The sequence below is a fragment of the Vicugna pacos genome, chromosome 14, assembly GCF_048564905.1.
Source record: "Vicugna pacos chromosome 14, VicPac4, whole genome shotgun sequence".
NCBI lineage: Eukaryota > Metazoa > Chordata > Mammalia > Artiodactyla > Camelidae > Vicugna > Vicugna pacos.
The window spans coordinates 50,211,296-50,355,474 of record NC_133000.1 but is presented as its reverse complement, the minus strand read 5'-3'; the positions used below and the strand labels follow the sequence as shown (position 1 = coordinate 50,355,474).

The 144,179-nt window shown below is 38.3% G+C and overlaps 1 protein-coding gene, 3 long non-coding RNA genes and 1 pseudogene across 4 annotated transcripts in view; 3 read left to right on the top strand and 2 right to left on the bottom strand.

Annotated features, from left to right (window-relative positions):
* Positions 1–2,287, top strand: part of LOC140685528 (uncharacterized) — a 7,080-nt gene extending 4,793 nt beyond the window's left edge. Inside the window, exon 3 of the long non-coding RNA XR_012058782.1 lies at positions 1,839–2,287. This is a non-coding gene — a long non-coding RNA (uncharacterized lncRNA). The remainder of the gene's footprint in view (positions 1–1,838) is intronic.
* A 46,520-nt stretch (positions 2,288–48,807) lies between these two features.
* On the bottom strand, positions 48,808–49,549 carry LOC140685527 (uncharacterized). Its single transcript, XR_012058781.1, has 2 exons — positions 49,211–49,549; positions 48,808–49,015 (listed from the first exon to the last, which is right to left on the bottom strand). It is a non-coding gene; the product is annotated as an uncharacterized lncRNA (long non-coding RNA).
* A 5,839-nt stretch (positions 49,550–55,388) lies between these two features.
* NDFIP2 (Nedd4 family interacting protein 2) lies at positions 55,389–111,974 on the bottom strand. Its single transcript, XM_006214814.4, has 8 exons — positions 111,550–111,974; positions 81,510–81,675; positions 77,639–77,772; positions 72,384–72,477; positions 65,590–65,714; positions 61,097–61,163; positions 58,261–58,366; positions 55,389–56,916 (listed from the first exon to the last, which is right to left on the bottom strand). The coding sequence occupies exons 1-7, from the start codon at positions 111,868–111,870 to the stop codon at positions 58,263–58,265; spliced, it is 1,011 nt and encodes a 336-aa protein (XP_006214876.1). The 5' UTR covers positions 111,871–111,974; the 3' UTR covers positions 55,389–56,916; positions 58,261–58,262.
* On the top strand, positions 105,090–105,612 carry LOC102528819 (large ribosomal subunit protein uL23 pseudogene; annotated as a pseudogene).
* A 33-nt stretch (positions 111,975–112,007) lies between the features above and the next one.
* LOC140701158 (uncharacterized) lies at positions 112,008–113,827 on the top strand. Its single transcript, XR_012080065.1, has 2 exons — positions 112,008–112,831; positions 113,234–113,827. It is a non-coding gene; the product is annotated as an uncharacterized lncRNA (long non-coding RNA).
* The last annotated feature ends 30,352 nt before the right edge of the window (positions 113,828–144,179 follow it).

Genomic DNA, 144,179 nt, shown 5'->3' with positions numbered 1-144,179 from the left:
TCATTCATCGCACACAGAAGAAACCACAGCCTTGCCCAACCACAGCCCCCGTGCCAACCATTCCTTAGGTCACTGGCCCTCCCTGCCAGAGAGAACACCCTGGGCCTTCTCATCACCTTGGGTCACTTCACAGGTCAGGAATAAATGGCCAAAGAAGTGTCTTTGGCACCCAGCTGAATGATCTCATCATCTGCGTACTGCAGTCCTATAGCGTTGTTTTTTTTTTCTTTTTAATAAATTGGGAGATGGTGGGTAGAGTACTCAGTGGTAGAGTGCATGCTTAGCATGAATGAAGTCGTGGATTCAATCCCCAGTACCTCCATTAAAAATATATTTTTTTTTCAGGTTCAATACAATGTATAGCATTAAAACCAGATTCTTCTTTGAGGTAATAAGCTATATTCTACAAGTTTCTATCTCTGATAAGTTGATCCTTTAAAGCTATGAAGTTTATAACAGAACTACTGTGAACATTCTTATAAACATAAATTGTTTTGCATTCAGGTTTCTTTCCATTGCCTTAATTTTCAGGTAACTATACTCCTTTTTTTCCATCCCAAGTAGCAATTTACCGTCCTTGATACTTACATACCCAAATAATTGCAGATGGTTATCGAGGCCTATCTTTGCTGTCTCTAAGCCAAGGTGAACCTATTTAATTCCCTTAACCTGTCCTCCTCAGTCAGTCCTTCCAACCCCTTCAATCATCATCCTGATTCCTCGTCTGAACTTTTTCCAAGAAAATGTCTACATCTTTCCTGGTCTCAGGCTCCCAGAACAAATGTGGTTTTCAGGTGCCACTTCATCAGAATCACTTCCCTACCCCAAGGTAAATCTCTTGAATTCTTCACATCCCTTTGGTCTTTCTTCCCCCTTCCTATACCCAGTGTGGGTCCAAGGTATTTCACTGCCTAAGGCAAAAGGAGGCTCCTTTTCTTTTATGCCATGTAATTGGATTCATTTCAGAAAGTTTCTCACTCCCCACTTTGCTCCTGAATTATAGATAGGCTTCTAAACTACTTGGTTGCAAGACGTCATAAATAAATCCAAGGTCTTGCAGTATTTGGAAAGGTCATGAGCTCTAGGAGGCAGACTAGAGGACTCTGATAATTCAACTTCATTTCTAAAAGCCTCAGTTTCCTCATTTTTAAAACTGGCTAAAATGACAATTTTAAAATATACGTAAAATATATGTAAAAATAAGGAAATTATACGAAATTATTTGTAACAGGTAAGAAATTATTTAAAGTACATTTTCTTTGTTTTTTTAATAATAATTTTTGTTTGTTAGGGAAAAAGTAAGGCCACAAAGTGACTTAGCAAAAGTAAACACTGCACTTGGAAGACATGCTACCAGTAATCAAGACTGTATGCTTTCTCTCTCAGAAGTCTTCAAAATCATAAAAGATATGCTGTTTAAATATACACTGGCCAGCTCTAGTCCTATCAGGGAAGAGGAATTCACCCACTCCTCAGTCTGTGTTGTTTCTTCCATTTCTCCCAAAGAGCAGCCTTTGTGTACCCATGAAATTTCGTTTTCAAAAACCACATTACAAAAGCTACTTTTTCAGTCAGGGTCTAAAGGGAAAGAAATTTAAAGTATACAGATTATCAGACTCATTTAAAAAGTTAATTTTTTCTGCAGAAAAAATTTTAAATAAAGGCATTTGCTATAGCCAGCTTTTAAAGTCAGACCATTTTACTGAACTTAATGTTGAACACTCAGCCTTTGTTCAAGAGTAAAAGCATTTCGTTTCTACGTCTTTTCCTCCACATTCTTCCCCACCTCAAACACTCTAGTCATTAGCATTATCAGCCTACTGGCAATTCCTTTGTAGCCTCCCACAGGATGAAGACCACAGTCATCACTAAAGCCCCGCTCACCTCTCACACCCACTGGATGCTGGATGCTGGATGCTGGATGCTGGATGCTGGATGCTGGATGCTGGATGCTGGATGCTGGATGCTGACCATGCTGACTGCTGAGCCGGCTCCAGCCGGAAACGCTCACGCCCCATTTATTGGGTGTGTTGATGGCCAACAGTTCTCAGCTGCCTCTGTCTCCAGTAATTGCCTTGCATTGAAGACAGCATCCTCACCCAAGGGTTACCACCCCACTCACCTGCATCCAATGATTGGTCAGTTAGACATGTTAAAGGCTTAGAACTGGCTGAGGCCTTTTTAGCAAGCCTCTGTAGTTCAGCTTCTCCCAGGGCCCAATCCTGCTTCCTTCATCCCCCCTAGATGTTGAACTCACACACTTTCCAATAAAATTTCTGCACTTGAATCTCTGTCTTGGATTCTGCTTTCCAGGAACCCAGCGCGCTCCAAGGAAACAGACTCTGAAGTGCGATTTTGCTAAAGGATGAACAGCTGGGCTACCAGCCATAAAGCCCGCCTCACTGTGGGTAGGAGGAGCAGAGAGAGCTCCTTGCACAGGTAGCAGTGCAATTATTAAAACTTTCACCAGTGGAGATCTGGGCCTGTGTTCCATGGAAGGGAGCGCATGGGCTGATGCTGCGTATCAGACATTCGGATGCATGTTGCTGGGATCAACAGATGCTCTGGGGAAAGACAATGAATTCTTGAGAGTGGCTGATCACCAGTTAAAGTGTAAGTGTTCACGTTAGGAGCCTCCTTAAGCTGTATGCAAAGAGATGCCCACATTTTACAACCAGAAGGCAAGAAAAATTTAGGATTAGACCCAGGACTTAATTTAAGAATAACAGAGCTCCAGGAGAGGCTGTAATTTCAACCTTGATCCTTTCATTATTCCAAGGTCAGGGCTCTGATTCAGAAGTAGTGGGAACATAAGAGATGGGGTGGAGATATCTGAAGCGATGCATTAAGAAATGTTAAAAATTCTCCGATTTTCCTGAGCCTTCTGGGCCTGCAGAAGGGGTCCACTCCTCCCTGTTAAAGACTAGTGTCAGTGCAAATACTCATGAACTACCTATAATAAAGAATAGAAGAGAGTTTTGTTCAAGACAAGATAAAGACTGTAGCTCAGTAGACAGAGATTCAAGAAGCACCTGAATTGTGTTCCGCTGGACTACAAGATGGGGGAGGCCTATACGGGCAAAAACTGCAAAGTTATATAAGTTGTTTGTCAAGAATTAGCATTGGAGCTGGCAAGTAAGTATTCTTGCTTGTTAAGCAACAATTGGTTGCAGCGGAAGGGAAGCGGCTCAGTGGTAGAGCACATGCATGAGGTTCAATCGCCAGTACCTCCATTAAAATAAATGAGTAAGTAAATACCTAGTTGGGGTCTGAGACAAGGGGAGACCTTGAGACCAGAAGGTTGCAGCTGGTAGCAGATAATTGTTTTAAGAATGGCTGGTGGTGTCCTTGAATTTGGTACAGTTCAAAAACTTCAAGTTCTTAGTGATGCTGGAACATATCTGAAACCACATCTATAATGGTCATGTGGCTCCATTTTGGATGTTTGAACCACAGTTACTCCATTCGATTTTTCAATAATCTTAAATATGTCATCACTAGTGACAGACCTAAAAATGAAGGGACTTCTGTCTTAAACAAGATCACACACACACACACACAGAGCACTGTTGATCTACTCCCACCTCCTGGCCACAACACAATAACTAGGAATAAGTCAAAATGAAATCCTGCTGAAGAAGTATTGGATCTGCTAACAAAGCAAAGAGATTATGCCTTAATATTGCCACAGGGCCCCAAGAAAACCCAGCAGAAACAGGAATACAAGGCTGAATTCTGAGTCCCACATCAGTACAAGCAGAACATACAACGGGACCAGCAAGAGTTTCGGTGATGACAATACTCCTCTGTGACACAGCATTTAACACCCTGGTCCAGGTCCAGGGAGACAGTGCAGCTAGGATGGCTTGGGGAAGGTGAGAGCCCTCACTAAATGAGCAGAAATACCACAATTAATAACAGTGAAGAAGGGATCGAAAGACTCGGAGAAGCTGGCATGCTAAAGTGCAAGAAATAAATGGTAAAAATGAATGAATAAATGAATAAATAGCTTCCCTTTCCTTGGGAAGACACATTTATATATTGTTGCCAGAATTTTCTTTCTAAAACTCAAACCTGATCACATTACTCCTCATTCTCACATACCAAATAAAATTCCATCTAGTTGTTTTCAATTTAATGTTATTTTTTATTATGTGTGCTGGCATGTATTTGCCATATCAAAAAATACTTGTTGAATAAGCAAAAGGACCTACTGACCTCTTAGGACTCAGTTCCTCCCACCACGTCCTCTTCTAAAAAGCTCTCATTTGAAAGGACGGACACGATGACTTTCTCACCCTTCCCCAAATATGATGGCTGCTTACAGCCTGTGCCAGCTGATAACCCTGCTTCAAATGCTATTTCAACGTCCTTTTACTCATTCACCCAACAAATATTTACTGAGGGCTACACGCACCCTCCCTGCCAACTCCAATTCACTCTTCACGTCATCCTCTCCGAGCAGGGATTCCTGGCTTCCCCTAAGTGGCGTCCTCTCGGCCTTGACCCCTTGGACCTTCCCCCTAAAACCATCCCCTCTGAACTGCTGTTTGTCAGTTTGCGTTGTCTCTCCACTTCGTGGAGTGCACTCACAGCTCAGACCCCAGCAAATGGGAAGGCGTGCTGCAAATACCTATTTCCTTCATCTGCCTGGTTTCATTTCCAATGCTCTGCTTGCAGCAACACTCCTACTTCTTTCGGGGAACTACTGCACTCTCTCCCTGACCCCCACTCTGTGTGGCTCCAACTGCTAATCACGGCTGTCTGGTCAGAGATGTCGCACGTGCCCTTAGTGGCAGAGGCAGGCATGTGACCCAGCTCTGCCAGCTAATGCATCTCTTTGGTCCAAGGATGGCATGTGACCTAAGCCAGACAAATAAGAGTCCTTCTTTGGGATATTATATATGGGCCCTGCACAGGGAGGAGCTCCCTTTTCCCATGGGGGTTACTTGCTTAAAGCAGCCTCTGGCCATGACTTCCCGCTCTCATGACCTGAAGGAAGCGCTTCTGAAATAGGGAGAATGTAGCCAAAGAGCAGAGAGAAGCAGAGTCGGGTGAGCAGACCTAAAATTATTTTAGTCTCTGAAGTCCCTGAGGCCAGATACACCCCTAGTCATTCAGGGTTAAATCATTTAAAAAAAAAATGTTGAATGAACACAAAATTTTAAAAAATACTTTCAAAACAGTGTTCATTATCAAAGCTCAATTCAAACGTATTTAATTATTCCATAAGTGACTATTCAGTCTCTACTGCTGGCTGGCATTCTTTGAGATGCTAGACTGGCAGAAGCAAACACCTTACTCTTTTCATAACAGAACGCCATTTATGACGCTATTTGAAATTAGCATTTACCCCAAAAAAGTAAATGAGCCCTTAGAATTTTATTAAATATTTATATTTTAGAGTGGTAAATCCAACCTTCTTTTATTGCATTTATATTCTTGATCATTGGGATAATTTATACTCTAGTGTGAAAGCAGATAATATACCCCCAAAATGGTATAGATACTGGATCACTCATGTAAAAGTCAGCTAAACAGGAAACATATCAAACGAGCTCAGGAATAAAAATGTATACTATATGTATTTGTCATAAAAATTGAGATTGACTTGATTCTCAGTAAGGCAAGAATGATAACGTAAGAATGATAAAGTAACGTTACCAATTTACAAGATTACTTCTTAAGGATCTCTCTAACTTGCCACCTAAATTCACTGACATGTTTTCCCTAAAATAGATTAGCATGAGGAGAGGTACCAGACTGCAAATATAAGTGGTCAGTGTTCCTCTTGAAAAGTATGCCCCAAACTTAACATCCTTAAAGATGTGATCTAGCCCAGAGAGAATACAGGATTACTATCACCCCTCAGCTGTGAATCCTGACTGCAGTAGAGGGAAAGATTCAAGGATTAAATACTTGAGGTGTGAATTCTGACAGAATAACTCAAAACTGTGACATGCAATTTTTCACAAGGCACCAAAGAATGAGGCCAGTAGTTTCAAGCAAATAACTTAGCTAGACCGATTTGAGTTTCCCAAATCTGACTGTACATCAGCAGCATAGCTTTTTAAAACCACAGCTACCTGGGTATCTACCTACCAGTCAGATTCTGAATCAACAGAGCTAACACAAAACTTGAGTATTGGTTGTTTTTTTTTTTCTCCCGTTCCCAAGATCATAGTAATGCAAAGTCAAATTTGAGATCTGGAAAATTGCCCAGCGCTCCTATGTGAATGTAGCTTCTTTTTCTCTCCCATGCACACTCAACGTTTTTTTAATGTTCATTAACTGAGATATAAAACTTCAGCTAATATGTTTTAATTATACAATGTTGTGTTAGTTTCCAGTGTACAGCAAGGTGTTCAGTTACATACTCTTTCATATTTCTTCCCATTATAGTTTATTACAAGGTACTGAATATAGTTCCCTGTGCTATATGGTAGGACCTTGTTTATTTATTTTACACACAGTAGCTTGCATTTGCCAATCCCAAACTCCTAATTTATCCCTCTCCTCACCCCCATTTTCCACTTTGGTAACCAGAAGTTTGTTTTCTATACCTGTGATCCTGTTTCTCTTTTGTAAATAAGTTCATTTGTATCATATTTTACATTCCACATATAAGTGATATCATATTATATCTCTCTTTCTCTGAGTTAGTTCACTTAGTATGATAATCTCTAGGTCCATCCATGTTGCAGCAAATGGAATTATTTCATTCTTTTTATTGGCTGAGTAGTATCCCATTATATACATATACCACATCTTTTTTATTCATTCTTCTGTCAGTGGACATTCAGGTTGCTTCCATGTCCTGACTATTGTAAATAGTGCTGCTGTGAATATTGGGTGCCTGATTCAGGATTACTTTCAGGAAACATTCAAGGTTTCTTAAGTTTGATTAGTGAATCTAAGCAGAACATGTAACTTTCTAATCATAACAAATATCATGTTTAAAAAGAATACTACTTACTGGTTTTGAAGAGAATTGTACCTCAAATGAAACTGGTGTAACACTCTTTGTAGACGTGCATAATTGCTTTATTTGTATACAGTGTCAGTTTTTATAATATCAAAAATAAATACACTGTAAAATGATAGAGTTCCTAAAAGTAATCTTTAAATGTTTAATGCCTGTCTGAGGACATTTGTGACCTTAGGTGACTTACAGTGTCATCATTTTATATAGCAACACTCCAAAGAAACCTGTCAAGTTTAGGCTAAATTTGTACAAGGGAAGATTCAACATGAAACATATCCCAGATCACTTTAGACATTTTTAGCATACATACAAAGCTGGTCAGAGACTGAATGCACCCATCAGATCTACCACAAGTATGTAGGGTTGTAATTTGATTATAAAATCTGAAAGTCATATTTTAGTAGCATATGTCATTGGTCAACTATGCTTCAGACCGAGGGGGAAATATTCCTGAGCAAGTAGGTGAACTTTCAATTTGCAGTAGAGGGAAAGATAGAGCCAGGCCTGAAAGTGTCATAGCTTGAAGAGAGATTTATTTCTTTTGCTCATTAATTCATTTATTTAATAATCCCATATTAAGCACATTCATGACAATGCAAACTAGAAACTTAGATCTGGAACTTTCTGCTGATAAGTTAACAGCTTATATAGTATAATGTTGTCTGTTTTAGATTTACTGAACGGGAAAAAGAAAATTTATTAGTTCCGTCTGAAAGTTGACTTAAAAAATATATATATTCTCAACTAATTATTCATACTACAGAAATTATTAGAACTATTATTTAGTTGCAAGGCTGTGCTCTGCAATTTTCTAAATAAGGAAAATAAATTGCCCTCCAATTCCAAAATCAAAACTAATAAGTTCAAGTGCAAAGTCAACAAGCAAACTCATCCCATCTGTGAAGATTTCTTATATAGTGACATAATACAGCATGCATCCCTCTGATTACTTATTTAGTAACTCCATCTTACCACATCTGAAGTTTCAAGAATAGTCATTTTTTCCTATGCCATCAAGTTTACTGGTTACTAATTCATGAATAATATCAGAAGTTATAAATACTCTATTTAGGAAAAATAATGTCAAAAGGTATGCCAGGAAATTTTTAAAACAAAAGAATGGTTTGAAAATAATAGAACTCAATATCACATTAAAGAAATTTTTTATTCTAAATGCATTAGAGGAAGTATTTGGAGCTCGTGTGCTAATATTTCTAGTTCAGAACTTCCTTTCAACTCTTTCTTCTCAGTCAACAACTTTCTCATTTCAAAAAAACCTCTAGCCTCTCCTAGGCTGCATAAATTTTCTAAAAGCACTCAGCTCTCAAAATGCCCAGTGTCCCAAACCTTCCTTTTTGAAAAAAAGGGCAAAAGACAAAGAAGAACTCAGTTTAATTATTTTAATTTCTCTCTTTTCCTTTTGAAGAGTGAGAAGTATTTAAAAGTAAAGTGTTAGTGACATGTAGAAAAATCCTCGTGCTCTATTGCACAGTATAGAAAACACTTAGAACATTTATAATACAACATTGCATAACCTTAAAATGTTCTAAGTCCCTCATCTTTCTTAAAAGTGAAAAAAAAAAACTTCAAAGAACTCAACAGAAAAAGACATCTTAACAATGATTAAGAAATGAAATTATACGGGGGGTGGAAAGGGACAGACTGGGATTTCAAAATGTAGAATAGATAAACAAGATTATACTGTATAGCATAGGGAAATATATACAAGATCTTGTGGTAGCTCACAGCAAAAAAAAAATGTGACAATGAATATATGTATGTTCATGTATAACAGAAAAATTGTGCTTTACACTGGAATTTGACACAACATTGTTAAATGACTAATAAAAAAAAGTTAAAAAAAAAGAAAAAAAAGAAATGAAATTATAAAACAAAAACTAGTAAGTGAAGAGAAAAAATATTCCAAAAAGACAAAAACATAACTGAGAGTAAAATTTACCTGTGATCATCCTGAGAGGTAGGGCTAAAACAGGCAACACAATCACCCAAGTCGGTCCTTTGAACATAGACATGGAAGCACATCAATTTCTTGGTGAAAATAATTAATATTATTCATGTCATCTAGGATTTTATATACATACATTGTGTGGCTCAGTAGCTAATGTTCCTGACCACAGTTTTCCAACAAATATAGAAGTTCTCTTTAAATGACTCCTATTATATAACCCCTGCTTTCCAGCAAACATATCCTGGAGATTAAAATAGGGTCATGAGAACAGTATTCTCTACCTCTATGCCAGTTGAGTAAATGCAGCCTATTTTAAATTCCTCAACAAATGACAAGTCCCCAAGAAGGGCCTTCTTGACTACGAAATGGCATACATCATTTTCTTTTCTGTAGTGAGAGCTCCAAGTCACTGCTGGGGGCAAAAACGGCAGCTCCATCACTTAGGCTCACAGAATGGCCATCCCCAGTGGTCGACAAGGACAATGATATTGCTCCTGAGACCCATCGACAACCAAGTCAAGGCCACTTCGCATCACAAGTGCTGACGTCTGTCCTGAGACTGCCCTCTTCCTCTTGAACACACGAAGCTCGGCTTCCCCCCGGGGCCTTACCCTTGCTGTTCCTCCGCCTGGGAAGCTTTCTCCTCGGGTCTTCTTATTGAGACAGGAGGGAAGGGGGCAGGGCACAGTTATTCAAGGAATGACAGCAATTTAACACCAAAATGGTGGAAGATTCAACTCCCAGCTGGCCTTGAGGATTAAGTTGGCGGGAGGTTTGACTTCTAGCAGACCTTGAGCTTCATTATATGCTCATTGTAACAGCGTGATCAATAACATGCCCGCAGGCGCCATGACAGCCCCAAGGCTGACCGCAAAAGGCCGAAGAGTGGGCAGTGGCCCAATCCCTGGGAATCCCAGCCCCTTCCCCAGGGCAGTTGGAATGGTCCCACCTGTAGGCCAGTGAAGCTACTGAGCCCATAAAAACTGGCAACACCACGCCTAGCACCCTTTTTCACTCCTTCCCCTTCGAAGACAGCCCTGCACTCTGTCTGTGGAGCGTGTACCCACTTTTACTTTAACCTGAACACCTAATTCCCATACCTCTTTCCTTGCCTTTCTCTTGCCTTACACTCTATGCAGTATGCATCTTTCTAAATAAATCTACCTTTACTCAACTGTGGCTCGCACTTGAATTCTTTCCGGCACGAAGCCAAGGACCCACACCTGGTGGGGCACACATCCCAGCGGCTCAACCCAGACCTGGGACACAGCTCTCCCCACACCCCACATCCGTTTTCCTGCATCATCATGGCTAACTCCCTCACGAGTTCATGTCTCTGCTCAGATAGCCTACATTTCCCTGAACACGCTAGCTGAAGTTATCGCTGTCCCCTAGTGCCTCTTGATCCCATAACCCTGTTTATTTTTGACTTGGACCAAGTTACCAATCACTCCTTCTTTCTGACTCTTCCTGGAGGACAAAAAACAGAACCAATCGAATCAAAACAAGCAAGTAACAACAAAAGCACTTGGTCAATGGGCAGACAGTGAAATGAGTTCCCTGAAGTTGTGAGCATCAGATAAATCAAGAGCAGGGGGGCCCTCTTGCTGTCTGGTCATGAAATTCACGTTTACTTCTGATGGGCCCTCGCTGGACCTTGTGCAGCCGTACAGCAAGAAGCAAAAACATAGCAAGTACATTTCAGGATGTTTTTCCCAAATTAAATGTCTGCACAAATTAATAAGATTAACTTACCACTAACCTCAGACCGTCCATTTGTCCTTAAAGTACAATTAAATATGTTTATTTTTTAAAAATGCTGATCCCCAGAATAGAGGTGTTGGCATATGTGCTGCAAATAAGAATAATTTCAGTGAAGACAAGTACATCTCTGAGAAACAGGCACTCTTACGACTTAAAGCAGTGAGGAATCAAGGTTTAGTTAGCTGTGAAAGGAAGTTCTTTACTTCCCAGCAAGTCAGAGCATGCAAAGATGGCAGAACTATTTCATAAGATTTGCACAGTGGCTCCTTACAAACCAAAAGGACTATTTAGCCATAATCTACATACTTCCCCAAACAATGCCACTGATATTACAGCACATGCCCAACACTGATAAGATTATTTCTATTACTCACTGAGTTGACTTCAGAAAGGTTTAGGTTTCATTTGCAGAATTTAAGACAAGATTTAAACAAGTAAATAAGTATTAGTTGAGGTTGTCCTTTTCGAATTTTGGCAATGGAGTGGGGCTGGTTATGAAATGTTAATCTGCTGATTGCTGTGGTGTCACCTGCACGGGATGACCTGGCATTGCTATTGGAGTCCCAAGGTCACAAGATATATTAAACCTTGGGAAATGCAGCCACAGGATAACAAGCAGAGCTTGCAAAACACTGCTGTGAAATCGCAAGGACCACTTTAGTCGGTGTTTACAGCTGGTGTTACCCAGCCAAGTCTCTTAGGACAGAAAGCAGATTTGGCATTGCTAGGATTCATCTACTCGCTCAGACTTTCAGGTCCAAGTATTCACGAAAACTCAGGAGAGCAAAAAAATTTTTTTTCATTATGTCTGTTATAAAGTTGCTGAGAGACCTCAGGGGATTATTTTGACCAAATCTAAAGACCATAAACAAAAAAAGGTGTATTAAAGGGATTCAAATTACACTTTTTCCTATTTCCTAAAGACAAATTTGTTCTGAGAAAGAAAATCAAGCATCTTTAGTTTAAAAATAAAAACTAGACCAAAAAAAAAAAAAAAGAAAGAAAGAAAGATATACCATATGCCTTGGATAAACAGGCAAATATCAACTAGGATCTTCTTAAGTTAGTATATAATTTTAACTTAATTCTAATAATCATACATGTGGAATTTTTTTAATTTGATAAACTAAATTAAAAAATAAATAAAATAGTAAAAAAAAAGTATAAAATTTGATGACATAATAGAACATTTCTACACAGTCAAAATATATACATATACAGCTTAAATCAAGTCAAAATGCTAAAAACAAACTGGAAATACTATTTGCAATTCACGTATACAAAGGCGAAAGGACGGTCTCTTCAACACATGGTGTGGGGAAACTGGACAGCCGCATGCCAAAGAATGAAACTGGACCACTATCTTACACCATACACAAGAGTTAACTGAAAGTGGATTAGAAGCTTGAACTTAAGACCTGTAACCATAAAACTTCCAGGAGAAAACATAAGCAGTAAGTTTGTTGACATAGGTTTTGGTGATGATTTTCTGAATCTGACAACAAAAGCAAGAAACAAAACAAAACCAAAAAGACAACCGGGAGTACATCAAACTGAAGAGCTTCCGCACAGCAAAGGAAAACAACAACAAAACGAAAAGGGAACCTAACGAATACAAGAAAATGTCTGCAGTCAGAGAGGTCACTAACCAAAATATATAAAGAACTCATGCAACGTAATAGAAAAAAATGTTTTTAAAGAACAGAAGATCTGAAGAGACATTTTTCCAAAGAAGACCATACAGATGGCCAAGACCACGTGAGAACACGTTCAACATCATTAATCCTCAGGGACATGCAAGTCAGAAATATCACCTCACACATGTTAGAATAAATATTATCAAAAAGATGGTAAATGACAAGTGCTGGCGAGGATGTGGAGAGAAGGGAACCGTTGGTATACACAGAATGGCTTAGAGGCTGATAACTATAAAATCAGGCAGATGAGTTCAAATCCTGTCTCTGCCCCTCCTTAGGAGCTACATGACTTTAGCAGGCAGTGTCCTTATCTGAACTTCAGCTAATTCATCATCAAATAGGATAATAATGACACCTCAGGGTTGTGAAAATTCAATTACACTTGGCCCTTGAACAACAGGGATTTGAACTGCAGGGGTCCATTTGTATGTGTACTTTTTTCAATAAATATGCTGGTACTACATGATGCTGGGTTGACTGAATCAATGGATGCAGAATCCTGGATAGGAGGGCTGACCACGGGACTTGAGTATCAGTGAATTCTGATATCTATGGTGGGTTCTGCAACCAGTCCTCCATGGTATCAAGCAGAGGACTGTAGTTTAAATGAAATAAGTTAGAAAAAGCCCTCAGCCCTGTGCTGGGCTTTAATGAGTGTTCTAGTGGGTGTTGCTTGTTGTAAGGTCTTCATTCAATGAAAGTAGATTTAAATGAACTTCTGGTTCAGTATTTTGGGAATTTCTCAGCACTTCTTAAAATATTCTGGAATGCCACATCAGGGGTCACAAAACGAAGATGGGGATAACTCCTTTTAAATTAGCAAAAGAAGAGCATTCCAGGCAATGTTCCTCACACTTCAGCTCTGCCTTAAACATTGGAATTACTTGGTGAGTTTTTTAAACTCCTGATGCCTGCGTTCTACCTTCAGAGACTCTGATTTAATTGGTTTGGTCTGCAGTCTGGGCAGCAGAAGTTTTAAAGAATTTTTAAAGTTCTAATGTGCAGCCAAGGTTGAGAACCACTGGCATACACTCTTCATAAATCATCTGCTCTTAATTAAGTTGTAGCTATTCTCATCATGTTGCTAGAGGTTTTGAAGGCTTACGTGTTTCCCTCAAAGATTAGAAGTTTCATCAGAACAAGAATTATCTTTCTTTCTTTCTAATTCTTTTTTTTTTCCCCAACCTCTGCCTTCTATCTTTCATCTCATTAAGTGCCCAGTTGAATCTCAATCTTCTGTTGATGGATTGGCTATTAAAGATTGCAAACTCCGACAGCAGCTGGAAGCCTCTCTCCTTTAGCTTTTCCTCCTCGAGTGGTAACCTGCTTAGTGAGAATCACATCAGGTGGGACACACTTGCCACACCGGGATGGCTCCTTCTACAGGCAAACATTTCAGAAACAGGTTCTGCTCCCCGCCAAAGCAGTTGTGTTCCCTGATGTTTTTCTTTTCCTGCCATTTGTTTTCAACTTCTACTAGGTCAAAGAATGATGTATATGAAACCATGTCCAGAAGTAACCAACTACTTTGTAGTTGCTTTCAGGCATTTGGGGAAGGAGTGTGATCTAGCAGAAGAGCCCTGAACTTGAAGTTCAGGACGTGGGTTCAAGTCCCGGTCTACCACCTTCGCTACAGAATCACTTTGCCTCATTGCTAGGCCTCAATTTCCTAATCCCTGAGGCGGGTAATAATAATATAGGGTTGTTAGTGAATGAGATTATGTGTGTGAAGAGCACTTTATAAAATATAAAGTATGTTTCAAATATTATTATGATTGTGAAAGGAATAAGTGAAAAATTCAGGCCCGTGATTAAATCAACTCTATGTAACATTCACTTAGCATCCCTCATTTAGAATGGAAAATCTTCACTTAAATCTTCCTTTGTTTGCCTAATCTGTCAGATACACATCCCTGTCTAAAATTTAACTTGCTTACCTTTATTCCCAACACTGTGAAATTTGCCCTCTAAACACAAAGCAGGTATATTGTTGTTGAGATATTCCTTTGCTCAGTGAACTCATACAAGAGAGACATGATGTAAACAGCAAAGGGGAGGAAGCTAATAAGCACTAGCTCAGTCATTCCTCCTGCAGGTGTGTGTGGACAACCTGCAGGTGTGTATGGAGAACCTGCCAGGGTCTTGAGAGCCTGCCAGGTGCCAAGGGCTGTGTGAGGAGCTGTGGCTGAAGTACTGACCAGGACCAGCAGGGAAACATGTGCTAAATGTTACAACTGGGAAAGATAGTGATCATTAGCAGGAGAACCTCACAAAGTCAAAAATTATAGAAGGGAAGCTTGAATTTGCCCAGGCATGGAGAGCAGGAAGGTCTGGGTGAGAGACAGTATGGTTCGTTAGAATCACTGGGAGAAGTTCAGTGTACCTGGAGCATGTGAGAGCAAAAGTGGTGAGAGAAGAGGCTGGAAAGGTGAACAGGATCCCTAAGCCTTGGAACCCCTGTCAGGGGATTCAGATTGCATCCTAGGGGCATTGGGAAATCATTAAAAGATTTGAACCGGCAGTGACAGCATCAGATTTCTAGGGGTTTTGTTTGTGTGTTTTGCTCATTTGGTTGCAGGGGAGACAGAACAAGGCAAGCAGACTGGATGTAATACTCCAGGGGGAAAATGCCTGTGGTCTAGTCTTGTGACAAATGGGATCAAAGGGAGGAAGAAGCAATCTTCATGAAACTCAAATCTGGTCATGCCATTCCCACACTTGAAACTCTTCAAACTTTTCTCATTGTTCTTAGGATAAAATTTCAAAAATTCTTGGCGTGGCTTAAAGAGCCCTTCATGTTCTGGCCCCCAGCTTCCCCTTACACACTGGCCCTCTCTGTTTCTGGTACGTACAAAGCTCTTTGGACCTTGAGGTCGATCACACATAACCTGTCTAGAAACTTCATACAGATCACAACTGGTTCACTGAGAAATAAATGAATAAAGTCCATGATTTAAGACATATATATCAATAAGACTTAAGACTTGGAGGGGAAAAGGACATCAAGAAAGAAATGAAGATTTCTGGCTTGAGGAACTGGTTAGTTTAGGAAACCTTTGCAGAGGAGGCAGAGACAGTGGTTCAATTTGGCTTATACTGAGCTTGAGGTGGTTGCAAGTTATCCAAGAGAAGATGCTAAATAGGCAGTTGAATCTAAATACTTAACGTGTGCCAGATTCTGTGCCAGGCACTTCTACACATATTATCTCATGTAATTAACTAGAGCCAAATGTAGATCAAAAACAATTAACTATATGATCTAATTTTAAAGTAGGCTCTTCCCTAATTATGTAAATCTGGACTATTTATCTGGGGAAATGAGCAATTTATCCCTAAAGGAGTTAAAAACTGCCTAATGATTTCAATCACTTCATTTTCAAAGTATCCCTATGGTACAGTCATGGGAAAACTTAAAAAGCAAAAACAAGTATAGGTGGGTTGGGGAATAATTTTTTCCCAGTGGAGCAGTTTTAGTGTGTCCTAGTCTTTTACATAAGTAATCGTGCAGCCTGGCTCATTTTAAATAAGCCCAGTGGAGGTAAAGAGGAAAATGCCCTACCACCTTCAGCTCAACCAACACTCCTCATTTCATATTACCCTAGACACCAATTCCTGTAAGGGTTCTCCCCGCCTGCTTTAGGCAAGGCATTAAAAGCCCGATCTGTAAGATACTTCTTCTACCTACTTTATATATCTTATGCCTGTGTGTTGCACCTCCAGCATTAGAGCATTAGCATTCCATAATACATTCCACTGCATCCTTTAAACCTTTGGACTCTAAGTTCTGTAGCAATAGATCTAAGCCCTTTGCTCTATAATATTTTGAAACAGTGTTTTTCAAAGTATGATCTCAGCTCAGCACACTAGAATCAAGGTCTGCTTTTTTAAAACACAGGCTTGGGTCGTTACCCCCCATATCTACTAAATCAGCATCTCTCAAGACGGGACCCAGGAATCTGCATTTTTAAAAAGCTGTCAAGGTGCCATTTATTCACACTGAAGTTTGAGAATTTGAATAATTTTTTTTAAGTAAGGTAGACAATTCTTATGACACATCTTGCCATCAGAAATAATTTTAAAACGTCTTCTCACAGGGAATTAATATACCAGAACAATAAATACACTAAATAAATAAAAATTTGAATCCACAAGTGAAAGTGAAAGGTTGTTTGAATGCCCTGAATAGGGCTCCTTGAAAGAAAATTTTTAAAGGTTTTACCCACCTACTGTTGCCACTAGGGTAACTGCTGGAGAACTAAGTTATAAATATTTTACAGAACTGCTAAATACCAGGTAAGTATTCACTGATTACAAAAAAGTAAGCTAATTGAAGGGGAGGCTTTGTAATTAAGATATCTTATTGAGATCATATTACAGAGTAATTCCTATGTTATGAGATTTTTGTTTTTAGATTTTTTTTTCATGTTTTATTCATGTTTGGGTTTTGGTAAGTGCCTTGCAAAGAAGTTTCCAAAAAGAAATGACAGAACTTATTCATTGACTTAAACTCACATTTATTGCCCACAAACCTTTATTCAATGTCTGCATCATTCTCATAGAAAGATTGTGTGTATGTGTGTGAGTGTGTATATATATATATATATATAATATATATATAAAAATACTCACCTAAATAGGGATATTTCAGTGTGATTAAAACTCTTTTGTTTTCCAGGACATATAAACGCTGATATTTGAGAGGTGGTGGACAAACAGAGGTATGTGAGACTAGAACTCTGCTTAATCTGTAGTTCTTAAATTTGAAAGAGAAGCAAAGATAATTTCTGTGAACCCTTTTTATTCACAAAGCTGAAGTCTTGTTTTTATTATTCAGATACTAAAAGGTTCATTTTTAAGTACTTTCATTTTGCAAAATAAATAGAAAATTCCATTATCCATCAATTAGACATAGGTAAGAAGTAACAGACATTGAACAGAGGAGAGATACATATTATGCATGCAAGGAAAATTAAAACTTGAGATGTTTGGGGTGGGGGGCATGTGCTTTGATGTACGAAAGAACCATTGTTTGTGTGGGACAAAACCTCCCCAGTATTGAACAGAGACAAAAAGGAGGGAGTTCCTAGCAGATCAAGGTCAACTGAGATCTATGAATAACATAAATGCTATTAATCTAGTACCAAATGAATCACGGGAGAGCAGCAGGGTATGGTTTATGTGGCAGAGTTCGTGGCAGGAGTGTTTTATGTCACTTTGTATTAGATAATGAGCATATTCATCAAGAGTCCTAAATACTATCCAAACTGGCATGGAAGTAGCCTTAAGGAGCTTGAGAGAGCAAATCAAAGGACTAGATCTGAAGCCCAGAAAGGTAATAGGGATGTTCAAACCGGGCAGCAAGTTACGATGTTTGCAGGCATCCGTACAATCTCACCCCGCAGGAAATAGCGTGAGAAAGGATTTCTTAGTTGGATGGCTAGCAGCTTATTATGTACAATGTCGCCTCCCTCATCATGCCCTAGTCTAATAGGAGCGATGCAGACAGTGATACCTTAAAAACTGGATACTGGAACATGTGGAAGTCTTTTCCTCTGGTGGCTAATTTAAAACACAAAATGAGCTGCTTCTCCTTTCTTCAGGGACACATTACAAAGTCACTAAGTATCATTCTTTTTTTTCAGACTGAAATCTACCTTAAATGTTTGGGGTCCCTTCCATTTAAGTCTTATTGAAATATATATTTATTTTAAAATATACATGTTTATTAATTTATTCATTTATTTATTTACATACCAGACCCATATCTTTTAGAAGCACAATTAAAGGAATTGAAAAAAAGAAAAAGGAGATGAAAAGCAAAGAGAACTGGGTGGAAAACAGAGGACTTGTAACTGGAACTAGTAAACTAATCCAACAGGAAATAGGAAGGGAACAAAAGAAAGAGAAATAAGAATAAAAGAGAAAGTAAAAGTAAGGAAATAACATAAAGTAGACTAACAAGTAATACAATTTTCGCTAATGGACTGTATCTTCATCAACCCAATGAGGCATAGAACCCTATATAAATACATTGAAAACTCATAAAAATCAAGCTCCCTAGAAGACTGGCCCATGACATCTTAATTTGAACATAGCTGGCCACAAGTACAGAGCTCCTAACACTCAGACCCTGTTTCAATTTTATTCATTCTTTTATTCAATGAATATTAAATGCCTTGAATTAGGCATTGAAGATACTGCAGTGAGCAAGACACTATATAATTCCTGCCTCATAAAGCTTATTGTTTTGAGATTGATTTTGATGGTCATAGAAGATTGAATAGTGATCTCCAAAAATTCCCATCACCCAGAACCTCAGAATGTGATCATTTGGAAATAAGGCCTTGGATAGGATTTTGCGATTAGGTCAACCCGGATTTAGAGAGCTCGAAATCCAGTGACTGGTGTCCTTACAGACAGGCCACGGGAAGATGGAGGCAGAGACGGGGGTGATGAATCTGCATGGCAGGAGTTGCCCCAGAAGCTAATGGGCAGCACGGACGGTCCTCCCTCCGAGCTTCCAGAAGGAACCAACCCTACAGACACCCTGATTTCAGACTTCCTGGCCTCCAGAATCATGAGAGAACACATTTCTGTTGCTCTAAGCCACCCAGTTTGCAGGCACTTGTTATGGTAGTTCTAAGAAACTCATACCGTGGTGAGCAGAGCTAATGCAAACAGCAAGCCCCAGACTGTGGTAGCACTGAGCATGTAAGCGGCTTATGTAAGGAAACAGAAATGCAGATGTGGGGCTGTCTTTAACAAAATCCCCGATGAAGGGACTAAAGAATGAAGGTGGGCTCACTAAGAGAAGGGACTTTGAGATCACCTAGCATCATCCTGTTCATCTTACAGCTGAAGAAACTGAAGGGAGTCTGTCCCTGGGCTGCCTTTCTCCTTTGCCTCAAGGGAGATGCAGATGGTCTGTTGTGTCTCAAGCAGGAAATCTCCGTCTAGCCGATACCCCGAATGAGTCAGCTGGGTTCCCAGGGAGTGAGGAGTTCTCGCCAGTAAGATGGTAAGTGTAAAATGCATTTATTCTAGAGTACCTACGCTGTAAGTCACATCGGGAGAAGCAGGAAATACGAACTGCTGTCCTTCAGAAACACACCCACAATCCCAGGGATGAGACCTGTCACATTTAAGCTACAAGTAAAGTCAAACACATATGTTTTTGGTTCCTTGAGTTAAAACTAAAGGTTCAAAACAAGGCAGACGAAAGAGAAACTAGAATATTTCCATCCATAGCATTTAAAACAAGAGCAGGACATTGTTATCTGGCCTACAGCAGATCAATCCTCCCTCTTAGGAAAACCAGGACAGCACACACATGCCCACACGCACACACACCCTATTTAAATGGTGTTGCAGAACCATGAAGGTAGCCAAGAACTTGAGGGGGCCAAGATCCTGAGAAGAAGGAAAGTTAATCGAGGAGCTGGACAGGAACTGGCTGCTGAGAGATGCAGAGGAACTCAGCAAAACTGCGAGCAGTCTCACGGAACAGGAGGGTCAGCAACAGGAGGGCAAGACCATCAGGAGACCCAAGATGCGAGAAGCCAAGGTTGTGGTGCAGGCCAAGAGATAGGAGGCTGATCCAAAAAGTGCTTTGCTTAGCGACTGAAACACTAAGCTGAGCTACTGGCAGTCTCACTGCACTGGGGAGATTAAAAAAAAAAAAAGAGTGTAGGACCTGCCAAATGGAATTGCCCAGGCAAAGAAACACATCAGAGTTTCATGTGAGACTGTCTACACCTGCAAAGTTAAGGCAAACCCCAAGTAGGGAAGCCTTACAGTTTGGAACTTATTAAAATGGAAAGAGACTCAGAGACATAAAAAACCAAATTAGGGTTACCAGGGGGGAAAAGGGAGAGAGAGGGATAAGCTGGGAGTCTGGGATTGGCAGATGCAAACTACTATGTACAGAGTAAACAACCAGGTCTTACTGTAGAGCACAGGGAACTACAGCCAATATCTTCTAACAGCCTATAATGAGACAGAATATATATATATATATATATATATATATATATATATATATATATATATGTGTATGTATAACTGAATCACTGTACTGTACACCAGAAACTAAAACAACATGTAAATCAATTATACTTCAATTAAAAAAAAATTGGAACTCAGGCTCAAATCAGCTTGCTCCCTGATTGGATTAAGGTGATCTGCTCCTCTAAGACCTGCCCTCCAGAAGCTAAAGAAATTCCCTCTGAAGAAGGAGAGCATCTCCTAGCTCTTCCACAACTTTTCATACATGAGGTTGAGCCTTCTCCGAAAGATTGTCAGACGCACTCAGGGAGAGGACTAGGAGGGAAAAAAACATAATAGAACCGGACCCAGTTGTGATTCGAATGCAGAAATGATCAGACTCAAGTTTTAAAACCAGAGCAGATTTCCACCCCCTTTACCACAAGCAGTTCACAAAGGATCCCGGACAGACGTGCACTGCATGAAACCAGAACGGGACGTGGCTAAGAATCCTGGTAACTCAGAAATGGGCTTCTCTGCGGGCTGCCGTTCTGTGCGGAAGGACGCTGAGTAAGAGCTGGGAACTCTGGCCATTGCCCCAGAGGCTCGTTCCTTTAGCCACTAGTGGTTACTCACATGAAGCCAGTATTCCCCAGTCTCCTGGAATCATGAATTAGGGCGCAGCACTTGAATGTTTAAATAGTAAATCTGAATCGGGTGAGAGGATAGGAGAGGGTGGACTGAGTTCACGGTCAGGTGAAAAACAGGAAGCTTGGAAGACCACTAGCGAGCTTCCTAGGAGGTGCAGTGGGGGCCAGACCCTGACACCCACCGTGGGGAGAAAGAAAATGAAGCTCCTTAATTCACAGAGTAAAGAATCCTTTCATTTTTGATTCATCAGAAGCTAGGGGAGAGGGGGGAGAGGGGGCTCTGAGAATTGTAGTTCCCCTTTCTATCTTGTCCTTCCCCCACTCATGAAGTCACAAATCAAAGAACTAATCAAATTAAGACAAGTCTCTCCATTACTCAATTCAGGTTACTTTCCTGGGTCTTTTCTCTCTTGTTTGTCCTTCCTGGACTCCCTCCAAGAATACTGCCTTTTATCCTCTTCCCTTAATGTGCCCTAAAAGCTATGCAGGCTGCCCAGACCTTTCCCCTAGTCCTGGCACAGGGTTATCCCTAAGGTAATGGCTTCTGGGACCAAGACAAGCAGGCAGAAAGGAGAATGAGGGGCCGCCTGGCTTTCTCCACTGGCAGCATCAGGCAGGCTCCGAACGGAGGGAGAGCTCTGGTGCTGACAAGTGCACACCAGGAGGGCCGCATCGGCCCTGTCATAGCAGGACAGGTGGCAGGCTCTGCTCTGGGCACTTACATCTGTGCTCTGGGTGCAAGCTGAAAACCAAGGAGAGGGGTTTTACCCTCTGTCTCCCTTCCCGTAATTCCTTTTAGTGGTGAAGCAGTTAAGGCCGTGTGCCTCCTCTTGGCTGGGAGTTTGCATTTTTTATTGGCACCGTTTTCTCCCCAGAGACAATAGCAGATTGTTTCTGGTGTTCGCAGAAGGATCTTGTTCTGGCAGGCAGGCCTCCAGTCAACACGCCTAACATCCTCTGCAAGGATCGTGCCGTGTGCCTTGTTCAAACCTGACTTTCAAGTGTCTTTTATGAAGACAATCATCCTAATCACAGCCGGCAACTGCGTGAGGAACTTGCACAAAACTGAAACCAAAAATATTCTTAAGAGAAGCAGAGAGAGAGAGAGGACGGCCAAAAGAATGGGGAGGGCAGCTGTGACTGAAATCCTTGGACCAAAATGCTTCTGACCTCAGACCCCTTCCTGTTCCTTGATCAGAAAAAGCCCTTCTTTTCTTCCTACCTCTGACCTGGATAACAGCCTTAAATCGGCTTTATATTGGGTAATCACTGCAGCAATCATCCAGATGAGGAGCTTTCCTGGCAGGAAATAAGGAATTTCAGGCAATGAAGAACTCCCTCCCAGGGCCCGAGGGTCTGTATCCCAAACCAGCAGTCACCCCCTGCAACCATACTTCCTCCTCCACCACCAGCCAGTCCACTGTCACCAACAGCCAGAGGGAGAGCATCACACTGATAACCTCTGGGAAGGGCCCTCTCAGGGGATGAGAAATCTGAACTAAGAGAAACAATTACTAAGACCCTCATACAGTCACAGCTCATAAAGCACAAAGCAATTTTGGACTTCCGTGTCTCAAAAATTATGTGAAGAAGACAGATTTTAAAGATAAGGAAACTAATTCATCAAGGTAGAGCAACTTGCCACAGGTCACGTGGCTCGCAAATGACAAAGCTGGTTATTAAAATAAACTGTCTGGGGGAGAAAGGACAAATCCATCATGCAGAAAAATTCCAAATACTTTATGGAGATGCTCTGCCCTCACGGAAGTAGGACATGGCTGCCCACTCTGTAGTGTGAGTTGAGCCCAGTGACTTCCTTCAGGGCAGGAAGGTAACTTCTGCCCTGACAGGGCAGTGGAGGTAACTTCTCCGTGGAGAAACTGACCACGACCTCAGCCAGGCGATCAAGGTCAGCATCAACAGTGACAAGTCACGTGGCTAGGATGTGCCCTGGACTGGACTTAATGAGATGGGTGCTTTACCTCTGTGCTCTGCATCCCCACAACCCATCACCCCAGTCTAATCATGAGGAAAAACATCAGAAAAAATCCAGTTGAGGGACTTTGTAATTTACAAACACGCGACGAGCACTCTTCAAAACTGTCAAGGTCAACAAAGGCAAGGACAGTCTAAGGAACTGTCACAGCCTGCAGGAGCCTGTGGAGACACGACGGGTAAATGTAATGTGCTTTCTAGATGGAATCTGGATGGAAAAGTGGCATTAGGCATAAGCTACAGGGATGTATTGTACAACATGGGGAATAGAGCCTGTGTTTTATAATAACTGTAAATGTGTATAACCTTTTGTGAATCACTGCACTGTCTACCTGTAACTTATATAATATTGCATGACAACTACATTTCAATTTAAAAAGAAATGTAATGCAAAATAAAAATTAAAACAAATGGTATCATAACATTAAAAAAGGTCACTTGGTGAAAACTAGGGAAATCTGAATAAATTATGGACTTTAGCTAATGATAATGTATCAATAGTGGTGCATTAATTGTGACAAATGTACGATACTAATATAAGATCTTAATAATAGAGGAAACTGTGCTGGGTATATAAGAATGCTCTGTAGTATCTTCTCAATTTTTTTCATAAATCTAAAACTGTTCAAAAATTATAATTTCATTTTACTAAAAATATGACATTCTCTGCCCCAATGTCTCTGCCTCACATCTTTCTATAATAGCGCATAGTTCTGTATCTTATTAAGCAATATTTTTTTTTGCAGCAGCAGCAGCAGCAGAGAAAGGTTTATTACAGGGCCGAATAAGGAGAACAGGTGGCTTATGCTCCGAAAGTCCATGCAAGCATTTTCTTGATGTGTAACTCAATTAGCGTCTAGCTCCCGGACCAGACACTAGGTTTTGAAAAGGCAGGGATCACACCTGCTTTTTTGAGCACTAAATCCCTACCACTTTGCACAGTGCCCGGCACATAGTAGGTGCTCAATAATGCTGAATGAATAAAACTAGTCCCAAAAGTACTTAGAACAAGTTTGTCTCGACACATTAAATTCAAACATACAATCCTAGGTCAGAAAGGATGCTAAAATATTTTGAAGTATCAAAACAAGAAATAAGACCTCAGAGGTGATTTCAATTGTTAAAGTGCTAATTCTGGTGGTAGGGTTTGATGTGGACATTTAAGAACAAAGCATAAACTACAGCAAGGTTACAAACATGAGTTGGAGCCCACGTTATAAAGAAGAGGAATCAAAGAGTCAGTGAACTTCAAGATGCATACAAACAATGTGGTGTCACATGAAAAGTCTGTGTGATCAGTGTGTACTTACAGCAACACAGCGTCTGTAGGCCCCCAAGTTATCTTTTCACTTTCCTGGCTTCTTGGATTTATTCAAAATTCTGTGTACAGTTCGAGATTCCCTACAGAAAAAAAAAAACAAAATATTAAAATGCTTACAGAATAATTACCCCTATGAGAAAAAGTTAAAAAGTTAAGAAAGTTTAGCCAGAAAAGGAAAGAGCTAATAAGTGATTCAGTAACAATTACTTAATATGTAACAAGTGTTTTCAAGGAGAGACCTGACCACTTTCATGGCTTCACAGAAAGCCAGACAAGAGAAAAATGAGTTTAAGTTGCTATCTGCCTTTATCACCAGAAACTTCCTCTGTTATCTCCTGGGTAGTTTTAAAATTGAGATAGCCAGCCATCTGGTTGGCATGGCCCTACCAAGAAAGAAGGGGGGCCCTCATGAAAGTCTTTTATATCCTTATCAATCTATGATCCTATTACTTGACTCTGCACATAAATAAAATGATGGCCGCAAGGCTTTCTTCCATCACCAACCAGACCACAGCCTTGATGTGGGTAGAAACCATTTCTGTTTTGATCACCACTCTCCTCAGCACCTAACTTTAGCGCCTGGCTGTTTGGTGCCCAATCAGTGCTTGTTGAACAAGCACATTAATAAGCAAATTGACAGTGAATCGTGAGAAAGATGACCAATTGCATCCTGATTTTTAGACTTAGAACACAAAGCAGAAGAACAAGAACGAAAGAATGTTGCTTTCGTTGCTTTCTACTCAATCATCTAAAGAACTTAAATAGATACTGTAAAGAAAAGCCTAGGAAAGGCATGACACTGCTCCTGGCAAAGGTCATCTGCACAGGTGGCCACATTTAATATATAACCCATGCCACACGCTCTTCTTACAAAGTGACATTGACCTGCCTCCATGAAGGTCGGCATTCCCTTTCCTTGAACCCAGGCCCACCTTGTAACTGGCCCAAATGTTACAAAAATGATGCAGTGTGAGTTCTGAGGCTAATGTAACTGTCCAAGATGTTACAAAATGTGAGCTCTGAGGCTAAATTATACAAAGCAATACATGGCTCTTTCTCTCTCTCTCATTCTCTGCCTCTCTCTCTTAGAATGCTTACCCTTGAAGCCCAGCCTCCGTGTTGGGAAGAAGCCCAGGCCACATGGAAAGGCCACATGTGGTGACACCAACATCAAGCATGAGACGTGTGAATGAATGAGCCTTTCAGACGATTCCAGCCCCAGCCTTCAAGCCTTCCACCCGGGGCCCCATTCACCATGAAGCCACCTCTCCTGTGCTATGCCTAAATTCTGGACTCACCAAAATTGTAAAAGATAATATATGATTATTGTTGATTTAAACCACTAAGTTTCAGGTCGTTCCGTTAAACAGCAATAGAGAAGTATACAGGTATTACTAAATGTTCGTTTAATTGGTTTAATTGGCTTGAATATCCCCAGTGCAGCTGAACAAATTTGCTGAACTCCTTCTCTTACATGCCTGGCACAGTGTTAGGCCCGAGGGACACACACACAGTTAAGGCCCCTCCCTTCTACTAGCTTCTTGTAAGGGGAATAAACACAAAGTAAAAAGTTAATTTGAGAATAATATGATCTGTCTATTTATTACACTAGTGGGTCTTTCCTGGCTCAAACTTGGATCCTGAAATGGGGAGCTGGTGATCCCTGTGGGCACCTCTTTACTTAAACTGACTGGCACGTGATTTCCTGGCTTTTCTCATGATGATGAGGACAGGAAATGAAGATAAACCAGGAGGCAGAGGCTGTCTTTTCAGTGGGCTGAGGCTCCTGAGGAGGGGGGGGAGAGATACAGAATGAGGGTTGGCATCTGTTACACACCCAGGCCTGATTCTCTGAGTCTGTCTGAGAGAGGAGTAAGTTGAGAAGTGAAGGCCTGAAAGTTCCTGAAAAATCCTATGAGACCCTCAGCACAGGCAGGGCTGTTTTAGGAGCCCAGGGGGTAGAGGCATAAGCATTGTGTTACCGAGTTGGTTATTTCTCATTGAATTAATATATTCAAGGTCTGGGGGGCTTTTTATTGTGATAGAATATACATAGCATAAAATATTATCACTTTAACTAGGTTTAAGTGTGCACTTCAATGGCTTTAACTGTTTACTAACAATATTGTGCAACCATCACCAATATTTATCGCCAGAACTTTTTTATCATCTCAGACTGAAACATCCATTAAACAATAACTCCCCATTCCTCCTCCTCCCAGCCTCTGGAAACTTCCATTCTACTTTGTATCCACAAACTTGACTGTTCCAGGTGTTGGTTCACAAACTCAGGAGCTTCCCAGTGAAATCTGGAGCGGCCCCGCACACGGAGGTGCAGGGAGAGGCCGAAGAAAGAGACGGGCGCTTCAGGTTGGTAGGAAGCAGTTTAACTAAGTGAAGGAACTTACTTGCCAGGTTTGTCTTCACCAGCTGCAAGACGAATAGCTGTCTGCCCCCGCCTGCCAGCATCCTGACCGTTCATACAGAAGTCTAACTGGGTACAGTCACGCCTGCATTCAGCTGGGCTCAGCAACACACTGCTCTCGCAAGCCTGTGTCCTTGAAAGCAGCTCCCAGTGTGGGAATGGTGGGGGAAACATACATTGAAAGCACAGGGGAGGCGGCGGGGAGCCTCCCGTTGCCTGGGTCCAGCTCGCAGATCAACTAGAGGTCACGTCCCCTCCATGACCTCCTCCAACGCTCCCCGGCTCAGACCCGCTCTCACAACCTCGCACGCCCCTCTTCCCACAAGATGCCCTGAGCGGTCAGCACGGGGTTTTACTAGGGTGGAGGCGGCTCATTTTGCGGCTATCTGGCTGCACTGGAGGCAGATACCACAGCAAGGGAACAGGCACCTGCAAGAGAAAGTACAGATTACAATCATGATTCCCAAAACAAGTAACAATTTTTCTGCTGAGACCCATCATTCAAACAATTGATTCATTAAGTCCCCCGGGCCGGGGTCAGTCATTCAGAGCACTCACTTGTTACCTCATGTGATTTAACAAAGTGACACAAGTGAGCAGGCTCATCAGGTGTGGGCACACGATCGTCATTTGGATAACGGCACGTCCAGTTATCCAAGGCAGTAATCATGTCCAAGGCCATCCAGGTTTGGAGGACAGCTTTTCTCATTAGAGATTTCAGTGTTCAGTAAAGAGAGACTCCTGGCTATCAGGTGATAAGTCTTGCTGGGTGAATTAGCAAGGGCTTCTAGGTGTGCTAGAGTGTCCTCCAGGCCAGTGAAAGGGACAAAGACCGTGGCCCAAAGATCACACCGGTGGAAAACAGAACATGCCCATCTGGACTTGAGGAGAGGAAGTTTGCATGGCAGTAGGAGAAGGGCTTGGGTTAGGCCAGACACAGCGTCCACACAAACCAGGGCATAGTTAGAACCCTCACTCAGAGGAAGGGGGCCAACATAATCAATCTGCCAATCCTCCACTTGTTGGGAACTCCAGGGAACTGCTTCAGACTCTTTTGTCAGTTGCCTTGTTTAGAGCACACAGAACATGCTGTTACTGCATTAACCAAATCACTGTCTATCAAAGGCAATCCAGCATCCTCGGAAACATACCATCCCACCCAGGTGCTACAGTTGCCACGCTTCCTAAGCACCTAATCTGCTGTGTCTGCTGAAGGGTCAAATGATAGGGCTCATACCAAGGCTAGGGCAATCAGAAAAGCTGACATTCTGATTGCCAGAGGGTGTCAGTGCCTTATGAACCAGGATATGGAAGACAGTGAGGGTGTCTTTCCACACATCCTGACCCCATGAGCACTTATTCATGATCACCCATCCCTTCGCTTCCCATTGTCCAAGCCATAGGGTTGATCCCTTTAGAACAGCCCAATTATCAGTGCAAAGGGTCAACAGCCAGGGTTCCTGAGTGATCACCAGCCGAAGGCTCTGAGTTCAGCTCACTGGCTGCTGCAGTTTGTTCCTGTCTCCATCCAGATGGTGTCAATGTTGGGCTGGCTAGACGCTGCACCCAGTGCCGACCATCTGTGTATATACATCTGGTGTACACCAGGCATCAGCAGGAGTTTCTCCCGCTGCCTCCCCACAGGCTGTGAGTGCCACCACAGGAGTGGGGCGGGGGCATCTGGAGGATCTTCATACCCTACAGGCCCAGCAGCACCCGCATTTCTAGAGACCGTGGCTGGCGGACAGGGTGTTTCTCTGCTGCAAATAGGCGTGTCGCTCAGGCAACATGGGAGTTTGAGCCATGGCAGAGGTGAGTCGCTGGAATGTATTTCTAGCCCACCCCTCGATCGGAAGGGCCGTTCTTACCAGGGTATGTTGTTCCTTCTTGGGAGGCTTCACCAGGAGGAGCTCTGATTACACCGGGAGGAGCTGGGACCAAAACCAGGGTTGCTCCCTCTTTCTGTTGTCTCTGCCAGAGTGCCCAGCCCATATGTCTCCAAGTCCCAGACACTCTAATTCGAATGGTAGCCCTGCTCAGGAGATGCCCACAGCTTTCATCTGCTTCACTGGCTCATGTCTGCCTTCTCAAAGGCAGCTTGCCGCACTGATCCCCAGCGCTGAGGGGAGCAGAAAACTTCTGAGGGTGACTGTGTGTTAGAGTGCATTTGTGACTACAGCAAGCACATTTTGTTTATTTCTGGGGAGACCAGTGAATGGTGAGTTCAACACGAGACTTCCAATCTGCTGCCCTCCCTTGGCGGCAGTCTTGGCCTATATCGCGTACCCAGGGCGAGGGAGGTACCCACCCCGAGGAGGACTGTGTCCCCCAGGCCTCTGCTGGGGTCAGTGGGGCCTCAGGGATAGTAGGGGCAGGTGGGCAGGTCTGCACTGTTGTTCAGGCTTCAAGTCTTGGGTTTTTGTCTTTTGACCTCTCCCTCGGGTCTTTCCCACTGTCCATACCCATTCCAGGATTTATCAGTTTCCCCCAGATCAGCAGGGGACTGCCCAGCATCATAGATGTCTTGCCCACCCCAGGGCTCAGCATGGATATCAGCACCCAGTACTGAGTGCTGGCAGTGGACTGGAGTGTTTTAACTTTCTTTCTAGCAATGAACGTGGTCTTCAAAGTTGGCCTGTCCCACTCCCAACTCCCTAAGAATTTGTTGCACCTCCTTCAGAGATTTCCACGGTGCCACAGGCTGTCAGGTCCCCTTCGTTGAGCCAAGCCTCCCTCCCCGCAGGCTGGAATAAGACAGTCTGTAAGGGAGAGAGGGCACAGTCTGAACCCCGGCCCCGGGCACCACACAGGCACTGCTGGGGAACGGTGTGTGCGGTGACGTAGCTCATGTTCTCTGCCTCCTGCCTGGTCATAAAAATGCCATCACCACCTCCTGCCCCACCTCCTTCCCATCAGCACACCAACCAGACTTGGATACTTTCCCTGCCTTCTGCTGGAACTTGACAGCTCTATCCATAAGCTCAGCTGGAGTACTGTAACCGACCAAGCAGGGCCCGATGGGGCCTTCCTGGGACACACCGCTCCCCCATGTCCTCTGCTGTAGCTCCTCTCTGAAGTACCCAGATAGTAGAAGCTCATGTATATTTCCTGAGTTTTTCAGATGCTACAAACCACCACCAATTGGAAGAAATTAAGGACTTGATGATCATGAACATGTGGCCCTCAGACCTTCTGGCACCATCAACCAATCAGAGAACTGTGCACAGCGGATCTCGTACCCTGGGACGCCCCTCCCTCGCCTGGCCTTTAAAAAGGCTCAGCTGAAGCCCGTTGAGGAGTGCTGCGTTTTTTGGGCATGAGCTACCGGTTCTCTTTGCTTGGCTCAGCAATAACCCTTTCTCTTCCCCAGACTCCGACATTTTGGTATTTTTTGGCCTCACTGTATGCGAGGGTACATTAACTTGCATTTGGTAACAATTCAAGGGAAGCAAGACTAGGAGTTTGTGTCCATGCAGGTCAACGTCGCCCAGGGGCAGACCCTTCCCTGGGTCGCAGCAGCTGCCAGAGCTCACGTCACTCCGGGAACAGGGAGGGCCTCTTCCTGACGGGCGCCAGCCGCCCCACAGCACCAGGCTGTCTGGATCCGAGGAACGTGGAGCTGCCGTCCACATCCAGGGTCGCCTGGGGGTAAGTCGCTCCTGCCTGCGCAGGCTGGCAATTCTCTCCGCTCTGGGCTTGTTCCCACTGGGAATGGAGCCATTCTGGGCTCATAGCGAGCCACTCTGGGTCCGTTCTCTTTCGGGAGCTGGGCCCGTCTGTTGGAGGCCTCGGTCTGGGGGTGAAAGTGGAATTTTTAGGTGACACTTCCTCCTCTGATTGTCTGTGCGAAAATAGCTCATTTGCTGTTTGTGGTTTTGGGTGTATTGTTTTAGGGTGAGCCACTCCAGCTTTCACAGGGTGGGAAAACCCTACCTGCTCCACCTAGACTCATTCCCTTCCGGGAAGTGGGCCATTCTGGGCTCATTGGAAGCCACTCTTTTGGGAGACAGACCACTTCGGAGGCCCCTGTCTGGGAGTGGAAGAACAACTTTGGGGCTACACCCCACCTGATCTTTTGTTTGTGGAGCCTGATTTGTTGTTTTGATGTGTGTGTGTATCAGTACTTGCACTGGCTGGCTGAGATGTCTTTGATGAGTAATAGGGCTCACGTGTGACGATACCAGGGCGTCCTTCCCTGTTGCATTGGTTGGGATTTTCCCTTTCTAGTCTTGGTCATTCATGAAGCTGCATCTCCCCTTTTGGACTGGTGGGGCACTGGTTGGGAATCCTTCTTTTGGGGGCTAGGGAACTGGGACCGTGTGAGTCCATTTTGAATCATTTGATAACATCAGCCATGAATAATTAACTATGGATATTATAACTCTTGCATCTTATAGTCCCCCTGGGGTATATTTTGCAAAACTGGGAGATTTTCAGCTATGCACCCATAAATGAAAGAAAATGATATTTTTTATTGTAACACTATGTGGGCTCAGTACTCCCTGAGATCTCCAACTGCTTTGGCTTTTATTTTGGTTGGGGGTGAGGGGGTGTGGGTATCTGAGTCTAAATCCTGTTTGCTCTTCCTGCTTTTGCTGAAAGTGAGGCATGTAAATGCGAGTGAATGATAAAGATATTGTATGTATATATAATAATATATATATATTATATATATAATATATATTGTCTATTTCTACTCTTATTTCTTTCAACTGCAGTGGGTATTGGGAAACTGGGGAGAAAAAATCCCTAAAAATAGTCAAGATGGTTGGGTTTTGTAAAAGCAATTGAGGAATTCGCATTTCTCTTCCTGTGCCTTTAAGATGTAAATGATCTACCTGCGCTCTCAAGGGGAAAAGAGTTGGGGGGAAAAAAAAAACCCAAGCAGAAAAACTGAGATCTGTAGTTCTGTTTGTATGTTGAAAAAAAAAAAAATTAACCTGTAAATGAGCTCTATTTAATTGACTTAAAAGTAAATGTTTACAAATTAAATACTTCTAAACACAAAATGTGCTAGACAGAACAAATTTCAAGTTCATGTGCTTGGGAAATATTCAATATTGAATTGATATCTGATATTACAGTTAGCTTAAGCTTGTTGGTATAATCAATACAGACATGTCTTTTATTGTACTTAAGTTTACGGAAGATCAATTAAGTTCATGTTTCTGTTGCAGTTTGTCAACAGAAAGAAAAAAATTAACTTAGTATGATGAAATTCTTATAAGTGAAGTAAATGCAAATAAGTTAGGAGCTTTTGGGTGAACTCTTTGGAAATAATTATATTTTAGGAATGTCTACTTTAAAATGCTCTCTCCAGATATTTGGTGAGTTGAAATTTTAGAGTTGTGCTAAATTAAATGATGAAAGTTTATTGGCTAGTTGGATGGCTACTTGGATAGCTAGGTCATTCATTCCCAAACAAAATAAGGTACTGAAACATTCACTAGAAATTACGGTTTTTGAGAATTCTAATTTAAACATGTAATTGCAATTACTAAAAATAATTGGAGTTACTAAAAATTTCAGTATACAGTAGGAAGGAAGGATGTATATTTTGAGGGAAAAAAAAAAGGTATGAGAAATGGAATTGCAGTTTAAGGGAAAAGAAATTCATTTGATCCTAGAGCTGACTGTTTCTAGATTGGGGAAAAAATAAGGGACAAACTAATGGATACAGAAAGTTGTGGAAAGGGAGCCCTAATAAAGGAGTTCTGTGTGTGGTTGGACTGAGATTAGGTTGAACTTAATTGGGTAAATGGATTTTATAATTGAAAATAGACTGGTGCAGGACTAGATTTGGTTCCACTGTTAAAAGAACAAGTTTACTTAGAATGCTTCTGACAACAGATTGTGTGAAACTATTTGATATTTCTGACAGACTTCCTATCAAATTCTAATTGAAGTTCTTTTAACTTCAGCTAACTTTGAGATGCTTCAAAAGGTCCGTAAGACATCAAAGAGAAAAATATTTAACTAGGGTTTGTTGGTATATTGAATTGCATGGGAATCATTGTGAAATGAATGATAAGCCTCCTCGGATTATACAGTATGGATAAATTATGTTGGTAGGGCCAGTCTAGAAATTATATGGAGTTTTTGAAATTTCGATAATGCTACCAGTCATAATTCTGGGTGTTTACTTGATGTTGTATGTCACAGCAACCTGATTAAGCTTCTTTGTCAAAAACCTTGTTATCAGGTCTTTTACTTTACTTTTTTGGGGTCTTTTATCATTGATAGACAATTAAACTGATGCTTTGCAGAACTGTCTCACCTTCAAGAGGATTTATAAGGGGGGCTTTTTGACAAGTACACAGGTTTCTTTTAAATCATACTGCCGAGCTGGGTGGGAAGTTTAAGAAGTCTAATAAAAATTGATTTCATAAAACTGGTAGTAAAAGGGATTGATTGCATAGGATTGAGTAAACTGATGAATATGGTTATTTTTTTGGTTGTCTGAAGTATTATTGGCTTTTAATCTATTTTTCTAATTGAACTGTTTACCAAATATTTGTCGCCCTTCTCTACCTTGTCCCCCATGTTTAAGATAAATTCTCTGATGTAGTTGTCACAGAGTATAACTACTCATGATGTGTAACAATGCTTGCTTGAAGCCTGTTGCTAAAAGCACGTGTACAGTGCTTGCGTGACAATAGGGTATAAGTGTATAGCCCATAAAGTGTTTGCCCATCAACGTATCTCTGAGCCTGTTCATAATATGTGATTAGTTTCTCCCCAACTAGGATAACTAGGCAAATATAGAGGAGGCCTAGCACCGAGGGACACCATCTGAACCTGGGGCAGGAGCCATCCCCTGGCATTGAGATTCTGATCATCAAAGCTTTCTATTGAAAAATTTGTAATCGATAGAGGAAATATCAAAAAATCTATACATATTGAGATATAGGGAATTTATTCTAGCTTATGCATGCTTTGACTTAAACTTTGCTGACCAAAGCGGTCTGTTTTGTGGCCTTTTGGACATGCATCGTACATCGACTTTGGCCTTGAGGAGGGGAACGTATTTGAAAAATCAAAATGGAGGAGCTGTGGTTCAGACATCCAAGGTAAATCTAGGTGCCCATTGTGGAGGTGATTTCAGACACGTTCCTGTACTGTTGAGGTCTGGAATTTTCTGGGCTTTGTCATACTCAGGATGCTCCAGCCATTCTCAAGCAGTGTCTGTTAGCCTGTGGCAGCTATAACCTTATGACCTCAAAGTCTCCTCTTGTAACTATTAAATTTTTAGACAATAAAATTGCTTTAGATCAGATGTTAGCAGAAAAAAAGGAGACATGTGTAGTGGCCAACAGCTTTTGTAATATATATGTTAATACCACATCAGAAGTTAAAACCTTCTCAGATAAAAGCAGACAGCCAGCTACTTGGCTACAAGTCTCCCCCAGAGTCCAGACTGGTTTTCAGTCTTACTCTCCTGAATTCCTCAGGGATTGAGATCTTAATCATACGAAACTCGAATCCAGGTCGTGAAACTTGGGAATATTTTCAACTTGGTGTCCATTCGCCAACTCGAGGTAGGACTACACCCCATTTCAGTAGAAGTAGCCAGAGTGGCTGTCACCCTATTCCCTTAAAGATTTGGGGAGGAATGAAACAGGATTGGAGATTGAAACAGAGGTCCTCTGCCGAGTTTAGGATTAACCTCTTCTTATCCAGTACCTATTCGATAATTAATTAATTAAAAATAATGAGATTGAGGAGTAAGAAAGAAAGGGAGGGAATTGTAACTGAACAGGACCCTATGGGTCCTTCCTGGGACAGACTGCTCCCCTATATCCTCTGCTGTAGCTCCCTCTGAAGTACCCAGATAGTAGAAGCTCATGTATATTTCCTGAGTTTTTCAGATGCTACAAACCTCCACCAATTGGAAGAAATTAAGGACTTGATGATCATGAGCATGTGGCCCTCAGACCTTCTGGCGCCATCAATCAATCAGAGAACTGTGCACAGCGGATCACGTACCCTGGGACGCCCCTCCCTCGCCTGGCCTTTAAAAAGGCTCAGCTGAAACCCTCTGGGGGCGTTCTGGGTATTTTGGGCATGAGACGCAGGTTCTCCTTGCTCAGCCCAGCAAGAACACTTTCTCTTCCCCGAGCTCAGATGTTTTGGCATGTTTTGGTCTCACTGTTTGTGGGGCATATGAACTTCCATTGGATAACAGTACTTAGGAGTCTCCTCTCTTCTCTCTCCTCCCTCCTGCAATATTTTGACCTCTTCCAGCTCTTCTGGCTCCCATGTCTCATGCTAAGACATCATCATTAGTCCCTTCTCCCATCACACCCTACCTCTGACTGTTTGCTCAAAAACACTAAACTTCTTAGGTTTTTAACATACTGTTTTCTTCACTTTCTTACCATTGCCCAGGCTCTTTTCTTGGACTGCAATTCCTTTCTCTACCTCCTCTCCTCATTTGCAAGAAAAAAAATATCTATGGACCAAAAGAGGATAAGAGGTTTGATTTCTTTATTTTTATGATCTCTAATTTTTTTTAACATTCTGTATTGATTTATAATCATTTTACAATGTTGTGTCAAATTCCAGTGTAGAGCACAATTTTTCACTTATACATGAACATATATATATTCATTGTCACATTTTTTTCTTTGTGAGCTACCATAAGATCTTGTGTATATTTCCCTGTACTATACAGTATAATCTTGTTTATCTATTCTACATTTTGAAATCCCAGTCTATCCCTTCCCACCTCTTACACCCTTGGCAACCACAAGTTTGTATTCTATGTCTGTGAGTCTGTTTCTGTTTTGTATTTATGTTTTGTTTTGTTTTTTTGTTTTGTTTTGTTTTGTTTTTAGATTCCACATATCAGCGATCTCGTATGGTATTTTTCTTTCTCTTTCTGGCTTACTTCACTTAGAATGACATTCTCCAGGAGCATCCATGTTGCTGCAAATGGCATTATGTTGTCGGTTTTTATGGCTGAGTAGTATTCCATTGTATAAATATACCACATCTTCTTTATCCAGTCACCTGTTGATGGACATTAAGGCTGTTTCCATGTTATGATCTCTAATTTTAATTGGACACAACATATGGACATGTTATATAAGATTGCTCAGTTTTACCACCACTCCTCATTCCCAGCCATCCCTCTTATATAAAACTCTATTAAAAAATTTTTAAATATTTTTCCATTCTTTACCCTGGCATCAGAATGCCTTTGGGTTTATAATATTGACAATAACACTACCTAGTCCAAAAGCTCAGCTCTGAGTACAGAGTAAAAAAAATGTGTCCAAAATGTCTTTTGTCACAATGTAAAGTCACTCTTTGTCGATATAACATACATTTTTCTATGTAACATAAATTAAATCTTTAAACCATATCTTGTTACTAAAATAAAAGTGTTCTGTAATTTCATCACCATAGCAGATAATATAAATATTTAGAAAGTTTATTGTACTTAATGACCTTTTGATTACCAATTAACAATTGTAGAATTATTATATGTAACATAATGTTCTTGATTTGCTCAAATTACTTGATATTCTTTTCCTAGAAGATGTCAAATGGATGAAAATTGTCATCAATGTTTTTGTTCATGATAATGTTGGCAGACAAAAACCCTAAAATCTAAACCTAAGTTTTTTAAATCATTTGACAATGTTTATAGGAAAAATATTCCTTTAAAGGAAAAGTATTCCTTTATAGAGACCTAAGTCTCTTGAATATCTTAGGAAATTTATTCCTCCTGAGCATCTTAGGAAAGTTATTCCTATATTTTATTTTTCCGAGGTCACAAAGAGGGGCAGAAAATTTAGTTGGCCCCCTCAGTTTCCAAATCTAGTATAATGCCAGCAACTTTTAATTGTAATAGTAAAGCAGCAGAAATTACAGAAACTTCCTTACTACAGACTTCCCATAAATCCTGCATGCCACTGGATTCTGAACAGTGTATATCAAATATTGGTTTTCTATAGAACATGTCTATAAAAAATTTTTAATATCTTTCATAGTTATCCTTGAAAACGGGTGAGCTAGTAGTTAGGAAATATTCTATATTTTATGCTTCAAAGTTCTCAACCCAATGGTGTCTTTACATTTTTGTTCCCTCACATCATTTCATCTCCACCACAGTCCTGTGGGGTAGCTCAGGTTGTGTGGCAAGTGCCTTCTTCCTTTATTCTACCCCTTCGAAGAGAGACTTAACCTTAGTCTGTGTTTTGGGAAGCCACGTGCTTCAGGGGAAGCTGGATGATTCTGCCAGTGATGGGTTTGAGAACAGCAAAGAAATGTGAGAGAACATCTCTGAGGGGCTGCTGGAGAGGTTTTAAAACACACCAAGGGGAAACCTCTCTTTCCCTGCCCCTAGATGTTGTAGTCACAGAAGAAAAAGGTGAGCCCATGGGAAGTTCTTTCAGGGGACTTCTCTTGTTCCTTTCATTGAGAGTGGTCCCTCGGCTTCTTCATTTGACTTATTTCTCTAACTCTATGAATTCGGGAATGACAGTTACCTACAGTGGTCTTGAAGGACTGGTTTTATGTGGGAAGGTCCCTGTGCAGATCGTATGCATCTAATGTTTTTGTTGCAAGGGCTGTTTTTAGTATGCACGCCTGCCACGTCTTTCCTCCGTGTGTGCCGGCTGTTACCCCCTTGACTGAGGGTGTGACTGGTGCTGTGGAAACCGCAGCCTGCACTGGATACTGAGTGGAACCTCCTCTTTGCTCTGTGGTTGTCACAGCCCTGTCAGGGACTGGGACTGCTCCCCAGGTGTTGGAGTAGAAGCCCCCAGATCCATTTCTAAGCTGCAGTGTGTGGTAGGCCAGGCTAGGGTGCTTCCACTGATAGAGGGGGGCCACTGAATGTTCTTCCACAGGAGATCCACCAGGAAGTGTCCTCTGTGGTGTCACCTGTCACCTGTTGTACGGGCTCACAAAGTACACTATAGTGGACGCTGCCCTCGGCCTCACCACAGCCATGGGAACGCTGGCACGTGCCCTGATGTCCCTTAGGTGCTGCGCTTACTGAGTCACCAGGGCAGATCCACTGAAGTCAGTCACCAGGACGTGCCATAGTCATGGATCTGGACCCGCGGGTGGGATCCAGGATCAACCCAGACCCCAACTGAATTTACAAAGGCATTGGCAGTGTAAATCTGCCACGGCTGCCTGGGACATGCCTCAAATTTTAGCCCCAACTGTGAATTTGTGCAGCCCCTGGAAATGGGCTCAGATTTCTGCCCCACCTCTGCTTAGGTACAACCCACCAGCGACTGCACGCGATAGAGGCTGCCATGGCTGAATCCCACCCCTCCCTTGATGTGCCAACGATGGAGCCATATATATGGGACCCAAGCTCCATTGCACACACTCTCAGCCTAAGCCCGTAGCACACTCCAGCCCCCCAGGCTGCCTCCATGCAGCCAACCCCAGTTCCTTCCCCAGGTCCGTGCTCTGAAGTCCGAGCTCCAGCACCCAGCCTCAGCACGTATCAGGTGGTGACCACACAGATCCTCTGCACCTGTTTCTCTCCATTCTGTTTGTGGCTGCCGGATTCTCCTCCGAACCTCTGAAGCTCCCCTTCTGTCCCAGCTGCCCTTCCTGCTGGAGAGGATACTTTTCCTCTTTCACTGCTCCTTCCCAGGGCTCATGTCGCATCCTGATTTCTTTTTTCCTTCTACTCTCGTTTTCGTGATGATCTTTCCTGTAGCTTCACTTGTACACTATCTTCTGCCAGAGCTCAGCAGGTATTCTGTGAGAATTGTTCCACATGTAGATATATTTCTGATGTATTTGTCAGAGAGGGTGAGCTCCGTGTCCTTCTTTTCTGCCATCTTGAAGCCCCTCTCAGAAAACTTTTCATTTTCAACTACTATCCCTGCCATAAATGTCATGTGTGTATTTGAGAACATGAAACTAAGCATTGATTTCTTCTATTAGTCAAGCCCTTTCCGCGTGAGTCCTCACATTGCTGTTTTAATAACCAAACGCTGAGAACTCTTAGTACTATTTTGCCAGCTGCCTGACTGGAGAACACGTGATACGACTCGCAGGAAGACCATGGAAAGAAGTATAGATTAACATTTTAGATTATGATCTCATTACACTAAAGAAAATTTTGCAATTATTTTTGATAGATATCTCATTTCAAAATGAGTATGGCAACATTTAAGTCATTTCTTTTATCACAAATCAGTGAAATAGAACATTTACTAATGATGTATCACTGAACAGCAAACATATTCATGAAAACCCCTGATCCATGTATTTTCAGTTTAATTTTAACATATTGTGAGGCTTCTTTGTCTAAAGAGAATGATGTTAAATTAAAACATTTTTAAAGTATATTCCAATGGGGAAACTATATCCAGCAAAAACCCCAAGTCCCAGTCTGCACGGCCAGTCTGACGGACGCAGATGAGAACTGCGAGGGTGCCGTGGGCAGCGATCACAGCCTCGGCTCTTTCTGTGGAAGAACATTTACAGTTTGCACTGGGAGCTGAGTATCTTGTTCTGTGTGGGACCAGCCCCACCCAGGATGCCCGCATCCAGGGTTTCAATGCAGTTTAATCCAGTCTCTCCACGCTGTTTCTTGTCATATCAGGTTATTTTCTCCTGTTTGGGATTCCAGAGCCAATGACCAAGGTCAGCCCAACACAATAGTGTGTGTGTGTGTGTGTGTGTGTGTGAGCCTGATGGGAAAGAATAAAGTCTACGACTTGTCGGCTCATCTCTGCTTGTAGCACTGCCAAATTTGGTGGCATATTTCATTTCTGTTTTGTTCTAAATGCCAAAGAATGGTTGGGCCATCCCTGGGACTTCCTTATTTATTAATCTCTTCCCATTCTGTCTGTCAAGTGAGGTCTTCTGTTAGAGCCATAACACCGAAGGCACCACTGAAAGATTCCTCAAGCGACTGTGACACTCGGCTTGACCATTAGGGTCACTGAAGCCAACCAGAGAGCCATGACCAGAATCTTTATCCTTTTGTCTATTCTTGAAAAAGGTACTAATGTCATATTCCATACAATTTATAGGCCGTGATTTACCACTGCTGAACAAGTATTGTATTCATTATTTTATTATTACCTATAAGACAGTCATGAACATCTTTAAAAAGAGGTTTTTTTCCTTCAGCTGAACTTTTCCATGTGATAAATTCCCATAAATGAGATTGTTAAAAGTATTACAAATGATAAGTATGATACAACTGCACAGAAATAAAATTTAGGGTAAAAACATTGTTAAGAAAAAAGGGAACACAATATGCCTTAAAACGTCTAGTAACTACACATGAGGTCAGGACGGAGGAGGGACGTGCCAAAAAAAAACTGCAACAAGATAATGAGATTATGAGCATTTTTTTCCCAAAACTTTATAAAGTGTTCAATTTTGCTGGAATTTTTTAAAAAGAGCACTGAAGTTTTCTAATTATAGGGACGCATGAGTTTCTCATTGGAAAAGTATTCTTATTCCCTGAAGAGTATGTGGGAATAGAATGGCTTTTTTCCAGAGTATTATAGCTTTTTAACGACATCGTCAAACTATAACTGTATTGTTTGCTGGGGTTTCAATATTTGAAAAGTATAGAAAGGGCAATAACAACAAAAATAGAATCTCAAAGTTCCCTGTTTTACTGCACTGCTTCCTCAGAAACATGCACATTTGAGGGGTTATAAGAATGGCTGATCTACTAATTCAACATAATGGAATAATCATCTTTTCATATTTTAGTCTCATTCATTCAGATATGAATTTCATTTACATCTTGTATGTAAATTCCAAAGGAAAGACAAAATAAACAATGAGAAGGGAATAACACGGAGGGTTCATTGGTTTTGCTTTGTGTGGGCAAGAAATAAAATGTTTTCCTCTGTTTTGTAAAATTGTCTTAAAAGATGGATAATAGCATTAATGCATTCTAGTAGCTTTAAATCAAAATTTAAGTCTTTTTTTTTCCTTTTTGCTTCTTTCATTATGCATCATTTCATCCTTACTTCAATAATTAGGTAAGCTCTAGCATTTGATAGGAATTGTGTTTTATGTCTAAATACCTTATAGGCTAAAGCAGATACTGTTTTGTTTTTTTAATCAATGTTATTGGGCCTAATTTCATTTTGAAGTCACAGTAAAAGAGCAGCCGTGGATGCTGGGTTTGCGGGGAGGGGTATATGTTTTTGTTCTGTTTTGTTTTTTTACTAAAGAATTTGCTCTGTATGGGGTGGATGGGTTGAGGTGTGTGTGTGTGTGTGTGACTGATTCCCACCTTGGTAAGTAAGGTTCAGCCAGGGAAATCCAAAGAAAAAGAAGTTACCAAAAAAAAAGTTTCTTTTAACTTGTGTTTGCCAATCCGGAAGAGAGTTTTGCAAATAGGTCACTCATTAAAAGTTTATATGGTAAATTCAGGAAGGCTCATCCCGGGGAGAACAAGAGTGAAGGTTTTATAGAGCATTCTGGGTGGGCAGAACCCAAAGCTTGCGTAAACCATTACTCTTTCAAATACTCCTCCAGCCGCTCAAAAAGCATTCAGTTACTGCTTACCCTTAAGTAAACACGTCTAATCATCGTTTTCCCTCCCAGGAATCAAAAGGAGACAAACTCGGTTGCACAATTAAACAAGTGATTCATTTCTCATGCACCGTCTCCAGATACGTGAATGCTAAGCAGTGCTGGAGCCGGGGGAGGGGAGCGATGTACAATAGATTATTTAAGGAACTCGCAGTGCTTTTCATCTTCTTAAGAGTGACATCTTCTCCATTTTTAAAGATTTTCCAAAGTCACCCCCCGAAATCTGAACGATCAGTGACAACATACACTGAAGATGGAAATGTTTAAGATTTTTTAAAGCACTTTTTTACTTTTACTGACATGGGCAACCAAATAGATGATCCACTTCCTTAGGAAAACATAAAACACTTCTCCAGTAAAATCTAAAAATTATTCCTGCATCCAAGAGTCTCGCTAGCTTTATTCCCCAGATATTTCTAGAAAAATTTCAGAGTTTACAGGTCCCATTATACATCTGAACTCTTTAAAAAAAAACTTTATTGTGGTATAAATTCTTTACAATAAACTACACATATTTCAGATGTACAATTTGATGAATTTTGATAGATGTCTACACCGATGAAACCACTGCCACAATCAAGATACTTAACACTTCCATCTCTCCCCAGGATGTGCAAATTTTGAACTCCCAGTTTCTCTCTTCCCACCCCTTTTACCCACTGGTAACCATAAATCCGTTCATCTGAACTCTTTAATCTCATAATTCAAGGCCACTACTTCGTGGTTCTCTGGATAACCTCGTTCCTTCCATGGCAACCCCATTCCTTCCATTGAGCTCTCCTTCCAAGCTCCCATCACCAGAGCTCTCTCTCTTTTATGTTCAACATAGCATCCAGTTCAGGGCTTAATAATCGTAAGGCTTTACCTGCTTCTATTAGCATTCTTGAAATACATTGAAATAAATAACCAGTTACTATAATTGCTTGCATTTTTCTCCAGTCCCATTTACTTGTAAGATTAAATATTACTTGAACAGTCACATGAGAATTTCTTGTTATTTTTTTCCCCGAGTTTAGATTTTAGTAACTGCGTAATTGAAATCCTTATGACAAGAGGTTTTTGGATGAAACCTGGGCATTTCATGTTACATTATGAGACACCGGATGTTAATGAACACCTTCTGTTTTAGCCGGCTTTCCCTGGCCAGGAAGAGGGGTTGCCGCTTTGTTACTCAGGCAGAGAAGTCCACACACCCAACTCGGCCTGCATGGACATTAAAGAGGGGGCCTCATTACTACTGAGGAGGGAAGTGCGTTCCAGCTCCCCATGTGGTGTCCACTGACCCTGAGAAGGGGTGGCCTTGTTATCACGGGATGGCAAAAATCCTGGCTCCCCACTAGGCCTCCTCTGACACCCAGGTGCAGGCTCCTTACTTGGCCTTCTCTGCCCCGGGGAGGGTGGGGATAAGCATGGAAGCCTGGGCTCCCCACTTTGAGGAGGTAGCGATGAGACCACGAGGTAGCAATGAGACCACGTATTTTGTGTTTGTTTTCTGTGTATTTGGCTGAAGTAGAGCAGCTATTGTCCAGAGGTTTTCTATCTGGCTAGGTTGCTTCTTTGCTGGTCCGTCCATAGAGAGGAGAGTTTTGCTGGGGGCATTTTGTGTCTGTGTCCTATGGTGTTTCAGGGTTGCTGGTTTCTCTGTTTCCATGTCTAGGATAATGCAAAGGAAAACTCAGCCAACTCACCCCCATGTTGTCCCCTGAGTCCTGAGGTCCCTACCTGGTCTTCTTTCTCTCCACATTTTCTTAGGTCTGTTTCATAAAATGTTCAGATATAAATCTAACAAAATATGTACGAGATCTATATGAAGAAAATTGCAGAACTCTGATGAATGAAACAAAGAACCAAATAAATGGAGAAATTTTTCATGAGTGAGGATAGGAAGACTCAATATTATCAAGATGTTAGTTCTTCCCAACTTGATTTATAGACGTCATGCGCTCCCATCCAGGGCAGACTTCCACATCTTTGGTCAGAACTGCCATGGAAGCAAAATATTTGGGCTTAGAGTTAAGCAGAGTTTGCACGTAAACTGTGGTCCTCTTAACGATGGTACAGTTTCTTCAGATTCTGTTCTAGGTAAAATAAACTGGTTCAAGGATTTCAATGGAGGACTCTTACTTCTAGGAAGATGGAGTAGACGTACATTTTCTATTCCTCCTACTAATTACAACTGAAAACTCTGCTTTCTCTGTACATGCATCAAAATTTCACTACAAATTTCAAAAAGTTGTTTCCATTTCATTCAAATTTTTTTTAATTTGTACCTACATTTATTGATGTATAGTCGATTTACAATGTTGCATTAGTTTCTGATGTATAGCAGTGATTCAGTTATATGTATATATTCTTTTTCATATTTTTTAACATTTTTTATTGAGTTATAGGCATTTTACAATGTTGTGTCACATTCCAGTGTAGTGTACAATTTTTCACTTATACATGAACATGCATATATTCATTGTCACATTTTTTTTTTGCTGTGAGCTACCACAAGATCTTGTATATATTTTCCTGTGCTATACAGTATAATCTTGTTTATCTATTCTGCATTTTGAACTCCCAGTCTGTCCCTTCCCACCCTCGCCCCCTTGGCAACCACAAGTCTGTATTCTATGTCTATGAGTCTGTTTCTGTTATGTATTTATTTTTTGTTTGTTTGTTTTTTTCAGATTCCACATATGAGTGATCTCATATGGTATTTTTCTTTCTCTTTCTGGCTTACTTCACTTAGAATGACATTCTCCAGGAACATCCATGTTGCTGCAAATGGCGTTATGTTGTCAGTTTTTATGGCTAAATAGTATTCCATTGTATAAATATACCACCTCTTCTTTATCCAGTCATCTGTTGATGGACATTTAGGCTGTTTCCATGACTTGGCTATTGTAAATAGTGCTGCTATGAACATTGGGGTGCAGGTGTCATTTTGAAGTAGGGTTCCTTCTGGATATATGTCCAGAAGCGGGATTCCTGGATCACATGGTAAGTCTATTCCTAGTCTTTTGAGGAATCTCCACACTGTTTTCCACACCAGCAGAGTAGGTTCCCTTTTCTCCACAGCCTCTCCAACATTTGTCATTTGTGGACTTTTGAATGATGGCCATTCTGACTGGTGTGAGGTGATACCTCATTGTAATTTTGATTTGCATTTCTCGGATAGTTAGTGATATTGAGCATTTTTCCATGTGCATATTGATCATTTGTATGTCTTCCTTGGAGAATTGCTTGTTTAGGTCTTCTGCCCGTTTTTGGATTGGGTTGTTTGTTTTTTTCTTATTAAGTCGTATGAGCTGCTTATATATTCTGGAGATCAATACTTTGTCGGTTTTATTTGCAAAAATTTTCTCCCATTCCGTAGGTTGTCATTTATTTTTTACTTATGGTTTCCTTTGCTGTGCAGAAGCTTGTAAGTTTCATTAGGTCCCATTTGTTTATTCTTGCTTTTATTTCTATTGCTTGGGTAGACTGCCCTAGGAGAGCGTTTTTGAGATGAATGTCAGATAATGTTTTGTCTATATTTTCTTCTAGGAGGTTTATTGTATCTTGTCTTATGTTTAAGTCTTTGATCCATTTTGAGTTGATTTTTGTGTATGGTGTAAGGGAGTGTTCTAGCTTCATTGATTTACATCTGCTGTCCAGTTTTCCCAACACCATTTGCTGAAGAGGCTGTCTTTATTCCATTGTATGTTCTTGCCTCCTTTGTCAAAGATTAGTTGACCAAAAATTTGTGGGTTCATTTCTGGGCTCTCTATTCTGTTCCATTGGTCTATATATCTGTTTTTGTACCAATACCATGCTGTTTTGATTACTGTAGCTCTGTAGTATTGTCTGAAGTCTGGGAGAGTTATTCCTCCAGCCTCTTTCTTTTTCTTCAGTAATGCTTTGGCAATTCTAGGTCTTTGATGGTTCCATATAAATTTTATTATGATTATTTCTAGTTCTGTGAAATATGTGCTGGGTAATTTGATAGGGATTGCTTTAAATCTGTAGATTGCCTTGGGCAGTGTGACCACTTTAACAATATAGATTCTTTCAATCCAGGAGCATGGGATATCTTTCCACTTTTTTAAGTCTTCTTAAATTTCCTTAACCAGTGTTTTTTTGTAGTTTTTCATGTATAAGTCTTTCATCTCCTTGGTTAGATTTATTCCTAGGTATTTTATTACTTTGGGTGCTATTTTAAAGGGAATTATTTCTTTCTTTTTCTGTTGATTCATTGTCAGTGTAAAGAAATGCAACTGATTTTTGAACGTTAATCTTGTAACCTGCTACCTTGCTGAATTCTTCGATTATTTCTAGTAGTTTTTGTGTGGACCTTTTAGGGTTTTCTATATACAGCATTGTGTCATTTGCATATAGTGACACTTTTACCCCTTCTTTTTCAATTTGGGTTCCTTTTATTTCTCTCTCTTGCCTGATTGCTGTGGCTAGAACTTCCAAGACTGTGTTGAATCATATTCTTTTTATTATAGGTTATTACAAGCTATTGAATATAATTCCCTGTGCTATACAGTAGGACCCTGTTGTTTATCTATTGTGTATATAACAGTTAGTATCTGCAAATCTCAAACTCCCAATTTATCCCTCCTTACCCTCCTTCTTCCCTAGTAACCATGAGTTTTTCTGTCTGTGAGTCTGTTTGTTTTGTAGATAAGTTCATTTGTGTCATATTTTAGATTCCACATATAAGTGGTATCATATATTTGCCTTTCTCGGACTTACTTCACTTAGTATGACAATCTCTAGGTCCATTTATGTTGCTGCAAATGGCATTATTTCATTCGTTTTTATGGCTGAGTAGTATTCCATTGTGTATATATTATGTACCACAACTTCTTTATCCAGTCATCTGTCAAGGGATATTTAAGTTGTTTCTATGTTTGGCTACTATAAATAGTGCTGCTGTGAACATTGGGGTACATTTGTCTTTTCAAATTAGAATTTTCTCCAGATATATGCCCAGGAGTGGTATTGCTGGATCATTGGGTAACTCTATTTTTAGTTTTTTAAGGAAATTCAAATTATTTTAAAATTTCTCTTAAGCTTTCTTCTTTGACCCGTGTGCTATTCAGACATGTGTTGTTTAATCTTCACATATTTTAGGATTTTCTGGTTATCTTTCTGTTTCTGATTTCTGGTTTAATTCCATCATGGTATGAGAACAAGCATGGTATGATTTTTATTCTTTTAAATTTTGAAGGTGTACCTCGTGGCCCAGAATGTGGTCTGTCTTGCTGAACGTTCCGTGTGAGCTTGAAAAGAGTGTGTGTTCTACTGTTGTGGGTGAAGTCGTCTATAGATGTCCATCATACCCAGTTGATTGATGGTGTCATTGAGTTGGGTATGTCATTACTGAGTTTCTGCCTGCTGGATCTGTCCCCAAATCCTCCCCTCAAAGATTTCAAACGTAAGATTTCAGACACCTTGCATTTGAGTCCTGTATAATGAAGATAACTAAGGGGACACCTAGTCAGCAGCAGACCTAGTGGGATGTGCATTGTGAGTCTCTGAGGGGCTCCTAAACCAGGCAGAACAGAGCAAATGTTCTCTCCCCAGGTGGCACTGGACCAGGGCTGGCTTCCCCGGGCCAGGGCAGAGCAGAGCATCTCTGGGGAAGAGAGCACAACTGGACTCCTGTGAGCCGCTGGCTCCCCAGAGGGAGAGGAGAAGCGGAGCAGAGCACACCCAGGTGTTTACATTTCAGACTCACGCATCAAATAAAGTGCTCCTCTGGGGAAGCACTCATAAAGAAGCGGCAGGGTAAGGCTTTAGTCTAGTTACATTCCCTCCACATGGAAGAAACATCAAAAGTAGTGGAGGAACTGCCCCCGCCCCACCTTCCAAGAGTACACTAACTCTTCCAAAAAAAAAAAAATCCAAAAATAGTTCCCAGACATGTAAGATATTAGCATTATTGGAGACATTTTATTAGAATCTGAAGACCCAGAGATTTGCCAAATGTTGATGAACGGCTAAAGTTAATACACAGGCTGAAGCTTATAGTACATGTAATTTCTCTTCTAGAAAATCTTCTATTTGGCCTCCACTCTTGACTTCAGACAATGATAAACTAGGTTTATGTTAGCAAAGAAATGGTGACAGATGGAGGATGGGGGAGAGGAAGAAAAGGCAGGAAGTAAGGGAGGTGGGAACAAAGAGGAGAAAGGAAGGGAAGAGGTCATCACTGTTAACAGGTAGGTGTGAACAGCCCCAGACTTTTTCTACGTGGGGTTGAGAGAGTGGTCAGTTTCTGAATCTGGACCCTAAACAGGCAAGAGGTGTTTATCTCTGTGGGGCTTCTTAACGTTTTCTTTCTTCGACTCTTCTCTAAGTAAAAATTATTTTTTTCTGGGGAAGAGAATTTAGGATGGGGAAGTATGTCTTTCTAACTAACATTAAGGGAGAGCATGAAGCAGCACCCAAAGCCGCAGTGGTCACTGCAGGTGCCTGGCAGGGAGGCGTCTGTGTGAGGCTTGCCCGGTTTGGATCTGCAAATGTCAGATCCTGGAGCTCAGGGTCACTGATACTGCACTAGACCCGAGGGCAGGACCCAGGGCAGGTGGGAGTGGAGATCGTGGGTGTCCTTTGGGCCCATATGAGCAGCAGGGTCCTTACCTAGACCCCTCCTTGGCACAAAAGACAAATCAGGCTTAGTTTCATTTCTTTTTTTTTTTTAACATTTTTTATTGATTTATAATCATTTTACAATGTTGTGTCAAATTCCAGTGTAGAGCACAATTTTTCAGTTATACATGAACATATATATATTCATTGTCACATTTTTTTCTCTGTGAGCTACCATAAGATCTTGTATTTCCCTGCACTATACAGTATAATCTTGTTTACCTATTCTACAATTTTGAAATCCCGTCTATCCCTTCCCACCCTCCACCCCCTTGGCAAAGTTTAGTTTTATTTCTAAAAATAAAAACCAAGATCATGCATTTAGGAGGTGGATTGTTGTAAAAGTGAAGGCCCATTTCAGCTGGTCATTCCCACTTGTTGTTTTGCCAACAGACATTTGAAAATGGCACCTGCTTCCGTTGGCAAAGTTGTGTCAATGGACAGGGTGGGTAGCCCTGAATGACTGCTGAGGTAGTGGTTGAACTGGGGCTGTTAACATTTTCACTAATCCCACCTCTCAAAGTATTTGTTGGGAAATTAGTCACTCTGTGGGGCCCCCAGCTGAAGAATGAAGAGAAGGAAGGGGTAGAGTGAAGAAGATATAAACCCTCTGCTTTCACACGGCTGCTGCAGTGACTTGATTGACAGTAAACCAGGTGCGAGGAGCTTGGATGGTCAGGAACCCCCATGGGTGGGTAAGACTTGTGACTTCTTTTCCATGTTGGTGGCTTCTGATGGCCTGAGCAGCTCTCCTGTCCATTCTGGAGAAATGGATAGTTACACCTGCGTATCAGTTTGGATTGCTCTTAAATTGGTAGTAACGAACTTGACAAATAACTAAGCAAATAGGAATTTATTTTCCTCATTGAGGACGAAGTTGGAAGATAGGTGGTTCCAGGGCTGGTGCAATCCTTTGTGATGTCAGGGAACCTCAAGGCTCCTCCTTCTTTACCACTCTTCAAACTAAGTCTGTTGTCTGTTGCCTCAATGGCACAAGATAGCTGCTTAAGTTCCAGATGTCACACTTCAGTGCAAGACAGGAAAAACTGGGAAAGAGGAAAGAAGGGACTTTAAATATTTGTTGGTTTATCCAGAGAACCCTGGGACACAATTTTGATCCTGAAGCAAGGAAAACTGATTTTAAACCCAGAATCATTTTGGCCTAAAGCTACTCAGGCTGGGTATTCTTGACAACTCTGGACCCTTTCCACCTAACAACCTGTTTCCAGAGAATTTCTCACCAAAACAGAGCTGGATGAGATCATAAGGTGGGACATATAAATGCTGCAAATGTCAGATCCTGGAACAGCCCAGCTCCCAAAGGCCTTGCAGCACAAGTCACTGTTCATCTAGAGATTTAAGGATCAAGGAAATAAACCTTGGTTTCTCAGGAGAATAAAAGGATGTTTGCAGGAAGAAACAGTACTCTCCCCAAATGCTGCTCCTGGAGGACAGAGGCAAAGGCACACCTGCTCTGACATTGCTCCTGGGGTCATCTCGCCTTTATGACACCAGGAGTCATGCTAACATCACAGAGCCCAGGGTCATCCTAGTAAAAGGTGCATGTGGAAGAAGTCCGTGAGAGTCTATAATAAATAGTTAACAGGAGTTACTGAGGGAGGGAGCGGGAGCTGGGAGATACGTGAAAAGGAGATACCACAATTTACACTTCTTGTACCGGCGTATTTGGAGAAACAGGTGCTTACACCACTTCTGACTTCTGAGGTTAGTGATCCGCGCAGCGGGACAGTGAGTGGTTCGCAATGACAGGTGGAAAATCTCGGGCTGGATTTCCAAAGGTGCTAACCACGCGCTAGGCACCCAGACTCTGAGGTTGCCCTGGGCGTGGCTCCTGCCCTCCAGAGGAAGTGATGAAGCAGGAATGCAAATTCCTCTGACACAGAGTAGAAAGTGGTTGAATAATAAAGAGGTTCCGAAGAAATACCATGAGAACTGGAAAAAGACTTCCTTCCGAGGAAGGAGGATCAAGGGAGGCAGAGTCTCATGAAAGAGATGACAAAATATGAAATGTCTATAAAATGTTTAAACACTCTTACACACTTTCTTTTTTTCTCCCGAGATCAGTTCCTTTGTCACGTCTGGAGTGAAGGGTGCCCTGCTTCTCCCAGAGATCAACTGCCCAGACCCATGGTGTCTGTGCTACCTCACATCAGCACCTTTTCCTGTTTATCAATCGGCCTCCATTAGACTCTTGAGTTACGGTCAGAGCATGTCACACGTCCAGGGGGACACACAGCCTGGCACTGGCAGCCATCCCCTCCATCCCTTCATTCAGTTTGTCAAGCTCTGTGCTAGGGGTTGAGGGGGCAAGCAAAGCTGAGTAAGTTAAAATATCTACCATCGAGGAGAGAAACACAGAAATCAGTAGTGACAGTGCAGTGGCAGAAGCGCTTTGACAGGAACAGTGCACGGGGCTGATAGAACCAACCGAGGACCAGAGTCAGGGTGGGAGGAGAGAGAAAGAAAGGCTTCCCCAGAGAGGTAGTATTTCAGCTCTTTTTGAAGAAGGTGGACAGAGGAATATGATTAGGAGATGGATTTTATGTGGCAGAAACAGCATCTCAAAAAATATGACTCCAATTATGATCAGGGTAGAGTCTAGGGGATTTAACTCCCATCTATGTGTTTCCCTTTCAAAGTCATAGACATTTTTTAAAAATCCAACATTAAGAACCCATCATTGTAAGAGAAAGCTGGCGAAGTAATTTATCCTAGAATCAGAAACAACCGGCCCACCAACCTATTTTCTGATCACCTCCCACTGGGTATTTCAGTGCACTGGCTCCCTGAGCAAAAGCAGTGAGTCACCAGTTACAAAGTAACATCATCTCATCAACCCACAGTGAGACTGAGGGACTGGCCTGAGGGGCTTCCGAGCTGCAGGCTGGAGATGTGTGTGAGCTCCCTCCCCCCCCCCCCCACCGGCTGGAGTACTGTATTGTTTGGCAAACAGGCAACTCCCTTCCCCTCTTTGCGTGATTGTGCCCCTTAAAATCAATTGTCATCTAAACAATTTTTGCTTTAATTCCAGTTGGCACAGAGAAGATGTAAGAAGCCAACATCAGGTCAACATGATCTACTATAATCACCCTTTTCACAGGGACTGGCAGATTAAACGCCCACATCAGGCAAGGGCTTACTGCAAGTCCTGGAGACATCTGCTCACACTGACAGGCAGTCTTGTCCGCAAACACGCTGAGCAGAGATGTAATAATGGCCACCTTTTCCTTTCGCATAAATCTCACTAATCCTCAGGTACACAGTGTGCTTCCCGACAAGCAGGTGAGGAAACTGAGGCATTGGTTAAGCAAACTGCCTGAGCTCGCGGCAGAGTTGATATTTCAGTCCAGGGTTACTCTGGCTCCAAAACCCAATCTTTCTTTCACACAAAGCTGCCTCTCTTAGTCAGCCCTAGGCTCCTCGAGGATAGAGAAGGGGAGATCCTAGTGGAGAAAAATGTTAACCTTTTTTGAGGCAAGAAAAATCAACTATATGGTAGTTAATCCAGTTCGGCTTCCTTTACAGGATTATGGAGAAAGTAACTGCCTTCTCAGCACCAACAATTCTATTCTGTCCTAACGCTCCTCCTGCCCTGCAGAGACAGCCCTGCAGAGGGTGCCACGTTGCGTGCATAAAGGCAGGAAAACCGGAGGGCTCGGTCAGAGGTCTTAAGGCAAGAACTCCAGAAACGCTCATTAACCCTTTAGGATCTACTTATTTGTGTCTTTTCCTTTTCCTGCAAGAAGTCTGACGGATGTGTTGATCCTAACACTTGTAACTTTCTAGCAAGTGTACGCAAGGAGCTAGATACAGAGGGAAACACGTAAGACAGGAATCAGCAGTACTAGACCCAAACCCCACGACTTCAAGCTGTGGGAGGGAAACGTGCGGGCATGGGGCAGATGTGTTGCACGGGAACCTCTGAAAATTGAGGCTGGAATGTTAATTTTTTTCCAAACTCCCAGTTGATTATAATGCACCGTATTGAATAATAATCATAGCTCTAGAAAGCTGTTCAAAGAATTCATTCAATCAGGAATTCGTCCCTGGAGATCTCATAGCCTTAGGAAATGTCAGACTCGGCTGTCTCCTAAAAGCTTGTTAACTCTCTCAGCTGAAGATGAGGGTTTCAGCAAGTTACTTTTTTTCTGGGTCTTTCTCATATTTACATGTTGTTAAACTTTTGATTTTCTCCTATTTGAAAAGGGTTCGTAACTCTCAGTGAACTGATGCTACACGTTTCCCATAGTCTTCTCATCATTTAAAAAATCTGGATTCAGGAAGTGGTATTTCACACTCTATCACCACCTGTTACATTAGGATGAGTGGTCACCAATGCCTGCTAGCAATTAAGAGTTAGCCACTATATATAAAAATAGATTTAAAAAAAACTAAATTTCTTCTGTATAACACAGGAAACTATATTCAATCTGGTAATAACCTTTAACGAAAAATAAGAAAATGAATATACGTATGTATATGCAGGACTGGGACATTGTGCTGTACACCAGAAATTGACACATGGTAACAGACTATACTTCAATTGAAAAAAAAAAAGTCTTAAGGTCTTATCTCTGAATGAATAAAATGGGAATTAAAATTTTAGAGCCCAAATGCCAGTTTGCAGTCAAACCAAATCACTACACAGGAATTCAGATGGCTGAAAAAGTAAATTTGATGGAAAATAATATATTTCCATGCTAGGAATTTACGTACAAGTACTGTTCTTGTACCTCTGAAGAGCTGATTCTTTCCAACAAGGTTATTTGTTACTTCTCATATTCTAGGGCAGAGGCTGCCCTCCAGATTTCTTGTGAGCTTGGAGCAAACTTTTATTTTACTTGCTGATCTCGCTGTGCTTCTGGTAAAGCTAAAAGAAGACAAACAACTATGTTGGAAGGCAGGACAGTCTCTGCCTCTTCTCCTTGTGGCACTAAAGATAAAGCATTGATTTAATTAAAATACAAAAGGAGTAGCTAATTAAAAAAAAAAAGGATAAAGTGGGTTGGTTTGTTTTGTTTGCAAGCTTGAGAGATAGGAAACACCTCCAAAATTTTGTAAACCAGAAGTGTGTGATTTGGGCTTGCTATGACCTCAGCTGGTAAAGGAGCAATAACTCTATTTCTTCCCTATTTAGCTACTAGATTTTTTTTTTAAATGGTTTCCATGAAAATAAGTGGGTTCTTTAGAAGTAGGTTGCTCAATCTCTCAAAAAAACAAAAAAAAAAAAGAAGAAAGAAAAGAATGTTAAGTTGAAGACATCAAGAAAGAAAAGTTAAAACAGACAAATTGAGTTCAAACTAAACACTTTCCTTCTAACTTCTATGAAGCATGGAATGAGCTTTTTCTTTTTTTTCTAAATAACTTTAGGGAAGGTTGCATTTTAGGTCTATGTCCCAAAGAATACATGCCCATAAGCAGGTCTGATCTATGGTGACCACTGAATCTTCTGCGAAATAGAAATGAGGGTAAACTATCTTCATAAAGCTGATTTTGCATTTATTAAAATTAAACTGCAGTCTATCTCCTAACATACAAATTACTGTGACAATGATGTTCCACCCCCACCCTGATTCCATGCCAGTTGTTCTTATGTCATATAAGTTCTATCACATAAACATTTTGTGAGGAGGTGGTGATAATATATTGTAAATCAAACTGATTTTCAAAAGGATGCATGACAGGTTCATATTTCCACATTTATTGAACTTTATTAACAAGTAAAACACATTAGCATGTTTCATATACGGGCAAGGACATTCAATAGTAAATGGCACATTATCATCTAACAGTTGAACTTTATCAAGAATGAGATTTTTAAAAATAATACACTAATACTTTATGACTATTTGAAAAACTTAAATAACAATTAAAATAACTTTTAACAGCAGTTTAAAAATATAAAGGCTCATTGTTTACTGTTTACTATAAGCTGCAATCATTCCAATACAGCCTCTATTAAAAAAAAAAGATACATATATGTGTGTCCTACAGGAGGGGCTGTGACTGTGACACCAGTAACTGGCTTCTGCCCAAACGCTGCAGTTCTTCTCTCAAAGGGCAGAGGGTTTAGGCAGTCACTGCTCAGTAGTGTGCAGTTATATGCAGGGTGATCATATAATTTCTGCTCTAAACTAGGACACTTACGAGAAAGGAGGCACTATTTAAGCTGAGAAAATAGGAATACCCAGATCTGTCCTGAGCAAACTCAGGACATGTGTCACTCTAGTTAAATACAGTATCAGATGCACTGTCATTACCTTTGTGCTTTAGGGGACAGACCAGTTGGAAAAAAAAAATGTTAAATTAAGAAACCCTGAATTTTTCTCCAGTTGGACTTTCTGAACTCCACTTTCCTTTTTATAGAAGTTTTGCTGGAAATGTTAGCGATTATTGTCTTAGGTTATAATTTATGAACCTCAAAGGAATGGGATATAGCTTATAGATTCAAAATATAAGACCAGAGATTGGTATTTTTTCTATTAAAAAGACATTTTCATTTTAACCAAGTAAAGGAGAACGTCTTTTAAGTTTCTAAAATCCCAAACACACTATATAGAAAATGTATTTTTACCTTAAATTCAGCTTATTTCATAAAAACACAAAAATGGATTATTCTGGCCATCACTAGCTTATTCAAATATGGTAGAAATAATTTAATACATTTTTGCATTAACTTCCAAGCCCCAAGTTCACATTCATTCAGAAGTTGTTTAGACACCCTAACAAGGATTCTGATTTTCCATCTATAAGGCAGAGTGCAGAGGCGGTTAAGTGTCTCTAAAACCTGACAGCAGCTCTTCTGTGCAAGCTCACGGGAAATGAGGGGGCGCATGCAGCACGTGACAAACCCAGAAGGGAATGTTCACTTTTTAAAAATAATATTCTGACTCTCCTGATTGGATGAAGAGACTTTAGACTACAAATGAATTATATCAGTAACAGAGAATTAGGTAACACGTACACTTGAATCTTACAGGTTTGGGGGAAAAAAATCAAAACAAAGAGTGAAGTTTTGACATTGGGTCAACATCTACATGCCAAAACCAAGTAAGTATAAACACCACAAAAACAAAAAAAGTTTTATGATAGATGATCTAGTAGTTTTAAATAACCATGTATCATAGCTTAATTTGATTTAAAAATTATTACAAAGAGCAAAGTATAGGTCTATGGGAAATTAATCTGCAATAAAGAGATTAGCACAAGTTTACATTTGTAATAAGTAAATTCTACTTTTAATTAATTTCCAAATCAGGCAACTAAATTAAATATTTTATTTTCTTTACCCCAGGCTACTATTTTACTTTAAGGGGTGTAACATAGCTACTTCAATCAACAATTGAAATTCTATGCAGGGGAGAATGAATGAGGGAAAACAAAAAATAGGAGGCTCGGTTAGCAAAACAAAACTGCATGGTTTATTTATCAAAAACAATAAAATAAGAGAATACAGAGAAATACAAAAGTTATAAAGCATAATAAATTTTATTTTTTCAGAAATGGAAAAATGACCCTGAAGTTTTAGATGTATCTTTTAGTAGTCAGTGTCTAATAATAAACAAGCAATCAATTTTATATGTTTTCTATACCTGTATCAAATGATTTTTAAATTTAAAAGATGATATAATTCCCATCATTTTTAATGTTGGCATTCAAAAGCAAAGATGTAACTGAAAAGAAAACAGATGAGACACAAAATGATTTGCAAAGTGTAGTAGCTCATGAATGTAAAACAGATTCCAGTTGTAACAATACATATTCACACATACAACAGCCACACACTCACCCACACTCTTATATTCCACAGACATTTCCATAACTTGAAAACAGATACTTCACATATCAGTAAATGATTTTTTTTACAAGTTAATTCTACAATCATAAAGCAATAAGCTATTAAAAGCACAAGTTTTTTATTTGCTAAGTTAAACTAAGCATCTAAAGAAAAAATATTACAATGATATTGAAAGATACTTTTATTGGCTTTTTAAAAGACAAAATGCAAATGAAAATATCTTATTCAGAAAAGTAACTGCCAAAAGCCTTAAATGAAATAAATATACTATCTAATACAATCTCTTCCTGCAAGAATCTCTAAGACAGACAATGCTGAAAAACCAAGCTTCTCATTTGAAGATCCCTAAAAACTGGCATGTCCCTTAAAAAAAAAAAATTTTTCTTATAAAGGACATGTGGAATACCCATATTTTCTTAAAATGTGTCCTAAAACAAACTCTTTTTAACACCCAAATTTTCTATATATATTAAGTCCACTTAATTTAGAATTAGTGAAAAGAATCTAGACACAATTTCTAAGAAAACAATGCAGAAAGTAATTTATGCATGGTTATTTACAGAGTTTTGCTAAATAATGATGTATAAATATCATGTTCAAAAATCGGACAAAGCCTTTCTAGTAATCAGCACTGCAGGTTTCAAAAAATTATATATATAACAAAGGATGCTTCATGTGTAGAGTTACCAGGTAAATCTGAAAGCCAGAAACTAAAGCATTTGACATGGTTAATTGCATTTTTATTATGCTAAATGTCAGGTCAGAAGTCAATGGCATATACATGCTGGAAGACTGTTTATCACTCAACCCTTTCAATTATACCAAACACTGATTAATCAAATGTGACTGGACTTTCAGTCCTACAACTTTATGCTTTCCTTCAAGTATACGCAAATCTTTAAAATGGGCACATATGCAAATGTGCAAAACAAATGAAATATAAATGTTTAAGAGAATGAACAGAAACGGCTTTTAAGCGTAAACCACTCTGCCATTCAATTTGGAAGCTCTATCTTTTCTTCACTAATTTGTCTTCTGTTTTTAGTAGTCTTCTATTAAAGTTGTAGGTTTACAGATGATCTGGAAATTTCACATTGATATAAGAAAGGAATGTCTGGTCAACGCAGTCTAGGGACAAAGAAAGAATTAGTCTTAAAAAGTATTAAGTTGCAATTATTTAAATGACAGTTCAATAAAACCCATTTTAGAGCAGTATTACATTAAGTATATAATATTCTTGTGATAAGGATGACAAAGTAGCATAGCTCTGAATATATTCCAAAGTTTAAGCTTCTAAAGGAGACCATCTAGAAAATATTTAGATTATATTTTAGACTACTGAAAATGCAAACAAGGTAGTCACTGAATTTTCACAGCATATCGTTTAAATCAGTACAACTACTCTGTCTTTTATCTTACAGGTAATACTGACAAACTCCTAGTGTCATTGCTTGTAAAGACATTTTACTGGTTAAAGAGAAAATATGACATCTAGGGGGAGGAAAAAACCTTAACTGAACATTTATAATGATAATTTAATATAATCCAGAAATGCAACTGTATTCATTGTACTCTTTAGCAGAAATATAAGATGTAAATAAAATTTAAGCAACCAAATCACAAACCATACAATTTATTTACAAAAACAGTATTTAACCCGAGCAACCTTGAAACATTTTGTACTTGTAGATACATTCAGAAGTGTTGTAGTAGACACTTTGCTTATGCAGTTCAAATACTTGTTCAAATTATGTATTTATAGATGACATGTATGGTGCTTGCTTTAAAAACAGTATGGAGACCAGAGAGGTCTCTTCGTGTGAAGATCTACTAGCTGCACAATAAATGCCTTTACTGTACACGCAGGCTCCAGAGAGGCGCTAACTAGTAAGACAAGCTCTGCTCATTTCCTTACGTTCCCATTTATTCAAGTTGTAGCCTTCCATGTTGATACCAACTGACACACGTTACAAAAATAATCCCAGAGCTCCTATTTTCTTCACACAACTTTTATTCCTGGATCCAGTTTAAGATTAGTGCATGGAAAAAGGCTTTACAATCACAGATTTGTTTTCTGTTTTATCCACCAGATATCTATACGGATTTCACATTGTTTTATGCAAAATGCCCATTCTTTCTGTGTAAGTGCTTTATCATATTTTGTTTTTCAAGCCTTTAAATACTATACTGGTGGTTACTTCGTAAATATCCTGTAGTCAGTCTTAAAAAAGAAGTTTAAAAGTCTGATTTAAACTTTCAGTTTACTCGCTGTATATTAAAAAAAAAACCCTAAAATTTATGAAATTCAAGTTTAAAAATTGAAGTTCTTAAAAGTTCACAACTTATTAAATTTCAGTAAGCAACTTAATAGTGTAAAATACATTAAGCTAAATTTTAGTAAACATGAGTACACATTAAGTATTTAATTATGCACCTGGTGAATTTGAATACAAAGGGAATGTTATTTCTTACCTCTATAATAAGAAGAAGTATCTTGTTCTATGAGCTGCTGCCATACTTTCAGACATGTTTCTGACTTTCAGATAATTAACAAATCCTCTGAAGAAAAGCAGCAGGCCTGAGAAGGTTGGAATAATACAGATATATTATGTTCTTATACAGAGAGGGGGGTAAGATAAATTAAAAATAGACAATTATAAACAAGATCCTTTTGGCCTAAGGAATTTAATGTGTAGGATTCCATTCCATAATATAGTTTACACTATATATAATAATTCTATTGTGAGGAAATACAATAAAGTTATATTGCCCCCCAAAATTCTTTCCATTTGTTAAGTCTAGATGTATCGAAAGTAAAGCAAATCCAGCCACAATAATACATACTAATGATTCCTTTAAATAACAAAGTTATCTAATGCATTTATACTTGATTTAACTCATAGAAATCTAATTTTATACCAAACTTTAGTTTAATAGTTATATTCATTGAGGACATATTTACTGATATTGAAGTATTCAAAAGAGAACATTGCATGTAAATGCTAACAATTGTGGGATAAAACCAGTAAGTCTAGCAAGATCAGGTGCCTGTCATTGGTGAAATCTGTATTTAAAGATATGTGCATTATGTAAAATAATTATTTTTATTTTCAAGTAATAAGACTAATTTATAAAGAAAATTAAGAAAAATCAGAACCCACTAGTGATTTCTTAAATGATTTGAGATGTATCTTCTATCTCAGTGTTCTCCTCTGTAAAATAGTATTTTAAAATAATAACTATTTGGGGGAGGGAAATAGCTCAACGGTAGAGAGCATGCTTAGCATACACGAGGTCCTGGGTTCAGTCCCCAGTACCATCATTAAAAAAAAAAATACCACTTACATCACAGGTATCTTTAATAAAACAAAGCCTGTGACATGCTTCAAAGTTTCAAATGAAAAATATTAGCTAAGTATAAAAAACATTACCATATTAGTAGAGTTAAGTCTTTGATATAGCTAAGCATACAATCCTAAGGGAAACATTAACTCCAGTAAATTTTTAACCAGGTAATGGTGGGGGGTGGGGGTGGAGCAGAGGATATGGACACATGCAACTTTCCTCACCAGGAGGAAGAATCTGGCAGTTTAAAATGCAAAGTCAGAACACTGTAAACTGACTATACATCAATTTAAAAAAAAATTGTATAGAAAAAAATGCAAAGTCCCAAACAAAATTAGTACCCCAACTCTAAGACAGTAATCGAAGCACTAAAATAAGAAGCATGTTTATAATAAATTGGAGAGGAAAGATAGAAGAATACATAAATAATGACTTACACAAGTGGTACAGATTTCAGCTAAATCTGATCCCATCTGCTTCTCATAGCCTAACTCTTTCCACTTGTGGCTCCCACCCTGAATTCTACCCTCATGCCCTTCCAGATGCTGTTCAAAGATAATGATACTGTGAACCAAACACAAGAAGTATTACTGAAAAATGTAAACCAAGATTATTTGTGAAATTCCTTCTTCTGTCTATGAAGCTCCTGTTTCTAAGACATGTTTTGCTCTGTTCAGACATTTTCTAAATGAAGCCAGTCCATATCTAGAAACCAGTCACTTGGCAGCTCTGGTTTCTCAGCAATCTATGTGCTCAACGTTCTTCTGAGTGTATGTGAAAGCAGCATTTTCATCATGGATTATATTTTCACCCTTCCCTACATGCTAGATGACGGCTGTGATGTGGAACTGGGACTGTCCTCTGCATTTGCTGTCCACAGGGGACTTCCTAAGATTCCTCAACCCCCTAATATTTATAGGCAAGTAACTCATGCATGCAATCTGCTTAAGTACCTAACAGTCGTTATAAACTTTTTCACCTTTAAGTAAGAACCTCAATAAAGAGCACAGAATCAGTCAGAAAACAATTAACATAAAAAACTCACTGAGCTTTAGTACGAGTCTGACTCCCCAACAAAAACCACATTAGAATAATTTCACTATAATTATGAGAGGAAGAATCTAGGATCTTTAGTGACCTTAACCGACCACTAAGATTTTGTTTCCCAAGAGATCCTAAGATCCAACAGCAGGACTAAATAAAAACTCAGAGAGAACAGTGCCATCTACTGAAATGCTAGTTTCTGGTACAGTTATGTTACTAGAAGTGTGGGCTCTTAAACCTAAGCAGAAACAAAATGTATTCTTCATATGAGTAAATAAATTTGAAATATGGATTTAAAGTATAACGTGATTTTAGGATTGACTTAATTATCATATATCTACAGTGTAAAACACAAGAGAACAAAAATTGGAAATCCATAAAATTCATCAACATTAATAAAAGACATACCCTGTAAGAAGAAAAGAGAAGTACTGTGATCATCAGGCATGAAGCCTTTGCTCATGCCCGGCTGATTAATGATTAATGCAGGTCCATTTCAAAAGTGCAAAGAATGTTTCAATGACCCAAAAATAAAAGAATGGACAGAATATCCAACTGTCCTACTCTCAATGTTTCTTAAGATCATTAAAAGAAATTATGCACATGTATTTTCCAAAATAAATGCTGAAAGCAATCATTTTTTTAATCATCTTAAGGCTGTCAAGTTTTGTAGTATTCAATTATCATTCAACCACTGATTGTTTAAATTGACAGGCTCTGAATTTTAAGTCAGAAATCTAGAGTGCTATGTGGAATTATCTGAATAGCTGAGATAAGTGTTTGGATATGGGAATTTAGTAGAAAAATTATTTCCACAAAAATTAGAACAAAAGTATATTTATATCTTATAATTTTAGGAAATATCAAAGTTAAACTAAATGCAAATTATTCATACTGAATACATTAAGAATAAACTTACCAAGTACAAGAAATATCCACCAAAGCCAATATTGTCCATTGAAATATCCAGTAAAATAATCAGAAAACTATGGAGTGAACATAAATATATTAAACATATCTATGTACCTAAATTTGAAAAATCATAGATTAGCTTCAGTTTCGGAATGATTTACCTCAAGTAATCTTTAGCACTTAAAACAGTACACACACAAAAAAACCCCACAGAAATAATAATGACATATGTATATAATTATTTAAGAAAAAACTTACGTAACAGCAAACAAACTTATGTAAAATATTTTAGAAACAAAGATCAGTTTCAAACTGCTTGTAAGAAAGAAAGATAAGCACTATGTATCTGACTCCAACATTTTCTCATTAAAGAGTTCACATGTCAGTTCTTTTTTCATAATCTCTCAAAGCCACAACTACCATCCCAAACACACTACAGCAACCCGCTGCTTCAGATATTAACACCAAAAGCCACATTAGTTTAATCTTATCAGATGGGGATGTTCTGCTGACCTCCAAAAAGAAGAGCTTTTGACCTTCTGTACACCCCCTACTGTTAATCACTGCCAAGAATACGAGGCGCATAAAGACCCCCAACTCATTAGAGTCTTTTTATTTTCAAACTAGATGCTCCAGCATTCAGTTCCCAGCAGTGAGCTGAGAACAGTTAAATGAACCTTGAAGTGGTATTTCAACAGCTCCTATTAGTGGCCATGGTAGATGGTTTATGTTCTCCATGAAATGAGAATATGAACAGGCAGATGGAAGGCAGGGTTTGATGATACTGGACACAGGTTATCTTTTCCTTGATTAGACTCAGGACAGGATGGTTTATTTTTTTAAAAAGTTTTTGTTTTAATCAGTCTAATTTTCCAGCTTATTTTATCTTTTGTTTCCACTGGTCTCCAAACTGAATCTGACTGAACTGAAAATGAGTTTGTTAAATGCAGACTTGTCCTCAGATGTACCTATCTCCAACTTTATAGGTAATTATTTCCAACTATTTATTTCCATAAAAGCTTAAAAATCCTATAGCTTTGGTAATAACAGAAATGCTTACAAGTTGTAAATAAGGTCCCTAGTGAGGAAACATAGCCACTAAAGGTTATCTACATCTGTTTTTTAAAGCCTTTAAAATATTTTCACAGAAAATATTTACAATACATGAACCACAGTCTAAATTCTCAGCTTCGAGTTTCAGAAATTTTAAAGATTAGAAATTTCAAAGAACCATTGTAGATGCAACTCCCACATACTTTTATATACCTTTAAAATATGTACAATGAAGGGAGATCTAGAAAATAGAAAATGTAGCTTGTAAAGTAGGACAGCACGACATTATTGTTTAATCAAATGATTAGTAATTAGAAATAAAAGGTTTTCACATAGGTTTTAGAGACCCTAAGAACCAAAGGAATAAAGAGCCAAAGCATATAGCACAGGGAACTATATTCGGTATCTTGTAGTAGCTCACGGTGAAAAAGAATATGAAAATGAATATATGTATATTCATGTATGACTGAAGCATTGTGCTGTACACCAGAAATTGACACAATATTGTAAATTGACTATACTTCAATAAAAAAAGATTAAAAAGAAAAAAAAGAACCAAAGCAATACATTTTAAACTCACTTTTAAATATATTTTAAAGTACATTTAATATATAATACTACCTGGCAAGAGGCAACCAGGAAAAACAATGTCATTCTTCACTGAAAATATTTACCTACAACAATTCTTCATTTGCTCCCAAGCAAAGAATATAATTACCTTCATTTTGAAGAGAAAAAGTCACTATGTAAAAAGGATAAATTAATGAGCTTTGGGGCTCGTTACTAAGTTATCAAAAATGTTTTAAAATACTAAAAATCATAGGGCTGGGCCAAATTGTGTTTTTGGTTTTTTAAAAATAAGTATATCATGTTGACTGGTCAACTGCAGGCACAGAAAGCACATTTTGGAAAATAAATTAACCAAAAATAAGAATTTATCTGGTTTTATTTTATTCATATAACACCAGAATTTTGTTTATATCCAGTATACTTTCAAAAAGACTTGTCAGTTTTTAATAAAATATATATACATTTTTAAACAAATAGTAAAAACATCAAAAGCCTTGGACAGAAATATCAGAATCTGGGGCTAAAGATATTTACACTAAATCTGAGCTTTACAGCAACTTAGAAACCAACAAAAAAAGCAACAGTGTGATTTATAAATTACTTACTATCTAATATAAAAGGAAACACTGGGCTTTTAGAAGAAAACCTTTCAGCAAGGGTAATTTATTGCTTGGAGTATTACAACAAAAGTCAACGTACAGTGTCACAGAGGCTGTACAAAATTAGGAGAACAGACGCGGAACAGAAATCAAGCTAGATTCCAATCCACGTACAAACTGTGGGACACCGTGCAAGAGACTAGACTTGTTATTCTTAGTTCCATCATCAGTAACATAGCTGGCCTGACATCAGCATCACTGATACAGACAGGGTTAAAGAATTCAAGTTCTTTAACTGTATCAGTGAAAAAAAAAAAAAAACTGGCTGCAGGCACAAAACCAGTTTGCAATGAATTATGCCTGAAACGTAGTGAGTACGCACTGAATGGCAGCTATTGTTAAAACAAAAAAAATTTTTAAATCCTTTTCTCATAGCAATTCTCAATATATACTACAGGTATAATATTAACCTTAATTCAATAAAGGTATTTTAAAGGGAAACTAAACAGTCCCAGTGATTAAATATGATGCTATACATACCTTACATAACTTCGAGAAACTCCAGTCTTTGAGTTAAGGACCCATCTTACCACACTAACTGGGGCTGATCACTTGACAATCTAACCCCTTCTCAACCTGGGCTTCTATGAGAGCATTAGGCCCGAATATCCTAAAGGCAAAGATTGCATATAATGCACTCATTTCCTTTTTGATTCTAGAATCAGACTAGCAATTACTAACTTCAGGAGAAATGAGAAAATCTAATCGTTTTCTGTGACCTAGACAAGAAATCCCATTTGAGTAATGGTGGTTCATACTATTACTAACATAACCAAGGTTGAACACATCGCGCTCCAACTTTTTTGAGTTTTTCTAGTAATAACTTCCACAAGATCTATGCTCATGATGGGAACTTTATACTTTCTAACTGAAATTAGAACAAGGATCTGCCAGGGCACAGTTCTTACAATGGCTCAGGTTTTAATCACCTTAGAAGAAGCAAGTACACAGATTCCCCACCAAGAATCTGATTAGTACCCAAAACCTACAATCTGGTCTGAATGGAGACGGAGTCTGATAAGATTACTGAAACCCTGAGAAGTAATAAAGTAAGTTTAAGAATAATGAAGAAACACATAAAATTTGTAATTTTAATATTTTTGTAACAGGTAATTTTTTCATCAATTTGATAATGTAGGTGCATAACTGAAGTGTCTGAAGCACATAAGAAAAGCTGATATATTAGTATGTGATTCTGCTAAAAATTTTAGGACCTGACTCATTCAATTAGAAATCAATGTTAAAATAAATATGATTTGTAGAAAGTATATATTTTACTAATTGTATAATAGCACTTAAATGTGCCAGAAACTTTTAGGAAGAGTTATTAATTAACAAAGCAACTCTCCTAGCCTCACCTAAAGAAACCAGGAGAAAAGCTTTGTAAAAAGGAGCCAAAAGGCGCCTACAAGAGGCCAACTTAAAGAGCTGGGGGAGACTATGCTAACAGTACCGCTGCCTGTGCAATGGTTACAGAACATTGTCTGGGGACTAGAGAAGTTGTTGAGGTGGGAGGGAAAGAAAGGACTTATCGTTATCTCCCTGTACACCGCCTTGTAAATGATACGAGGTAGACAGAAGGAGATTTCCAGGAACGAAAAGAAAATGAGAAGAAAGATTTAGAAGGAACATAAAGGGGGAAAAAAGATAAGTTCTGATAAGCACCTCAAAGGCCTGTACTTTACTCTGAGCTCTTAATGTTACCAGAGGGAAAAAAGAGTGAGAAGATTTTTAAGTCCGTGATAATTTTACTAACCAATGGGAATGTTCATGTTTTAACTGATTTTAGGCAGGACTACACTGTATCACAGCAGTGGTAGCCGTGATTTACATAGACTCGTGCAGCAGCTGGGCAAGGGGCTCTAAATACATCATTTCCATTCCAAAAATACTGAAAGGCAGCTGTTGTCAGTCTGTTAGGAAGAAACTAATGCCCAGAACGATTTACAAACTTAAAGTTCGAACACTGATATAAAAAGATGAGATTCAAACTCAAATTTTTCTGATTTCAAAGCTCTTCCCAGGTACTAACACGCTCTCACACAGTCATAAAATGTTCACACAACAGAAGTCACTATACGAATTAAGTACAGATGTTAAGAATAAGCTTCAAAATAACTCAATTCACATACACAAAATGAACATTTATGAACCACACAGGAAATTTCATGTTTTAATTTTGAGAGATAAAAGTGACAGAGACTACTGAGACACTCACCCTGACAATGAGGATCCACTTGATCAAGGAAAGGCCAAATCCACAGATGGCACCATACCTTCCAGCTATGGTATTGGTGATACAGAAGGATAAACAAAATCCAAGCCAGTTGAAAATAAATGCCACTGAAAGCAAGAGAAATAGTTCTTTTAAAGACCACACTTTGGAAATAAATGAACATAGACATAATATAAACAAAACCTCGCTGCTCAACAGAAACAGTTCCCTTTCTTTTATTAACTCTGTGCCATCAAGTCTTCTTTATAGACTACAGATTACCTTTTGCGAATATGTTAGTTATTTACTATACATTAACAAATGGGTAAGCTCGGTATCCTGTCAGTTTGGTCAGTTAGAATCAATTCCTTAAAGCCTATCACCAATTGGTGAAATGACATTTTTAAACTGGTTAAAAATTAGGTCACCATGTAGCTCCCATGTGATCCTACCCAAGAAGTCCAGACTCAGCAATTAGCCAACCAACTTGGCTTTTTTTAAAAGCAATATTAAAGATGAGCCAAATAAATTATGAAATGCTGTTCCCAGAGCAGGTGCTGTCCACGGCCTCCTCCTCCTACCTAACACAATCTGTTGTCCCCCTTCCCAGGAACCCACCCACCCACCACTCTAGCCTTTATTTCAGGTAAGTCTGAACCCCATACTTAATCCCAAAAGGTGGGTGCTGAGTCGTCTGGGAAACTCCCTGCCAGTGAATTGTTTTTTTTTTTAGTAAGACTTCTGAAAAACAGTCTTAAACACACCGCAAGGAGAGGGAGGATGGAATACAGGTGAAAGAACAGGGGCTCCAGACGGCTCATTGTTGAAGCTGGGTGATGGGTACAGAGAGGTTTGTTACACTCCTGTCTAGTCTGAGAATTTCTACAATAAAAAATTTTTAAAAAGAAAAGACAAGGCCTTTCCTCTTCCACTGGATGTCATGTTTAAACGTAACACCTGGACCTGCAGCAGGGATCCTGCTATCAGCCCGAGGATTAAACCATCACTCCAAGTGGGGAGGAGTGAAGAAAAGCGAGCGCAGGGCCACCGCACTGGCTCGGTCTGCACCTGAGGTCTGCTCGTCCATGGACTTCTTGTTTCGTGAGCTCATCTCCTAACTATTTAAAACAGTAAGAGTTTCCTATCACTTGTAGCAGAAACCTTTTTGCCACAGGTCCTTGAGATATAATCAGAGTGCCCTACTTATGTCTAAGACACCAACATTACCAAGTAATAATAGTAATAATAAAACTGAAGACCAATTTGAACCTAAATTTGGTCTTGTTCAGTGCCCATCCTCTTACCCTAAATTTCTCCAACCAACCCTCAGAGAGAATAAAGTAAATTACCCAGAGAAATTCTGGTTTTTCAGAATTCTGAAGACAAAGAGGAAACATTTTAGGTAAGTTTAAATGCAATGGCTATTTCTTCAAAGCAATGGGCCTACTCCTGTCATTTCTTCCCTCATAACACTCTTTAGTCACAGCTTTCTTGATCATTTATGGGAACCTGTACTACACGGTGCAATAGACAGAAAAGTGAATTTTGAAGTAAGAGACCTGTGTTTGGGTCACACCACATTCACTCACTAGATATAACCTTGGACTCACTGCTGACTTGTGAGCCACAGTTCTCTGACCTTTAAGTACCTACTTCACAAGGACGATAAAAGGATTAAGGGAGATAATAAAGAGCTTAGCATAGTATAGAACCTGGCATATGGCAACTGCTAAAAAAGTTAGCCATCAGCCATCATCACTACCCATACAAAACAATCCCCTCACATGACAGAGTAGGTCCTGTCTTCCCTTCAAAAAAAAAATTCAGGAGACACTAATATAAAAAAGCTTGTTTATTCTCTACTTTCTAGTTACCATACTGGATAGCAGAGATAGAATACTTCCATCATTGTAGAATATTCTGTTGCACATAGCACATAGCAAAAAGCGTATTTTCACCTTCAAGTATGTGTGTTTAGCTTGGCTAATGTTTGTGTTAGCAGTGGGGAAAGCTCAGAAAAGATAATTATTTTGTATCGATTTAAAGTAAAGAATTTACATTAACAAATAGCAGTAGAGATCCCCAATTGGTTGCCACATATGTGTTAGTGTGACAAGCTGAGATGCTTCTCTCCTAAACCCATAGGACAGGCAGGTGAGGTGTGGGCAGGGGACAGACCCACCGGTCCAGAGCGCTCTCCTCCTTCATCCCAGCATGTTGTAACATTCTATCATGTCGTAAGCATGTCATGTTGTTAAAACATAGGAAGCGCTGATGGAGAAAATCCAAAACAGCAAAATATTCCAAAAGTGTATTTTCACCTTCGAGTATGTGTATGCTTAGCTTTGGGGGAAAACAGTTTAAACACTGTTCACTTTCTTCAAAATTAGACTTACCAATATCTATTACACATATCGCTGTACCCAAAATAGGAGTTAAGACCCAAAAGAACAAAAAGTACTTAATGAGCCACCTTGTTTTCTTGATGCTCTCTGCCAGCGGTATGAATTCCTATACCTTGTGCTCATGTGACATAGCTTGTTATAGACTGAACTGTGTCCCCTCAAAATTCAGGTATTAAAGCCCTCACCCTCAGTGTGACTACGTTTAGAGACAGGGCCTTTAGGGAGGTAAGTAAGTTTGCATGAGGTTATGGGTATAAAGCCCTATCAGAGTAGGACTGGTGTCCTTACAGGAAGAGACACTAGAAAGCTCCCTCCGCACACATGCAGAGAAGAGGCCGTGTGAGGACCCTGCAAGGCAGCCATCTGCAAGCCAAGAAGAGAACCCTCACCAGAAACCTTGATCTTGAACTTCTAGCCTCCAGAACAGTGAGAAAATAAATTTTCATTGTTTAAGCCACCCAGTATGTGGTATTTTGTCATGGCAGCCTGAACAGACTAATATATAATAACTCAGTCTTTGACTGGTTTAAGCACTAGGAAGACAATGCCGTTGTGACTACTGAAGCACACACAGACTCACTTTTTACAGTACTACGAAGGACACATCACTTTTATGGTACTTTTGAGGCGGAAAAAAAAAAAGAAATGCATAACTTGAATCTAATCATAAGGAAACATTAAATAAAACCAAATTGAAAGATATTCTACAAAACTCATGGCCAGTACTCTTCAGAAGAGTCAAAGGCATTAAGAAACAAAGACAATTCTTATTGATCACTGGACTGAAGTTGTATATGTTAACACTTGGAAAAGCTAGGTGAAAGTTATAAGGCAATTGTACTATTTTTGCAACTTTTTTGTAAATTTGAAATTATTTCAAATTAAAAATGAAAACTTTAAAAAGTTTTTAAATTTAAAAAATGTTTCATACTTGCTTTGAAAATAAATGAAAATCATAAATAAATACACATGTAATACTAACATTAAGTACTTATTAATTTTTTGATCACAGAAGAATTCTTATTATACATAAATGCACCAGTTTTGACATACAGTAAGTTCCCAAATAATCAATTTCACTTTACTTAATTCTGAACTGCACAAAGGAAAATTTCTGCCTTATCTTCATGCAATTCTCTGTTTAAACTGTCAGCCATTGAGAAAAACATGGAGCCAACAATTTATTAATTATAAGACATTTCCACTAAATTAAAAGCAATGTGAGGACCAGAAAATTATTTTTCTTATAAACAGAACAAATTCAATAAAATTTAATACTTCACAAATATTATGAGTTTCTTAAAGTGTAGTTACAAGTCTTAGATGTTCCCTTTCTAGATTCATTTGCAATATGTAGTCCCATATAAAAGCTATATAGAAACACAGCTCTACATGAACAGAATAAGTCATCATCATATTGTTTTTCAGTGTTTGGTACCCAGATAACCTCTTTAAGAACTGTTAACTTTTATGACTTGTCCATGTGAGGTGCCTGAAAGAACTTACTGAATAAAGATGCTCAGTATCACCGATCATTGGGGAAATGCAAATTAAACCACAACTAGACACTACCACACAACTATCAGATTTCTAAAACCTTTAAAACTGTCAATACCAAATGCTGATGAGGATCAGAGAAACAGAACTCTCACTGCTGATGAGGCGGTAGAATGGTACAGCCACTTTGGAAGACAGTTTGGCAAATTCTTACAAATCAGAATTAATGTTTTAAAACACCCTTCTAATTCTTTTTAAAGTTACATACAAATAACTTAATATCCATTTAATTATGGTCCCCTGAAGTCTAAAATGGAAATAATGAAGGTGATTAATTATTATGTAGCACGGTCAAGTGAAGATTCACACATGGTACAAAAGGCTAAACCTTAGAAGAATAGTCTTGTAAACAGAGTCCATTACATTTTTAAGCACTAGAGTTCAAGGTCATTTCCACAGAATGTCAATTATCCAATGAACCAAATCTTAATCTATATAACTGACTTCTATTCCATCCTTTAAAAGAGAAAACCTGTTAAAAATAAGCTCAGACACAACAGGTTAGGCATGCCTGAGGCATTCTGCAGTGACACTTCGAGATTATGAGAAGCAAAAACATTATCAGTGGATACACACATTTCTTTCTTTACATTTTCTGAACATGAACTAGCACTTATCTTACCAAATTTAAGTGTAAACTGTTTTGGGGTGTTACATGTGGTAGGAGACTGAATCACAGACATTGAAAACAGAAGGAAAGAAACCAACAAAAGGTTTTAATTCAAATAGTCTTATTAATATTCACTGCAGTTTTATTTGTACAAATTACATAATGTGAAATGCTTAAATTATAAACCACATTAAGGAAAACAGATTTCTGAACCTTAGAAATAGACAATAAAATAGAATCTAGACCATAGCTATTAGTTTAAGGAGTATGGAAAATGCAGCAAGCTGCAATTTGCAGAACAGCCACTAGATGGTAGTGATTACAAATAAATTTATACTCATTTAAGACAAATAAACTGAAGCACTGGCCAACAGCCTACCTGGAAAAATGTTACCAGGAAATGAAGGTGAAAAGTAATTTATAACTTTATTCGTATAATATTAGTGCAATAGTTGTAAAATAGGAAGCATAAAGATGTAAGTTGCAGAAACATAATTTAGTAAAAAATGTAATAAAAGGCAGATAACTGATATTTATATTAAATATAAATATCTATATTCATATTAATATCCCACCCCTGGCCAAAAATAAGGTCAACCAAGTGTAGAGATTATCATGCATTTACAATACTGGTGTCAGTGAAATGCTTTCAGATCTAAAAAATAAAGATTGAAAAGAAGATGGCATGGTTAAATGAAATACAGAAATGGAGACATAATAACCAAATTCTGAGTAAAATAACTAGGTGGCATCAAATAATCTGTTTTTATTCCTAAAAAACAGGTTATTTATATTACAAATAGTTACAATTAATTTAAATTTTTTCTTTTCCAATTAAGAGTTCTCAGAAGACATAACCATGAAATGGTTAATGTTTATGTTGCTCGTTTTGTAAAGAAAATATGTGGGAAGCCTGATATTAATATAAAGGATTACCAGTTGAACTAAAACTAAGAAAACAAGGTTCACTAGACTAATAATACAAAACCGAGTCATTTGTAGCCAAAGTGTTCCTTTCCTTTTCATCACATCCAGCATCATTTCTAACTACAAACTGTATCTAAAACCATAAGATATAAATATTGCACATACATTAATTATCTGGTTGCCAACCTGAATATAATTCACTAATTCTGAAGAGAAAAATATGTCTGCCTACCCTTCCACCCACACATCTCTGAGCGATTATCTACTTCTCTTCAGCAGGTGGAATGAAGGAACAAAAGGGAGAAAGAAACCATTGCAAAATGGAGGAAAAATTAAGTGAATTCTCAGATGCAAAAGTAACTCAATTCAGGAAGTATATACTTTCTATATTTTCTATTTTTAAAGTTGAATGCGGTACTTTAAATAAGTAAAATATTCCTCAGTTTTATTGTCAAAATGAACTTTACAATTAAAATTAATTAAATCAGCATTCTATTAAAGAAGGTATGAAAGCTTCATCATTTAACCAGGTTGAGGGCAGAAATTAACTGTATCATAATCTAATAAATTTATTTACTTGAAAATTGGGTTTCCAAAACTGATTTTTGCAGTTTCAAAGTTTGAGTGTCATAATACCATTTACTGAGTGTGCTATGTGCTAATCCCTGTTATGAACTGAAATAATGAAGACTGTAACAAAGTCTTCCCACAAGTAGCTTAAGTCTACTCTATAAGGTCAAACATTAAATTAAGAATGTTGGAAAATGTTAAAAAATATTCCTTAGGTTTCTGGTCTTCTAATTACTGACCATTCATCCCCAAATAAAACAAACTTTCATATTTTTGTGTCTCAGATCACAGTGTTCCAGTTGCCCAAAACGTCTCCTTTTCCAACCCTTCCTCCTACTTAAAGACGCTCAAATGGAAGTTCTCTACCCCCAAAGCAGAATTTATCACTTCATTATACATGCTCCTATAACAGTGAATGGACATGCAGCACTTCACATGCAGAAACACATTTCGCTTTAAATATGCTTATAGGTATCTCTCTACATTCAGTGTCTAGCATAACGATTGTAATACAAAGTCACCTGGTAAGTGCTTGATAAATTCTAGGATTAGTATTGTAACATATGATCACACTTACTTCAGTATCAGGAGCAATTTACATTTTAAACAAGGTGGACACACATTGACAGTATCTGCCTTTCTTCACTATCTGTTACTTTAAATACACAAACAGCCAATATATGCAACAACAACAACAAAAAAAAAGTTTGGAAGTGAAAAGCACTTACTGAAAAATGCCAGCATGAAAATCCCGTCATTCCCCACTCTGAGCTGGTCCGGATCACTGAAGTCATCTCTTGGTGGACACTCTTCCTCCTGAATCTGCGAAACATGTAACATGAGAGGAGCTCACTAAGCTAATTACAACTTTATTATCTTAAGTGTAAAGATAAAAATTTAAGTAAAATCCAATGTCCTCAATTTATCACACAGACAAAATGAGACAATGAGTAGAATGTCTGGCATGCAATAAGTATTCAAAAAACATCAGCAAATATTCAATATTCGTGGGCACCCTTGAAAAGAGTAACTTAAAAGGTAAACACAAAAGATAAAAAGTGAGTAACACTGAACTAACGAAATCATGAAAGATGGATGGGACTGCTGCATTAGTATCAAATGGAAAGAGGAGTTTTCATAATCAATGGTAGACTTTACACTGGCCCATCTGTGGTTGGCAATTTGGCAATATTTATCCAAAATAAAAAGTATGCATCCTCTGACACAGCAATTCCAGCTCTTCAAGTATAATGTACAAAAATACACATATATTCTCACTTAGAAGAAATGACGTATTAAAGATAACTCATTACAGCAATACTAAGGGCAAAGAAATAGACACAATCTAAGTGCCCTTTAACAGTGGACTACTGTTGGGAGATAATTCTCCACGAGTTTTTTACCTTTCAGTGTGTCTTCCAGGTAGAGGCATAGGCTGCCTTTTTTCTGTACCATCTTTTCAAGGATTTTTATATAGCAGATGGCTTTGGGAGAGAGAGATAGTATCTCTCTGCAGAGCAGAGATGTAGGCAGGCTTATTTACCATTAGGGAATACTGGGTTCCCTTTACTCAGGGTTTCACACTGAGTATAGAGGCACACTTGTCCCTCTTTGAGTTGTGCTGTGGGACCTGAGGCTCGGGAAACTGGTATGAGAAAATGCTAATACCCTGTCTACTACTACTGCTGCGAATATTAAAGTTTTCTGACCCAGCAGCCTTGTTTTCTGTGAGCATCCACAAAACCGTGACAAGCTAATCAGTTAGCTTGCAAGTAGGGTAAAATCTCAGACCGTTTATAATTCTTGACAAACCAATGAAATCAATTATTGTATATCTAAAACAATGAAATTCAAACATCAATGTAAAAATTTTTAAATAGAACAAAAAAGTTTGTCATAGTCTAATGACAATCTCCAAAATGTATTCAGTGAAAATCGTTTGTATAGTACAATACTTTTGTGTAAAAAATAACATACAAATGTATTAACGCAGTTGCTTGTAAATGTAGAAACACTTCTCTGAAAGTACATAGTGTTTTAAGCAGATGGATAAACCAGTGCCCAGGTCCTAAGACAGAATCATACCTGGCATGTTAGAGAAATAGCAAGGAGGCTAACATGGGTGAATCAGAGTGAATAAGAGAAAACAGAAAGAAATAAGGCCAGAGAGTCCCCTGAAGGACCTGGATTTTACTGAGTGAACTGGGAGGTCTTACAGAGTTTTGATCAAATGAATGACGTGACCTGATTTACAAATAGATTACCTCCATGTCACACATAATCTCAATTGGATCTTAATGTTTCATTTCTGTGCTGGTACACACAGAGGCTCAGAGAAGCTAAGTGCTCTGCCCAAGATCACATAATTAGTTAGGTCAAGGCAGGACTTGAATCTAGGATTCCAACCTTCTCTCCATTCAGTCACAGTATTCTCACTACGTATGTTGTGAGAAAAGACTTTCGAAACCATATTGCTCACAATTTACAAAAAAGATCCCTTAAACTCTGCAATTATATATCCTAGGAAACCCTCATATAGTGACTGGCAATTATTAAATACATACTAATAAAAGTTTGTATTATTTCAAGCTAATTCTAGAAATAAACATTAAAGCACAGTATGAACCCCCCAGAAACACTGTCAATATGATGGCAAGAATATAAATATTTCATACTCTTTCGAAACTTACCAGCCCAACAGATTTTATCATAGGACATCATTTTTAAAAAGACAGAAGACATGTCCCTCACAGCATAAACACTGGAAAACACACACACACTTGAAAAGAATCATTGTTCACTAGAGAGGAACAGCCACTATATTATATTCATTTCACAGAAGTTCATGCAAACATTAACAGAAAAACATTTACATGAAATGCTTCAAAAATAAAATATGATATCTATGCAATAATTTCAATTACATTAAACACTGACTTATAAACCCTAAAATTGACTAAAAAATTTTTTAAAACGAAGCAATGTACATTTGCAGCAACATAGATAGACCTGGAGATCATCATTCTAAGTGAAGTAAGGCAGAAAGAGAAAGAAAAATACCATATGATATCGCTCATATGTGGAATCTTAAAAAAAAAAAAAGGCACTAATGAACTTACTTACAAAACAGAAACAGACTCACAGAGATAGAAAACAAACTTATGGTTATTGGTGGGGGAAGTGGAGTGGGAAGGGATAAGTTGGGAGTTCGAGATTTGCAGATACTAACTAGCACATATAAAATAGATAAACGATAAGTTTATACTGTATAGCATAGGGAACTATATTCAACATTTAGTAGTAACCTCTAATAAAAAGTATGAAAAGGAATATATGTGTGTATATGTAAGACTGAAACATTATGCTGTATAGCAGAAATTGATACAATGTTATAAACTGACTATACCTCAATAAAATAAATTAAATTAAATAAAAATAAAATAAAATGAAGCACTGAAATAGAACAACTGTGGTATTTCTTTTCTCTAATTTCCCACATTGGCTAATTTAAAGAAAGCATTCATTAACTTAATTAACTGCTACTTATTAAACACCAAGATAATAATAGCTAGGTGCCAGATAATAGCTAGGTGCTAGAAATATAAACACAAGGTCCTTGTTCTGGAGTTGCTCACAGTTTATCAAGTGCTAGCTTTCATGCCAAAAGATAAAAGTTACTGACACACAATTTTAAACAAGGTACAAAAAAACCAGACTCCACACACTGTAAGGTTATAAGGTGAGACTAAGAGTTTTATAAAGTGAATTGCATAAAATTCAAATATTTTTATAGAAATATTAAAAGTGAGTAATTCATTTCTGCAGATCTGTTGAATCGTCACATAATCATACCTGCAACTCTATACATTAGAAATAAGAAGCAGGAGAAACAGTATTGTCTCCAAGTATCCTGGCTACCTGTATTCCCCCATTGAGACTGGAATTAAGAAATAAACTTTCAGCTCATCCAGCTGAGATTCATTTACGACTGAATGTACCCAAACGCAGAGGTTTTCTGTTTTGTTTTGTTCTTGTTTTTTGAATCTGAGTCAGGTACAGAAACTCATATTCAATCATCCTTTGCAGAAAGAGGGGGCTGGAGCACTGGGATAGAAAGTGACGAATCTGAGAGATTTTTTTTTACAAGGACCTAAGTTAGCCTTTTGTGTACAACTCTTGGTGGTTTTCCATAAAATTTTCCATAATCCTCGCAAGCAAGAGTTACAATAATATGAGAAACAAGTACAAGAAGTACATTCTTCTTTATGGGTATGTTCCAGTTCATGCTAGGGGTCACATTACTTTCTAAAACAAGACACTGGAAATGATGCTAGCGAAGGTTTTACCAGAAACCCTTTCAGAGTTTTCCCTCCAAAAGGTAAAATCACCTTTATGCTTATCTTAAAGCACAGAATAAGACTTAATGCTTCCTACTTTCTCTTTAAAGCTCCACCCTATTGTGTGGAAGTTAGGGCAGCAGAGGACCCAAGGTCCTCAACATTCTTTAAGGAGCCTGACACGCTCCGTGAGAAAAGGGGTTACAGTTCTGTGTCTACACGAGAGTGTGTGTCTGTCTACAAACACATGTACAGACACATAGGCGCCAAGCACTCTACAGCTGACTGTAACAGAAACGCCATGTCTTCTAGATCCACCCTCCTTCTCTAGACTCCCCGCGTCCAGCATCAAAAATCCTTACTGACTGAGCAATATTTACGCCCCCGTCTTACCAGGGACTTACTTCCCCACGGAGGGAAAAGGCAGAAATAATAAATTTGAGGTTTATGTCTTTATTTCTGTGCCCAAGTCTATTTATGTTCACGATTACCTGTGTGTGGTCGACGATGAAAGCGCGAGCGGGTATGGAGAGGGCTGAGGTTAATGGGAGAAACCCATTTAGGAAAAAAGCTCACCTCTCAGATAATCCGTGCACTGGGCTCTGGCCTGACAGTGGCAAGAGGAGAATGCTGCTCATACAAACACCCTTCTCGCCCTCTGCCCCTCACCTAAGTCTAGCTGTCCTGTTCAAAGTGGTATTTTTGTGTCTTTTTCCTGAACAAAATGGGACGAATCCAGAATTTTAAATGACATCTCCAAAGTGTAAATCAAGAAAACAAGGCAATGAACCCTAGTCCTGTTTGCAGCCACACTGAAACCTAAGTAATGTCCACCTTTCATCCAGCTGTAGACTAGCACGCATCCATCTCATGGACTCCCCACTGCTGAGACATACACTCCTTTTACCAGGACAAGAAATAGCATACATGTATGTCACCAGCTCTGTTACTAAGACAGGAAGATAAGGGGAAAGGGCAGTGGAGTCCTTGATCATCTTTTCCAAATTCTAGGGTAGGATGTGGTAAAAGGACTGAAATAAAGCGAATTGACAAACATAATTTGAAGGCCTTGTAACTTACTTCTCTGTGTTTTTAACCTACCTTGAGTTCATTCATAGAGTCACTAGACTGGCTATGCTAAAATATAAAACATGAATAGAAAAAAGAATGACTTGTGATTATAGTCATGGACCACAGAATCTCAGCTATAAAAGGAGAGAAATATATAAGGAAATATGTAAGGTGGGAAATATATAAGGACACTGACAGGGACGAGGTTGATGGTGTGGGGTAACTAGAGTGAGGGAGTCAGAAGGATGAGGGGGGTGAAGGTCAGCGCGTGAGATGCCTGAAATCAAGATTTAGGAAGTGATAAATGACTGGTAAAGATAACATGCAGGATGACCATAAGCTAAGACAGGGTGCAGGGGAAGGTAACAGAAATGGAAATGACAAGGACAAGGAATGCAGAAGGTGAATTTAACTAGGAGAGTGCCCACTTCACCACAAAATGATGACACAAATAAGTAGTAGTAGAGAAAATACCCCCCCCCAAAAAAAAGCACAGAGGACTACTTTCGATATTACTAAATGTTCGTATCAATTAACACGGTGCCGTTCTCACGGAAACCATGGCAGTGTCTTACTCTTTGAGATGCTTCTGCGGCCGCAGCGGCCATTGCAGCAGCTTTGGCTTTCTCCGCTTCATCATACGTAGGAAGCGAGGTAGCAACACTGTAAGGAGGTGGCACAGGATAAAACTCACTGTAAACTTCCGTATCTGAAGAAAAAGATTAGAAAAACATGACCATTAAAAGAAACTAATATAATTTCTATAGCCAAAATAGAATTTAATAATTTATAAAATGCCACAAAGGACCATTACTGCCGTTTGCAGCCCCCTGTTATAAGCTGTGCAACATATAAATTACTACTGCACTGTATATATTATTTTAGTTCTAAACACATTATCAAGAGAAAGAACTGATAAATATCATCTAAAGGCTGATCTACAAAACAGGAACATCAAGAATGAGATTCTCAAAATCTGTGTAAGACAAAGGAGGTAAGAAACACCACAGACAAGCATCCTGCACGTGCCTATTTCTATGCTCAGATAATTTATTTGCCCATAATTTCACAGCCAAAAAAGTTAAAATATCAGGATAAATGTGACAAACACGGATATAGTACTAGACATTTACTACACCACTTCTCTGTACATTAAACTCAGCAATCTGAGGTTCAGAAAAGTGAAGTGATTTGCGCAGTGTCAATGACCAGTAAGTGGCAGAACCCATGAATTTCCTGACTCCAAACACTTAGTTCTAATAATATATGAGGTTAATTTTTCTACACATCAGTTTTAGCAACTCCTAGGCAAACTATTTCTCTTCACTAAAAGATTTGATCATTTTTAACTTTTTTTTCACTTTTGTCTTTTCTCCTCCCATTTTTCCTACATCTACCTAGTTCTTTAAATTTTCTTTTTATGCAGTGTTTCTTCCTCCCCAATTTTTAAGCTATTTTTGAAATATGATCTCCAGAAATATATTACAATATTAAGTACAGACTGCTTATTTAAAAAAAAACTGCATCACTGCCAACTTTGGTATAAGTAAAATAATACACACAGGTCAATCAACTGCCTAGACTTACGCTAGAATCACTGACATAAAAAACAGATAGATTCTAAAAGTAGTCCACACCACAATGTTTGACATCACTTCTGTGATTTCCTCTGTTATAACTATAGTATTTTTACATTTTCTACATTGGTTTATAATTTTATCTATCTTTATCAGAATTTTTTGCACATTCAACATGAAAGTACACTGCACTCTAGCTATACTTTTTCAATTGTGTTTTAATGTATATAGGTGAGCTTTTTTATTAAGTTTTTTTTTTAATGCTACCAATAAGAGCTAATGATCTAAAGTTAGGCAACTTTTACTCTAATGACAGGCAGTGGTAGTGGCAGTGTAAGACTGAATGTTCTCCACCAAAAGGCACAAGAGTCAAATTCTTAGAAAAGACTTACTATTAGGATGTAAAAACACTGTACACAGTTAAGTAAATAGATTTCTAGTTCTGAAGACTAGAGCAGAAGCAAAATTTTAGGAAAAACAATTAGTATGAATTTTAAGGCAGTAACATTAAAATGATAAATTTTAAAAATGGGAACAATCACATATGGTATCCAAGGAGTTGAGATCCTTTACATTAAAAACATTAATGTAAACATTACAGATATGTAAGTTTTTGAAAAGTGTTAACATCCAAGATAGAAAAAATTTCCCCACCAGGAACAGGTGAAAGTTGGAAATGAACATCTTTAATTTTCACTTGTTAATTTTACTTATTTTTCTTCTTCCCTTTAAGGCAGTGGTTGGTTCTCACCACAGATTTAAAGTCTGGGGTGCTCCAATCCCAGCTCCTCTTCTTAGAGGAGTTGTGTGACCTCAAGCAAATCACTGAAGCACTATGAAGTTCCACTTTCTCATCCAGATTGCTGACCCAGCAAGGCTTTAACTTGCTGTTATGGGGTAGAATGGAAGAGTATTCAAGGGGACTCTGTAAACTGAGACATTATACCAATGTCAACTGATGTTGCTCAGATCTATAAAATCAGCCATAAAGTGACCAACTGAAGAATATAATCAGCACAGAAAACCAGCACTGTCCATGCCTAAAACATAACAAGACTAAGAAGCTGAAGAAAAATAGTATAAATAGTTTAAACAGAGAAACAAAATTCCAGAATTACTCAGTCCTTGTGCTCAATTATACTCAGGAGCGCAAAAAAATTAAAGACCAGGAATCACAGAGAAGAATGTGAGAATAAATGAACAGCTAGGTACCAGGCTCCACTTGTCTTACAGCTGAAAGGTACCTGACCTTTAAAAGTGTCATGCTGCATGACCAAAACTGCTCCAGGCCACAGAAAAATGAGATGCTTCTCAACTCATTTTATGCTGCCTCCATAATATTAACACCAAAACCAGAAAGACAGTGCCTAAAGTCATAGGTCATATTAATAAAGCTAAAAAAAAAAACCTCTAAGTAAAATATTAATAAATCTAAATCCAAGAGAGATGGTGATGACAAACAGCATTTATTCCAAGAATGTAGGGATAGATTAGCTTAAGGAAGAAATCTGTTAATAACATTTTATTATGACAAAAATTGAAGAAAAACCATGTAGTTTTATAAGGTACCAAAAAGATGGTTCCAAGGTTCCTGGCCTGCTGGAGCCATTTACTGAAATGGGGAAGACCGTCAGAGGAGAAGGCCCGGTGGCGGAGGAAGACGCAACACGTGGTTGTGGTGGTTTTAAAGCATAGTCTATTTTTTGAAACTCTTCCCATGAAGAGGTGGAGACTAATTCCTCAACAGTCTTGAACAAAGATTAAATGACTCACTTCCAACGAACTAAATGTGGCAGATGTGACATAATTTGAAGCAATGTCCTAAAAGGTGACACAGACTCCATCTGGCTTTCTCACGGAATACATGTTCCTAGAACCCAGCCTCCATTCAGTGAGGAGCCTAGGCCCCAACAAGAGACACACAGCTGTGTGGGCCAACAGCCTCAGCAGAGGCCCGAGCCGAAGCCCTGGCAACACCACACCAAACATGTGAGTAAGGAAGCCTGCAAATGCCTCCAGTCCTAGTCACCACCGGACAACAGTCACATAAGCCTCAGGGAGGGAACTTCATAACTGAGCCCCGTTCACCCCCTAAACCACAAGAATTAATAATAATAAATCACTATTTTACTCCTTTAGGTGTGAGGTAATCTGTTACACAGAAATAGCAATAGGAGCCACAACAAAGGGACTGCAATTTCACTCTTAGTATCTTCCATCATGTAATGGTTAATGTAGCATTACTGGGAAACACAAACTGCAGCCAGAGAAACAGATGAGGGCAGTTCTTTAGAATGACCTGAAAGGGTGAGATGAACACTAGCAAGCAGTAATCACTGCCTTGTATCCAAGAACTATTACCATGTGTAGGGTAACATTAGGTGTCATCCTTCACCTCCATTCACACACACCACTCTCCCACTCAGATTCATCACTAATAACACCTTGTTTTATGACTATGTAAGTATATGCACACACACACACACACACACATATGGGAGTATTTATATATGCATATGTGTGTATATGTATATACACGTATGAATATGTATGTATCTCTACGTTTGTTTATTTCTTACAAAAGTTACATGGCTAGTCCACTGGGAATGGAGTCTAGTGAGCATAAGAAAGTTTTAACAGCTACACTTTTAAATTAATTTTTAAAACAACAATGAGACAAGTAATAAATGAAGTTAGTATTTCATAAATTGTCTTTGGAAAAAATGTTTTTTAAAAACCATAAAACCAAAGAAGCCTATTAATAAGACTGGGTAATTACACAAAACCATACTGGTAAAAACAAAACAAAACAAAAAAACTGAGTTATTAAAATACATTACTAGTTGCTTCAAGCTAGAAACAACAGTACCTGAAGTTGTAGGTACTTCCACAGTAATACTACTGTAGGGTGGAGGAGAAGAGTCAGTTTCAAGCCCCGATGCGGAGGGAGCAGGCTGCCCAGTCGGTGGTGTGGGGTTGGAAGTTGATGGCTGCTCTACAGCGGATGAGTCTGAATTATCCTCTTCATTGTGAAGCTAAGAGAACAACGGGAAAAAGAATATATTAATGTAAATTTTTTTTAATTTTTAAAGATCATTTCAGGCGAAGAATCATTTTTCAGCTAAAAACAAGGTAAAAATAGCATTTAAAAGATGAATGAACTTTTTAACAGACAATCAGTTATTAAGAAGTTTAGAATTTTGATAGTTTCTTTACAATAAAGATGAAGTTCAAATTGTTAGGAAATGATAGAGAAAAAAAAATTCATGATTACAAATAGATTCAAGTTCAATCAGTCCTACTTTGTGATGAGACAAAATTGCATTTAAGGCAAGTCAAGAAAAATGTAACATAATATGTCCTCTGCCATTTGAGGCACCACCCCCTCTCGTTTAGTGTTCACTGGGCATCTGCGTTATACATTAACTAGGTCCCCTTAGAACACACAGGAATGCCTACTCATCCAAAAAAAGCAATTTCCATCTGGTGCCAACAAGGTAACTCTGTAGAAGATAACGTTCCTTTCTGAATCCTACAAGGAGTCACAATGACCCAAGACTCACCTTATTTAACTAAGTAAACTCTCAATATGTTACTTTGAGGTATAACCCTTTGTCTCAAAACCTTACACAACTGTGCCTTGGCCTCTAATACAACAGCTCTCAGAACTTCTGAAAGACTGTCTCTTGGGTTACCATCTTCAGACTGGCTCGAACAAAAATTTCCACTTTTCTTAAAGTAACTACTGATTAATTTTTCATCAACATTTGATTACTTTTTAACTAAACTCATACAAGGGTTCAAGTTAAATTACATGTTTATTAAATAAGACGACGTCAATTTGTGGACTTTTTCCTTGATCATGTTGTTAAATAGTTCTATTTTTCATTCTTAAACAATTACCTGAACAGCAAAAAAAAAAAAAAACCAGGGGGAAGAGTGAGGTGGGATGTGTGTGTGTGTGTGTGTGTGTGTGTGTGTGTGTATAAAATGAATCAGGCTCTGTGTCCTATCCAAACATCATCTCAAAAGTTACCTTCCCAATGTGTCCTATTTATGAGCCTCCTGAAAAAAAAATGTGGGCAATAGCACATGAAAATTAAAATATGTCTTTAATATAGTGACCAGGGTGATGAAAAGCTGCACAATGAACCACAACTTTTTCAGTCTGAAAGATAAAAGGATGACAAGAGGGCTTTGTTAAACACGTCTATAGTTAGTTTTTTATAGATGTATAATAAGTATTTTTAATGATAAGAAACTGTAAGCATTATGATTAACTAGCTGGAGGTCTAGCCTTCCTGTGTACAGACTACTGTTTCTTTTACTTTAATTGGTGTGTCTCCTAAAAATAGCCCTTTTTTCTACTGTAAGGTGATAAAATATTAATGTAATAACTAGAAGCATTGCTTTTGAGAAGCCAGAGACCTCACTGAATGTTTTCTAAACACACCAAGATGAGAACATATGGACGTGCTATGAAGCGTTGCTCAGTGGGTGGTACCCTGCACCGGGGCCTGGTGGGTTAGCCAGCAAGCAGTATGGCCTTTTTCTCTTCTCATTTCTTTTCTCTTCTTTTGTTTCAATTTGGGCTCAGATCAGAATTATAAAGAGAGAACTGTAAGATTCTGGGGAAAAAATGTCTAAAATTGTACTTTAAAAAGTTTCTTAAGAGCTAATACATTTTGTACACTATCATATTCTGACTATATTTAGTACCAGAGGGCAAAACTGAGAAGCGTTAGTATTTGCCAGGAGATAAATTTTAGCTCAATAAACGAACTTTTAATTTTTTTAATTAGAATTTTTTAAATTATTAGAGCACGAGCTTTTCTGTGAGGAAACAAATCCTTTGAGGCAGATTTTGGACGACTACCTGGCAAGACTGCTGCATGACCAGGATGACCACACAGCTGCTTCTCCCAGGACAGTCCCACTATATGCTTGTTGTGCCAGGGCCCCACTCAACTGAGCATCTTCTCTGCCACTTACACTCTCAAAACAATTGTATGGTCAACCTACAAACAACAGGATTCTTGCCCTCTGTTGGAAATTAGTAGATGACAAAGGTCCCTAACTCTAAGTAACATGATCTAGGAAAAAACCTCTGGCAGTCTCTATCATTCAGTGTTGCCTTAGCTACCTGATTTAGAGAAGCAAACAGACAAGGCAGCAATACAATTGATCCACAGAGTCAAGCTACTCATTACAGTCACCCAAGAAGAACGTGAGCTACCTTATCTATGCTCCCAGGGATAAAGTAATACAGCTGGTGCTAAGAAATTTCTTCCGACAGCCCAAGTGTTCCAAACCAACAGCTCAGAAGCTAGGTTCCCAAAAAACACGGCTGCTTAGCAAACCAGATTTTCTACCAAAACTGAACTACAGCAGTCTTCCTCATGCACACCCATACCATTAAGCAAATTAACAGAATCTTCTTAATTTTAGGCTTAATCCCCTCCCCCCAATTTTTTTCCACTACACTTTTGCTGCCCCTGGATACTTTTCTGCTAGTGAAGCTAGCCTATGATAAAGCAACGATTAAGAAATTATACAAATGATTAGGAAGAACAAGTGAATATGAATGGGAAAACTGCAAGTTGGCAAATCATGCCTACTTTTCAGCTTTTTCTTTTGAAAGTAGTAGTTTGGTTGTAGTTTTGTATTTCATAATGTAATACAGGCATACTTTTGCTAGTAAAAGTCGTGCTGGTATGAGAGACTATCATTATTTCATGCTGCTCCACAAAGGGCACCTCATAATCTCCCAATCTGGCTCACATCAATTTAGCATGAAAAGACCACAGTGTCTGCCATAAATGTCTGTGTGTTTCATCACAGGAAGGTGTTCAGCCTCAGCCTCACGTTCTGTGGTTTTATACCAAAATATGTGTTACATATAACATATTTTAAGTTTACTTTTTAAAGACTACATTTTTCAGATCTGGCCACTATCTTGGATTTTTGTCTCAACAATGCAAGTAGCTTTTTGAGATGTATTTATCATTGACTACGCTATCATCTTAAGCAATTAGGTTATCTGTGATAGACATGTGACTGCCTCCCTAAAATCTCCCATCCCTCTTTCATCACAGAGTCATAGTAACTTGGGTGAGATTGAACCCACCCTGTTCTAAGACTAGACCCTGACTATCTCTGTCAGTCAGGAAAATGCTCTCCTTTGACACAACATGGACCTCCTTCTGGGCGGATGCCCAAAGATGGGCAAAAAAATAAGCTAATAAGACTGTCCAGTTAGAGGATATGCAAAACTGCTGTGGAAATGATGATCCAGAGCAATTCCAGTGTTTGATTTCCTTAAGTGGCTTGGGGACCATAATTTAGAAACCCCAATGGAAAAGGTCCATCTATGCATTTTTTAAAAGCAGAAGAAATTTTAAATAATGTTTGAATTATAAAACTATTCAAATCCTGAGTTTTCAAAATAGTCCAATGCTCTGATTTTACAAGCTAACACACTGGTGTTTGTGAAGAAAAAAGTGCTGCCTGACATTTCAGTTCTACAAGGATCAGGCCATTAGCTACTGCAGTGGCCCAGAGACAGTGCCCCCTGAGGGGAATTCGGGATGGAGAAAAACAGGAAACATTCTGTGCTTTGGATCTACTGTCCCTTAGATAGTTAAGATGCATATCTAAGGAAACATTTCAAATGACCCAGATTCTTGCATTTTCTCATACACAGAAAAGCACTAAAATTATTAACTTAAGATGTCTGTTTTTTGTGGTTAGCAGTAATCTTTCTATGCTTAACTTCCCAGCAAATAAGGTTCATACATTATCCTGGCTCCTCCCTTACCTCTTTAGAGCAGTTGCTCAGAGCTGAGAGGCCGCTTCCCAGCAACAGTCCTCAGTAAGGTCCCCGAATAAGACTGAACTCACAATGTTTATGTTGTACATTTTTATTTCAGTCAACATATCCTATCCAAAATAAGTCATAATAAATACAATGACAATGGCAACTTGTAATGAAGAGGTTTTCCTTTCTGTTTCCTTAATCAAATTAAATAAGAATACTCTGACAGATTCTCCAGAAAGTTTCTTACTTGCATGCACCAAAATAAGTCAGCAAATGTGGTAACTAGGAAAATTTAAAAAGTAAAATTGGCTAAGAAGTATGCTTCATAATAAAATGATTGAGATCCAAAATAATGTATAGTAATAATATTTTTTTAAAAAGATAACACCCGACTTGAAATAAGCCACCTTTCAGTAATCAAAATCTGAACATTCAAGAGGTTTTTAAAAGCAAAACTACTTAGGTACAAGGATGAAAAACAAGAGCTAGTAAACCTAACTGCAACCATTTCCTTCGAGGAAATTACCAGGCTGCAAGTTTGTGCTGTGCCCTAGAAGCTTAGAGACTCTTTAATTAGATCTGTAAATGTTATTACCTCCCAGTCAGCTTATGAGCTTCTGAAATTTAGGAAGTATGCTTTATTCATCTTGGTGTCCCCTAAAACGGGTAGCACAGTTTAGGGCACAGCGTCAGCTTCACATTAAATGTGCAGTCCACTAAGACTCCCAGAGTTTTTCTTTTACCAAAAGGCAAGAGCGCTTGGTCAATAATGGATGCACTCAACATCTCAAGATCAATAATCGCACCATATATATTTCTATGATTTCCACGATGTTATTACACACAGTAGAAACCCGAAACAGTAAATCATTCAACTTTTGCGGGCAATCATCATAACTTAATAAGCAAGTATTTGTTCCCCAAAGCTTACTAAATTAAACTAATGGTGTTTCCCAAAAACCAAAGGTAAGTAAATTAATAACAACCTAATCAAGAATATCAGTTCCAACACTGCATCACACAAGTCTTTAGAATAACTGCTCTAGAGACATTTTTATGACAGCTTGATAGAACAGTCAACAGTAAGGAAAGCCACAAAAATCACAAGGAGCTATCCTCTCTCACTACAAAATCAGAGTGAGCAAGGCTAGGTCAAAGGATAGAGACAAACTACCCCAAAGTTCTTTACACACTGACAGAAGACGCATCAATGACTTAGAGCACAGAGCTGTAACGTGTTCATACACAGGACTTTTACTTACCAAAAGTAGTGTACTATTAAAAAATATAGGTACAAAATCAGGTCACAAAAGGGGTAGTATTTTGATACAAGTTAATAAAAATGAAAACTCTAGGGAAAACCAGATTATATTAGACAAAAGAAATGAAACAAAGTACACAGTAGGAAAATGAATTATTAATTTTAAAAGTAAATATTTCTAATAATTAAAGAAGCAAAAACTGTATGTGAGAAAGGATGGAGTAAAGTCGAACTACTGCCAGTAAGGGTATAAATTCATTAACCACCTTGAAGGGCAACTGGCAATTCCTAGTAAGACTGAAGGTGTACAGGACCCAGTAATTCCCCACTCCTAGATGTCAACACTAGAAAACTCTCACACTTGCACAAAAGGAGCCATGTACAAGGATGCTCGTGGCAGTACTATTTCTAATAGTGAGACACTGAAAACAATGGTCTGGTCAGCAAGCAATGAATAACTATTATCCCACGATTTATCTAACACAATTCATTTTAAACTGATGAATTAAATCTATATGAATCATCATCGATAAATCTTTAAAACGTCCTAAGTAAATAAAGCAAGCTGAAAAACTATAAACTGGTAAAATACTGTAACAAATATACTTTTACATACTCTAAAACTAAAATATCTGTTGTATACAGACACACATATATGTAATAAAAACACTGACAGGAATTATATACACCAACTTCAAGAGTGTAGAGAAAGGAATGAAGGGAAGGGAAGGGAGGAATGCTCAAGACCAAAAACAAATATGGCAAAAATGCTAACATTCATTATCTCCACAGTGGATATAGAACTATCTTTTATATTATTTTCTAAACTTTTCTTTATGTTTAAAATGTTTCATAGTTTTAATATTTACTTGAAAAACAAAAAGCTGGCCCACCAAGTTGTCTTCCATATACAAAGTATACACAGCACCCAAGAGTCCTTGGGAAAAATTACTCCACGATAAAAATCAATCAGAAAGTTAAGTAAATAAAGAGCAATGAGAAAAGATGTGGTGATTAGCACCGAGTCCTTTCAAATACAGCACTAATGATAAATATAGAGCAAAAATACTAAATAAATAGCTGCTATGAAACAGCAAACATTATATACCTGAAAAAGTAAAAATATAAGCAACATAAACATCAGGAACTGGGAAAAGAAGAGATGAAAAAAAGTATTAGAACCACTCAGCTCATCGTTCACAGAAGGGATTTAATCTCTAACATCTAAAATTAAAATGTGCAGTTTTTTAAATTACTCTAGTTTCTCACTGGTTTTTATACTCTTAATTTTAGTAAAATCCTACAGAACCTAAGAACTCTATGGTAAAGAAACTTTTATCCAGAATTTACCAGTTCTTTAAGGATTTTTTCCTTGCTGTTAAATTCAAACAAAATTGTATTTCATATTCTCATTTTTAAAATAGAATATCATTATTCCATTCTTATTATGTTATTCGTCTGTAAGCACAAACGCAATGATGCTCACCAAATGTCAACATAAGTTATTTCTGGTTGATAAGATTTGGGTGCCTAGATTGCTTTTTTCTTTGTACTCATACTGTCTGTATTTTTAAAAAAATTAGTCTGTATCACTTTCTATAAAAAATAAAAGGTGATTACAAAACCTTTTATTACAAAAACACTCATACTTTAGCCTAGTAATTCTCATTTTAAGACTAAACCCAAAGAAACTAATCAGAAACTTAAAACAGGATGTCTTTTTAAAGCTGTTTATCATAGTGTTACAATAACTGAAAACTGGAAACAATCTATTCATCCAAAAGAGTACACACACTGTATCAATATGACAGACTGTTATACAGCCATTTAAGATGGTGTTTCCAAAAGATACTTAATGACACAGGAATGCTCATGACACAGTGTTAAATAAGTAACAAGACTGAGTGTAGATCTTTATTATTCATCTTATTTTAAATAAGATGAAACCTTAACAATTTCAAAATGACTGTTAACAGACAAAATGGGTAGCATGGGTGCTTGCGAGCTGTTTGTATTTTCTTTGGTTTTTTAAAACTTTTCTGTATTTTTTCTAAGTTCTCTGGAACAGAGATGAAAGAAAGTATGAAATGTTCTTTTCTTGTTCTTAATGTAGGACAGAATGTAATAAGTTAAAGAGATTTCCATCCATGCTTAAAGGAATAAGTTTCTACAAGTTAGAAAACTGACATTTGTAAAAGTTCTCAATGATACTTAAAAAAAAAAAACACACACACACACAGACTTTACACTCATCCATTCAATAACTTTTTATAACCTTTCTCACCTTCACAAGAAAAGAAAGCCAGGTACATAGACCTAGTTACGATAGACGATGTTTGTTATTTTCCATCAACCCGTTAACATTATCAATACATAAAGTAATACCAGCATGTATCCATTTGAGTGTGATGACATTCTAACGAAACCCATTTTAGAAGTCAAAATGATTCATAAGGGCTTTTTCTTTGTCTCTTTCCCACCTATAACAAGAGTTTTCTTCAAGGTGCCCTTTTGCCTTACCTAGTTGTTAATCACATTATATATTCATGTACATAATCTACAAAGGCATTCTGTTTTCACAGTAATACTATCTATTCCTTAGAACTCCAACGATAATGGCATGCCAACATTGTGAGCAACATACCACCAATGTTCCAATTGTTTTATTCTACAGTCTGATTAAAAAACAAAACAAAACAAAAAACTCTACAAACTCTCCACAAACAACTCTTGTGAGAAAACGCTCATTAAGCACCCAGCTTAGCTCAGTAAGCTGCCGGCTCACGTCTAACTGCTGTGTTGGTCACTATTCCTCCACTGCAGTCCTGTGTACACGTGTAGACAGAGCATCCTCCATCCGAATTAAACTCCAGGCACTATACTTTCACATCATCTGAATGCTATAGAGTAGAAATGTGCAAGAATGAAAGGGACGTGTCACAAGGACAAAGGAGCAGATGGTCAAATCTGGGACAATCTGAGCCTCAAAATAAATGATGATAGTTTAAGATTATAACCAATAGAATCAAATAAAAATCCATGAATTCATACTGATATAAGTGAATAAATAAACTGGAGGCTAAGGGAGCAAAGAAATGACAGAATTAGGAAATCACATTTGACAACCACCACCGTTATAACTCTTTTAGGCAATAATAACAAGTGAGCTCTAAAACCAATGGGTGAACATACTTATTTTTTTAAGGGACCTGTGTGGAGTATGCTATAAAATAACCAATATGAACCTTTCCAAAACATCAATGTGATCCATGACGAAGAAGATTAAAGAACTGTTCTAGATTAAGGGAGATGAAAAGACACAATAACTAAGCACTATAACCAATCACAGGCTAGATCCTGATCTTAAAAAATACATTTATTTTCTTGTGCTATAAAAGACATTAGTAGGGAAACTAGTATCTTTATAGATTAGAGTATTGCATTAACGTCATTGATTTTGATAACTGCACTGTAGTTTGTAAGAGAATAGCTTTGTTCTCAGAAAATATACACTGAAATATTTACATGTAAAGGGTAACATGTCTGCCATTCACTTTCAAATGCTTCAGAAAAAATAAGAGTGTATGTGAGTATATATACACATACATAAAGGGACTATCACAAAGCATATGTGATAAAATGTCAATATCAGAGGAAGCTGAGTAAATGGCATACAGGAATTCTTTGTACTATTTTTCCACACTTTTCAATAAGTCTAAAATTATTTCAAAATAAAGAAAAACAAAATGCTATATGACAAGAAAATAGAAAAATATATTCTATAAACAGATTAACTTAAAACTCTACAATTCTGGCTTCTTAACAACTTCCACTCTATCGCCAGAAAGCCCATATGATCATTAAAAATCTCTACACCTTCAGGCAATTTTACAAAATGATTTCTCCATATTTAATCAAAATCCTATTTTAGCGGGATGGCACTACACCCCTCAAAAGCCTCTCAAATAAGAATGTTAATCCTCGCACTGCTCCCCCTTATCTGGCAACAAGAAAACAAGGGAAATGTTCTTGGATATTGACAGTTCTAAATCAAGAGCCTCTCCTGAAGTTCATGCTGTCTATACAGTCTGCCAGACTTTCTCTCATCCTGTTCTAAATATTTACAAGGGTCCAAATCATTCCCCAGTGAGTAAGACTTACAAGTCAACCCCTAGCTCCAGTAGCATCCCCTCTACCTTAATTCTTACCATAATAGAAGATAACTAAACCAGCTTAACACTTTAGCTATGCAACAGGAAGTAATGATATCCCAAGTTGAGTGGCCCAGTAACTACCTCAGTTCTCTACTTCCCTGACCTGATCATCATGTGGAACTGCTTCTGCTAGAAAATATTAGATTTCTGCATCTTAATTCCTGGTCACAGGCTCCTGGCCTCTACCTTTCTCACTCCATTACTTCCACTAAGTCTATTCTTTGTGCCCTCTAAACTCGCTGCCACCTGGTTTTACTTTCTATCCTACATAGGCTGGACTATAAAGCGAAAACCTTGCTTGACATTCACCCTCAATTTCCTAGTTCCCATATCCTCTGCCATGTCTACCCTCACCGAGACCCAATATGGAATGAGCCTGTCTACTATCTCCCAGCAGGAGGGAAGCAAATCCTATAAATGTGTAGACTGGTGCCAAGGACAAATTTAGTTTCAACCCCAACAGGGCCATCATCACCATGGCAGGTGTTAAAGCTCCACCACCCTTCAAGTCCCCATCTCCAACCACGGGGCTCTGTCAAAATCTTTGCTTCCTATTTCACAGAGGAAAACAGGATTTCAAGCAAAAATGTCTTCAACTTCTCTCCCCTGCATCTCTAAATTTAGCATATGGTTTCCACTCATATTCTTTGCTCCTAAATGCCAGACAGCCATACAGAAAAGATCCTGCCTCCCAAAGTATCATTTTTTTCTTTACATTATGTCTCTCCTTTCTTTTCTCCACTAACTTCTTTCTGCCCACGTGTATATTCTATTCACACCATACTTAAAAAAGAAAAAACCTGCCCCCAGATAAAATTAAAAATTTTTTCCCGTCCTTTTTGAACTACTTCCATCTTGCCCTTCTTTCCCTTCAGTGACAAACATCCTAGAAGAAGAAGAAGAAGAAATATTCTGTGTACTTCTAATTCTCATTTCCTCCTCAAACCATTAGCATTTGGCTTTTACTCAAACAGTTCTTGCTAAGACAATGACCTTTAAACTGTTAAATCCAAAAACCTTTTTTCAGTACTCATCCTACCCCAAATCTCAAATACAGTTGTCCCTGGATATCCTAGTTTTCCAGGACTCCCCGCCCCCACCCTGCAGATACCAAGAGTCCATGGATGCTCAAATCCCTCATATAAAATGGTATAGTGCAGTCGGCCCTCCATCTCCACAGACTGCAGAACCCAGATACGGAGGGCCGACTGTACGTTCAACACTGCTGAGTGTAGTTCTAATTGGTTTTCTTTCGCTTCCAGAGAATTAGTCCCTTCTGGTTGTCCTCCTATCTTTGTTCATTCTGTTTCTTTTGACGGGGTCCTTATTTTCCTCTGCCAACTTTAAAGAGTCCTAGAGAAAACTGAATCCAGAACTGTGGCTACAGCCTCTTTCATATAGAGTGGACTGAAGCTCCAATCTACATAATTGATTAGCTTGATTTAGTTTTATTTGCAAGGGCATATGGCAACTAATCCCATGTAATACTGATAAAGTTTTTATCATAAACATTCATTTGTCATTTACAAAATCAGCATGGTGCACTGTCTTGTTTGACTTCACATCCTTTTAGATAATCAGGGAGTTGCTAAATGAACAGAAAAGAAGGTAATTTGATGCCAGAAAAATCTCAATTTAAGATATAGATCTACCACCTCCTGGATAATCTTGACTGGGTCTTTGAGACTCTTCGACCCTTCTTTCTGTGATTCATTAATTTTCATTCATTCAGTCAGTTATCAGTTCCTCTACCAATAGTTACTAAATACTTCATATGTTTGAGGTATTATACTGGTACTGGAAATGGGTACAAATACCAAACCATCCATTGCTAGAACTTTTAACAAGTCTCTGAGGCAAGGCCATAACACAGCATGACTAGAGCAGCGGGGGAATAAAGAAAAACGAAAGTTTGCCTATCCTATCACAGGAAAACCAGGGAACCAAGACCGGCAAGGCCGAAGTACCAACATGCTTCAGAGACAGTTTTGTTCTTTCCTTAGCAAACACCAAAAAGCTAAGAACAGAATTCCCAAGCAAACTAAACAGTAAAGTATCAATTACTAAGACACGCTGCTGTCCGTGATTCATCCGGGAAGCACAGCACATGCTGAGATGCTACTGTAGGCAACAGTTAGAGGGCTCGCCCATCAAAGTGTTCTATGCCAAAGCAAACCCTCAAAAACTGGCTGGTAAATCAAAATACACAATCTGAATAATTTCATAATATCAAGAGCCAAATACACACACACACACACACACACACACACATTCTCTCTCTGTTTCCCTCAAAAGTTGGCAGTGTGCCCCATACTGCTTTCCTCCATATATTTCTTTAATCCTGTGTAAACAGTACTTATTCTCAGGTTACAATGATCACTATAATGCCACCTTTCTAAAGGCACTTGTCAGTTAAAACAAAAAAAATACTGCTACACCAAGGTTTTCCACAACACTTGACATGATTGGCATTTTCTACTAAAAACTTACACACATGAATTCATTATTGCATTGATTTGCACTGGGAGCAAATGATGTGCAAGACAAAATATAACTTGGGTCTTTGAAGAAACCAGAGCAAAAATACCATCCAGAGAGAAGCTGAGTAGGTGGTTCTCTATGGTACTTAAATTCCAATTGTCAGCAAACCTATCTCAGCCCACATAATAAAACGAATTTACCAAACAGTTTTAGAGGGGAAAACCCTGGTAAACTAAAATTTTAACTTTAATTTTTTAAAGAGTGAATTTTTCTTTGAAGAGAAACCTTAGTTGGCATAACTAAAACATGGGAAAAGACAGATCTGAAAATATTTCATTATACAGTAATTTTGTTTTTAATTAACTTAGTCAATGAAAGCCCTGTGTAGGAAATATCATGTACCAACAAGCAAAATAACAAAATACTGGCACAAACACTTCTGACTGTCTCAACCATCTACAATGGACTAAAAATATGAAGCACATTGCTTAAGTATATAGATTTTGGGATCAACTTTTCTAGGCACCAGAACTTAACCAACTCTGTGAGCTGCTTGGGCCTCATTTTTATCATCTACAAAATGGAGTCTGTTTTCTCACAGGGTTTTCATAAGGATTCAAAAAAAAAAAATAAGCACCTATTCTAAATACTTAGAATAATACCTAACATAGTAAAGGACTAATAAAATGTTACTTTAAAAAAGAGGCACTTTACATGTATCATCTACTTCAGTTCCGACAACAATCCTCTGAGACGAATATATATAATGGAACAAACAAAACAACTGAACTGAAACATCTAATTAGGGGCAAAGTCAACCAAACTCAGGTTTTACTGTCTCTAACTTCAGACTATTTCAAGGTATTTCCAGTAAAAATTACTACGGCAGTAGTAATCTAACTGCCATAGGATTCCCTTTATGAGTACTTCTGATGCTGATTCAAATACACACATACACATACACTACATACTTTTTTTGTTTTGTTTTTGGGCAGAGAAAGGTTTATCGCGGGGCCAAGCAAGGTGAATAGGTGGCTCGTGTTCAAAAACTCCAAACTCTCTGATGGTTTCAGGGAAAAGTTTTTACAGGCAAAATTTGAGGTGAGGGCTGCCAAGGGTACACACACATCCTTGAATCCACTCATCTAGTTCTCTCTAGTGCTATTAATTATCCAATCAAGGCACCAGTACCCCTTACCTAAACTATTGCTATAGCTTCCCAATTAAATGGCAAACCATGACATTTGAGAGGTCCCCAACGAAAAGGCTGGCTCACCAAGAAATGACACAACCTAGATCAACAAGTCAAGAACACACAAACACAGCTTACAGAATATAAATAAGCAAAGAAGGAATACCCCTCCCCCCAAAAAACTCCAATATGAAAGAAAAACAAAACAAAACGAAAAGTAGAGGAAGAAAGTTAATACAGGGAGTAGAAAAAGAAAGGTCTCAAAAATGTACAGTTTGCTCAAGTTCCAGCACGGCAGTGTTAGATCCCCTAACTCTCCCACTGACAGCAACTCTAAACTTGGAACAAAAGACCAAAAAACAACGACCTGAGCATTTTGAACATTAAAGAAAACAGGGACTGGCAGGGAGGTCAAACCTCGGAGAAGTAACCTCACAAAGGAGAGTTTCCCTCTGTGTTCTTTTGGCAGCTTCACTCTGAGGCAGAACCACAGTTGTGAAGAGGCACCTGTCTTGGGCCACTAAAACCCCAGCAGGATCCTTGCTATTTCCAGCCAGAGGAAGCAGGGAACGGAGCCCAAGCAGGCCAGAAAGTGAGGGGAAACCACCACCCCTCGAACCATGCTTGTGCAGAACTGACCTAAAACAGATGACTAAAAGCCTGAGGAATCAAGCTTAGATGTGAACCACTGCACACAGAATGTGAAACAGTGCTTACAATCCCAGGTTGAGCTGACTGCCTCTAAAACAAAACATGTACATTTTCCAGAGGACCACAGGAAAGAAGACCCAGGATAAAACCCACAAGTACTCGAAATACAAAATCATAGAAAATATAAATCATTCTCCAGGGAAAAGGCAATCAAGAGATGCCAATTCCAGCATGATTCAGATTCCAGTTACCATACAATGATTTTAAAGCGGCTGTTACAACTCTGCTCTGGGAAGTAAAGCAGTATTACCTTGAAACCAATAAAATGACAGGGAATCTCAGCAAGTAAAGAGAAAAATAAATAAATACATAAACAAACAAACAAAATTTAAAAATTTGATAGAAAAATAAAATAGATAAAATAAAAAATTCACTGGATGGGATCCATAGCACAATGAAGACAACAGAAAAAAGAGCAAATTTAAATTGATTGACAGAATTTATCCATTCTAAAGAACAGAAAAGAAAAAGGATTGAAAAAATTAACAAGCTAACAAACAAATGAGCCACAAGGACTTTAAACCTTTAAAAGGTCTAGAAAATGTGTAATCTGAGGCTGAAAGGAAACAAGACTGGAGCAGGAAAAAAAATTGCAGAAATAACGTCCATAACTCTTCAAAGTAGTGAAGGAAGTAAATTTACAAATTCAACCTGAGTGAGGCTGAAACAGAAAAAATTCAAAGAAAACTACACCTAGACACATTGTAATTAAAACTTCTAAAAATCAAAGATAAAGAAGTTTTCGGAAACAGCCTGAAAAAAACCAATATACTACATACGGAGAAACAATGATTCCAATAACCACAGGTTTCTCATCAGAAATCATGGTCATCATAAGACAATGGAACAAAATCTTAAAGGGTTGAAAGGAAAAAAGAAAAAAAAAAAAACTCCACCAAGAATTCTACACCCAAGATATGTCTATATACTTTGGGAATGAAGGTTATTATTTAACCTGAAGACATTTCAAAGAAAAGAAAGATGAGAACTGACTAGAGCTGATCTTCACTTTAACCAATGAAAAAGGAAGTTCTTTAGACTGAAAAAAATTCATAACAAAGAGAAACTTGTTTCTTCAGGAATGAAGAGAAAGCACAAGGGACGGTAAATGTCTAAGTACACATAAAAGATTCTTTTTTCCTCTTAAGTTTTTTTTTAAATATGAGTTGCTATTTAAAACAAAACTGGTAATGTTCTCGTTGGGGTTTTCAGTGAATGTACAGGTAATGCAAATGACCACTACAGCATGGAGGCGGGCAGGGAATACACAGACCTGCACAGCCACAAAGTCTTACATCTTACATGAAGTGACAGGACATCAAATATATACATTCCTAGCTTCTCACATTTACTATCTTAGAGAAAGCACAAAAATAATCATAGTATTAACATTAATAACAGTAACAATAATGTAAAGAGGAATAGCAAAAGGGGACACTAAAGACAATTTTTTGATCAAATGATCCAAAAGGCAGCAGCAAAGGGTGAAAAGACACACCAAAAAAAGAGGACAAACAGAAAACAAATAATACAACAGTAGAAGTAGACCAACCATATCAATAATTACATTAAATACAAACATTCCAGTTAAAAGGCAAAGGCTGCCACAGTGAATAAAAAAGCAAGACCCAACTATATGCTACCAACAAAAGACACACATTAAGGATTCAGACAGGTTGAAAGTAAACAGAAAAAGATACGCCCTGAGAAAAATAAGAAGGCTGGAATGTCTATATTAGTATCAAATAAAACAGACTTGACGACAAGGAGCATTGCCAGAGATAAAGAGGGGCATTTTGTAATAACAGAGCTTCAAAACATGTGAAGCAAGAAATTGAGATAATTAAAGGGAGATAACTCCGCAGCCACAGCAGATTTTAACAGCCCTTTGCTTAGCAACTAGTAGAATAACACAAAAACAAAAATCAGTAAAGACACAGAAGATCAGAACAATACTATGAACCAACTTGATCTAATACTTATACATTATATCCAACAACTGAAGAATATACATTCTTTTCAACTGCACATAATACATTACCAAGATAATATAAAAAAAGCCTCAATAAATTTAAAAGAAATGAGATACACTGTGTTCTCTTGCCAGAAAAGAATTAAATTAGAATTAAAAAAAAAAGACAATCTAAAAAAAATCCCAAATAAATGGAAATCGAATGTAATTCAAGAAATAGAGGATCCAGGGGGAGGGCATAGCTCAGTGGTAGAGTGCATGCCTAGCATGCACAAGGTCCTGGGTTCAATCCCCAGTACCTGCATTAAAAAATAAATAAACCTAAATTACCTTCCCCACTACCAAAAAAAAAAAAGTGATGTTATTTAAAAAAAAAAAATAGAGAATCCAACATAATAAAGTGATGAAGAGAAAAGTCTCAGCATGACAGCTGTGTATCAGGCCTAGAGAACAAACAGTATGGACAGAAACAGGAGGATAGAAGGATGTCTTCGAAGAACAAAATAAAGGAACTAATAATTATCCAACACACTTGACCACGCAAAAAATATAACTGAAAAGCAAATTCTGAAAAATGACCAGAGGATCTGTAAATAATTAACGATAGATACACAGAAAAATAAAGAAAAATTAGGCAACTGAATTAAAAATTTTAAATTATACAAAATACACCAGTTGACTCAGTAGTGAGCAATATTTTCATAGTCATACATATAAATACTAATTTACTGATTTCACCAAATATTAGGTGCTTTTCATACATTTAATTTTCACAATAATCCTAAGAGAGAATTATCTATACCACCCTCCCTTTATAGATGAGGAAGCTATGGCACAGAGAGGTTAAGGAACTGGCCCAAGGTTACAATCCTTGTAAGCGAGAATTTGAACCTAAGAGGTGAGACTACAGAGATCATGACCTGGGAAAGGAAAGTAGGACACGTAAGAAAGCAAAGTAACATTAACAAATCGACAAGTAGCAGAAAATACATACATATAGGTTAAAAATACAGAGTTAAGTAAATAAAGCAGCTAAAACAGTTAAAGATTGTTTTCTTCTGAGGAGAAAGCTTGGAGGACGACGTGGAAACAGAGATTGCTGTTTCTTGTCGCCTTTTGGTACTCTAACTTTTGAAACAGTATGCCTGAATTATTTTGATTTTAAAAACCATATGCTGGTCAAAGAAAACTCACCTACAAGCTGAATCCAGCCCACAGAACAAGTACTGAGTTTGGGTTCTGGACAGTCGGCTGGCTGGGTTCACTCAGTAGCTAGTGAGGACGAGGCTCATCCTATACCATCCGGGCTCCTCATGTCTGGCATCGCCATGAATAAAAGGAAGTTAATCATAATGAAAGTTCTATTTCCCAGGATCTTTGATATATTTTAACTCAGCTAATATGCTTACAAGTAATGAAATAAAATCTGTCAACTCCAAACTGCGCTGCGTAACCTTGAGAAGATCCTCCCTCCAGCAGTCTTCTGCAAAAATGAGAAGGTGGAAGAAAACGATCACTAACTACTTCCACAATATCTGGAAAGTTTACTTTCCTTCTTTCTCTAAGTAAACCAAATAACCTAACCATGGTTAACTATCTTGCGAATGCAAGTCACCAGTCAGGTAAGAAATTGTGAAAAACTATCAGAATTCAACTAAACAGAATTCCTAGCACTACTCTAAAGGCACAGCACCTTCCCTAATTAAGGACTGTATGTCCTAAACAATACATTGTTACTTTCATGTAAGAGAACTCTGGGAAACTGTTCACTTTGTAAGATACCAGTAACCTCATGCACTGAGTTTACAAAATACTTACCAGGGAATAAGGACTAAGACAGGGATAAGCGCAGAGTAGGGGTGGGGGGAGGGGTGATGCAGAGAACTTGGTAGTAAAGGGTAGGAAATGCAAGCGAGAGGCAGAGAGTGAGGGAAGGTTTTCTGGAGAAAACAACATTTAAACAGATCTAAATAAAGAATAAAAGTTCATCATGGAAGAAGGAGGAAAAAAAGAGAAAAGTGAAATAAGTTCAAATGCCAGAAGGCAAGGGAGAGCACGGTTTGGAGTGGTGGGTGGAGAGGTACGGGGCAAGGGAACAGAAGTATTACAGTTCACAATACTGCCTGTGCAGTGCAGTAACAAATGAAGCAGGGGTGAGGTAAGGAGAGGCTCATGTTGTTCTCTAAAGGTTACAGACAAAAATTTTAAAGGGTCTCAAATGTCATTTCAAGTGTTAATCCTTCTCCTTTTGTGGAAATCACACAAAAAGTCAGGCTGATATAAATGATAGCTTTACCCAAATGAGAACAAATGGTTTATAGACACTATTGGATTTCTTCAGTCTAACATCCAATAGGCTACAAGTTCTAAGAGCCTCAAAATTAGTAAAGAGGTAAAACCATACAGTTTATTTCCTTGTTCTCAAAGCCTCTGCCAAACAGCACAATTACTTTACATGAAGTTGTGGGTAATTCTGGAGAAACACCATAGACAAAATCAACCACAGCACATTCCTAAAGTTTTAAAACATGAAATTGTTGACGTTCAAACAATCTCAAAAGTAAGCAAGTCAGAACCTTGAAATAATCTGATAGTAAATCTCAGACTACTGCAGCATTTCCCAACTTGCATTTGGCATGTCTCTAACAAGAACTTTACCCACACCTTAATTCCAGCTAAGTGATCAAACTTTTGGAAGAAACCATAACAACAAGGCATCAAAACATAGAGGATGACTTACAGTCACATGGTAGACAGGCTATCCTTAATTACGACCTTTTGACTGAACAGACATTTAATAAAAGTCAGCAGAACGTATCCCACAGTTATTTTTATTTAAGTCAGGCCTACATATGTACAATATAAACAAAATTCTAAAACAATACATAATTAATACATGTATAATCAGACAAGGTTTTAGCAGGCAGATGTGATATTAAGGAAAGAATAAAAAGAAAATAATCTCTAAATAAGTAATGTAAAACAGATGAGGCAAATCAAAGCAGTACCCACAACTCCACAATTAATAAAGATACTAAGCAGGGCCACTGCACATGGCTTCGTGGGCTCCTTACTGAACAGCTCTATGGGGGTGTCAATTATATGTGTGTATGTATACACGTGTATATACGGGGTGGGGGGAGAGATACAGACATGAAGCCATGTAATGTTGAGCTGGAAGGTAATACAAAACACACACACACACACACACACACACACACACACCCTGAGAGAACCCAAGTCTCAGTAACAAAGAAAAAAACAAATATAAACAGTAAGAATTAGGATAAGATAACACAGGCAAGGTTTTGAGTCTACAGAGTTAGTCTTGAGCTAGCACCATGCATTCTGTTGTTCTTATCAAATACTTCCTAAATGCCTACCATACGCCAGATACTGAAAGATAACAGCAGTGAACAAAACAGACAAAAATCCCTGTCTTCATGAAGCTTACATTCAGGAGGAAGAAAAGAGGTAGGAATTAAACAAGCAAAATATTTGGAGTATCAGGTGATGATAAGTACCATGGAAAAAACTGAAACAGGAATTGGGGCTAGGGAGTACTGTGAAGGGGGTGTAGTGATTTTAAACGCCCTCAATGAGGTGATCATTCCAACAGAATGAAGACTTTCTCATACATAAGGATCCTGTCTTTGCCATTCTCCTAGGAAATTTTATACTCTGGGGTCTCCATCCCAATTCTAGTGACAGACTAGGTGCCTGCCCAATTACCAGGTAGAAGTAAGTGATACAAACAACGTTACCACATTCCCAAGGGTTTATTTGGAGACTGGGTGAAATAAAAAATTAACTTCTCAGAAGCATCCTGCAACAGGTCCAAACTTAAGGCCTGTATGAGGAACACTCTTCTATCATCTACATCAGGGTGGGCAAATTGCAGCCAGCAGGCCAGATCCAGCCTGCCATCTGTTTTTGTAAATCAAGTTTTATTGGGACAAGGCCATATTAACTTGTTTACATATTAAGTATGGATACTTTTGCACTATTACAGATTTGGTACACAGTTGTGACAGAGACCACACGGTCTGGAAAGCCTAAAATACTTCCCATCTGGTCCTTTACAGAAGTTTGCTGACCCTGATCTAGATCACCACCACCACTACTACCCCAACAATGAGGCTACTTTCAGGGCCCTCTTGATGAGCACAAGACCAGTGTAGTCACATAGAACCCTGCCACGGGAAAGCCCCATGCTTGGGGGTTAATGCTCTATGGTCACTTTTAATTCTTAATAATTTCATCTTTGAATCCAAGTTTTATATGTGAACTCCAATGAGAAAACAGAGCATGTGCCGGGGGCTGAGCACCTCAGCTCAGAAGCAGTCCACCTCGCCAGGAAAGAATCTGAGTCAGCAGAACCCCGTGGTTGCACCTCAACCTCCCCATCCTCACCCTACAACAAGGGGTATGGCAAGGCGGTGGCCATTCCCATCCAAGGCTGGCATCTCTATAGCACATTCAAGGGAAAACCAGCAGCTTCCCTTGCCTTTTGCCAATTCAGGTATCGAACAAGTTTTGGCATGGAGGTTGCAACCCCATGGGGGTCATCTGTCTGTTGTGGGTTAAGACAGCAGACCTGTAGGAAGGCGAGACTGGCTTTCCTACTCCCGGCCAGGGCCCCACATTTTCATTTGGCATTGTGCCTTGCAAAGTATGTAGCTGGACTTGACTTGCTTTCATGAAATAAAAATCATAAACAAGAGTTCCATTCTTCTATCAAATTCAGCATAAAGTTTATTTCTTTATTTCGTCCCATTTCACTGAGCCATCTCCCTTCACCTTGCTCTTAGACACACAGTTGTCTTCATATTTCTTAAACCAACAAACTCACTTCCATTATTACACTTCAAATACTCACCGACTAGAACATTTCAGTCAAGTCTCAGCCTGAATGTCACACCTTCACAGTGGATGGAGTTCCCTGTTAATTCTGATTCCAATCAACGGAGGGGTCAAACCAACTGGTGTGGTGGTATCATCTCCAAAGATGGCCACCATCAATTTTTTGCCTCTATGCACATGCATGCCACTTCCTCATTGGGAACTGAAGTTTATTTTCTCTCCCTTTGAATCTGGGCTGGACTTATGATTGCTTTAACCAACACAACACAGCAAACTGACATTCTGGACTCGTAAGCCTAAGGCTTAAGAGGAATGGCAGCTTCCTCTTCCTTCTATGTGAAAGGCCAAGGTCACGTTGGGAGGGCACATGAAGAGAACACCCAGAGGAGAATTGAAATGATTAATATTCAACAGTCCCAGTTGAGCTCCTAGTCAGTAGTCATCATCAATTGCTAGCCAAGTGAGTGAGCCATCTTCGATGTTCCAGCCCAGTCAAGCCCCGAAACGGCTGCAGCCCCAGCTAACATCGCACGGCACCGAAGAATCGCTCTGCTGATCAGAGCCAAGCCAAAGAATCTTGAAGCATAATAAAATGCTTGTGCTTAGTTTGTTACACCACAATATAAAACTAAAATACCAAGATCCATTACACCTGGATCCACACACACACCTATTATCTAACCTCTTTATGTCGCATGTTTTTCATCTGCAAAATGAGGATCATGACTTATACAACCCACAGAAGTGTGCTAAGGAAACATGCTCGTATGTGTGAGGCACTTAGCTGAGTTCTCGGCAAATTCCTGACATAATACAAAAAGACAGCTTTGTTCTATCATTATTTTGTTCTAATATTCTATATATTATTCTACTATTGTTCTGCTTCATTTTCTTTAAATCATTTATTATTGCTTGAAATTATGCTTACTTATCTGGCTTCCTGCCACCAAAATACGAACCATAAGACAAGAATTTAACTGCCTTGTTCAGCAGCACCTAAAACAGAATTTAGCAGATATCTGTAAACTAATAACATATTAAATAAATGAATAAATGAGTTATAGGACCTTTGTTTCATAGTTAATCAATAATGGTATCTAAAAACTGTTTCCACACCTTAAATATATCTGACAAGTGGCACTCAAAATGTGCCATATATATAAAACTATAATGTGGTGTGATAATATAATTCCAATGCACTTACTTGTTACTGCACAAATATTACACCACTGTTAGATTGTGTACTGCTCAAATATGCCTAAGTGACGGCTAGCATTGTGCAGGTGTCCTAAAGTAGTTTACTCATTAGTATAATTTTTTTAAAAATAGCTGTATTCAATCAAACTAACGGCACACTCTCCGTTACTACTGCTACAGGCACAGAAATAGCCAGAGAAGCTTTAATACGGGGTCCACTCAAAAACAAGTTACCCTGGCAACACAAATTAACATACTAGTCTTCAAGTTATGGAAACCTGGTTTTAAACACATTTGAGTGTGAATTTCCTCAGTTATAGTTTTTTTTAAGTTTAAAACCTACTTTTTAAAAATCAGACATTCACATAAACCTGAAGCACCTCTAAGGAAAACACCAGTCTAGAAGGTAGAAAAACTCACAGAAACATACTTCAGTATAGCAAGTTCTCTAACACTGCAATTTCTCAGCGCTTCCTCTGTCCTGATGTAGAGAAGACAGATGCAAGAAGCTCGCCCTGCCTCCCTCTTCCAATTATAATTTCGTAGGAGTTTTTACATTTAGGAACAGGATTTTAAAAGGCAAATAAACCAGAGAGGTGTGGCACAGAACTTTAGATGGAAATAGGCATACGTAAAGTCAGGGAAGTAAGAGAGAATACATTATGGTTGAAAAACTTACAATACGTATGCCCTGCTGGACTCCAGCAGGTAGTACACAATAATTAGGAGAGGGGATTGAGAAGATTTGACATTGTATTTGTATGGGAGGTCAACTCAAGAAACTTGTATGTTAAGAACAGCAATTTACACTTCAAAATCCAATAAGCCCACCAGAATGACTAAAATTAAAAAGACTGACAACACTAAATTTTGTCAAGGAGGTGAAGCAGCCAAAACTTTCATACTATTGGTGTAAGTGAAAAATGATACACTTGGAAGTGATACACAGATTTGGGGAAAAGTCTGGTGGTTTCTTATAAAATTAAGCATAAATATACCCTGTTACCCCAGTAATTCCACCCAAGAGAAATGAAAACATATGTCCACAAAAAGATTTGTACAAGAATATTCCTAACAGCTTTACCCATAATAGCCCAAAACTGGAAACAACCCAAATGTCCATCAACAGAGTAATGGATAAACAAACTGTAGTATATTCATATAATTTATACAGTACACTATTCGACAATAAAAAGGGATGCGCTACTGATATACACAATAATATGGATCAATCTCCAAAATTTCATGGAGAATGAAAGAAGCTTTGCAGACTATATGCTGTATAATTCTAGAACCGGCAAAGCTAACCTGAAATGAGGAAAAAAAACAGTAACAATCACCTGGTGGATAGGACTCAACAGGGAAGGGTCAAGAGGGAACTCTCAAAGGTGACAGTAATGTTCTATCCCAGCGGTCAGTAAACTGTAAAGGACAGAATAGGAAAATATTTCAGGCTTTGTGGGCTTTCCCTCAAATACCCAGCTCTGCCACTGTAAATGCCTGGGCATGGCTGTGCTACAATAAAACTGTATTTATAAAAACAGGAGTTGGAATGTAGTCTGCTGATCCCTGCACTACATTTTAAAAGTGGTTTGGGTTATACAGGTGTATGTACTTGTCAAAACTCATCCAACAGGTCATAGAAGATCTGTGCATTTCACTATATGCCTATTTTATCCCAAAGAAAAAGAACCATAAAGAAATAGTGAACTCGGTAAGCCTGTGGGAACAGAACTCAGAAACCCTTTTCACAAAGATGGCGCCAAAAGTGAAGGAACCCCCGTCCCTCCCAAAGCTGAAGCCAAAGCAAAGGCTTTGAAGGCCAAGAAAGCAGTGCTGAAAGCCGTCCACAGCCACAAAAAAAGAAGATTCGGATGTCACCCGCGTTCCAACGGCCCAAAACACTGCGGCTCAGAAGGCAGCCCAAACCTCCTCAGAAGAGCACCCCTAGAAGAAACAAGCTGGATCACTATGCCATGAAGTTCTCCCTGACCACCAAGTCAGCCATGAAGAAGACAGAAGACAACAACACACTTGTGTTCACTGTGGATGTCAAGGCCAGCAAGCACCAGATCAAACAGGCTGTGAAGAAGCTCTATGACATTGACGTGGCTAAGGTCAATACCCTGATCAGGCCTGATGGAGAGACGAAGGCATATGTACGACTGGCTCCTGACTATGATGCTTTGGATGTTGCCAACAAAATTGGAATCATCTAAACTCAGCCCAGCTGGCTAATTCTAAATATAAAAATTTTCACTAAAAAAAAAAAAGAAATAGTGAACTCTACAAAATTTGTAGATACTGACAGGCATATGCAGAATAGATAAGATTATACTGTATAGCACAGGGAAATATATACAAGATCTCGTGGTAGCTCACAGCGGAAAAAAATGTCACAATGAATATATGTATGTTCATGTATAACAGAAAACTTGTTCTGTTCCAGCTCTACACTGGAACTTGACATAATACTGTAAAATGACTATAACTCAATAAAAAATGTTTAAAAAAAAGAAATAGTGAACTCTAGGCTAATGATAAGCATATGGTTTATAGTGAGGTACACTGATATCTCCAACTTACTTTGTAAGCATCAAAAAATAACATGGATTGACAGATACACAATGACACAAATAAAACAAATTATTAGTCACTGCAGAACCCATAACTGGCATATGGTCTATGGGAGAACTGTACAATTCTTTCAACCTTTGTATATATTTGAAAGTTTTCATATTAAATGGAGGGAAGGAGGGTGAATTCAGTAAGAGGCCACTGAAGATTTTTTGAGCAAAGAAATGAACATCAAATATATATTCTACAAATATAATTCATGCAGTGTAAATAATACACTGAAGGATGGTCAGATGAAGGAAGAAAGTGGTAAGCAGGCGATTACCATAGTCCATGCCACAGAAAGCACCAACATTTAAGGACATGTACAAAGTGAGTTCATGCAGAGAAGTCAGAGAAGTTCAGAGTAGAAAACTCCTTCGTGTCAGGAATTAGGAAGGACTTTCAAGGAGAAAGTCCACAGTGCCAATGTAAAAGAAATTAAGCAAGAAGAAAAGTACCTATTAGGTTAAGCACTGGAAAATGTTGCTGATGTAAAAGAGGCGTGGTAAGAATGTAAACCAGATAAAGGATATGGGTAAGTTCAAAGGAATCTAGCTGAGCCAAGAGAAGAAGGCAGTAACTAGAGAGCAATAAACTGCAATACTTCTTTAAAATGGAAAACAAAAGTAAACGACTGCACCTAAAAATCACTTTTTGTTATTTCATCCAGAACATGTACTACTGGGTAAGGCAGTCCGCCATGGGCCTGAGTGTCCCTGCACATTCTTGTTGAGTGTGACAGTCTGTAAAGCTTATCTAGTTCATGACTGAGAGGATTCTTATAGTAAGTCACTTAGGCAACAAAGAAGGTCAAGGTTACCACAGCACACAACTGCCCCCCTAAGGAGAGGTAAACTAGCTTGCTTGTTGTCTGCTACAATTTAAAAATCGATTTAAAAAAAAAAAGTGCTGGATTCTTGGTCCTGGTTCCTCAGCTGTGACCCACCATGTGCATCCATCTAGACTCATCACCCTCATGAGACCTGGTTACAAGGAAAACTGCTGGGAAACAAGCTGCTGGAAAACGAACAGCTGGAAAACAAGCCGCACCTAAATTTCCATGAGCTTAAAATATTATATTCACACTAGCTTGCTTAAAATGCACATGCTTGCTTTGTTTTAATGTTTTATGCAGTAGATGACCTATAGCACATATTATGCTAAAGACAATTTGTGGTGAGCAATCCTGAGATTGACCATAAGGGCACGAAGGAGGGCAGATATTTCCTTAGGGTAAAACAATGGACCGTCCTGGAAAGACAGATCATCCATTAACAGAACTTTGTTCTGGCATGAAAGCGTGTGGTTAAGCCCAGGGGAAATATTTGCTATCTCAAGATGTCCCGTAGGCAATAACAGGGTAGATTTAGAAATTCTGCATAACCCAAGGAGGGTGATTGCTCCTGGAAGGGATAGGTCTGAAATTAATCAGTTACTCAGCAAGCAGAACTTAGTGCTCATCGCATGGAATATCTAAAGCCTCACCTCTTTGATCACATTTTTTTTCTGAGCTGTATACTCCTAATAAATATGATGTTGACCAGGCTTTCAGGACTCTGGATCCACGAGATCTTGAGTCCCCTGGCCCCATCTTTGCTCTTTACTTTGTCTGTTTGTTTCTTAAGTCTTGCGTCGCCTGTCCTCAGACATGGTCCCAAGCTGCGCTGGACGCAGCAGAAAACCATCACAAATATGCTGACTTTCATGAGTCTGTAGTGCTATGAGTAATGACATCATTTGTTTCTGACCTGGGAGTCTCCCGTTTTTCTGCCAGGAACCATGAAACATTAACAGACTAACTAGTAGCTTGTAAATATGGTAAAATCAAATCTTAAGACTTTTTCCGAGCTCTCGACATGGACAACAAAGAACTAGTTGATATTCACGTTGCTAAATGAAACAAGAGGCAAAAAGGTAGTCACCAGCAAAAATTGAAATATATACAATATTTGATAGTTTAGTAACCTTACATTATTCATAATATTTATCATACTATATTTACATATACAGTCTCTATACTACATCTTTTACATTTATTACATCATATAATTCCCATATGAGGAAACAGGCTTCAAGATGCTAGATAACTAAGCCAATGGCTGACAAACGGTCAACAGTTGAACCTAAATATGAGCACAGAAGACTTTAAAAGGTGTGGGGTTATTTAATTATCAATAGTCAACCTCCTTCTCAGCTGATTTATCAAAGGCAACTCTAATTCACCATATATAAAGGCAAAGTATATCATCACAGTATGAATACTTCATTATTTTTATAGAAAAACTAACGTCTTGGTTTTCCTTAAAAATCTGTGGTCAAAGTTTAGAAAGAACTAGGTGTAACAAATCCAAACCACCATCTTTACTGCAGAATATCTCATGGTTTTAACATGAAAATACATTTTCATATGCTTATATACATTATAAATCTTCTAAGACCATCTATTAACATCATTCTGAAATCTACTCTAAGCCAAGTCAACTACTTCATAGTTGGGCAACATTGTCCATTTCCTACCCAAAAAACTGAATTTCCCATAACACAGTGGACCTACATATCATACCTGGCTTTTTCTGAAATTAGAAGGGTACCAAATCAAGGCTTTTCTATTTGTACCTGTATATCATTATCACTGCTTTACTCAACAAACTTCAGACACTTTTAATAACGGAGGAGAAAAAGAAACCACAGAAAAAGCAGTTTCCACCTAAAGCTTGTGAACTGGTTAATGGTAGTAAGTCATTCTGAGGGTCCTGGGCATCACTGTTAACTTATCAATATGGAGACCTAAATTTTAACCCTATCAGTAAGTGAAAAATTAATATAACATCATGTACCATTTCACTCCCAAATATGTCTTCCTATCTCCTACTTGGTTATCTCTAAACATTCAACAACTGAAATTGCTTATCACTCAAGTTTATTCAGCATTCCAGAGTTAAAAAAAAAAACTGAGCTAAAGGCACCACACAACAGTTGTATTCATCATATAAGCCATATAAGCCAGAGCTACTGACTGGTCCCTAGCTTACCGGAAACCAACTAAGATTTTTCTTTCTTTCTCTCTTTCTCTTTCTCTCTTTCTCTCTTCCTCTCTCTCTCTCTCTCTTTCTTTCTCTTTCTTTCTTTTTCTTTCTTTCTTTCCTTCCTTCCTTTTCTTTTTTTGCCCTCTGCTCTGCTCCACCCATTCAAAGTCTAAGGATACATCTCCAGCAGTTTGGGGGGAGGGAAGCAGAAGCATACACCTGTAATATACCTAGAATACACCTAGATACAGTTATTGATCAGGCCATTCTCAACAAAACCAAGAGTTATACTAGTCAGAGGGAAGAATAACAGCATAGTAACAGAGCACGTGCTTAGTATGCACAGGGTCCTGGGTTCAATCCCCAATACCTCCATTAGAAAAATAAAAACTTATACTAGACAGATGAAATTACTATGTAATTACACAGGAACAGGAATTAAAATCCAAATTTAAACTTTGCTAAATTCTCAAACACTTTGCCTTACAAGGAAAACAAATTGATGTCCTACCTACTTAAAGCAAGAAGTAACCTTAGACAGATTTTTGCCCTCTGCTCTGAAGGAATGCCTCCACCCATTCAAAGTCTATGTAGGACACATCTTCAGTTTAAAGAAAAAAAAAAGGCAATAAAATATGATATTGTTCACTTATTTTGAAAGGAATTTGTAGAGAAAAAGAAAGTATCTTAAAACTGACAAAGCAATTTCCAATATTTTGGTGTTAGGAATTCCTAAAAATAATTAAGTCAACTAATCCATAACTAGTGAGAGCAAATACGACACTATAATAAATTACTTGAAGGCACGGATACATAAAAATGTTTTGGGTAGTGATTTGCGTAAGAGAACATGGTTGATTCTGATCAGCAAAACCCCCAAAGAACAATTCGAATCAGCTAACACAATTAAAGGAAAGAAACAGGAACAGGAAAGAAAGAGATTAGAGAAAGAAACAAGATCCCACCCCCCAAAAGGGGGGGTAGGGTATAGAGCCCAGTGGTATACTGCATGCCTAGCATGCACGAGGCCCTGGGTTCAACTGCCAGTACCTCCATTAAAAAATTAATAAATAAACCTAATTACCAACCCTCCCCAACAAAATAAAATAAATCAGTACAATTTTAAAAAAGAAACAAGTCCCACTGGTAACAGTATTCATATTTACCTACTGCATTTTACTTTTGCTAACATCTGCGAAAACAGGAATGCCTTTATTAAAAAAAAAAATCAAACCACCGAAAGTGTATACACAGACAACTTGAAAATGCATTCCCATACTGCAGCAATATTTTCCAAACTGTTCTGGAAAAAAACTGATAAACTTTCACAGAATTCAGAATATACATCATTTGGAGGTTTTACCAGATGTAAACCAGATGAAATGGAAGCACCATGAGCTTTTATCTTAGGGAAAAAATGCCAAATTACACATATTGGGGTTTCACCCTTCAGTAGCCTTCATATTTCTCAAAACACACACTAATAGAAATTCTTAGTTCACAACTAAGTCTCATCTGTGCAAATAGATTTAACAGGTGAAACCTGCACTAACAAATCTACATTTGCAAATTTCACAAGCAGTACTATTAATTGCACCACAGGAGCGACTATTAACATTTTTCTCCTCTCCCTCAGTAAATAGGTTTAACTAAATTACCACCTCAAAGTTTACAGAATAACATGCTACCAAGCTGCAATAAACACCTATTGCTGAGTCCTTTTTCTAAAATAGGGTTTACAATAGGACTCTCCAATGACAACACCACAATACTAGGGAAAAAAATCTATTAGAAAAACTGACACGGAAAATACAGAGGGTCACTTTTCACTCAGTTCAACATACAAAGGTCTATATGGTTAAACTGGAAAACCTTGTATTTAAGGAAAATAATTTTTCAAACAAGATTAGGAATTTTTCTAGTAAATTTTCCTCTGTTCCCCGTCCAGCCAATGGAATTATTTTTAAAAAGCGATAGGGAAAAAGAGCAGTCACTTTTAATTCTGACAAAATGACAAGGTTAACTAGAGCTGAGACAAGATCAGTCCCACGACTATTCTGCACAGTTGCACAACCTTTAAACCCACGTATTTTTACTAAATCCATATCCCACCCTACGTAATGCTTACATCTCCCTCTTCCCCACCCACTCCATCTATGACGGCGATCACCTTCCCAGCAGGTATGCGAACTCAGCACCATTTCCAGCACACAATCCACGGGAATATCTCTGAAGGGACTGGATCAGGGAATAACGAAAGACCGAGAGTGAGACATACAACAGAAGTTTTAAAGGGAGGGGCAGGGTGAAGGGTGCGGGTGAGGGATACGGGGCTAGGAGACTTGAGTCGAGAGGGAAGGGTCTCAAAGGAGTCACAGGCAGGCTCCATCCAAGGGGTGTGAAGGAAGCAAGGTCCTGCCAGAAGAGCCAAAAATAAATCAGCCAGCACGTCCCCTCCGGGAATAACTCAGGAAAGGGACTCTCGGGGCCGCAGTGAGAGGCAATCCCGGGGTCCCCGGCGGCGCTGGAGGCCCGGGCTGGGGCCAAGGAACTCACCACCTGGTAGCGGCCAGTCCCGGGCTGGTGATGATCCATCCTGCCCGGCTCGGGATCTGGCTTCCGAGCAGGCGAGTCCCCTCGGCGCTCAGCCCCCTCGGTCACCCTAGTCGACGACGTCGTCGCCGCAGCGACCCTTCCGCCTCTGTTCCCCGCGCCGCGGTCGCCCGGCCGGGCCGCCTCACTTCCCGTCGCTGCCGCAGAAGCCGCGGAAACCTCCGCGTCGGCCGCTGCTCGGGGGAAAAGCTCCGGGGCGCCGCGCGCGCTACTGAGCATGCTCGGGATGGTCGCGCATGCTCGCAGGGTCCTCCGGCGGCCCATCCGCGTCGCGAGTCGAGGGGGGTTAGCTGGGTGGGAGGAGATGGAAAAGTCAGGAAAGTCCGGGGGAGCTGTGTAGGTTGTCAGCCAGTCTGGAGTGGGCGGTGGCAAAAGGAGGGCGAAAAAAGTCACCGTCCTTGATTGGTGTTTTCTGTTGGACGGGTTTCGCGCAGGCACAGTCACACAGCACAGAGACAGATGTGGAGGCGAGAAGGGACGCATTCCTAGAACACCTGAGAACAGATCACGCTGTCACCCAGTCGTCCTCTTAGTGCTCACGCAGCCTAGAACAATGTGGAGAGATCCATTTGTAGGACATTCCTAAAATGCTTATTAAAAATCATTCGTGAGATAAGGGATATCTTTTTAAGGTTTTTGTTTTTGTTTTGGGGGGTGTTTTTAGGTCTGGGTGAGGTTGTCTCCATGGTAGTGAGAGATTTAAGGATTCAGCAGGGACTCTTTAGCGGTATTCATGTATCTCGCCAAGGAACGAGGCTTCTAGAGCCATAGGTCACTGGAAGAATACAAGAAAATAATGAAAGAATACAGGACTTTTGTGGTCATATTCACATCAATAATTGCGAAGGGTTTAACAGTAAGGAATCACTTTGTGTGCGACGTTGTAAGACTATCTCACTATCTAGTAAACCACACACGACCTACTACGTGTGTCTCCGACAGGGCACACAGCGTGTTTCTCTAGCAAGTTAAAGTATGATGGGGCAACGTAAATTACTCTTTAACCCAAAGACCTGCTTTCTATACCCTGAAAACTATGAACTCACATGATCTGTCTCAGCTTTCTTTTTCACTTCACTTCAGTCTTGAATCACCAAAGGAGATTCCTGGAGTGAAGAAGCCTGCTGGATAAGCCTGATCGCCTAGTTAAAATAGCAAAAACTATTTTAACTATTTTAAAAACAATGAGACAGAAACTCAGTGAGAGATCACCAGCTGAATAAATGTAAGCTTTCCTGATAGTTTTATTCAAAGCATTGATCAGTTTCTCCTCTTTTTGCCATCTGGACACATCCCATGGTAGAGAGCATTTTAATAGGCTAACAACAATAAGAGGTAATGATATTGTCATAGTTAAATGTCTTTAAACTTGCTTTCTTTGGATCTAATTTAATATATTTTAGATTCTAAGCTAATAAACATGACACTTTACTGTATTACTGTGGAAGAGCTCACTCTCACAATTTCACCCCGAATAGTATCACCTTCAATGTTCAAAACAACAACCAGTGTCAGCAAAATGAAATTAGATTCCTGCATCACTTATGGTCTATACGGTTCATTTAGAACTTAATTTTATATTCAGTTGCACTTTCATTAATCATTTATATGTCCATTTGTTTTTCAGATAGACTACTGTTCGGGAGAGAGGCCATTTTTCACACTTAATGCACCCAGAACTGTAATGAGAACATAACGGTGACAACCAAAAACCTGGCGGAAAGCAGACATCCTAAACCTTGTTAGAGTAACAAATTCTTTCAGTTTTACTCTCCTCCCAAGAGTTTTGCGAACATTTTGCTAATCCTAAGACCAGGTGACAAAATTCAACAGGAAAGTGTCTTTTTAGTGAAGCGGAGGAAGAGAAAGAGGAGAAAGAAATAGAATAACAGCTAATAGATATTGAGCCCTTCCCAAGCCAGGAACTGCATGTGTTATATCTTTTCATCCTCACAGTAACTCTATGATGTAGGCACGATTATAATCCTGGTTTAACAAATCAGGATGTTAAAGCTCTAAGAGGTTCAGGAACTTGTCCGAAGCCAAATCACTGGTAAGTGGTGACAGATTCCAAGCCTTCACTATATTAAGCACCATGGTATAACACACCGCTAAAACACGCAAACAAAATAACCCTTGTCTCTTTCTGTCCACTACTACTGTGAAACTTCTGAAGAAGACCAATAAATAACTGACTAAATAAAAACGAAAATGAAAATACTGATGCATTGCAAAAGCCAGTCTGACTTCCTTAAATGCCACCTCCTTGATCTGTAAGAGATAAAGGTTCCTTTCTGATCATCCCCTAAAGAGCCATTCTGAGTTCCTTTTGCCCATTTCACAACTAAGCCAGTGTGACCTGTAAGGGGCCATCACAAGCAGAGGCCCTGAGTTCTAATAGAAGCAACTTACTTGAGATGAAATGGGGGTTATGATATTCTTACCGATGTTAGAGGCCTTAAACAAAACTCGGTGTTTTCCATCTTAATCTTTTGGGGGTGACAAGTGCAGGGACCTAAGGCACTGAAGGTAGTCTACCACTATAAACGCAAGTGGAATTTTAGAATTGTAGTGCACGTCATAACACCTCTTGTTCTGGCCTAATCAGTATTCATCTCCAAATACAGAGCCACCAGAAATTTTACTAGTGCCACACTGCAGTATTGGGTCAGACATGGAGATAAGGCATCTGGATTGCCTGTCAAGAAAGCACACACTGCCTAACTGCCATCCAGCTGTTCGTTTGGTTGCAGTTTCCTTCAGCTTTCAACCTTGAGGCCATACTATTTTTCAGAGTGGCAACCTGCTGTTGACTAAACAAGGCAGTGGTGCAGATCTCGCCACTTTTGCGTGACATTGGACCCCTTTAAGGGCAATCTTTGCTTCAGAGCCACCTGCTGAACGGGCAGAGATTTCTGTCAACTCCGCCATATGTTGTGACAACTCTCCCTGCCCAATCCTTTTTGCTTTCACAGATGTTAACTCCCCAGTAAACTCTTGCACTCATAACTTCACATCAGCATTTGCTTCCTCAAGAACCGGACGTAGACAAGTACCACGATTGTCAACTGAAAGGAAAACACACAACGTACAAGCTGTGAGTGAAGGTTCACCCAGGGAGCTTTCTGAGCACCAGAGCCCTGAGAGAGACAGCCTCTCAAGTAGCTCTGAGGAACTGCTCCAAAGCGGTAAGGGAGGAGCCAGGATACCTATGAGGTGTTTTTGCTGGGAAAAACAGATAATCAAGCATAAAAAGATTACTGCTAATCACAAAGAGCAGACATCTCAAGTTAAAATGATTTTAATGCTTGTCTTATGTATGGGAAGATGTAAGAATCTGGATTCATTTGAAATGTTTCTTTAGGCATGCATCTTAACTATCGGAAGGCTAGCATATCCAAAGCACAGAACATTCTCTGTTTTTCTCCATCTGAGTTGCCCTCAGGGCACACTGTCAGGGGACAACTGCGGTGGCTAATGGCTTGATGCTTGTAGAACTGGAAAGGCAGGCAGCATTGTTTTTCTTTACAAGATGTAAAGTGATAGAACATTATTATTATCAAGAGTGTGTTAAATGACTGCAACTATCCTTTCACATAACTGATATTTCATCTCCAGAATAACCCTCAGTGCCCTCCGTGGTCACCATTTTCTCACGTGGGCCTAAGGTATCTACAGCCTTCCCGTTAAGAATGACTTTGATTTTGTCCTTTAGAATGATGCTGTCAGGCCAAGTCACAGGGACCCCTTTGCCTGGCTATACTTCCCATTGGGAATCCCTCTTACTTTCGCAGAAGCAGAGGCATTCCCTCCAGAGGTAAACTGATTTTTTTTTAATCATTCTCCATAATCTCCACTTACTTCTAACAAGGTATGCTAAACTGTGTACACATGTGCCAGGATTTTTGTTGAGATTCCCACCAGTTAAAGAGCAGTAAAACGAATATATGTATGTGTATGTATGACTGAAGTATTATGCTGTACGCCAGAAATTGACCATACATCAATTTACATTGTAAACTGACTATACATCAATTAAAAAAAAATAAAAGAGCAGTGGACATGCCATTGCCTGCAGATGACCATCTACATAGGCCTAAATCAGAGGCAGGCAAATGGTCCAAATTTTCTTACTTCTTCAGTGATTTTGAGTTTTTATATCACTTCCTCTACAACATGGAACATACAACATGAAAGCATTGCTCAAGTGGCTCCTGATGGTTAATGTGAGCACAGGTCCTAATAGCTGATTGCATTTGGAATATGTATGATTTTGTATGTTTATCTGGAGAATGATTGAAAAGCAAGAAAATCGCATTCTCTACCTGAAGATTTCAATCTCTACCTAATAAAAATTCACTAGTAGATTTTAGAAAACAGAAGAAACCATTTTCATTTCAGTAAATGACAATAAGCATAATTATTACTGCAGTTTTATCTCTCTTACCACGTATGTGGATCTTTTAAGCAGTTTGTAGGCTTGGACTTCAATTTAGCTTCACATAGTGTTCCTTATTTAGCTGGTTCTGAAATTCCTGTCATCTGCTCAGCTCTATAATTTTAGAGAGGAAGTCTTCTAAAGTGAGCAATTTGACAATCAGGTATCTACTTACTTGGCCTCTTTATTCTCATCCAGTATGTTGGAAGAATCTAAAATGTTCTTTAGCAGCCAGAGTTCAACCAAAGAGACAGAAGCAGTAGAAGATATATATGAAGAGATTTATTGCAAGGAACTGACTTACACTGTAGTGGGGGCTGGCTGGGCAAGTCCAAAATCCATAACATTGGCCACTGGAACTCCAGAAGAGTTCTAGAAGCTGCTGTCTACAGGCAGAATTTCTTCCTCCTAAGGTCACTCAACACATTGACTCATGCTCACTCATTGTAGAGGATAATCTCCTTTACTTAATCAACTGATTTTGGACTTAAATCATAGCTAATACCTTCATAGCAATGCTTAGGTTAGTGTTTGATTGAATAATTAGGGGTATAGTCTAACCAAGTTGACACAGAAAACCATCACATGTTTATTCAAACACTACAAGCTGAAATTGTGTCTATATAATCAAGGAGAGAGAGAGAAGTTAGAACAGAAGAAAGGGAGGAAGTACCAGAGAGTTAGCTTTGAGATTTAACATGAATTTTCATATTAAGCATTTCTTATCATTCATTTTATACAGGTACTGTCATACATGAAGGCATCACCAGGCAACAGTGAGGAAAGATCTGAATTTTGATAAGCTACATCTCAGCTAACAATATTTTCATTGAGCATTTTCATTTTTGCTTTCTTTGGCCATGAGCAACAAATGTGAGCAAATCAACAGCCATAGGGATTATGTATTTTAAATTGAGCTGACTCATGTTATTAAAGTGGTCTTTGCTTTACCTTGACGATGGGAGGCTGTTCTTTGACCACACTAAAGCAGGACTTTATGTGTTCTTTCCTTTTTTTCTTTGAAAGCCTGATAATCACTCTCATCATAGAAGAACAGGGTTGGCGCTGAGTATATTGACTATTATGACAGGTTTCTCTTGACTAACATGTGATCATTGTGTAAAAAGACAAACAGAACACTAGATGCGTGTAAAAAATACTAGAAGAGAAAAATGTCTCCAACGTGCCAAGGTCTTCCTACCATGTTAAAGATCATGTGCTCTCTTTCTTCATAAGAGGAATCAGGCCTTATTTGTTGAACAGTCTGCTGTCAATTTGCTGCTTGACTATTAACAACATGGTAAAACATTAACAATAAGGTCTGCATGTAATCAAGTTGCCTGATTTCAGTATTGAGGCGAAAGGGCATCTAATATCTGAAGGGACAAAATGACGACAGGAATCAGGGACTGACCAGATGCTGCCTTTCCGGAACTAGGAAGAAATACATACCTGTTTCCTAGCCTTAAGGTTCATGTGGGGAAACTACTAAGGGCCTGACAGAGCCAAAGTAAGCCGAGGTAATGAAGAAAGGGGAGTTCCCTTTATATCTGGAAGTGATAGCCCAGAATAAATAAAATATTTATAATCTATCTCTCCTCACTTGGCAATCAAATGTAAAGTTCCCGTGAAACGTCTTCTAAATTCTCCTCATGAAAAATGATTGCTGAGAAATCTGGCATGCTTTCCCCAACAAGGGCAAAGACCTCAAGCTCAGATATTCTCTATCCAGTGTCTTAGTCCATTTGCGCTGCTGTAACAGAGTACCATTGATCAGGTAGTTTATAAGCAATGGAAATTTATTACTCACAGTTCTGGAGGCTGGACTTCCAAAGTCAGAGTGCAGCACGGTCTGATTCTAGTGAGGGCGCCCTTCCAGGTTTCAGACTGCTGATTTAGTGTACTCTCACATGGCCATAAGGGCCCTGAGGGATCTCTCCAGGGACTCTTTTATTATAGGGTCATTAATTCCATTCACAAGGGCTCTGACTCTGGACCTAATCACCTCCTAAAGACCCACCTCTTAATACTATCAACCTGGGCATTAGATTTTCTTCAATATTTGAATTTAGGGGGGACACAGATGTTCATACCATGCTATCCAGATGCTGACTTATAAAAACAAAAGCATCAATGTTACAAAAACACTCACATACACATAAATATAGCAATGTAGAGTAGAAAATCAAAAAAAAATTTTGTTCAAATGGGGCAAATGATTTGGCTTACTACAGGCCCCTGAAATTTCCTTAGAACCCAATTATTTGGAAAAGAGAGAAATGTTATGTTTTTATGGAGGCATAAAACTTCATTCATTTGAAGGGAAATTGCAGATCACCCATCTCAACACCTTCATTTTGTTTTGTGTTTGGCGGGAGGAGGAGGTAATTAGGTTTGTTTGTTTGTTTGTTTGTTTGTTTTTAATAGAGATACTAAGGATTGAACCTAGGACTCTGTGCATGCTAAGCATGCACTCCACCACTGAGCTATACCCTCCTTCTCAACACCTTTATTTTGAGGATATGGAGACTGAGGCTCGGAGAAGTAAATGAAGCCTTAGAGAGCCGTCTGTGAAACTACCACTCCACTTTCAGCTTGGTTCAAATGTGATAACTCAAAACATTTCAGAATTCTCCACTGACTGTTCCCACCACATCCAATGAGAAACAGCCCTCCAAAACAGTACTAGTAAAAATCAAACATATAGAACTCCATCACATCAAGAACTCAACATGTCAAAATTTCTTTTGGAAGAAATGTTATAGTCAAATGTACTGCCACAAAAAAAGATTAATTCTAAGATTGTTGCCGATCCTCTCAGGGGTTGCTGCTTTGGAACAAATAAAACATCTTCTTTTTAAAATACAGTAAGTGGGCCCTCCAAAAATATAGTCTTTGAAAATACAGTAGGTGCCTAACATTAATTATATGCACTCAAACTTAAACAACAAACAATCCCAACTCCATACATACATACATACATACATACATGCGTGTCCATTCATATAAGGTTGGGATATAAGATGACCTAAGCACATAAAGCTAGCCCAGCCCCCACCCTGACCATGGGACTTTACCGTGATTCCTGAAACAGTACAGCCACATAGATATACAATAGCCCCTAGCTACGTGTGACCATTTAAATTCAAATTAATAATAAAAATTTGGTTCCTCAGTAACACTAGCAAGTGTCCGGTGGCTGCCATGTTGGACAGTGCTGATGAAGACCATTGGCAGCATCACAGCAAGTTCTATTGGATGTCATTGCCCAAACAACGATTCTCTTACTAGTCATCTTAAATTACCCTCCTTCATTTACTTCCTGAATTATCCACATAATTTTCTAATAGCTTTTGTCCCAACTACGACATACCTTGGCAATGTGACTCCTGAGTAAGTCACTTAACTTGCTGAGCTGGTTTGTTCATCTTTAATATCTGAATACGAATTCCTTCCCTATCTGTCTTACAGGTTGTTGTGAAGTTCAAATGAAAAGTAACCATACACATATCAAGTATAATTTGTTTCTGATGGCCTTTTCCTTTCTTTCACTTTCTAGTGACTGCCAGAAGAAAAAAAAAGTAATGTTTAGCACCTTTTACTTAAAATGTGGAATAAATATTACAATTTAGGGAAGACAGAGACTACCTAAAAGAACCCAGAAACTGGTTAGGCCTCCCAGCTGCACTACATCTTATTTTTTTCTAGGTTAAATGACTGGGCTTATGCCCTACATGAGTCATCATCAAATAAGTAATAGACTCCAGTGTGTGTAACCATAGAAAGTACATCAGTTGTCATCCAAGAATAAAACTATTCCAGAGTATATTTGTTAATCATTATAATTATGGTAATAATAGCTAACATTGAAGGCTGCCAGCCATTTTGCCAAGTGTTTCATATATGTGTGTGTGTGTGTGTGTGTGTGTGTGTATGTATGCACATACATACACACCCCTATATACATATATTTCTTACTATATTTCACAGCAAACATATGCAGCAAGTACTGTGGTCATCCCCATTTTATATATCAGGAAACTGAGACTTAGAATCTTAAGGAATTTACCAAAATTACTAACCAAGTGGGGGAAGGGGAATTTGCTGGATTTTTTGTTTTAACTTTTAAGAATTTTTATTGAAATAAACATACATACAGAAAAGTATGAAATTCCTCTGTACAGCACAAAGATTTTTCATAAGCCGAACAAACCCATGTAAGCAGCACTCATGTTAAGAAATAGGATATTTCTAGCACCCCAGAAAACTGCTTGGCCCACTTCCTCTCTCTACTCTCATACGAAAAGTAACCGTAATTCTGACTTTTAATACTTGGGTATAAGGTTTTGACCTTATATACATGTAATCATACTGTCTGTGCCCTTTTGCGTCTGATTCTTTTGCTTAACTTTATGTTTGTAATATTTATTCACACTGTTGAGTGTGGTGGTAGTTAGTTCATTTTTGTTGTTGTATAGCATGCCGTTATGTGTATACCATACTCTATTTACCTGTTTAACTGAATAAATACAGTTGATGGACATTTGGGTTGTTTATAGTTTGGGACCTGTAGTAGTTTCCTAGGGCTGTTGTGAGAAAGTATCACAAACTGAGTGGCTTAAGCAACAGAAATTGATTTTCTCACAGCTTTGGAGGCTAGAGTCAGAGACAAGATGCTGGCAGGGCTGTTCCTTTGGAGGGGTGTGAGCAGGAATCTATTCCATGCTTATCCTCTAGCTTCTGGTGCGTTACTGGCAATCTTTGATGTTTCCTGTCTTGTTGAAGCATTACCCCAATCTCATCGCATTCTCCCTGTGCACACATCTGTGTCCAGATTTCCCCTTTCTGAAAGATCCCCAGTCACGTTAGATTAGAGACTCACCCAATTTCTGTACAACCTCATCTTAACTAACAACGTCTGCAATGACCCTACATCCAAATAAGAGCCCAGTCTGAGATATTGGGGTTTAGGACTTCAACATTCAATAGATGAACTGTAGGGGGTGGACACAGTTCAACCCATCATTGGGCTATCGTGAACAATACTGCAAAGAATATTTTTGCACATATACTGGTGAATATATGTACTCACTTCTGATGTATATATTCCTATGAGGGGATATGCTTGGATTATACAGTATGTATATATATTCAGCTTTAGTCGATACTGCCAGATGGTTTTGCAAAATGGTTATACCAATTCTCTCCCCTCTCATCAATGTCTGAGAATTTCAGTTGAGCCGTTGTCTCACAAGCATTAGGTATCTTCCATCTTTTTTATTTCAGCCATTATGATGGGAAAATACTTGCATCTAATTGTGATTTCAGTTTAGATTTTCCTGATAATTAATAAAGTTGAACTCCTTTTCAATATCTTTACTGACCATCTAGAGATCATTTTTGTTGATTTGTTCATTTGCCTGTTTTTTTTTAATTGAATTGCCTGCATTTGTCTCAGACTTGCAACAACTCATTATTTTTCTGGAAATACTCTGTGTCATATTTACATATATGTATATCCTTTTGTGTTAGGAACCAAGCTTCAGGCAAGTGGACAGATCTAGATGATTTGCTTCACTTTCTGTCTCCTTCTCGTCTACATGTATTTAAAATGCCAAAGGTAGTGGGGGCTGGGGCAGGCGGGGAATCGTACTCTAAAATATGGTCAGGAGGAATAAATGGGTGCAGAACTATCCATCAGTATCTGTTCTATTTGAATATATATATTTTTTAAATCTGACTTTAGTTTCAGAGAGTGAGAGTGTGCATGTTTATCAGTGTGTGTGTAAGATTGTCCATCTCTGTCTGTGTCTCTATGTCTTTTCCTTTCAATGTTGCCTTCAAAAGGCTTTAGCCATTTGGCCTGCTCACCTCTCTTATGTACAGCTTTCTGTCTGGGCTCACATCCTCTGCCTTCAGGCGTTGGTTGTAGAGAACAGGCTGCGTCGCTCTCAGTACTTAACATGGGACCTTGAGTAAAGTAGGCCCTCATTATTGATTTGCTGGCTGTAATTGATTGAAGCCTCTGTTTCATTGCTGTGTGATAGATGCATAGCATCTATTCTTAGAATGCTGTCTTATTTTTAAAGACCTTTGAACACTAACAAGGAAAAATTCCAAGAGGCAACAAAAATGTAATGCTTTGTAAATGAGGTTTAGGAAATCTCTGATAGTGCTCTATGAAATTTTCCCTGACTTAACTTAAATGTAAATAGAACTGGGTCTGACCATTTCAATGGTGCCTCACTAATGATCTCCTTCCCACTTTCATTTATCATTACAGATAGAGTCTCTTATGATCCTCAGCCTTGCGTTCGTTCTATAATTGGTTAGAACTCTACTAAAGAATTTTCATGGGGTACTTTTTATTGTGGTAAAAAATATATAAATTTTATCATTTAACTATTTTTAACTGTTCAGTTCAGTGGCATTGCTAGAGTCACACTGTTGTGCAACCATCACCACCATTCGTTTCCAGAACTTCTTCCTAGTCCCAAACTGAAATTCCCTACCATTAAACTCTAACTCCCCTATCCCCTCTCCCTTAGCCCCTAGCAACCATCATTCTCTAATTTTTCTCTATGAATTTAACTATTCTGAGTACCTCACACAGGTGGAATATACAATACTTGTCCTTTTGTGTCTGTCTTTTTACACTTAGCTTAATTTCCTCAGGTTTATCCATGTATCAGAATTTCATTCCTTTTTTAAGGCTGAATAATATTTCATTATCTGTATATACCACACTTTGTTTATCCATTCATCCATCAATGGACATTTGGGTTGTTTTCACCTGGGTTAGTTTATTTAATCTTCACAATTACTAACCCTGGCAGACCTGAATTTGGAAGCTGGCTCTGTCACTTATACAGCAACTGACTTGGCCACGCTGCATTTTCTCTTTGCATATTAATTTTCTCATTTGTAAAATGGGAATGAAATTACCCACCTGATTAGACTGAAGTGAGGGTTTAATAAGATAACAAAATACCTAGTGTAGTGCCTGCCAGATGTTCAATAAATGGCAGCTAGGAACATAAGGATTCACGCTGATGGTAAATAATTCAAAAGTCTGTTCCATACATTGCAGAAGTCCAGACCAATGTATGCAATGCCGTCCCTGCTTTATGAAAAACTCATCTTAGGTCATATACCTATGGGCTATCCAAAAGGTATTTTTTGGCTTCTAAAGTACTCAAATCAATGAAGGAAGAATCATTTGTGAAACATGTACTTTCTACTCCACCCACAATCTGTTTGTCAACCTCAGAGGAGTTAAAATGTCAGTTCAAAGAGTTCAGTTTTAAGGATTACCAATGATTTGTTTCTTCAGGGAAAAAAAGTTTCATTTTGTTTATCTGACAAATAAGTAAAATCATATCTTTCAGGAATATGGACTTAATAACTTATTAGAAACTAAAGCATCTTCAAAGTCAGCTATGACTAATCTAATTCTCAGAGTGAGTATCTGGGAAAATAAAGAGCCAAAGTTTTCAGGAGAATTTTTTATAAACTTCATAACAATCTTGATTTTGAGTGCCTCAAATACCAAATATTAATATAAACCAGAAAGAAGTTTTAAATATGCTTTATAACTTTAATAACTAAAGTTTTACAGTAAATGTTTTTCTGATTATAGAAAATTTGAACATACAAAAAAGATAGACAAAATATTTACTTCTGGTCTGTTTTCCTAAGCATAGGGGACAGAGGGGATTAAGCATAATGAATGATTCTCTGTATTCAATTTTATATCCCTTTCACTTAACCTTATAGTTCAATAACTTACATAGGATTTTTCTAAAGTGATGAGAAACTCTTCATGAACACATTGATAACTGATCATGCTTCTTAAACCTTTCCTAGGCAAATTATTTCAAGAAAGGAAATATAGCAAAGCAATTAAGAATGTGAACTTCAAACAAATTTCTACATTCAAATTCCAATCCCACAAGGTGCCAGCATAAACTTGAGTAAGTTACTTCTCTGTATTTCAGTTTCTTCACTAAAAACATGGAAATATTAATAGTATACTTATCTGATAGGATTGGTATAAGAATTAAATATGTTAATTTTTAACACACTGAATATATATAAAATTATTAAGTACATGTAAAATGCCTTAATAGTGCCTCACATATGCTAAGCATTCTATAAATATTACCTACTATTATTAGCTATTAAAAATCCTTGGTATGGTACACTAAAAACTGAAATTGCAAAACAAGATAGATTCAATTGACTAAATTTAAAATCTGTAACATTATTTATAGATAACTTATTTATAATGCTTTCTTAGTTTAAAATGTAACATAATTTATAAAGTATTTCAGATAAGTACTATCAGACTTCTAATCCCCAATTTTTAATGTATGGAACTACCTTTGTGATTTTGTTTTTCACTTGTCAAAGGGATATACATCTTCATTGAAAAATATAATTTGTCAGATCTCCTAATGAAAAGCCCTTAAAAATACAAGTGAAAATCAATAAAATTTAAATTTTGATTCCTCATTTCACTAGCCACTTGGTCATACCAGCCAACTCAATAGCATATGTGGCTAGTGGCTGATAGAAAGAGCTGATACGGAACATTTTTGTTTACTTGTAATGTTTTGTTTGTTTGTTTCAGTTTTATTGAGATATAATTGACCTCTAGCACTGTATAAGTTTAAAGTATGCAGCATAATGACTTGACTTACATATATTGTGAAATGGTTACCACGATAAGTAAGAACTCTTTTCTAAACATAATCACAATCCATTATTATAGCTAAAAACAAACAAACCTAACAGCAGTTCTTAACATTATCAAATATAGTCATGAAACAAAAAGAAACAAGTAAAAAAGGCCAGCTATTTTTCTGACTTTAATACCAGATTTCAAGGTTAGCAAGCACATGTGCTATTGTCATCAATTCAAGGTCACTGATCATTTGATGTCAGAAACACTATGGATCAATATTCAGGAAATGAGAGCAGTATGTTTTATCTATTATTTGCTAACAATAACAAAAAAAAAGCTTAATAAACAAACTCAAAAATAACCAATACAAACAAAAGTAATTTAGGCTATCCAATTATTCAAAACAGGCCAAGTAATTCTAATAATAAAAACAAGTTGCCACCTTACACCAGTTAGGATAGCTACTATCAAAAAAAAAAAAAAACCCAAAAAGTATATGTTGGTGAGAATGTGGAGAAATTGGAACCCTTCTGCAATGTTGGTGAGAATGTAAAATGGTACAGCTGTTGTGGAAAGTAGCATGACATTTCTTTAAAAAATTAAAAATAGAACTACCTTATGATACAGCAATTCCACTTTTGGGTATATGCTCAAAAGAACTGAAAGCAGAGACTCCAAGAGGTATTTGTACAATCATGTTCATCACAGCATTATTCAGAATAGTTAAAACATGGAAGCAGCTCAAGTGTCCACGGATTAATGAATGGATAAGCAAAATGTGATATATAGGTACAATGGAATATTATTCAGCCTTAAAAAAGAAAGGAAATTTTGACATATGCTACAACATGGATGAACATTACAGACATTGTGTTAAGTGAAATAAGCCAGTCACAAAAGGCAAATACTGTATGATTCCATTTATATAGGGTACTTAAAGTAGTCATAATCACAGAGACAGTAGTAAAATGGTGGTTGCCAGGGCCTGGAAGTTTTGCAAGATGAAAAGAATTCTGGAGTTGGTTGATGATTTCACAACAATATGAATGGACTCAATACTACTGAACTATCACTTTAAAATGGCTGAGATGCTAAAGTTTATGTTATGTGTATTTTACCACAGTCAAAAAGATTGGGAAAACATGATGCACTATACTATGCTCTTTGCAACAGAAGACAAACTGTATAAAGGGTGAAACAAGATAGATTAATAAGTATTTTGCACGTGTACTTGCAAATCTAGCATATACAAATATAGGAAGGATTCCTGTATATTTTGAACAATATTAGTCACAGGGAAGTCATTTTTGCTTCGAGATTTTATAATTTCCAGGTAATGTGGAGAAAATAATAGTAAAAATGTGAAGAAAACATAAAAAGTTGATGATAAGTGTTTGCACTGATGGAAGGAAATAAGTTGTTTGACTCCATTAAAACATCCTACTCACAGGCCAGAAGTGAGGGACAGAGGAATGGATTGTGAAATAGTCAGCTTGTCTGGCACAGAGATTCAGGAACAGAGATAAACAGGCAAGATATACTATCATTCAAATTGAGGTTACTAGTTTGACTTACTATATGGATTAAGAAATTTGATAGCCACCGTAGGATTTTATAATAAAGAGAAAGATAAAGAAAAGGTCAGAGAATTAAGGGTATAGGAAAAACAAAATATAAAACAAAACAGGAAACATAGCTGAATACAGACTCAACTGATTCTGATGAGATATGTGTATAAATTTGAGTTACATGTAATATCTTAATTTTTTTAATCTGCAGGCATTTCTAAAATGAACTATATGAACTCTGAGATCCTGTCCACATCTAAATTTGATATTCAAAGTTTCGGCTGCCTTTTGAAATTTTAATTTGCATTCTAACTCTGCTTCACTGGGAAGTAACTTCTTAGCTTTTCAGTATTTTTAAATTCAATTCTTCAGGACTTCATCCAGGTATTCTTTCTTTTACGGAGAACTTACAACAATACTTCATGATATTGTCGTATATAGTGAGGTCACAAAAAAAAGTCAGATACCTTGTCTGCTTTCAAGGAGCTCACGCCCTTATTGCAAGGGTAGAGAGGAATAAAGGTAATTCCTTTACCTTAAAGAATAAGAAGGAGTGAGGTTAAGAAGAGGGCTAAAGATTTCAAGAAGGAGGAATTTTGAAAGTGCACAAGTAGAACCTGGGAAATGAGACTGCACAGTGCCTGCAGAAATTGCTGGTAACTAGGTATTCTTGGGGAAAAGGGTGGCACAATTAGGAGATGCCGCATAATTAAGAACTCTATTTGGTGTGCCAAGGAACATGTATTTTATCCTGAGGGCAAGGGGAAATCAGTTAAGGACTCCAATTATGAATGTGACAGGATAAATACGAATTTACAACAATTAATCTGAGAATCAGGTGGAAATGTGTTCAGGAGATTAGAGGCACGTAGGCCAAGTGAAGGAGAGTTAAAGTAATCCGGCAGGAGTTATGTTTACCTGGATCGAAGCAGAGAAGGTGGGCTCTTGTAGGCAGGGACAGACCCAAAGATGGTGAGGAGGTAGAACTGTCGAAACCTGGTGAAGGTCCCACCCTAGGAAATTGCTTGATCTGGAGAGGGATCTTGAGGCAGATAGTTCAATAAAATTTCCTGGGTAATGCTCTTGATTAGACAGGAGTGAAACCCACAAGTGCAGATTGCTTCTCAAAGAGCATGCATGTCAGAGAAAAGAAGAGAGGATGGCAGTGAGAGGGTCATAGGGAGCCTTTGGTTAAAGATCAAAGAGCTATGACTGTTCACCTGCCAAAGGAAGAGAACCAGTGGGGAGGGAGAAGCTGGAGGAGCTGAGATCACAGAATTCATCTTGCAGGAACATGACTTTCAATGGGAGCAGGATCTCAGTTCTGAGATAGGAACTAAAGAAGAAAGTGTAGGAAAATGGATGCAGACAGCTAGGGAGGGAGAGATAGGGACAAGGCTGAGGGAATTCTACCTTCCACACTTCCACCACCGGTGACCCTGCCTCCACTCCATGCAGTTGGTGAAAGGGGGTTCATGAGATAAAGATCAAGAAAGAAAGATAAAAGAACCTATCAGGAAAGAAACTGTGTTTGTACAGGTACCAGTGGACACACTATCTTATTTTCTTCCTGGGTGGTTACCAGATTTAGCAAATTAAAAAAAAAAATACAAGACCCCCAACTAAATTTGAATTACAGGTAAACAGTGGATAACTTTTTAGTATGTCTCATGCAATATTTAGGACATACTTAAACTTACTCGTTTATTCTCAATATTAAGTTTGCACATGCTTTAAAAATTTTTTCATTAGTTTTATGAAATTTAAATTTAACTGGGCATCCTGAATATTACCCAGCAATTCTATATGAGGACTTGAAAAACTGGATGTGAGGCTTACGGCCTAATGCTTAAAGTCAAGGTTGAAGCTTACAATGAAAATAGTACTCTTCATTTATTAATCCTTACTTGATTTGCAAGCATGACTCACTGTCAGCAGCAGACAGAGCCACAAGCACATGCTCATAACATGGCACCAACTACAAGCAAGACTGATTCGCTTGTGACTACTGAGCTGATTCTTTCCTGCTTCTGGCCCATTTCCAGAAACATCCCCCTTCACCTCTCATTCTGGGAATCAGTGTTTCCTAACAGTGAATCATCTGTTAGGTTTTTGTTATCCAAATTTAAAAAAAATCTAATTATCTCTCTTAGACTACCCTAAACCAGCTACCCTGAGACTCGCTAAAATTAGAGATTAACCAGCTGTCCCAGTTTGCCCAGAACTGAAGTTTCCCAGGACTTGAGATTTTCAGTTTGAACACTGGAAATGTCCTAGGCAAAGCAGGGTGGTTAGTCATCTGCCTCGACGATGGTAGATTCCTTTAAGCCAGAGATGTCTCCAAGTTGCTTATTAAGCTTTAATTCTCACAGGAGGATTATAGTTTTTCTCAAAAAACCTTATCTGCATTACTTAAATTCTCTCTCTTCTATATAAAAGGTAGGAATTTATAAAGGAAAAGGTACATTTTTCATATATTATGCCACATTACATTTTAGTTCTTAGGACATCCTTTCTAGAAAAGTATGTCAAGTATAAGATCATATTTTTTTCTAGGTTAATTAGTAATGCCATTTTTAAATGCTTGGGTCAAGGAAAGAGTTGATCCTTATAAGTAGGTTGACTTCATTCCTTAAGTACCAGTTTGGAGATATCCTATGATCCATGAATAATATAGAATGACAAAATACATATTTATATATTGTATATTTGTATACTACATGCAAAATATAAATTACCGGCAACCTGTCTTACTTTCTGAACTCAAAAATCTTAGTTTTGTGTCTTGAAGTAAAGTACCCTCTTACAAATTTCAAGGAAATTTGCATTCCACTGGCTCAAGCATATCTTTACCACAGGGCAAAACAAAGACAACATAATTTTGGAGTCATGCATAGATCAATTAAAACCTTCATTATGATGGCAATGCTAGGGTCCTGATTTACAGTTGTAAGAGAAGCTAGCTGCCAAACCAATCCTGATTCTCTTCTTACTTAACAACAGAACTTTGATATTATTCCAGGTAGCAACATGACCAGCCAATGAAGTCCCTTCACAGCCCCAGCTCAGCTAGACATGGAATCTGAGCTAGTGCCTAAGCTGGTTATGTACTTACCGAACACCCTAACTTATGGCCTCCTACCCAAAGCACCCCCAACAGCCCGAGCTCCAGTCATAAATGAACCTTAACCCAACAAGCAATGTCCCAGAGAGGTTCCAAGTCTTGGAGTCGACCTTCTCATCTAGACTCAAGGTCTTCTAGCTGTCAAAGTAATGAAGTTTATAAACGAAGGTATGATAAAATTGGAAATTAGTCTTTGTTCTTGGTTTTCTTTCTTGTCAAGATACACTTGGACACCCAAAGGCTTAATTCATATTAAGCCTTGAAGCTTACAATGTTGTTCCTAGCATTAATAATTTCCACATTTTGTCATTTCTTAACATTAATAGCTCCCTGTTTTCTCAATTTCCTCAAGAAGTTTTTACACATGCTCCATCGTCTCTCTCAATGTCAGTATTTTTCAAGAGCTCAAACATGCCAGATAATCTATCAATTCTGTTTTTCTCCAGGAGGCCCCCCCATCCTCTTGCTCCAGTCTTGATTTACTGTTGGGCTCGTTGCACTGCTGTCATTTAGGGTGTCCTTTTGCTGTTACTCTATTCGCTAGCTCCTTTCCCTCTTGCTTGTGTTGGATTCTTTTCTTGCTGTAGCCCCTGAAGTTTGCTGCTCTGGATACTCTCTCATCTGTTGAAATATATTCTCCATTAGTCTCCTATAAAAGTTGTACGTTTGAATTCTCATGTGTCTGCAGATATTTTTATCTACCCTCAGACTTAACTATTAATTTGTCTGGGTCAAAAAATCATTGAACAATGGCTTCATCGTCGTTTAGGATGTTGAATAGCTGCTGAAGCTGTGTGATTCAAATTCCCTTGCATGTGAACTAACTTTAAAGACACTTTCAAGATTCCTTCACCCCTGATGTTCTGAAATTTCATGACGATATGCCTTGGTTTGGATCTTCATTTGTGCTGCTGACATTCAATGGGGTTCTTTCTATCTGAAGACTCATGGCCTAAATTTCAGGAAATTGCCTTGTTTTCTTTTTCTAAAACTCATCTTTCTCTAGATGGTCTCCTAGATTGATCCTAACAATCTATTACATTTTCTATACCAAAGTCTTTTTTCTTTGTTCCTCTGTCGCATTTTTCTGGGAGATTTTCTTTATTTATCTTTCATCTCTTCTATCAATGATTTTATCTATCCTGTTGTTCTAAGAACTCTTCTTTACCACTCTTCATTTCATGCTTTTTTTGTTACTCAGGGATACTATATCTTGGGGGAGGTTAGGTCTGCACCAGGATATTAGTTTTTGGGTATCAGGTCAGGAAAAGCCCTCCTGGGAGAGATATAGAAACTAATACGCTACCACGCTTTCTAACATCACCAGGAATGATGTAGGATCACACTTCTTACTTCTCAAAGTAGCTTCAGGACTGCCCTTGTTTAGTCTATGGGACAATATTTTTTGAATTCAGATGCAACTCAAATGTGTGGATTAGGTAACAGTAAGCATTAGATAATCTAATGGATGAAGAATGATTTCTAACAAAATAAGACTACCTTCTTATTTTGAGCTTACTGTATTGAGCTCCCACCAAAAGGTCAGTTTAAATTTCATTTTGTCTTCTAACTTTCTGGCTACAAGATTCCTTAGGTTCAGAAGTAACTCCCAGAACCTCAGAGACGATAGATATTTGTTCAGCTTTCTATTTTGATATTATGCAGGATGATAACTGAGGTCCAGAAACTTCATCAGACAGAATGATTTCCCTCGGTGTTTTTCTTGTTTATGACTCTTTCTCTTAATTGGGCTAAACTTAACACTTTGTAGTTCTCTCAGTTTTTTTAGTTTTTAGGTCTTTCTTTTTAAAAGACCAATCTAGTAGCCAAAAACCTATGCACCTTACCTAGCTGTCAAATTAATCTCAGATTTCTCTCTCTCTCTCTCTCTCTTTTGTTTCCCCACGAAATGATCCAACTGTTTTAACTTCCTTTTAGGAAGTTCTACAACAGTTTGGGTGGGGATAAACATTGCAGCCTCACCCTTCTCTCCAGCTGGTTAGCCAACATTTTTATATAGGTGGAATTGCATTCAGTGTGAAGAGAGGGGCAAGTGGAATGTTGTTTAAGAATAATAAGGGAGAAGCAGTCCAACCCTTCCCTTTGAAGGCAATGCAGCCTGGCAGGTACTGATTATACAGACACTGATTTCAGACCTGTCTCTAGCAGTGGCTGAGCCACTTCCTCTCTGAAAAACAGAGTGGCAGCCCTGAGTCACCACCTTGCTGTTGCTAAGTGCTTATTTGCTAAGTAGTAACACACTCCGCCCCCACCTCCCCACACACAGAGTTCTGGGGAATTGCCCCAATTTCCAGCTCTGCTGAGGTGGTTTGTGACTCATCCTCTTTTCTCTTTAGTGACCTTTTAAAGCGACAGGAATAACCCCTATTTTAATGTTATTCTTTTGATCATTTCCCTTACAGGCCTCTTCTTATTTATTTGAACACAAGCTATAATGAAGTCTAAAATTAATAACTTTGTTTTGCATATCATTTATATAAAATTGGCTTTCTATTCTGCTTCCTAGTTAAAATATTTTCTTTCCATTGGGGGAAAAAAGTCCAGGAGGGTCTTATTTCCTTTGGGACAGTTGACTACATTTCCCATTAAACATTATCAGTAATTGTCCACTGCAACCCTGGGCGTTCTATTTAGGATCTGTTTGTTCATAGCTTTACATACAATACCATCTTGTCTAGGATGACAAGAATTACCCGCGCAAGCAAAATCACAGCACCCGATCTTTGCATTATGCTGCAGTGTCAAGTGATTTTTTAAAAAAAATCTTAAGTCCCTCCTCATCTTTGTTTCTTTGTTTTATTTTATTATGTTTTGAAAGTGTTGTCATAACTAAATATCCTCCCCCTTTTGGAATTGACAATCTCCTTGACAATATTTTATGTTAAGAGTTTGTGGCATGCTTATTAGCAATTTAACCTCCCGTAGGGTGGAGAAACCTTCGTGGATGGGCTACAGAAGACATGTCTTTGTGTATGTACTTAACTCCCATCACAAGCCCTAGAACCAACTGGATTAGAGAATTTTAAGCAGCCCAATTTTGTTGGAACATAAGGTGTGAAGGTGGGAATGGCAGGAGATGATGTAAGAGAGATAGTGTTAAAGAGCTTAAATTTTGTTATTTTGGAGTTTGTCTTAGGTCTGGAGAGAAAGGCTGGGCATGATCTAATTTTAGGAAGCCTAAAATCTAATTTAGATCAATTCTCCTAGATTTAAGAAACTATATTTCCCCTGAAAATTAAGAAAAGAAGTATAAGGCTCCTATATAGTTCAAGAGAGTTTAAAACTCCAGAAATACATTTCTCACCGTACAATTCAAATGGTACTAGTAATCGCACTAGTATTGAGTATTGGTTTAGTACATGTGTGAGTGAGTGAATGGGGAGATATAAAAAAAAAAGCGATTCACACTGAATATTTTGGCAACCTCACATTTAAATGTATATATATATATTTCTTTTTGTACATAACATTTTTATATATAAATTTATGTGAATACATGTGACATCGCACACACACACACATACACACATGCATGTGCGTTTGTCTACGTAATAGAAATACAAAGCATATAATGATGGACAGTGTCAAAGGGTAGCAACATGCCTACAGAATAAACTGGAATTATTTTTTAAATACCATACATAGCAAGCTGTTTCTTTTTTCCCTTTCTGCTTTTTTCCCTTCCTCCCCACTTCTCTTCCCTTCTCTCTTCTTTTTCTGTTAAATTTGACAGGAAGAAAGGAAGAAAAAAGAGAGGGAGGAAGGAAGGAAGGGAGGGAGGGGAGGAGGAGGAGAGAAAGACAGAGAGAGAGAAAGGAAAGAAGGAAAGAAGAAAGAGAAAGAGAGGAGAAGACCAAGTGCCAGCTCAGGGGGCTGGCACCTGCCTGTGGCGGGTCCCAGCCAGGCTGCCACGCCTCGTGCATGCTTGCAGATGGCTCATTGTTGCATAGTGCTGATGAGACGTGATCGCAGTGCCACTGTACATGAATAAACCCTAGTCATTTTTATATAACCTATAGACCAAGTAGCACGACTGTGTCTATGACACAGTGAAAAAAGAAAAAAGAAAAAAACAACGGTGGCTAGACCCTGGATGCACGTAATATAGTTTGCTTAAGACAGTTTTAGAAACCATGTAATTTAATTATTCTGGAGTTTCTGGTGAACATTATTTAAGTAAAAGGAGCAGCAGCATATTTACATTTCATGAGTCTGGAATGTATTCACTTTGGGAGAAGGGCCCTATTTAAGACAAAATAAACACTGACAAATTCAAAATTTCTATGGTTTCCCCCAAGGTCTTGGGAAAGGCTCATTCAAGCAAGGGACCCTAAAGCTTAAGTTTTAATCTGCCGTTGCTCCAATGGGGGCTTTGTCTGATGTATCAGGACCTTATCCTGGACAATCACAAAACCACTTCTACCACCCAAACATACGTACTTTGCAGGACTCAAGAAGCTATATTCTTTGCCCACTTGAGCCAAAAGACATGGAAAATTGATTTTAATGACAATTTCCTCAATTCTCCCAAAGTTGTCACATAACTAGTTCCCCTCTAGATGCACAGGAAAGCAGTTAATTCATTGCATACAGTGGACGCCTTAGTGCAATATGGCCTAATTCTCTTACGGAACTAGTTGAGAAAGACAACCCTAGCTTCATACACTCTGTTATTCTTCGCAGGAAGAATGTATCACTGGAAGTTACACAATAAAATGTGTAAGATATATGTGTCAGAGTGTGCATCTTTAAAGCCAATTTCTACGAGACTGAGTCATCACTTTAGACTATTATCCCAGAAGTTGGGCTTACTCAGAGTGGACACATATAGGTAGATATGATCCTCTGGTTATTATCAGAGGAGTAAAATACCTCATTAGAGCCAAGAGGCCAAGATGAGGTCATAAACAGGAAGTGAGGAAAAGCATCGGGAACCACGGTGGTCAGAAAGAGGTATCAAGCCTAAACATGAAGGAAATATTGTAACCTAGTTTGTAACTGGTGCTACCCACATGATACAAATACAAGCTTGACAGGATGGGTCCAAATTGAGAACCAGTGGTGTGCTAATGATACAAAGAAAGTGCACATCTCACTTCCTATGCTCTACTACTATTTTCTCTCAGGGAGAACAAATTTTTGGTGGACAATCATGAAATGAATATTAGCCAAAAAATTTCTAGTTATAGAAACCTATAATTAAAGAAGAGGTGGCATAGAACATGTCAATAAATTACATAATATGAAGTCCCTCAATTTGGGTAAGTTCCATCTGTTGTGGGATATAAAGTATAGTTGCATATTAGTTATGCCTATGGAGAGATGGCATCTAAGAAGGATTCTCAGAAAAGACAGTGCTTGTGATGAATCTCAGGGATGAACAGAACATGGCAGGTGGTCATGGCAGAGCAAGAAAGGCAATGTAGTGTGAACTAGTGATGCTTGACGGGCTGTGAAAGATGGCTGCAGAGCAAGAGTAAAATAAAGATTACATGACATTCAGAAAAGATAAGATCATTTCACAAATGGCTAAGATGGTGCCCAAGGGGGATTCTAAATTGAATTACTGAAGAATCCTTTTAGTTTCCAGCATGGATTAATTTGAAAAGAACAACACATCCTAAACTCATCTCTCCAGGTCCCATACATGCCATTCATGACTGTGTGCTTGAAGAGGGGGAGCAGGGAAGGAGAACAGAAGCACTGTCTGAGGAAATGCAATGAAAGTTAGCAAAAAATAACCCTGGGGATTAAGGCAGGCAATGGGGAAGGCTATGGCAATAGGAGATGTTAAGGCCAGATGACTGAGGGAAGAAAAAGGAAAAAAAAAAAGTGCCAAGTTTCAAAAATGTCAGAAAAAGATTTCCAAGAATTGAAGGCAGAATATGGAACCAAAAATATAAATCTCAGGATAATAATAGCAAATGCAAACAGTTTGGGATTAAGCTGGAGGAAAGGGAGAGAAAAAGAAGACAGAGGACGTAAGTCCTGAGTGGTTGCCTAAAACATTTGTTCTTAAATTTGTTAGAAATGCAGGTTCCCAGGCCCTGCCCCAGATCTACTGAATCAGAAACTCTGGGATCTAGCCATCTGTGTTTTAACAAGCCCACCAGGTGTTTCTGGCACAACTAAAGTTTGAGAACTGCCTCCCTAGAATATCAGCTAGATTTTGAAACTTGCTTTAATTGGAGTAGGGATCTCAGTCTAACTCCAAGGGCCAGATTCTGTCTTGATTGCTATATGTTAAAGGTTTTTTTTTAATATAAAATAAAGCTATCCCAAATTTTTGCATTACATTTAGATTGCAGGGATCAGTCACAAATTGTTTTGTTAAAAGATCTGCTGCAGAATAGACTGTCATTTTTTTCCCTAACCAACTGAGAGTTATAATGAGCTTTATATAGCTCTGAAAATAAAAGACCTAAAAAGAGAAAACTTAGTGAACTTGCTGCTTGTTCATTTGGACCAACTGATAAAATTTATGAACCATCATCAATTTTCAGTCTAGCTATTATATCATGACTTCAGGCAATTATTTACAACAAAACTTCATAAAACCTTAACACTCACTCAAGCAGAAAGGTTTCTATTGTGTACACCATAATAGATAAAATCAGGTTCCATAGCACATCCTCTTCTTTTTGGGGACAGGAGCTTAGAGAACAGAAAGTACGCTATAAAGCAAAATGTAATCTGATTTAGGACATTTATTCCTAGCCTAGTATATCCAACGAGCAAAAGGCAATTTACTTGATTAAAAAGTAAATAATTTTCTTCTCAAAGGGTTTATGAGTCAGGGTCCAGTCAGGAGGCAGAAATCACACCAGTAATTTGAACAGGAAGAGTTCAATATAAAGAATTGTTAGATGGTAGATGGTCATCTACCAAAATGAACATAAAGAGCCCAGAAATGTCAGGTGTGAAAAAACAGCTATTGTCTGTAGGCTATGAAAACAGACAATAAAGGAATTAACTATCAGGAGAAGGAAGCCACCCCATCTCCTTCATCACTCTACCCTCCCTGAGATTTCTGTTTCTTCAGAGAGGAAGCAGCTCCCATAGTAACACACAGCCTGCGGGTGGCCCAAGAAGTTACTAGAATGTAGGAGGGCGCTGGTCTGTAAAAGAGGCCCCACATTGCTGGAGCTGGTCTCAGGAAGTGATACCCCACTGCCAAAAGGTATAGGCAGGCCCGAGCTGCTCAGTCCTCTGGTAGGGAGATCATGGCCTCAGGGTATGACTGGAGCTCCTCTGAACTGGAGGCTGCTAATCTCCTGCCCTGAATAATAATATCTAAGAACTGGAATCTGGAAGGGAAGTGTCTTCCTGAGGCTTTTGCCTGGAGGATCACATGAGTTTCCCCAACTAGCAAAGTCCAATAATCCCTTAATGGGTGAAGGAGAAACGTTTAGACTCAGCTGCAGGATCACAAAACAGGGCCACTGAATGGTGGATTTGGAGCTGAAAGACAATGAATTGATAACTGTACACCCCGTCATCTGGCTACTCAGTGTCCATATACACTTTTCGACACACTTTTAAACTTCCACTCAACAATGAAAACAACTCAAGTTTTCCACTCAACAAGAAACAGCTACACTTCATGCACGTGAAGTCTCACCCTTCTCCTGGAATGCGGGGACACACATTTCTGAGGGTTATTGTAATGCAATCATAGTCCCTCTGAATATTCCGTTATCTAAAGGCTAAATTAAGAATTTTGCCTTCAAAAACATGTATATACTTGCAGACATAGTAAACAATCTTATGGTTACTGGGGCAAAGGGGGTGGGAAGGGATAAATTTGGGAGTTTGAGATTTACAAATGTTAACCAATATATACAAACATAGTTAAAAAAACAAATTTCTTCTGTATAACACAGGGAACTATATTCAATATCTTGTAATAATCTTTAATGAAAAAGAATATGAAAACAAAAAAATCCCATGTATAAAATAATAAATGAAAGAGAGAGAAGAAAATCACGAATACATAAATAAATGTATAACACGACAAGCAAATAGAAAATTTGCAAAGCTACTATAGTCCTTGCTTCTGTAACTGGCCATGAAGCTGTAGTTGGTATCTATGACTTCTGTCTTCTACTATCCTTTCCATGTTTCCCTTGCTCTCAGGAAAAATAATCAGCTATTGGGGCTCTTTTCTGGTAGAATGATCCAAAACTTAATTCCTAAAGAGTCTATATTCTCAATACTCTTATCTATTTATTCATTTATTTGGTTGCTAAGTTTTCAGTTAACCTTAGAACATGAAAGTACTAAGAGGTAGCTCAGAGAATCTTGGATTCCAGACACAGTACTCTTTGCCTCTATGTGTGGTAGCAACTCAATTTCCCCTTATTGGATGGGTGATTGGGATCAGGTATACCAGCCAGGAGAATAACTTGTTTTATTTTTTTCCTGTTGATTTAGTGGTATAAGAGCTTCAAATGACAAGATGACACTCTTATCTTCCAATTCAATAGAACCACTATTTTGTCTTCTGGTGGAAGCTTTCTCTCCTGAGAACTAAGACCTCCAAACCAATGGAGCTCAAAACTGCTGGCACAGGAAGTAGATTCTCTAAGGGGGTTATTAGGCATGGTATTAAGAGAAGCTGCTCCTATTTCTACCCTTTGATTCCTACTACCATATATCAGGGGGTAGAGAGAATCATATAAGTCTGATTCAAAGCATATAACAAATTCTGTATTCAGACCCCATTTCCTCAGATTAGTTTCACCCCCACCTAAATTGGAACTATAACTGAGTTTTTAGTAAGGCATTTACTAATCAATTAAGCCAACTGCTTCTAGGCTTCTGACTCCATACATTTTTCTAAAAGAGAAGACTTATATGTGTGTTTTTAGAGCAGATAGTGAAAATCACTTAGATCCAGTGTGGATTGAACCATAGTGGAACATTTGACAAATGGATCATGATATACTTATAAACCATTTAGGAATCTATGGGTTGAGTGGATGGCTTGGATTAGAAAATAGCTGAATATGCATTCCCAAAAGATTCACAGGTCAATGTCACCTGAGAGGGACATGTCTAATGTATCAATGGAGAAAAGTGTTCTTGGCCCACTAATGTATCACACTCTGATAAATGTCATGGATCATGATATGATTGATGTTGAGGGCATACTCTTTAAATCTATAATGACATAAAATTAGAAGGGATATGGAATCAATTGAATGATTTAGGATATTAAATTAATTCCCAAATTTAAAGTCGAAATATTTTAACAAGATTAAATTTAATATAGAATCAATAATAATACTAATAAGCTCTTATGGAATTAGACAACTTGATACTAAAGTTCATTTAAAAAAAAAAAACACAGGCAAGAATAGCCAGGAAAATACTGAAAAAGGAAATACTACCAGGGAATTAGCCCTATCACATATTAAAACACAGTACATACAAATCTTCTATAATTAAAACTGGCACATGATTAGATAAATAGGCCAGTGGAATATAACAGGATAGCCAGGATTAGATCCACATTCTTACAGAAATTTAGTACATGACGAAGGCAATCATTCAAATCACTGGGTCAAAGGTGATTTTTTAGTACATGGTGCTGGGACAACTGGGTAACTATTTGTAGAAAGGTAAAATTAGATTCACATCACACACCATATGCAAAATAAACTTCAGATGGATTAGGAATCTAAACCTAAATTTAAAAATTATACAAGTACTAATGGGAAAATGAGTGAATTCTTCATCCTTTGTGTACATGAAAGACTTTCTAATCATGACTTAAAATCCAGAATCAATAAGAAAATAATAAATTTGACTACATAAGAATTGTTAAAATTTTGCATGACAAAAAACCCCATAAACAATGTATAGCTGACAAACTGGGAGGAATACTGATGATATATGACTGACAAAGGGCTAATAATATTAATATACAACTAATCTTAAAACTGAGGGACAATAGCTAAAGCAGTGCTTACTAGGACATTAATAGCATTAAATGTTTATATTTGAAAGGAAGAAAAGTCTCAAATCAATAATGTAAGTTTTAAATTTAGGAACTAGCAAAAGAAGAGAAAAATAAATCCAAAATAAGAATAATGAACGAAATAATAAATAGTAGAGCAGAAATCAGTCAAATTAAAAACAGAAAAGCAATGGAAAAAAACCAATGAAACAAAAAGCTGGTTCTTTAGACAAAAAAGAAAAAAGAGTAAGATTGATAAATTTCTAGTAAGACTGACAGAAAAGAGAGTAAGTGGCTTAACTAATAATATCAGGAATACCAGAGGAGATATTACTACAGATCCCAGAGACAATAAAAGGACAAGAGGGAAATATGATAAACTCTATGCATATAAATTTAATAACCCTTATGCACACAAGATAAAAAGAACCAATTCTTTGAAAAAACAAGGCTACCAAAACATATTTCAGCTGAAATATGTAACTTGAATACTCAAGAAATTGAATTAATAGTTTAAAGCCTTCTGAAAAAGAAATATCCAGCCCAGATTGTTTAATTAGAGAATTCTACTAAACATTTTAAGAAGAAATAAAAGTAATTCTATAAAATTTCTTCCAGAAAATAGAAGAGAACATTTTCTAATTCATTTCATGAAGCCAAATCCAAAGACATCATAAGAAAACTACAGACTCATACCTTCAAGAATACAGACAATAAATCTTCAACAAAATATAACAAATAAGATCCAACAACATAAACAGAATAATACATCACAACCAAGTGGGGTTTATCCCAGGAATGCAAGGCTGGTTGGTTCAATATCAGAAATTCAACATATTAGCAATCTAAAGAAAAACACAACATGACAATTACTAATTGATGCATAAAAAGCATTTTACAAAATTCAACATCTATTTATTATAAAAATTCTTGACAGATTAGAATAGATAAGAACTTCCTCAACCTGATTAAGGGCATCAACAAAAAGCCTATCGCTAGCCTTTATGTTAAACAGCTTCAATTCAGTATCATACACACATATATATAGCCAAAGGCAAGATATCCATATTTTATAAAGTTGATATAAAGGCTTTTTCCAATCGGTGATGTGTATCATATATTTGCATATATAATATACAGAAATCTTTCCATTCTTTCCGTTTTCCTAAGATAATATTACATTATCTTCTGATGATTCTCAAACTATTTTGGTTTAAAAAAAAAGCTAGAATTCCAAAATGTAGTTTGTTCTAACTTTTTATCTTTTACAAGGCAGAAGTTTCTCATATAAATAAAATGGCTTTAATTATAATTAGAACAAAGAAAAACAGTCTTGCTGACAAACACCTCCAGGTTTTTCCTCATTTATGTTACAATCAAAGCAATTTTTTAATTTAGTTGTGTTGTGAAAAGGCAATATAATTATCTTACTTGTTTATGAAACATAGCACATGATGATGTATTGCAATTCCAAATCCCTGCTTCAAACATTGTTAAATGTTCCCTTTATGAAAAGGATACCAATGAAAAGGCCCAGATTTATTTTAATCAGAGAGTTCTATATTCTATTTATATGGAGAATATGAGAAATGAAAGCTTAATTTGTCTCATCAGCTTCATTAATACTTGCTTCTGCTCAGGTGGAATGTTAACATAGCATATGAAAACTACTAAATTCTAACTAGTATACATAATTTTCCAAACAAATGGCTAGAAAAAGAGTAATTTTATAATTCATAACTCATTTTAAAACGTTAAGTATTTATTTTTGTTTTCTTTTAGTTATATAAACCTGAGTTATAAATTTATGAGATAAAGGAATATTTGAACTGGACTGTGTCCCCCTCAAATCTCTAACCTCCAGGACCTTAGAATGTGACTATATTTGGAGACAGTGCCTTTAAAGAGGTGATTAAGATACAATGAGGTCATATGGGTGGGCACTGATCCAAGATGACTGGTGTCCTTATAAGAGAGTAGGACACAGACATACACACTAACAGAGAAAAGACCATGTGACAACACAGTGGGAAGGTGGATGTCTGCAAGTCAAGGAGAGAGGCCTCAGAAGGAAACAAACTTGCTGACATCTTGTTCTGGGACTTCTAGCCTCCAGAACTGTGAGAAATAAATTTCAGTGGTTTAAGCCAGCCAGTCTATGTTACTTTGTTATAACAGCCCTTGTAAATGAATAGAAGAATTTTCAATATTCTTTTCAATGTGTTGAAAAGTGACCGCTGTATGCTGGCACAGTGGGGAATACAAACGTTTTAAGAAACAGTTGTTTCACTCAAGAAGTTTAGAATATTCAGACTTAAATGGGCTGAAGACCATTGTGGTAGATCTTACATTCTTTAATAAGCAGAATGATATATGTATATACATTCCCTCATGTCTTGTAATAAACAGAAGAGAAAATTGAGTTTTCTCTTCATGATGGCTAAAATAAATCTTACAATGCTTTTTTCCACTAAAATACATAAAGCCCCATAATAACATGCAGTTTAATCATGGACAAATTATTAATGAAAAACTTTTTTTTTCTGCTCCTCCGTACTTTCACAAGAACTACAAAAGCAAAAGTAGTAAAATTTATACTACATTTAACTGAGTATGTCCTTAAGATCACCAAATAGGTGCTCATTAACAACTGAATACCCACTGAAAGGTAATAATTTGAGGCCAGGGGACTGATAACTGGAGCTGAGTAGAGACCAGGGTCTATGCACCAATGGAGCTAGAATCCAAATGGTGGTATCCAGGATTTACTCTTCTTACAAAACAGGAGTGGCTCTTGTTATTTGTGATGGTTCTGAGGAGTAATTACAGGAAATTTCTCTCCAGTAAAATGTTTCAAAACTGACAGGCTGCTTTTTTCACTTGAAAAAAAAATCTGTGTTATTAGTTAAAAGAAGATATGTTGATAAATGAGAATCTTGTCTGTTCTCTGAAGTTTGGTACAAGCTGTATAATGCATTCCCATCCCATGCATTTGCATTACTCAACTCTATCACTGAATAATTGAAAGTTAGCCTCACAGTTAGGCACTTACTGCATTGTCTTCTCATACATTCTTAATATTGTATTGCTAATAAGGTGATAATGTACCCCTTTACATTAGAAATAAATAATTAATCAAAGGTGCTAAACTCTGGGAATACGAGCTATCAGCTTTCCTTTCCTCCCTAATATTGAGTTCATTACTTTCATAGCTTGGATCAATGGTTACGGTTAAGCATAACCCATTCTTTGCTGAACACTGAATAAGCATTTGGGGGAAGCTCCTTCTGGAAATGAATTAAATTGATCAGAAAGGGACAGAGGCAAATTTACAAGCATGTTATTAGTACTTGCTAAGAAATATTCCCAACATATAGTTATTGCTAAAAACTAAACGAAGCATATCTAGGTTTGGTCTATAAATTTTATAACTGATATTAAACAGATTAATTCCATTCATTCAGTCAGTCCACAAAGATTTGCTGGATCTTGCCTACTAAGATGCTATCTTATATCAAGTTCCCTAGAAGCAAAACCTGAGATGAAATGATTAGTTGAGAGAGTGAACTCAGGAGAAGGGAGGTGAGAGAGGCAGGTTAGTACAGGGGAAAAAATGTTTAGCAGAGATGTAATCTCATGGGGACACTAGATTCAGTCCAGTCCCACAGGAAATTCTGGTCCTATCTTGAAGGAAAGGGGCCAACTTTTGTGCCTTGTGTCAATTATTGGATGGAGGCCATACCCCTCCGGGTGTGGCTCCACCAGTTTCCTGTGCCGCTGAAGGAAAGAGAGCAGTTCTCCTGGGTTGAGGACAGTTGTGAGCTGCTAACAAGAGATACTCATAACAGCTAGATGAGGAAGGAACCAGTTGGATAAAGGAGTGTGGGCATCGATGTAGTCCAGCAGATGATTGTGTTAGATATGGCTGTGACTTGTTAAATTTTTAGAAGTAGAAAATACCCTAGAGTTTATCCAGCAAATTACCACTCATTTTTCATACAAGGAGAACACAAATCCGACTTCTTTTTTATATGCCAATTCCTAATTCCAGAAATTTTTCTTTTAATTAGTATATAGGTAGCAGAAACTTTATCTCTAATATTTTCCCTTCAGAAAATGAAAAGGCCTGATAACACATTTTGGGAAAAAAATGAATTTAGTAATAGGAAAGAATTGACTGCTCAAGAACAAGTAACCAGGCCTATCCTTCTTGCAATGAGTTTAAGAAGAAGTCAACATTTATGGGGGGAGGGTATAGCTCAGTGGTAGAGCGCGTGCTTAGCATGCAAGAGGTCCTGGGTTCAATCCCCAGCACCTCCATTAAAAAAAAAAAAACTTAATCCTCCTCCCCCAAATAAACAAAAGATATCTTAAAAAAAAAAAAAAGAAGTCAACATTTAAATTTAGATGAGAATGAAAAAAAAAAAAAAACCAGGCAGCCCCAAACTGAAGATAAAAATAGGAAACAAAAGATCAATTTCTTCCTATCACAAGTGATGAGGCAGAAAAACCCCAGGCTGTAATAAAGCCTAGAAATGAAGGAGCAGAAAGAGATGCCTCATAACCAGATTTTTAAAAAAACTGCACTAAGTATTTTGACCACACTTTATGAGGGAGAATCTTGAAAGAAACTGAGAGTTAGGATTCTATTTTTGAGTCTTTAGACTTGACATAGACAAAATCAGGAATTTTCCTTTTCTCTTAAAACATCTTGGCTTTATAGGTCTGTTTAAGCTGCCTTCAGGCATTATGTAACTATACCAAAAGCCAAAATG

What these genes read in the sequence shown, in the direction of transcription:
- NDFIP2 (XM_006214814.4), bottom strand. Translation starts at nt 111,870, where the DNA reads ATGGGCCGCCGGAGGACCCTGCGAGCATGCGCGACCATCCCGAGCATG. An exon ending in GGACTGGCCGCTACCAGGTG is followed by an intron (nt 81,676 to 111,549) that starts GTGAGTTCCTTG and finishes TTGTTCTCTTAG; the next exon opens with CTTCACAATGAAGAGGATAA. An exon ending in AGTGGATCCTCATTGTCAGG is followed by an intron (nt 61,164 to 65,589) that starts GTGAGTGTCTCA and finishes TTCACTCCATAG; the next exon opens with TTTTCTGATTATTTTACTGG.